Below are 144179 nucleotides of genomic sequence, written 5' to 3' on the forward strand. Positions count from 1 at the left end.
TATGTATGGGAATGCCTGCCATCTAGGGGAGGGGGTGGAGGGAAGGAGGGGAAAAACTTGAAACAGAAGGGAGTACAAGGGATAATGTAAAAAAAAAAAAAAAATTACCTATGCATATGTACTGTCAAATAAAATGTTATAATTATAAAAATTAATAAAAAAAGAAAAAAAATAAAGAATGGGAAGGAAAGTAATATACAAAGAGACTGAGAGGATAGGTTGAGTTCAGGTTGTAAAGGGACTTATAAGCTAAACAGAGGAATTTGTACTTTATCCCATAGGTAATAGGAAGCCACTGGATTTTATGGAGAATGAAATAGAGTTATAATTAAGGAAAATCATTTTGGCAAGATGCATGAGGCAGGAGGAACAATTAGGAGGACACCAAAATAATACAGACAAAAGATAATAAGAGTCTGAATTAAGGTAATGGCTATGCACAAAGAGAAAGGTATCAGATGTAAGAGATATTGTGAAGGCATATATGATAAGATTCAACAGTTGATTGGATATATAGCTAGAGAACAAGAAATCATAGGATATTGGAAGGAAGGTAATAGAAATAGGGAAACATGGAAAGAGGGATAAAGAAGATAATGAGCTCTATTTGGGACTTGTTGAGTTTGAGATATCTCTCTGAAGCATCCTGTTTGAAATGTCCAAAAAGTAATTGGTGATGTTGAACTGACTATTAGGAGACAGTATAGAAGATATATACATCTACCAATTTTCTCCACAGATCTGATAATTAACCTTTAGGAACTGATGGGGTCAACAAAAGAAAAAGTATAGAGAAGGGGGAAAAAAAAGAACAGAGGCTTGAGGAGTACTCATAGTTAAAGGGAATGATATAAATAATGAGTCAACAATAGAATGAGAAAAAACAGTCAGACTGGAAAAGAATCAGAAGTTAGCATCAGGAAAACCCAGAAGAGTAGAGGAGGAAAGTGTGGTCAACTGCATCATAGACTATGGAGAAGTCAAGAAGAATGAGGAGTAAGAACATAAAATTTGACATTTAAGACAACTTTGTAGATTATATATCAGTTGAATGAGGTAGGATGCCAGATTATAAAGACTTGTTTGAGAGGAGAGGTATTAGAAACAAGTGTAGATAATTTTATAGGAGTTTGGTTGTGAAAGATATAGAGATATAGATTATAATTGAAGAGGTTGGTAACATTTAGTGAACTTTAAATTTATTTAATTCTGAATTTAACAGACATAAAGAGAACATTTTTGATATATAAAGTAGAACAGAGATTACATATCAAACCACAAATTTGTATTTTGTACAGGTTGATTCTTTTTAATTAATAAATTTAGCATATTATATTTAAAGTAGTCCTGCTTTTCTTTGTTTCCTTTTGAAATTGATTATATTTCCTTCTGTGTATTTTTAAAAATGCTTCAATGATTCTCTTTTTTTCCTTTTTCTTTTTTAGCAGTCCTACTGCTAGTACCTTTCTCCTTATTCTCCGCCAATAAAAAAATTTTACATAGAAAGGCAAAACAAATAAACACATTTGCCATGTCCAAAAATCTATGTCTCATTCTGTACCTTGAATCCATTACCTCTTTGTTAGGAGGTAGTAGCATGTTTCTTCCATAATTGGCTCTGTAATCATGATTAATCTTTGCATTGATCAGAGCTCTTAAACCTTTCAAAGTTATTTTTCTTTGTGATGTTGATGCATAAATTGTTTTTCTGGTTCTGCTTACTTTACTCAGCACCTTCATACAGCTCTTTTAAAGTTTTTCTGAAATTATTCCTTTTAAAATGTTTAGACTACAATTATATTCCATTATATTTATGTCATAACTTTTCCTTTCCCCAAGTGATGGGCGCCCCCTTACTTTGCAGTTCTTTGCCACAAGAATTGTTGTCATTGCTGTTGTATATATGAGTTTTTTCCTCTTTTATCTTTTTAGGGGCACAAGTCCAAAGGTATTACTTGGTTGAAAGTATATGAATAAGTTATTTTTCTAGGGATAGGGATTGGTAGTAGCACAGTTACACATTATTTTCTAGCATAGCTAGACCAAGACACAATTCAACAAACAGATGACCAGCTATCTGTCTTCCTCCAACTGTAACTGCTTCAACAATTATAATTTTTCACTTTTTTCTTCTTTGCCAATCTGATAAATGTGAGTATAGCCGTGAGGTTTTTTTTTTTAATTTGAATTTTTCTAATGATTAGTGATTTGTAGAATTTTTAGTATGGTTGTTGATCACTTGGATTTCTTCTCAGAAAGCTACCAATTCTGACCATTTGTCTACAGGGAGTTATTATTCTTATATATTTTAATCATTTCCTTAGATATCAAACTGTTAGTAGAGAAATTTGCTGCAAAGATTTTTTCCCTAGTTAACTATTTCTGTTCCAGTTTTAATGATAATAATTTTGTTTGTGCAAAAGTTTTTTCAACTACTTTGTTCAAAATTCTCTCTATCCTTTATTTAATCATGAAACCTTTCCCTATCTATAGCTATAAAAGATATATATCTTAAAATCTTATAATTGTGAATGCACAGTTTTTGTCAGCTTTTGTGGCTGATTCATCTTCCCCATGTGGAGAACCAGGGAAGACTCCTTCTAGAAAAATCATGATGATATAAAATGGACCTTATATGATTGGTTCTGGTCAGCTAACCATCTGATAAAGAAGGGAATCCTTGATTGATTGGGGTAGCATTCAAAAAGGTCTGTCAGTCTCAGTCATTTCCTCTGTGCCTTAGCAATCTGTTACTTTGGAGTTATTTCTTTGCTCATGGTGATTAGTGAAGAGAGTGGAACCTCTGACTTTGTAAGTTCAAAAGGTCTAAAGGGTGCTTTGGCATCTTAACATTCCATAGTTTGGATTTGTAGCCATAATAGTATTGATATGTCTGAAACATAGAGTTGAATCACCTTTGGCATCTCAACATTCAAGAGTCCACTTTTGCAGCCAGTGCAGCATCAATACCCTGAGTAAAAAGGAATGATCTTATAGACCAATAATATTCCATAACACTCATACCCCATAATTTATTCAGCCATTTTCCAACTGATGGGCATCCACTCAGTTTCCAGTTCCTTGCCACTCCAAAAAGGGCTGCCACAAACATTTTTGCACATATGGGCCTTTTACCTCCTTTAAAATCTCTTTGGGATATAAGCCCAGTAGAGACACTGCTGGATCCAAGGGTATACACAGTTTCATGGCCTTTTGGACATATTTCCAAATTGCTCTCCAGAATGAATGAATCACTTTAACAACTCCACCAACAATGTATTAATGTTCCAATTTTTCCACATACACTCCAACATTCATCATAACTTTTCCTATCATTTTAGCCAATCTGAGAAGTATGTAGCGGTAATGTCTTATTACTAAAGCTAGAACTATATCAAATAATAGTGTTGTTAATGAAACAAGTTTTACCTTATCTTACTGGAAAGGCTTTTAATTTACCCCCATTACATGTAATACTAGCATCTTAGATATTAATATAATAATATTAAAGAAAGGTCCATTTATTCCTTTATTTTTATTATTTTTAATAAAAATTGACCTTGTATTTTGTCAAAAAAATTTTTTGGATCTCCTGGTACCATCATGTAGTTTTTATTATTTTATTATTGATAATCAATAAAGATTTTTAAGCACCTACTCTATGCTAGGCACTGTGCTAAGTTTATTATGTTTATAGTAATATTGAACCCATCTTGGATTTCTAGCATAAATCCTAGATAATGCAGTGAATAGAGCCTTGGGCCTGGAGTCTGAACGGATTGAATTCAAACCCTGCCTTAGACATTTAGTGGCTTGTGAACTTAGGCAAATCACTTAACTTCTGTTTGCTTTAGTTTCCTCAACTGTAAAATGGGTATAATAATCATATCTATCTCCCAAGGTGGTTGTGAGGATCAAATGAGGCAATATTTGTAAAGCCTTTAGCATAATGCCTGGCACATATTAGGTACTATATGAATGCTATTATTTGTTGTCTTGACTGATTACAGTGGACAACTTTTTTGATCTGTTGTTAAAGCCTCTTGGCAAATATTTTATTTACATTTTTTGCACCTAACATTCATTAAGAATATTAGCCTATAATTTTCTTTTTCTGACTTGAATTTCCTTGTTGTAGTTAACAAGACCATATTTACATCATAAAAGTTGATAGGATTCCTTCTATTCTTTGTTTTGCAGCTTATGAAATATTGAAATTAACTGTTCTTTAAATGTTTGATAGAATTCACTTGTAAAACCATCTGGGACCAGGGTTTGTTTTGTTTGTTTTTTTTTAGAGTTAAGTGACTTGCCTAAGACCACAGAGATAATAAGTATCTGGGGTCAGAGTTGAACTCAGGAAGATGAGTCTTCCAGAATAGTTTTAGTTCAATAGGATTAGGTGGGATTAATCATAAAGAGAAATGGCATTGGAAGGGAGAACCATAGTTGGTTATGGTAAGACAGGCCATGTCAGAGGTGTTTTATTCTTACTGTTTTTTTTAATCATGAAAGTGGAACCCTTGTGGTTAATGATGAGATTCAAGGTATGACCATCCCTCTCTGTGGCTGAGGTGGAGTGCTAGAACAAGTCATAGGATGCAAAGAGAGGGATAGGAAGTGGTAAGGAGGAATTAGAGAATTTAACATAATTATTAAAGGGCAGATCTTGGCAAAATAGAAAGGATAAGTACTGAATGACCTGGAGGCAGCTACAAAAATACAGGGATGTGTATCTTTTGAGGAAGTCTCAGTGTGAGCAAAGAGATGGAAGGAGCATGATAGGAAGAGACCAGAATGAAGAGAAGTTTGTTTAATGTGGAATGGGCATTCCAGAAGGTAATGGAAGTACAGAGGATTGGGGAAGATGTAGATGAAAGACTTATAGGTGAGTATTGGAGACTTTTTATTCCTATGTAGCTAGTGATTAACTAATACAGTGATATCGGGAGCAACAAGTTCTGGGGTATTACTAGGCTTAGGAGTAATAATGAGTGGCAAAAGAATGATTAAGTTCAGAGACACAAAGGGATATTGTTGCAGGATAAAGAACATAGCCTATCATTTCTGCATATATTTTGAAAATAAAAAGCTTTAAAAAAAAGAACATAGGTCACATGGACTTAAAGTAGGCTTTTGGTGTCCCTCCATCAATTTCAGATGCTGGGTGGCGGTCCAGTTGCCCAGTCTTCAATTCCTCCAAGTTTAGTGGGTTTTCTCTAATCTTTCATCACTCCCTGATACCTACAGACACACACATATATATATATATATATATATATATATATATATATATATATGTATATATATATATATATATATATATATATATATATATATCATTCTTTTTTATTAAAGCTTTTTCATTTTCAAAATATATGCATGGATGATTTTTCAACATCAACTCTTGCAAAACTCTGTGTTCCAATTTTCTCTGCCTTTCTTCCACCCCCTTCCCTAGATGACAAGTAATCCAATATATGTTAAATATGGTAAAAATATATGCTAAATCCATTATATGTATGCATATTTATACAATTATCTGGCTGCACAAGAAAAATCAAATCAAAAAGGAAAAAAATGAGAAAGAAAATAAAATGCAAACAAATAACAAAAAGAGTGAAAATACTATGTTGTGGTCCACATTCAGTTCTCACTGTTCACTCTCTGGGTGCATATGATTCTCTTCATCACAAGATCATTGGAACTGGTCTGAATCATCTCATTGTTGAAAAGAGCCACATTCACCAGAATTGAGCTTTGTATAATCTTGTTGATGTGTACAATGATCGCCTGGTTCTACTCATTTCACTAAGTATCAGTTCATGTAAGTTTCTCCAGGCCTGTCTGAAGTCATCCTCCTGATCGTTTCTTATAAAACAATAATATTCCTAATGAAAAAAAAATCAAATGAAGGTGGCCTAGCTGTACCAGATCTAAAATTATATTATAAAGCAGCAGTTACCAAAACCATTTGGTATTGGCTAAGAAATAGACTAGTTTGATCAGTGGAATAGGTTAGGTTCAAAGGACAAAACAGTCAATAACTCTAATAACCTAGTATTTGACAAACCCAAAGACCCCAGATTTTGGGATAAGAACTTAATGTTTGACAAAAATTGCTGGGAAAATTGGAAATTAGTATAATAGAAACTAGTCATTGACCCACACTTAACACCATACACCAAGATAAGGTCAAAACGGGTTCATGATCTAGGCATAAAGAATGAGATTATACATAAATTAGAAGAACAGAGGATAGTTTACCTCTCAGACCTGTGAAAGAGGAAGGAATGTATGACCAAAGAAGAACTAGAGATCATTATTGATCACAAAATAGAAAATTTTGATTATATCAAATTGAAAATTTTTTGTACAAACAAAACCAATGCAGATAAGATTAGAAGGGAAGCAATAAACTGGGAAAATATTTTTATAGTCAAAGGTTCTGATACAGGCCTCATTTCCAAAATATATAGAGAATTGACTCTAATTTATAAGAAATCAAACCATTCTCCAATTGATAAATGGTCAAAGGATATGAACAGACAATTCTCAGATGATGAAATTGAAATTATATCCACTCATATGAAAGAGTGTTCCAAATCATTACTGATCAGAGAAATGCAAATTAAGACAACTCTGAGATACCACTATATACCTGTCAGATTGGCTAAGATGACAGGAACAAATAATGATGAATGTTGGAGGGGATGTGGGAAGCCTGGGACACTGATGCATTGTTGGTGGAGTTGTGAAAGAATCCAGCCATTCTGGAGAGCAATGTGGAATCATGCCCCAAAAGTTATCAAACTGTGCATACCCTTTGACCCAGCATTGCTGCTATTGGGCTTATATCCCAAAGAAGAACTAAAGAGAGGAAAGGGACCTGTATGTGCCAAAATGTTTGTGGCAGCTCTTTTTGTTGTAGCTAGAAACTGGAAGATGAATGGATGTCCATCAATTGGAGAATGGTTGGGTAAATTGTGGTATATGAAGGTTATGGAATATTATTGCTCTGTAAGAAATGACCAGCAGGAGGAATACAGAGAGGCTTGGAGAGACTTACATCAACTGATGCTGAGTGAAATAAATAGAACCAGAAGATCACTGTACACTTCAATGTTGTATGAAGATATATTCTGATGGAAGTGGATATCTTCAACATAAAGAAGATCCAACTCACTTCCAGTTGATCAATGATGGACAGAAATAACTACACCCAGAGAAGGAACACTGGGAAGTGAATGTAAATTGTTAGCACTACTGTCTATCTACCCAGGTTACTTATACCTTCGGAATCTAATACTTAATGTGCAACAAGAAAATGGTATTTACACACATATATTGTATCTGGGTTATATTGTAACACATATAAAATGTATGGGATTGCCTGTCATCAGGGGGAGGGAGTGGAGGGAGGGATAATTTGGAAAAATGAATATAAGGGATAATATTATTTTAAAATTACTCATGCATATATACTGTGGAAAAAAAATTCTAAATAAAATAAAATAAAAATAAATAAATAAGGGAGCAGCTAGGTGGCGCAGTGGATAGAGCACCAGCCTTGAATTCAGGAGGACCCGAGTTCAAATCTGATCTCAGATACTGAACACTTCCTAGCTGTGTGACCCTAGGCAAGTCACTTAATCGTAGCAAAGAAAGGAAGGAAGGAAGGAAGGAAGGAAGGAAGGAAGGAAGGAAGGAAGGAAGGAAGGAAGGAAGGAAGGAAGGAAGGAAGGAAGGAAGGAAGGAAGGAAGGAAGGAAGGAAGGAAGGAAGGAAGGAAGGAAGGAAGGAAGGAAGGAAGGAAGGAGATGGAGAATGGCTGAATAAATCGTGGTATATGAATATTATGGAATATTATTGTTCTGTAAAAAATGACCAACAGGATGATTTCAGAAAGGCCTGGAGAGACTTATATGAACTGATGTTGAGTAAAATGAGCAGGATCAGGAGATCATTGTATATTGCAGCAACAATACTATATGATGATTAATTCTGATGGGTGTAGTCATTTTCAACAATGAGATGAACCAAATCAGTTTCAATAGAGCAGTAATGAATTGAACCAGTTATGCCCAGCGAAAGAACTCTGGGCATAACTACATAGAATTCCCAATACCCCTATTTTTGTCTGCCTGCATTTTTGATTTCCTTCACAGGCTAATGGTATACTATTTCAAAGTTCAATCCTTTTGTACAGCAAAATAACTATTTGGACATGTATATATATATATATATATTGTATTTAATTTATATTTTAACATATATAACATGTCTTGGTCAACCTACTGTCTGGGGGAGGGGGATGGGGGGAAGAAGGGGAAAAATTGGAACAAAAGGCTTAGCAATTGTCAGTATAAAATTACCCATGCATATATCTTGTAAATAAAAAGCTATAATAATAAAAAATAATATTCCATAACATAAATATACCCTAACTTATTCAGCCATTTTCCAACTGATGGGCATCCACTCAATTTCTAGTTTCTTGCTATATACATTTTTGTGGGTTCCTTTCCTTCCTTTAAGATCTTTTTTGAGATATAAACCTAATAGAAACATTGCAGGATCAAAGGGTATGCACAGTTTTATATCCCTTTGGGAATATTTCCAAATTGCTCTCCAGAACGGTTGGATCACTTCACAACCCCACCAACAATGTATTAGTGTCCCAGTTTTCCCACATCCCCTCCAACATCTTTTTTTTTTTAAATAATTGCCTCTAGACCTTGTTTGATTAAAATACTATCTCTAATTCATAGTAGTGAAAAGATATGATCTGCTTCTCTTCAAATTTTTTTAAAGGTTTAAATTTCAATATTAAGGTCAACTGTCCATTTAGAATGTATTGTGAAAATATAGCCTAAGAGGTTGGTCTAATTTTTACCAGATGGCTTCCCATTTTTCTTAGTGTTATTTTAAATCAAGTAGATAATTCTTTCCTCATTAATATATACTTTGCTGAATTATCAAACACTGGGTTATTGAGTTTAATTGTTTCTAAATCTGATTTATCTAATTTATTTCATTGAATATCATTCTGAAAAAGATCTTTGCTTGACTCATTTCTCACTCAACCTATCATGACATATTTCTTCTCCTTTTTCAAAGCCAAACTCTTAGAAAAAGCTCGGTATACTCATTCTTTCTTCTCATTAACTTTTTTTCTCTCTTCTGACCTCATCTCTCAAGTGAACTACTCTCTCTATAATTACTAATGATTTTTTGATAATGACGATCAATCAGAAGAGCCCATGATCAATTTAGAGTTTCCCCCAATCAACTTAGTGAGATTACAGAGTTATAGATCTTGCATCTGAAGAGTATTTTCCATGGAGGTGAACTTATGCCCTGAGATTGGGGCTAACTCCTAATTACTGGTTATCTCTTAGCTCAGGAGGATGTCTTGTCACAGAAATCCTTCCCTCTATCTGTATGCTACAAGAGTCAGCTGTGAAATTACTCACCCCCTTTCCCTTATCTTTTAATCCCTTTCTCTCTTTTGGTCTTCCAGGCAAAAATGCAAAAAAGCAGTGATGAGGGAAATTTTCCTTATCCCCTAGCTAAGGGCTGAAAAGTTACTTGAAGGAGGTACACATAGTGAACGACATGTACTTACCCCCAGATAAGCCCAAGAAAATTTCTGGATCTCTATTCCTGCCTGCCTTTTGTTTTTCTGTATTCTTTTCTGAGCAGTGATCTTAGATTAGCAATCCTGAGAATTGATATTGTTAATTTTAGGAGTTCCTTCATAAATAATCGAGTTCTAAAGCTTGGAGGGAGAAAAGGACTGACAAAGTACTATTCTCCAGCTGAAGGACTAAAGTTATTCATAAGGGGACAGGAGATTTGGACCTTGCCAAGCCTCCATAATTACTAGGAGTTGCTAGAAGCAAAGAAAAAGTATGGGTTCAGTAGTGTAGCAAAATTTCTTTACCTTGTTGAGGGAGGTGGGGGAAGATTAGATTAGATATATCTAATGGGCTATTGGAGTGTTTTATATTTCTGCATTTGGTGAAATACATAGGTGTGGCTGGCTACTCATGTTATTTGCACATTATCTTTCTTGGGATTGTTATTAGGTACAATCTAACTCACAGGTCCTAGGCCAGGAGGGTCATTCTTTCTGCAAAGCCCTGAATGCTCTGGGACTATTGAAGTTCCTATATCCCTGCATCTCCCATACATACTTTGTCTTTTCCCTCTGTTTCTTTTTCTTTCTCTATTGAAAATTCAGTTCTAGGATGCAAGATATGCTTTAAAAAAGTAAACAGCATTAAGTTGAAATTCATGGCTTCAAATACAGTTCTCTTAGTATTGTCTTTATATACACTAATGTTCTCTTATATATTTACACACAAATTTATATACACAAATACCTCTTTTGGAGGGAGGTATTTAAGTTGAGTATAAAAACATTTAAAAACAAAAGCAACCAATTTTTCAGTTCCGGATTGCTTGCAATTCTCTGTATTTCCAGGAGATGGCGATTGCTCCCTGCGTCCCAGTCATTACCCCATTAAAAAAAGGAGAGAAATGCTATAAATTCCTAATCTTATAACTTTAAATAAGGACTCAGGAGGAGGACTATGACCCAGTTTTTTGTCACCACAAAGTCAACCTACCTACAAAAAGCAAGTCACAAAATGAATTACCAAGATGTCAAGGCATCGAGCATCACTATTTTTTTTTTAGCATCACTATTGATGTCTAAAAACATTCATAGATATTGTGTGTGCAAAGTTCTATTTATGCTAGATCCTGAGCATGCAAAAATGTCTCAAATCCAATCTGTAGACTAGAGAAATGTCTCCAAAGTGAGAGCTACGAACTCCTGGAGTTTGTGGAATGATCTCAGGTGGAATGTGATCAACCAATTGGAAGGTGGGAAGAGGAATTGCATCCCTTTCTCCCCACATTTATGTATCCCATACAACCACATTAAGGTATGATATCAACCATTAAGTAAAACCATATAAAAAAAGAGTAATTGATTTGTATTAAAAATATATAACATCATCAACTGTTCACCTATTGCAATCCTTTTTCCTACTTTACCCACTCCAGCCATTAGTGCAATCTCTTAACCTCCCCTTTTCTTAACCAAGTATTATACCCTCTGGGCAGTTCTAATTTGATCTGGGTTCCCTTAGCAGCAGTTGAACCAGTACTATTGAGAAATACATGTATTCCTCTTCTATATTAATCTTCTGTCCTTCAAATTATCTCGTAGCAATAATAGGTACCCCTCCAAGGATAAGATCTGTACTCTGAGTGAGTCCGTAATGTATAATTAAGAGACTTATTTCCCTTCTTTTAATTTGGGGTGGAACAGAGTTAGTTATCTAGGATGAACAGTGATGGATGGTTGACATTTTGCACTACAGATCTCATTATATTATCATTCCTCTCAAACCCACCCACCTTCTTCCTGAATTTTTTGTTTCTGCCCATGGCACTATTATTCTTCCAGTCATTCAGGTTTGCATCCTCATAATTATTCCTGATTCTTTATCTTTCATAATCCAAGCAGTTGCCAAGACTTGTCTTTTCTATTTCTGCAATATCTCTTGCATCCATCCCTTTGTCCCCATTCAGAGGACCACCACTCTATTTCAGATTGTAATCACTTCTCTTTTTCCATGATCTCCCTGCCTCCAATCCCTCCCTACTCCAATCTATCTCCCACACACTTAACCAAAATGATTTTCCTAAAGTGAAGTATCACTCCCTACTCAAGATGGTTGACAGTTTGCACTACAGATCTTATTATATTATCATTCCCCTCAAACCCACCCACCTTCTTCCTAAATTCTCTGTTTCTGCCCATGGCATCATTATTCTTCCAGTCACTCAGGTTTGCATCCTCATTGTTATTCCTGATTCCTTACTCACTCACCTTTCATAATCCAAGCAGTTGCCAAGACTTGTCTTTTCTATTTCTGCAATATCTCTTGCATCCATCCCTTTGTCTCCACTCAAAGGATCACCACTGCTTCAGATTGTAATCACTTCTCTTTTTCCATGATCTCCCTGCCTCCATACCCTCCCCACTCCAATCTATCTCCCACAAACTTACCAAAATGATTTTCCTAAAGTGAAGTCTGACCATATATCACTCCCTACTGAAGAAATTCCAATGGTTTTCTTATTTCCTCTCAGATCAAACATAAACTTCTTTGGTTGTCATTTAAAATCCTTCACATTGTGGCCCTAATCTGCCTTTCCTATTTTGTTATTCATTACTTCCTTGGCTGAATCAAGCCAACACCTGGGTTTATGGATATTTCTTACAGCCATACAGAAATAAGCCTAAATGATACAAATGTAAATAGAGATTAAGATATAATATTATTCACTAAGCAGAATCAGGTAAAGAATGGATTTACATTGAAAATTTCTCATTAATTTGGAATACAAGGTTTTGCAAGTGTGGATGTTGAAAACTATGCATGTGTTTCAAAAATAAAAAGTTTTACACAAAAAATATTAGAAAAATTTTCATATTTGTTTTTTTAGTACCATTTGCATGCAGCAAAAATGGTTCTTGCTAAAAAGTTTTTACTTTTATGACTAATTATTGTAAATTAAAATAATATACAGTTAAAAAATAATATGCAATTAAACACTTTAAAAAGCTTTACCTAAATTCACTTGCTTGGCTAGCTACATTGATTAAATTAATAAAGTTCCTAAAAACAATTTTTATATACTAATCTTTCATATGCTTCAGGACATAAACAGATTTTTTTTTTAGAAAATACTAAAGTATATTCAATCATGTTGTCCTCTAGAAAAAAGGTTTTTTGTATATTTAATAAAATAAATTTAAAATATTTTTCATTTTTATCTCATACTTTTAAATTCCTCTTTTGTGTATATTTTATGTATATACTTACCATGTTAATTAAAATAGTATTGCTTATTATTTAAAAACAAACAAATATATACATTAGGAGTGTGTGATAAAACTTTTTTTTACTGAGAATATGATCAAAAAAACTTGGAAACCACTGTTCTACAAGATAAGCTGCTCATGAAAAGTAGTAAACATAACAAGTACTATAGAAGTTCAGAAGAAGAAGAAACTATCCAGACAGGGTAATCAGAGAAAGCTTTATATGATCCCTCCTCATTTGTAAAAGACAAAAATTTCATGCAAATTAAGACAACTCTGAGATATCACTACACACCTGTCAGATTGGCTAAGATGACAGGAACAAATAATGATGAATGTTGGAGGGGATGTGGGAAAACTGGGACACTGATGCATTGTTGGTGGAGTTGTGAAAGAATCCAGCCATTCTGGAGAGCAATTTGGAACTATGCCCAAAAAGTTATCAAACTGTGCATATACTTTGACCCAGCATTGCTGTTACTGGGATTATATCCCAAAGAAATACTAAAGAGTAGAAAGGGACCTGTATGTGCCAAAATGTTTGTGGCAGTTCTTTTTGTTGTAGCTAGAAACTGGAAGATGAATGGATGTCCATCAATTGGAGAATGGTTGGGTAAATTGTGGTATATGAAGGTTATGGAATATTATTGCTCTGTAAGAAATGACCAGCAGGAGGAATACAGAGAGGCTGGGAGAGACTTACATCAACTGATGCTGAGTGAAATGAATAGAATCAGAAGATCACTATACACTTCAACAACAATACTGTATGAGGATGTATTCTGATGGAAGTGGATATCTTCAACATAAAGAAGATCCAACTCACTTCCAGTTGATCAATGATGGACAGAAATAACTACACCCAGAGAAGGAACACTGGGAAGTGAATGTAAATTGTTAGCACTACTGTCTATCTACCCAGGTTACGTATACCTTCGGAAGCTAATACTTAATGTGCAACAAGAAAATGGTATTTACACACATATATTGTATCTGGGTTATATTGTAACACATATAAAATGTATGGGATTACCTGCCATCGGGGGGAGGGAGTGGAGGGAAGGAGGGGATAATTTGGAAAAATGAATAAAAAAAAAAAATTAAAAAAAAAACAAACAAATAAATAAATAAATAAAAAGACAAAAATTTCAAGTAACTGTACATGTTACTCAATCAAGTATTATTATTATTATTCATTAAGTATTATTTTAAATGAATTATTATTCTTCAGTTGTTTTTCAATTGTCTGACTCTTCATAATCTCACTTGGGGTTTTCTTGGCAAAGACACTGGAATGGTTTGCCATTTTCTTTTTTTTAAATATACATATTTAATACACATTAATTTTTAAATACATTTCAGAGAAAAATCAGAAAAAAAAGGGAAAAACCAAAAGAGGAAAAAAAAAAAAAAACAGAAGGGAAAAAGTGAACAGAAAAGAAAAAAAGTGATTAAAATTTTTTTCTTTTTTGGTGAGACAATTGGGGTTAAATGAGATTGTTAAGGTCACAAAGCTAGTAAGTATTAAGTGTCTGAAGTTAAATTTGAACTCAAGTTGTCCTGACTTAAGGGCTGGTGCTCTATCTGTTGTACTAGCTAGCAGCCCGTTTGCTGCTTTTCTCCTCCAGCTTATTTTAGAAATGAGAAAACTGAGGCACACAGTTAAGTGACTTGCCCAGAGTCACACAACTAGTCATTGTTTAAGGCCAAATTTGAAGATGACTCCAGGTCTGGTGCTCTATTCACTTTATGACCTAGCTACCCACCAGTATAAGAAGGTTGTTGCAATAATTCAGGAAAGAAATGGTAACGGCCTGCACTAAGGTGGTAGTTCTGAGAGTAGATGGTAGGGATTCAAAGATATTCTGAAGGTAGAAACAGGAAGGCCTGAATTTGTCTCATAAGGAAGAATCAAGGATAATGCTGAAATTATGGATGGGGCCTTTGGAAGGTTGTTGGTACCTTCAAAAGAAAGGGGAAAATGCTAAGTGAAATGAGCAGAACCAGATCATTATACACAGCAACAAGAAGACCATATGATGATCAATTCTGATGGATGTGGCCATGATGATTCAGGCCAGTTCCAATTTTGGAGAGAGCCATCTACACCCAGAGAGAGAACCATGGGAACAAAGTATGGAATACAACATAGTATTTTCATTTTTGTTGTTGTTGTTTGCTTGAATTTAATTTTATCTCTAATTTTTTTCCTTTTTGATCTGATTTTTCTTGTGCAGCAAGATAATTGTAAAAATATGTAAGCATATGTTTGATTTAACATATATTTTAACATGTATAACATATATTGAATTGTCATCTGAGGGAGGAGGTGGGGGGAAATTGGAAAACAAGGTTCTGCAAGGGTTAATGTTGAAGAATTATTCTTGCATATGTTTTGAAAAATAAAATTTAAGGGTAGCTAAGTGGCAGAGTGGATAGTGTCTTAGGCCTGGAGTCAAGAAGATTTACCTTTGTTAAATTCAAATCCAGTCTCAGACATTTTTATCTGTGTGACTCTGGACTCATTTCACCCCATTTGCCTCAGTTTCCTCAACTGTCAAATGAATTGGAGAAGGAAATGGCAAACCATTCTAGTATCTTTGCCAAGAAAACTCCAAATGGGGTCACAAAGAGTCAAATATGAGTGAACAAATGTTTAGTCTGGAACATGCAATTGAAATTACCAACAAGCAATTGGTGATGTGAAACAGGAGCTAATGAGAGAGAATATGTCTGGAAAGATAGCTCTAGGAGGCGTCTGCATAGAGATAATAATTGAACCCCTGGGAGTTGATGAAATCATCCAGGGAAATTGTGTGGAAGAAGACTGAGCTTCCAAATAGGTAGGATTTAACCAGGGGAAAATAACACAAATGTTCAATCTGAATCCCTTAGAAGTAAGTTAAAATTTCTTTTCTTTTCCTTATTATCACTGGTAGTGTGATTTAGGTATTTCTCTCCAGAGATAATGGATCACTAATATCTTCTAATTCTCTTTACCTTAGGAAGCGACAGCAGAAAGATAGCTATTCTACACTCTCCAGAGAAACTACTTCCAACTCATTATTACATGTACTATAGAGTCTATATCCCTCTTCATTCAAATTTTCCCTCTAAATAATATTTTTCTTTCTCTGCCTTTCTTTAATGTTCATAGACTCAGAACTTTAGACAGAGGGAAAGACATTAGAGATCATGTACTCTAATCTGGAGTCCATGAATTTTTTTTTTTTAATGATGAGTTAGATTTCAATATAGTTGGTTTTCTTAGTAATCTTATGCATTTTGTACATTTAAAGCATTATTCTGAGAAGGTGGCTTCATCAGACTGCCAAATAGATCTGACACAAGAAAAGGCTAAGAACCTCTTAATTAGAGATTTAATGAGAATTCTTAAGTCTTTCAAAGCTGTTTTTATTTTTGATACTGTCATTGTAGGAATTATTCTCATTCTGGTTATTTCACTCAAGAAGTCTTTGAAATTTTATCTTTCATCATTTCTTAAGGCAAAATAGTTTTTCATTACATTTAAATATCACCATTTGTTGAACCAATCAACAATTGATGTGAATCTTTAAATTTTCACATCTTCTTTTTTCCCCTTAAATTTTTCCCCCCTACTTTCCTATCTGTTCTCTTTTCTTTTAATCTTTCCTTAAGGACTAAGATGTTTGTTTTGCTTATAAACATTCCCTTCCAGATATTCTTCATTTTAACTTTCCTGGCGTCATTCCCAACTCTATCCTTGTGGTCTTTAATGAATTTATCTTTGGTTTGTGTATATTTGCATCTGTAAATATTTGGGTATTCAACCCTCCTTTGCCTAGTTCATATAAGAATGGTTTACCAGATGTTCACTCACAACACTATTATTCCAAGTCAGTCTATTGTTCTTCAAATATATCTTAATTATGGAGTCCAACTGCCTAATTTTACAGATTAGGAAACTAAATCTTAGTGACTTGTCAGAACTAGAACTCAGGACTTCTGACCAGTCTAGCAGTTTAACCAAAGCCATCCCACTAGGCTCTGAGAAAATAATCAGATAAAAAATGTTTTAGCCTTCAACAGGGCCTGACACAGGAAGTAAAACCTGATTGGCATAACTAGTGTGATGAAGAAAGGTAGAAAGGGCAGTGAAGATTAAAAATGTCTTAATAAGGGCAGCTAGGTGACATAGTGGATAGAGCACCAGCCCTGAAGTCAGGAGGACCTGAGTTCAAATCTGACCTCAGACACTTAACACTTCCTAGCTATGTGATCTTGGGCAAGTCACTTAACCCCAATTACCTCAGCCAAAAAAAAAAAAAAAAATATATATATATATATATATCTTGTCCCTGACTACCACTTGTTTCACTAATATAATGTATTTCCTCATTATTTTTTTGGGGGGAGGGGGAGAGAAGGGAAGAGAAGAGAAGACTGATTAGGTTTGTAATGGGATTCTCTCTTGGATTTCCCCTCTCTGAGGGAAAAAAAAAAAGTCTGACTTAGGTTGGTAGTGGGATTTTTCCCAATCATTCTAAGCTGCCTGACAAGTTTCATTCTCTCTGGCCCTTAGAATCCTGATAAGCTGTGCTCAGTAGCCACCATGGCTACCTGGTCTGAGCATTCTTTCCTGAGATTTGGGGAGAAAGTACCCAATGAGGAAGGCTAAAAGCATGAAGAAATCAAAAAAATTGCTTTTGTCTGGTGCAAGGGTTTGTAACTTTTATCCATCCATCCATCTATCCATCCATTTACCTATGTATTTGTTTAGTGCTTTAGGCCTTTTCTGAATATTTTAAAGGTATAACATAAAATAAATAGGATTACAAAGGAGAACAGTTACATTGAAATATTTTTCTCAAAAAATGTTTATAGACCCAAGGTTCAGAACCTCAAGTGGGATACTTCTCCATAGGTAAATTAGGCTAATCTCCCCCTTCCCACCCCTTCCCCAGTATCAGATTACTAGAGTTTCCAGGCCACAGCAAACCGTTGCCAGTCTCTCAGTTTGGAAAAGGAGAGGGAAATGCAGAGGGTATCATTAAGCCCACTGGTTATAAGATACACATCCAAGCAGCCCTGTGTCCAATTCTGATGTAATCTTGAAACACAGTTCTGTTCCATGCTTCTTGATCTTCAGGCCTCTCTCCAAACCCCAAACCCTCCCTCCCAGACTTGTACTTCTCAAGAAGCAGGGTCTGAACCTCTGCCAGAATTACCAGCAGAGAATACTCCCCTGGGACTTGGGAAAGCTGCTTTGAGGAGCTCAGCCAGACTAAGTGGCTTTTCTCTGAGAACCAAGGGATGAGGCTCCCTGAACAAAGTTGCCTCCACTCATTCACTGGTCCTGAAACCAAAGGTTTCTGCATTCTGAATATCAGGTAAGTGCCTCTGAGAATCCCCAAGACCTTTCTTCCCAGGTTTTTCCCTCCACCTGACCACTCCTAGTTTTCTGGAATCCATCCTCAGAATAGTATATATCTAATCTGGACATGAGTTAATTTGGATTTTGTCTCTTTTACATTGTGAATTCCCTGAAGTCAGGAACTGTTTGCCTTTCTTTGAATCAGTGGTACTTAATACAGTGTATTAAGTGTCCATAGTAAGCACTTAATAAATGATTCCTGTGAATACCATAATGGTTCAATGAGTGCCTGAAAGTAGCGTGCTCTGGGCATTCAAAGCATCCAGGGGCTCCACTCTAGAACCATAGTTTCATCCCTGGATCCCACTACTCCATCAGACTGAGAATCACTTTATGGGCTTTAGAACAGGCACCCAATGATCAGTCAAAAAGATGAGGAACCTCCTTTGTTATCTTATAAAGGGTGTTCTGGAAAGTGACCAGAGGACCAGCTACTTAAGGATGGAGGAGACAGGTGTGGTAGGGACCTCGGCGGTAGATAAGATGCCTTGGCTGAAAGCCCTGCACTGTCAGAAGCCCAGAATCTTGAGCCCAGCCTGGCGACTTACAGAGTCCCCAAACCACCAACGCCGACACACACTCCCAGCCAGTGAATTCCGATGTCTTTCACCGGAAGATGCCATCGGGGTGTTTGAGATTGAGCGAGAAGGTAAGTCACTGACCCGGCCGTGGGTCAATTCTTTTTCATTTACTTTGTGCATCAAATGAAGCCTGAATCAATACCTGGGGAAAGTGGTAGAGATGAGACATCTCAGATTGTTCTTGTCCTAGGGGCAGAAGCTAGGATGAGAAAAATGAGAAAAAATGGTAGCAATTGTCCAATCCCTTCCTTTATGAAAGGGAAACCAAGGCCCACCATCCCATGGCAAGTTTGGGGAAGAGCTGGGATAAGGACTGAGGCCTCCTAATGCCATGGGCCAGAGGTTAAACATACCCATTCATAAGCTCTGGCCTTTACTTTTCAATCACTCCATACTGAAACATTGCTGAAAAAAGGGAGAGAATGGAATGCATTGCCCTTCCTTCCTCCCTTGGCCTGACAAATTTACCCTTAGCTGTTTTCTAAGTTGTCCTGGGAGTCTGTCCATGTACAGCAGCGACTAATCCATGTATCTGTCTTGTCTCTTTCTATCCTTAGCCTTCATCTCTGTCTCTGGCAACTGTCCCCTGTACATAGATGAGATCCGGCACTTCCTGACCCTGTGCCCAGAGATGTCCCTGGGCTGGTTTGAGGAAGGTCGGCTTGTAGCCTTCATCATTGGCTCCCTCTGGGACCAGGACAGACTGACTCAGGTGAGGTGCTGGGGGAGGGGTGTGGGTAATAGGATGGGAGACGTAGAAAGGCCCAATCCCCTAGGAGGGGCTGCTTCTTAGCCAACTTGAGCCTAGAACTTTTTGAGCCATGGTGCCCTATATCAGACAGAGCATTTAACCAGAATGAGGAAAGAAATTCTGGTTTATATATATATATCCTCTCCCAGCAATGAACAGAGGAGCAAACCTTTTCTCTCCTTCCAATTTCCAAAGCTAAAATAAGGAAACTAGAATCACTTCCTCTTGCTCCAATATTTTGGGGTACACTAGGATTCTCTGGGAACTTTTTTGAGAGCATTCCAACTACCCCAAGTGGTCCTCTCGTTTTTTGGGATACCTTATCTTTCTCCCACCCCAAAAGTCCTGGCCAGAGTAGATAAATCTTGGGTTTGGGGAGGGGGAGAAGGGAGAGAGATTTAATTTCTTCCTTCTTGGCCTCCAGGAGTCCTTGACATTACACCGGCCTGGGGGCCACACCGCCCACATTCATGTGCTTGCAGTACACCGCACTTTCCGCCAGCAAGGGAAAGGCTCCATCTTGTTGTGGCGTTATCTGCAGTACCTGTGCTACCAGTCATCCGTTCGCCGCGTGGTGCTTATGTGTGAGGACTTCCTGGTGCCCTTCTATCAGAAGTGTGGCTTTCAGACAGTGGGTCCGTGTGCGGTCAGTGTAGGTGCCCTATCCTTCACTGAACTCCAGTGCCCAGTGCAAGGTCGCACCTTCTTTCGAAGGAACAGTGGTTGCTAAGTTTTTTCTCCCTTCCCTCCGATACCTTCCCCTTCCTTCTGAAGCCCCCAGTCTTTCTGAATGCTGGTAGGGTGACTGGGAGGAAGCAATCTGATGGGTCACCGCTGCCATGACCATGGCTAGGATTTTAATAACAGCAAAGCTCAGTCACACAGGTCCTAATTTCCTATTCTTCCCTTCCTCCCTCCATCCCTTCCCCTTCAAGTCCCATCCCAATTTAGCTGAAGTGTTAAGAGACACTAAAAGAATTCTCAGTTGTTTAGATAGGGCTTAGATTTAATAGAGATGGGACCCTCTCTTCCCCCAAGACAGCCCAGCCCAGGTTCAAATGAGAGGCCAATGGGAATAGTAGCATAGAAGAGAGAGATGGGAAGTCCTCTCCAATATTTGAAACTCTATATTTAAATAGAATTTTCACTTAGAAAATGAGAGTATTTTTTGTTCTGTGTGGGTGTTCCTTCTTCATCCCAGGCAAAATCCTCTACCCCTGAGGATTCCTTCCTTGCCCCTCTGACAGGGGAGACAATGGCTCTGTTGAGAATGTTTTTCTTGGAGCAGCCAGGTGGTGCAGTGGATAGAGCACCAGCCCTGAAGTCAGGAGGACCTGAGTTCAAATGTGGCTTCAGACACTTAACACTTCCTGGCTGTGTGACCCTGGGCAAGTCACTTAACCCCAACTGCCTCAGCAAAAAGAAAAAGCAATAGGATGGGGGATGGACAGTTGGTCCCTTTCTATCTCCCACTCCTGGAAATGGAAAATGTTAGCACAGCTCAAAGGCAGCTTGCTGGTCAGGAAGGGATAACTTTCTTATAGGCCATGGCCACTTCTAAATTCTCTTGCATCTGTGAGAATAAGGGCATGGGAAAAGAACACTTCTCTTACCTGGAACAGACCTGGAAGGACAGACTTAAAAAGACTTCTTTTCCCATAACTTTCTCTCTTACAAGTCAAAAGAAGACTCCCTATGAACTCTACAATTTTCTCCAAACACAAAACTTTCCAGGTTCTCTTTCTAACACCAAGAACTGCCTCAATTCCAAATTCTTCAACCTCTCAATTTCACTTCCTGACAAATGGTTAAACTAAGGGTTTTCCACCCCCATCCATATCCACTGTGCTGTAAAGTAAAGCAGTTAAGAAGGTCCATCACTCCCACCCACGGTTTCATTTTCATGCTGTTAAGCTTCAGCCTTTGCTTTGCTACAAGTTTCTGGGGTTAAAATAAGCACTCTTCCCAAAGATGAAACTTACACTTTGTTTTCTATAAAGAACATTTAATTTAGTGATACTATACATAACAGTTATCACTGAACTGGTATAAGTTTTAAAAATGATAATTCCAAAACAAACCAGTAAAAAAAAAAAAAAAAAAAAATGAACTCTCCAAATCTGAATCAGCTCCCCAAAGCTAGCCAGATTCCATCCTCATCACTGGGCATGTTGTGAGGTAGAAAGCTATTGGGGCTGGGAAGTGTTGCTGAAGAATCTCAGTCAGTTAAAGGGGAAAAAAGGGAAAGAAGAGGTGAAGGACAGAATCAGAGGCAGCCTCCAACTCCCAGATCCAGCCATTCCCACCTAAGCAGTATTTTTCCTTCTTAATCTTTTCCTCCTGTCTCTGTCCTTCCCTTTTTCTCTCTCTTAAGGGCATCCAACAAACTTCCTACTTTCCTTAAGAAAGGACAACTCTTCAGAACCGCAGAGGGTGTGGTGGTAAGACAGGGAAGATGGGGAAGGCATGACAATCCCAACTACTACTGAAAAATTTGAGGATGGGGAGGTTATGGAATCTGGCCCTTCAGACATTTTCATGGTTTAAGGCAGCTTTGGCAGGAGAGACCTTGCACTGAAAAGGCCTCCTTAGCCTGGGAATGGATTAAAGGGAGAGAAGGCACCAGGACAGTCTAAGGCTAAGGTGGAAAAGAAAGCCATCCACAATAATCTTGGATGGTTTTTTAAAAAACAGTTCCCTGGGTGTGAGATGGGGGGAAGATTTTCTGGCCTCCTAACAGTAGTGTAGGGAAGGCAAAGGGACTGTGAGCCAGTGTGACCTAACTCCTTAGGAGCAGGCTTCCTGGGCCTCCCCTAAGGCCTCAGTCAAGAACATGACGGTATAAGAGAAAGTGGGGTCTCCACCTCCCAAAATGTCTCTTGCCTGACTTCTCCATGCCAAGCAGCTGCAGCCCCCACCTTCTTGTGGAGCTGCCCATGAGTGCCCTCTGACTCCAGGAGGATTTAACCACCCACTTTCACAGAGTCTCCCAACAGAGGAAAAGGGGAACTCCAGAGCTCTCCATCTTCTCTTCTTGTATGGCCCAAACTTTGGTGGCACCAGGTACCCAAAAGGGGACACTTCCTACTCTTTAGCAGGCCTGGAGTCCAGGATCAGAGAAGCTCATCCATGTAGCACCTGGTCCAGCTCATATTTCTCACAGAATCGGCTGGTGAAGGGGAAGCAGGTGAGGTATTCGATCCAGGGCCAGTTGATGGGGTAGACATATAGCCAAATGACGAGGGAGGCAAAAAGACCTGCAAAGATCACCAGGGATACCAGGATCATGGCTCGTTTACGGTACTTGTCTCCTGTGCCAAAAGTGATGTAGGGCAGGAAAGCGAAGGAGAGGAGCAAGCCACTAAGAAACCCAAAAATGTGGGCGATGTTGTCGATCCAAGGCAGAAGCCCACAGATGAAGAGGAAGAACACAATGCCCGATAGGTTCAGGAACGCCTTCCAGGGCTTTTCCAGGAGCTGCCAACTCTGGATGAGCTCCACAAAGAGGCAGGCCAGGATGCCAAACTGGGAGCCTGCAGGGCCCACCTGAGGAGAGGAGAGGCAGGTAGCATCACTCAGTCCTGTCAAAGGTGCCCTCGGGGCTAAAGCCTGGGGTCATTTCTAGGCTAGCAAACCAAGGAGGAGAGCAAAGAACCTGCTCCTGCCGCCTCCCTCATCCACCCAGATTAGAAGGCCAGAGAGCTAAATCTCCAGATTAGTCTGCTAAACCCTGCCAAGGGAGAAAGAGGAGGGGAGGAACAATGGGGTCAATCTGGTACCTACAGGATCTATGGAAGCAGAGAGCAAAGCCTTCTGGGGAGAAGCAAGGTCCTCCTAAGTAACTATGGCTGGCGGGGATGAGAGGATGACCCCAAACCTGTTTCCTTGGAAACTGCCTCCCCCCCTGAAGTGGAAGAATTTAGAATTCCCCATCTTGAGACAGTGACAGCCCTTCGACCACAGACCTAGTCCGATGGTGGACTCCCTCGGTGCCCAATCTTCCCCCCAAAGAATCTCTGTTCATTTTCAAGGAGAAAATCATAGAATTCATAGTGGATGATAAGTCTCCTACCTCTGCTCTATATGGAAGGAAGATGGCGCTGGCTAAATTGCCTGTGATCCCACTGAGGATAAAGATGATGGCAATTCGGAGCCAGCCTGCCAATTTTTCCAGGTCCCGCAGAATGGTCATTTGGAAGAGCACAGACACGAGGCAGTGCCCCAATCTAAGACAGGAACAGAGGGTCTTTTTTCATCATAGAGGGACTCAAAAATACTTGAGATCGCTGCAGACCTCTGCTCCCAGAGGTCAGCATTCCACATTCTATTTAGAAAGTACAGTGGAGAGAATACTGCCCTGGAGTCAGGAGGCCCTGAATTCAAATCCAGTCCCAGACACTTACTAGCTCCGGGACCCCCAGATAAGTCTCATAACCCCAAATGCTTCAAAAAAACAAACTAGGCCCTCTTAAATTCTCTTGATGCCCTTCCCTCATGCAGAGCCTTTCCTGATATCCTCAGTTGTATTTTTGCTCTTGTCCCCAAATCACTTTGCATTTATTTATCTGTGGGCATGCTGTAGTCCCCCCAAAATTAGACTATAGATTTCTTACAGGCAAAGACCAGTTCATTTTTTGTCTGTCTCCAGACCCTATCTCAGTAACCTGCTTGCAGAAGTATAAGGGCCCTTTAAATGGGCGCCACAGTGCATCGGGAGATTGAGGCCCGGAAATAATTTCTGTGGATATTAGGACTGCCCTTGGGCGGGATCCTGGCCATATTGAGATAGCTTCGTAATGGGTGACTCTCTCGCTGATTGGCTGTGTGTGTGACCTCACAGGCCCTATGTAAGCCCACTGCAGGCAGCAACCGCCCTCTTTAACCTCCTGCTGTTCACCCTGGCTCCCCAGCCTGGGTGGCCAAGCCAAGATGGGTAGCCAAAAGAGGTAAGGGTTTTGGTAGTGAACACATGGGTCTTCTGACCAGGTGTTCACCAGGGAACCAACAAGTCAGGGCATCAGTCAGGGCATTATGTGAGTAGGTAATAATAAAGGCTTTTAAGATTACACGTGGCTGTTCTTGAGTGCGCTACCGGTTACTAAGCTATAGATTCAAGAGATTGTGGCCAGAGACCTTAGAAGGCCTCAGAGGAGGCGAGCCGGGTAGAGCTCACACTGCAAAGGACAGTGGTCAAAGGTGCTCTGGTGGGTCTAGGACAGACTAGTAATTGTAACTGCCAGGAGAGCACGTTACACAGAAGCACTTAATAAATGCTTGGTATGAATACCCCCTCCTCAAGCCTGGATAATTTCCATCATCTTCCATTTTACTACTGGGGGGATGAACATTGCCAGGGAGTCAAAAGACCAAGATGATTCTACCTACTACTTCTAGAGGGTGCCCTGCTATGCAGCAATTTCCTTTACCATCCTCCAAAGCTACTGTTCAAATCTTTTTGGTTCAAGTCCTTAACCATATTCCCCCCCACTTCCTCCTCACACTAAGGTTTAGGCCTTTGGAAGTTCCATTAAAGGACACTATTGTTACCTCAGATCTCCTCCTCCACCCTGCTTCTGTCTCCGAAGAAATGAAATTTCCTCTTACTTGCTAAGGCTAATTCCCTTCTCTTTGTCCTTGATTTCCTTTATTCCCACTTCCTCCAGAATCTGACCCTAGCATTACAACTGCTCTTTATCTTGATTTTTTAGTTATCTACTATTATATTTTTCTTCTGTTTCAATGTTAAACTTTTTGAAAAAATTGCTCATATTTAAAAACTCTAATTAATGTAATAAATGTCCATGACCCAAGAGGAATGATGATGAAAGTATGCTTCCCACCTCCTGACAATGGAATGACATTATATTTTTAGATATGACATATGTGGATTGGTTTTGCTTGACTAAGATTCCTTGTTAGAAGGACTATGTTTTGTTTTTTCTTAACATAGGAGATGTATTGAGAGGAAGACAGAAGTGAGTGAGATGCTCAAAAAGAAAATTATTGATGCATTTTTTAAATGCCCAGAGAAGAGAAGTACAGAAGACAAGAGAAGTACACAGACAAGCAGAATAGCTTTGAATGTAAAAGGTTAGATTTATTATTTAAAAAAAAAAACAAGTTGCATGTAATAGAAACTCAAGTTTCATATGTAATCTTTTTCCTGCTCTAACTTGTATATGGTCAAGTTCAGAATAAATATAAAATTAAAAATGTCGATACCTAATGCCTCTACTTATTCATGACTTCTCAACCCCTTACAATCCTGCTTTTATTCCCTACCATTGTATATGAAGTACTCTTTCACAAATCATCAATGACATACTCATTAAAAAAATAATAACATCCTCCTAGTCAGATTCAACAGCTTTTTTTCAGTCTTTATCCCTTTTTTTTTGCACCATTTGGCAATATCAATTATTCACTCCTCCTAAATCCTATTCCTCCCTTGATTTCAGAGATACTACATTTTTTTTGGTTCTTCTCTCTGTTTTTCCTCAATCTCCTCCAGAGGATTCTCATCACCTTCCTAATCCCTTAGGGTAAGAAGTCTGATTTCAGGTTCTCTCCTTGGCCCTCTTTGCTTTTCTTGCTATTCTCTATCGTTCCTTTTTTTGGACAATCTTTTTTTGATTCATTGATTGCAACTACTACTTCTAAGCAGATAATTACTAAATTTCTACTTCTAGCCCTGACCTCTCTTGCAGCTTCTAATCCTGAATCTCCAACTATCTATAGGACATCTCTTGTTGATGTTCCATTCCCATCTCAAGCTCATCTCTCCCCCCAAAATCTGCTACTCCTTTTCACTTCTTAATTTTGTCAATGGCAATTGGTCATCCCATGTTTGTTAGCTTAATATTAACTATGACTCTTGCATCTCCCTCAACTCTCATATTCAATCACAACAACCAACTCATGCCAATTCTATATTTGAAATACCTCTCCCACCTCTGCCTTCTGACCTCTAATCCCACTGCTACCAGCCTTGCAAGTCTCATTACTACATTTCTAAAAGATTCATATAGCATTCTAACTGGTTTTTCCCACCTCCACTCTTTTCCCCAACCTCCAATCTATCTTTCATATCACTCTCAGACTTTTCCCTTACGGAAAACATGTTTTTGTTCTCAAATCCTTTCAATGGATCCATTCTGTCTAATAAAATTACTTATCCCATAGAAGAAAGCCTCAAAGAGGAGCTCACTGTTTTGGGATCAGGGACAAACATAGAGTCGGGAAGAGACTCTTACCCAGCATGGAGGAAGAGGGACAACCACAGTCTGTAGAATTGGTCAGGGACTTCAGGGTTCAGGAATGGGAGAAGCCCACATACTTTGTCCAAGCAGTGTACCTGAGAAAGAAGAATTGGGCAGAAAGTGATAGAAAGAGGAATGAAGAGTAGTCGGTCTTAGAGGATATTGTGGTTCAATGGGGCCATTGGTTGTATCTGCCCCCTTGGGGAGACCTTAAATGAGTGGCAGGAAGGGAGAAGAAAGGGGATAGATGAGTTCTTTTTGGGCCATGCTAGGAAATGACTAGGGTTTTGGCTGCTGGAGGGCCATGGATGTCAGTCATTCATTCCCTAGTCAAAATACCCTTGTCCCCTTTCTGAGGGCTCAGGTCCACTTAGTTCTCACTAGGTCCTCAGCTTACCTGAGAACAGAGTGTTGCTTCTTCATGGAAATAGCCATGCATGAACTCACAGTATTCCCGGGTTGTGATCTCACAGCTGGATAAAATTAGAAGGAATTAAGACCTTAGTATATTGTCTTTGGCTCCCTTTTTCACCTTTCTTCCCCACCTCATACCCACCCCTCCTACTCCCCAAGCCTTCGATTAACAGTCAAGAGTCTGGCACCCATGACTAGGGAAAGTCCATCCTCTAGGACTTGGAAAAGTTCCAAGAAAAGAAGGGGCAAAAAGGAAAGAAAGCAATTTTAAGGGATGGGGGTAGGAGAGTTTCAAAAATCCTGGGAGGAAAATGATTATCTCAGAGGAATCAGAAGGAGATAGGCCGGGGGTGAGATCCCCTAACAGTATGGGCCAAGGTGTGGGGACAGAATGGTCATGGGGCTCACCTGCCCTTTGTACCAATGCAGCATGGGCGACCCTTGATCTGGCAGTCCATGTGCAGGAAGCCAGTGTGATTATTCTTGGCCTGGTCTGTGCAGATCTAAGAAGGACACAGGTGAGGTTGTTGGTATACATGAGCACTCTTTTTTTCCCTCTCTAAAAAAACTCCTCACTGAACCCCAAGAAGTTACTCACTGGCCACTTGGTGATATCATCTGGCCAAATATGAGCTCCGCTGGAGGCTGGCTCCTCACATGTCCTATAGAGAAGGGAGAAAAGACCCCAGAATAGAATGATCAGAGCACTGTCCTGCCAGGGCTGAGGGCTACAGGAGAGGAAGGACTGTGTCCCATTTATCTCTGTGGCTTTGGGGCTTGGAACAGTAGTCCTTCCTTCCCCCCCACAGTAAGCACTTAATAAAAGTTTGCTGAATCTAATGGCAAGTACAAAGAAAGAACACTCAGGATCCCATCTCAGTTCCTCTATTTAGAAAACCATTCTAGAGCCTTAATTCTGAGGGTTAGTCCAATTTGTACCTAGGGTCCTGGTGGCAAACAGCCCCTGATGTCCGATTCAAGCTTGTATTAGACTTGTCCATGGGGGGACCGGTGTCATCTTGCCATTTAGTGAAAGTAGCCAAAGTCTCCTAGAAAGTGAGAGAGGGGCAGTCATGCCTAAGAAAAAGGGTTACATCTTTCCCTCTTCCAAAGATTTAAGTCCATAAAATGTCTTGATATCCAAGTACAAAAGAGTCTCAACTTCAGGTTTTTTGGAATCTAAGAGAAGTTAATCAAAACTGATGGATGGGGGCAGCTAGGTGGCGCAGTGGATGGAGCACCAACCCTTAATTCAGGAGGACCCGAGTTCAAATCTGGTCTCAGACACTTAACACTTCCTAGCTGTGTGACCCTGGGCAAGTCACTTAACCCCAGCCTCAGGAAAAAACAAAAAACAAAAAACAAAAAAAACTGATGGATGAAAAGAACCCTGAATGCAGGTGAGTATGATGAGGTAAGAAAGAGGAAGGAGAAGTGGTCTCTTCTTGGGGGAATGTCTAATGAGAAAGGAGAAAAGTAAGAAAAACAGCCAGACAGACATAAAAACATTGACAAAGAAACTAAAGGCAGTGCAATTTGCTAATGGGAGGAATTCAAATCTTGCCTCTGATATTAATTACTTTAGGAACCCTAGAGAAGGGCCTTAATTTCTCTACGCCTTATTTCACCTAAAAAAATGAGGAGATAGGATGAGATGGCCTCTCGGGTTCCATCCAACTGGAAAACAACAATTCTACCTGACATCCACTAAGGGGAAGCAGACCACTGAGGATGCCCCAACAGCCTTTGCTTCCCAAATATACTATCAGCTCCTTCCCATCAGCCTTGGCCCAGAAGGGTGCTCCCTCCCCACCACGCTGCCCTTTCCACTCTCATACTGAGCAGTCTGCCCGCTGAGTCTGGATACAGCCTGAGTTGTCATTCTGGATGCAGCAGCCTGAGTTCCGTTCCTGATCTCTTTCCCGCTGGATCAACCGCTCGACTTGCTGATCCTTCCGGATGCATGGGGAGAACTTGGCCCCCAAGTGGATCAAATCAATCTGGGGATCAAAACATGGGAGAAAGGGAACTAAGTCCAGAGGAAGGAAGGTGATACTCCTGCCTACATCCTTAGCCTTCAGGAGTCTAGGAGAGAAGTTTCTTTCTGGAAGGGGAGGGAACTGGGTCTCCGACATCAATACTTGAAAGCCAGAGAGATCTGAGTTTGAATTCTGCCTCAGACACTTGATAGCTGTGTGATCATGGACAGATCACTACACTTCTTTCAGCCTCAGTTTTAAAATGGGGATAATAAGCACCTACTTCCCAGGGCAATTGTAAGGATTAGATGATATGACCTTTGTAAAGCAAATTGCAAACCTAAAAAATTCTATGTAAATGCTAGGTATTATTATTGCTATTATACTTATGTAAGAGACAGGGCAAGAGATACCTTTGTATCTCAAGTGACCAATATACAACCACTTGAAAAGTGATCCCTTGAATGTGAACCTGAATTCCAATAACCTTGACTGGTGGGTTCTGAATTTCATACCGAGCTTGGGCCAATCCAGAAGTTCTCTTGTTGGATGTACTTTACGCTCTCATACACACCTTTATTCCTTAGCACCTGCAAGGAGAGGGTAAGAGAAAAACTATCATCCTGCCGGAAACCTGGGGAGGGTCCTGGTAGGGATGACAAGTTGTATTAGTACCCTGTTGTCAAAGCTCTCTTGACTTGGGCATTGCAAATATTTTCACTAGTATGATTTAAAAAAAAAATTAGGGCATTGAAGGGCAAAAGTTAAAACTGTCAACCCAGATCACCTTTCTCTATTAGTGGTGCTGCCTAAGCCTGTACTCCAGCCCCAACTCACCAGCTGGGTGGTGACATGCTGAGCGAACCCAATAGGGGCAATGCCATAGGTGCCAATCACCAGGAGCGTGATCAGGATGTGCACAACAGTCAGCCAGTAAGTAAAATATGGCCTGGGGATAGAAAAGTGTTGGTCAGTAGGAGTCACTTCAATCAGATTCCAAAGAGCGCCAAGGAATCCTTAGATCATCACCTTTGACCTCTGCTCTAAACAAAGGTTATGGGAGACACAAAAAGCCAACGATAAGTACAAACAATGAACAGAACAAAAGGGAAGACTTTTTAAAAAAAATCTAAAATAGCCTGATTTTTATTATATTTTATTAAATAAAACCATTGATCTTATTTCAATGTAGAATATTATACGCCCAGCATTCCTAATAAGTACACTTTTTTTAAACCAATTTTTAATATTTCTTATGTATTTTTTTCTAAACTGGAAAAAAGTTTAAATACACTGCATTCTTAAATTAAGATAGTGGGTATTTCAGCAAAAAGCATAGGAGGCAGGTAGGTGGCACAATGGATAAAGCACCAGTCCTAGCTAGAGTCAGGAAGATCTAAGTTCAAATCTCTACTTAGAGGCTTACTAGTAGAGAAGTCATTTGATCTTGATTGCCTCCCTCTTCCCACAAAAAGGAAAAAAAAAAGCACATAATTTCCTATTAGAGGAGGACAAAAGGAAAAGTGTAGTCAAAGTAGTTAGAAAGTATTTAATTTGCTCCAGGAAATCTGATATTGATATTATTATATTAACTTCATGCTGTTGGGATCAAGAATGGAGGAAGAAAAGGAAGAATGTACAAAGCCTTCAGCCTTATATAGAATAGCTTTTAATAAATTTTATTGACCAAAAAAGCTAGTGTTCTTGTCTATCTTGATCCAAGTACCAACCAAGCTGGCAATCCAGTAGCCTCAGCTGACTGTGGTCAGCCCAACACAAGCCTTCCCTTACAGCAACTTGTCATGTAGCTCTGAATGGTTAAGATCAATTCTGTTCAAGTTTTTATTTCTGTCTTGGGGAGCCTCTGCCTTCCCACCTAACGTAGAAAACCTGAGACCAGGATCTGGTTTCCTCCACTTTTCTCCTGGAGTACCCAAGATAGGATCTTTGCTCAAAGGGACACTTGCCCAAATTATGTTGATTATAGAGTGCCAGTGTGTAATGATGTTAAGAGCTATGACGCTCTTGCAAGGCCCACACCCACCCATCACCCTTCTCACCGGTGGCTGCTAAAGTTCTCTAGCTGGTGCTGCACAGTACTGCTGATGCTGCGTCGATAGCTCCGGTTCAGCCAGCTCCCTACCACACCTAGCCCATAGTGTCGCTTTTTCCGGTCAAAGGCAAAGTGTTTAACCTTGGAGGCAATGCGCTGGCCCCGCTTGGTGGCTGGAGCTGAGGCCTGGACATAATCCTTCCTGGGGTAGAGAGGGAAGGATGACAATCAGCTCTAAGAAGGTCCCCCTATCAGTCCTCATCCCAATTGTTCAGTGACAGCCTCTAAGGGTTAGAAGGTGTTTGGGGGTCAGATTCAGATCCCCCTTTTTCTTCACTATGTTCCATCTGGGAAAGGGGAAAGGGGGGTAGAGTAATTGCCCTGAACATAGAATTTTCCTCTACATGATATACCCTGAGCATCTTCTCTGTGTCCCACCTTTATCTCTACCTCTCAGCTTCTTCCAAGTCATTGCTAAAATTCTACCTTCTACCGGGAGCTTTTCCCAACTTCTTAATTCTACTGCCTCCTTCTGTTAATTAATTCCAATTTATCCTGTTTATAGTTTGTTGGTACACAGTTGTTTACATGTTTTCCTTATTAAACTATGAGGCCCCTTAAGAGCAAGAACTTTTACCTTTCTAGGAATCCTCAGTGCCTTGTACACAGTCAGCACTTAATGTTTACTGACCAACTGACTACAGCATCCAAATTAACAGAAATATGTAGATGGCTTCTGAGCAAGATCTCTGGTGACCTTGACAAGATCTTTGCAGTCTCATCCCTTCCCTTCTCCATTCTATTAATTTTCCTCACTTTCTTAAGAACTCTAGATCTATACTCACAGGGGAATGTGTAGACCTTCAGGTGACTGGGGAGAAGCAGAGCGTGGGATCCCTCGGAAGTAGCTGGCAGAGAGTGGGGGTGACTCAAAGACATCATCAGGCATCGAACCCATCTCGTGCATATCGATCTGGAGAAGAGGGCACAGAGGAGTGAGCCAAGGGAAGAGTCACTTTCCAACTGTTTCAAGGATCTGCAGAAGAGGTCAAGGGGCAATGCCCCCATCCATTCTGAGGGCAGAGCATCACATTATCAATAAAGTTTAGTGCCTGATTAGGTGACATCCCAAATCAACCAATGGTCTGGTCCTTTGGCTCTGTCTTACAGGAAGGAAAACCTTAAGCTCCAAGACTGTCTCTGCAAATCTCTTCCTCAGCCTCCCCCAACCTTTATCCCAGGCCACAGGTAGGAGGGACCCAGACCCCAAGCTTGCCTTACTAAAAAATGAGGAGTCAAATGTGTCCACTCCATCCACCACATCCTCTTCATGGAAACTGGGGCAGGCAAAGCTTCGTTTGATCACCCGACGCTTCTGGCCCGCGGGTTCCAGTACAGATCGGCCCTGGTCAAGGGAGAAAACAAAGGTTAGCATACAAGTCGCTGACCAAAGCCAGCTCATAGAACATCTGGGCTTTTCCTCACTTCTATTCACTCCCTTCCCAATCTTGTACAGCTGTTAAAAGGAAGGAAATCAATATCTTCCACCTGTAGCTATCCTCTCCCATCCTGCCTAAAAGACTAATTGCCATTCTCCATCAACCAACCAGAAGGAACACTTCAGTGGGTGAAATAAGGCTGAAAGGGGAAAATAAAGAAAGAGGTCAAAAAGAGTTCTAGGAAAATCCTCAAATTACGTTGTATGATGTTAATTCCTGGGTGGGTGGGGATAAGAAACAGTCCTACTCTATATGTCCCTCTCTCCCCCACATCCTTCCATCTTTTTCCAGCTTTGTCCATTGACAGCTCGTATTATGGACTCCCCAACCACCTAGGGTCCTATATTTTTTTTATTCCCAGGGTTCTATCCTGCCTTTCCCCCAGGCAACAGCTGTCTTTCTCTAGCTTTTGATGAAGGCACAGAATGTAGTTTTGGGAGCCAGAGAGAGGGGCTACTGAGTGGTTGGGTAGAAAAGGAAAGAGAGAGCTGAAGGTAAAAGTTACAGGGGGAGGAGTCCAGTTGTAAAAGGCAAAAGATAATGGCCTGCAGAAATTCAGAGCTGGAAGGGATTCTAAAGGACCTCAGCCATCATCTAATTTAACCTCTAGGTGTGGAAAGTGATAAGAGGTCAAGTCCTTTGGATAGGAAGAGACAGAACTGGAATTTTAACCCAGATTTTCTAACTAAAATCCATGAATCTTTCTACCACACCACAGTGAATCAAGGACCTGAGACAGCTATGAATAACTCACCTTGAGGAGAGCAGCTGCAGCATGAAAGCTCATTTGTGCCACAGACATCCTCTTTCGACGGGGGAGGTGCGAGTAACCTGATCGAACACTGGTGAAGGAGCTGAGGGACAATACACCTGGGGTCAGGGGTGGCAGTGGGGCGTGGTGCCGGTCCACCTCATCTGGGTGTCGGAATGCTCGGCCCCGGGCAAGTGGATCCACTATCTAGAGGTGCAAAAAGAGCAAGTATGGGAAATTCAGGCAATCACAAAGGTTCTTAGTATAAAAGTATTACTGGGACCCCCCCCCAAAACAGACAAAGATGTATACCCACACCCATTCAAATGATACCTAACCTGGAAAGTTCTCTGCCCCTTGAACAAACACCATGCTTCCACACTGTAATGAATTCCTTTTTTTTTTTTAATAGTTTTTTTTCCTTCCAAATTCATGTAAAGATATTTTTTCTCCCACTCTTTTTTACTTCCCTCCTTCCCAAGACATTAAGCAATCCTTTAAACATTTCCATATCTGTCATTGTGTGCAAGAAAAATCAGATCAAAAGGGAAAAACCATGAGGAAAAAAACAGCAAACAAATAACAACAAAAAAGATGAAAATCCTATGCTTTGAGGTACATTCAGTCTCCATAGATCTCTCTCTCTGGATGCAGATGGCCATTTTCCATCCCAAGTTTATTGGAATTGCCTTGAATCACCACATTGCTGAAAAGAGCCAAGTCCATCACAGTTGATCATCTCTGTGATGAATTTGAATTCATTTCAAATGCAACTTTGACCATGAAACCTTCCTATATCCTTCCAATCCTCGCGTAGTATTGTTTTGAACTTTTCTATTGCATGATCACATAATATTGTGTATTATAGTTAGCTGCATCTTTCCCCCATGAGTAGCTTCCTACCGCCTCTCAGAAAAGAGACAACCTCATGCATGATATTTAAGGTCTTTTATGATCAGGTTCCAATCTCTCTTTCCAGGTTGCTTGATTCTACATTAATCCTCTTCACAAATTTTTGTTCCAGTTAAACTGGCCAATTTGATGGCCCTTGTATGTGCAATTTGATCTTCTCTCTATGTTTTTGCACATGTGATGTTCTTCCTCCCCCTCATCACCTTTACTTCTTAGGAAGCCCTGGCTTTCTTCCAGGTTCATCTCAAGTGCTCTCTCTTACAAGAGGATTTTCCTATTTTTCTCAATTGAGTGTCTCAAACTTTCTATTTACTTTATATAAACAGCATTTACTTCATTATTATCATCACAGATTTAGAACTGGATGGGATCTTAGAGAACTTCCAGTATGATCTCTTTTTTTTACAGATAAGGAAACTGAGGCTTAAGAAAGGTTAATTTATCCAAAGCCTAGAGTTAGCAACTGAAAGAGCTAAGATTTAAACTCAGGTTCCCAGACTCTTAATCCTCATCTTTCCACTGTAATATGCCTATAAATATTACCTTCTTCCAGAAGGTTTGGTAGGGGAAAGTAAGGTTGGGGACTTTACACAGTCCTCCCTCACTTAAAGCCAATTCACTTGCAAATCATGGCAACACCTCCCCGAAATCATGGAAGTCTTCCAGAGCACAGGACAAACAACCTCTGTGAGTAGCGGGAGACGCTCCTCACTGGGGACACAATCAAAACTGGCCAATTGGGCAACAATGCTCTTTTCTTTTCTTCCTTCCCTCCAAAAGTATATTTTACCCTTACCTGAAGGTGTTCTGGCCAAAGGAATGTAAATTTTGATCTCTGAAAACTCCTAAGATATCTTGGGGTTTATGCATTAGATTTTTCTTTTTTGTTAAAAAAAAAAAAAGCTCTTTCTTTTCAAAATATATGCATAGATAATTTTCAACATTTACCCTTACAAATCCTTGTTTCAATTTTTTTTACCCTCCCTCCCTTCCACTCCCTCTCCTAAACAGCAAGTAATTAAACATGTGTAATTCTTCTATACATATTTCCCCAATTATCATGCTGTACAGAAAAAAAATCTGATCAAAAAAGGAAAATAAAGAAAACAAAATGCAAGCAAAAAAAACAACAAAAAGTGAAAATACCATGTTGTGATCCACACTCAGTCCCCAAGGTCCTCTCTCTAGGTGCAGATGGCTCTCATGGACTAGATTTCTTAAGGATCATACCTTTACTCAAATTACTCTGGTTCTCACAGACAGACCAAGAATAAGTTCCGGGTCAAGCCCTACTTATTTGGTCTTTGTTTGGGCTCTGATTGGCTCAGAATGAATGAAAATAGCAACTGTTATCAGTTTTGGCCAGAAACCCTGAGGGTCTTCTCCACCCAGCTTGATATATATTTTTTGGATTGGGTAAGAGGCCTTTCTCTGCTTTATTTCTTACTTAGCCTTCATCACTGATTGGGCGTTACACCCTCAATCAAAGTGAGAGCTGTGGAAGATCTAACTTAAAAAGGCTCCCATTGCATCCAAGGCTGAAGTAGTTTAAATATATGCATTTCCATCTTTGTCTCTGGAGGAGAAAGTGAGGCTTATGACTTTGTTCAGCCCTCTTTCACTTAAATTCAATTCACTTGCATTCACAGTATTACCTCCCCTGAGGTCATGGTCCCCTTGGAGAAGGAAGGACAAATAACAACCAACCTTCTCCCAGTAGAACATAAACTCCTAGAAGGCAGGTCTTTTGCTTTTTTATATATCCCAACACTTAGCATATTGCTTGGCACATGATAAGTGCTTAATAAATGTTCACTGATTGATTCTTGAAGAACAGATATTTTTATTCTTGTCCTTTTCTGTGCTCAAATCCTAAAATCAGGTCTGGTAAACAGAAAGTGCTTAATACATTTAAAAAATGTATATTTTGTATATAACATCTAGCACAATGATTTACATACACCAGTGCTTGATAAATATTGTACTGGACCATACCTTGGGCATCTTGCAGGCTTTGGGGGACTCAATGCCCTGGAAAGAAGGCACCTCTTGGCTAGGGAGTTCCAGGTCTCTTTGGCAGGAAGCTTTCAGTTTGCCATAGCGTATACTGCAGTGGTGGAGACTCTTCCGATGCCAGTTCTGTCTCTTTCCATCCCAATCCTCACTGACACCGAACCACTGTGCAGTGCCCCTGTAGGAGCAAACACAGATCTGCTGTATGTGGTCCCTTCCAACCACATATTCAGGGTCTCACTGACCCAGTTAAAAAGGTCTCAGGTGAAAAGAGGAGAAAGGAAACACCCGTGGATGTGTGTTTCTGTGTGTCACTCCACTTTTCTGTCACTGTGTGTCACTCCACAGAAGCTCTTTAGTAAAAGGTTTACTCTTTTTCTTTTGCGTCTATGATCTTATCCTAGGCTCTATTCCTGGCATACTGGGACACTTTTCAGGGGATTACTTATCCTCATTGGACTGTGGTTTTCCCATCTGTTAAAAAGTCCTGCCCTCACCTCCTTGGGGAGAATGTCATATGGGTCAAATGAAATAATAATTACTTTGGATGCCAGAGGGATATATAAGCACAAATTTATATTTATGTTTTAAATTTATGCTTGTATTTATTTAATATTACACATATATTTATATGAGATATTTTATATATATATTACATATTTAACTTACATATATAACATATATTTATATGTATAATATATTACATATAATATGTATAAATGTAATAACATATATTTAAATTTATATTTATTTGCCCCCAAATAGATTGATGCTTCAGGCTCCTGGGGAGATGTGTGACAGATTAAAGGCTAGTGCTCACCTTCGGATGCTTTGGGACAAAGAAGCCTGGCGACGAAAGCCGGGACGGCGATCTGAACTGTTTTCATGCCATCGTCCTCGAGGCTCTTGCATACTTACGCTCTTCAAATAGGCTGGATTTCTAGGTCTCTGGAGGGGAAAAGGAGGAAGCGAGGGGACAGGGAAGACATTTTTAGTTCTCTAATTTGAATATTTCCTAGAATCCAGAGGCTTAGGGTCTGCTTCTTGTCCTGTACCCAAAAGGCAAGGCTAGTACAAAACTGGGGGGCAGGGTGAGAAAATGAAGAAATGAACTTCAATCTGAGGCCAGATTGTGGTGGTCTGTGGCACTGCATTAGGGGAAAGGCTACTAGCTCCATCCAGAGTCCTGGGCAGAGCTGGGAGAGGAAGGGAAGGACCCAGAGCTCGAGGTCCTACCTTCGTGTACCAAACTAACAAGGAGGCCACAAACTTCATCTAGCCATCCTCAGGTCTGCTCCCTATTCTGTGAACACACTTGTTACTCACTGGGAGGTAGCTGTCTCTCTATAACACGGTGTCAGACAAATTAGTGTGGGGTTACTAGCTAGTAACACCCCTTTCCCCGGCCCATTTACCTCAGGAGGCAGCATGCTGTCCTGTTCACCTGTGGCTGAGACCTCTGGAGGCGGGATAGTAATGGAGAGGTTGGGTGGCTTTCGGCTCTGTAGGCGGCTATTGGAAGAGGAGATACTTCCGCCGTTCTGGTCATTGGAGGCCATTGCAGGACAGAGGAGGGTCACAGACCCCAGCAGACTCTCTGAAGAAAAGATACAAGGGAGAGAACATGAGGTTTGGTCAGATTGGATAGATAACCTGGTTGGCAACTCTCTAGGGCAGGATGAGACTCACGATGCCCAGGAACAGGTAGGTGAATGGAACATTAAGCTGGTAGTCAGAAAGACCTAAATTCAAATTCAGCCTTGGAAATTTACTCCTGGTATGATCCTGGGTGAGTAAGTCAGTTAATCTCTGCCTGCCTCAACAAGGGAGTCTCCTCTCAAAGTTATTATGAGGTTAAATCAAGTGGTATAGATAATCTACATATCTACATATATGTATATCTATAAATCGATATACATATATATAGGCATAGATAGATAATGCATATATACATTTTAAAGTGCTTAACCCAGGGACTAAGGTAGAGATTAAAGTATATAGTAGGAACTGGGGGATATTTCTGTCTTTTTGTGACCTTCAACAATGACTGAGTAGGCAAATATTTTCAGCAAGAGGAAGAGGAATATCTGGTCCCCAGGAAGTTGGTCATAAATATTTGTTTTTACTTCTTAGTGCTTGCTACATAGTAAGTACTTAATAAATGCTTATCGATTGATGGATTTAGACTAGGAAAGCCTCCTTCCCCACTCCAGTCTCCTACTGACTTTTCTTTTGGTCTCTTCCCATTGCACACACCAATTATGGAGTAGAAAGGGGGACCCACTGTGCTAACCCCATCCTTTGGTCAGAGGCTTGGCAACAATTCAAGCAGTGGGGGCAGATTTCTGAGTCTATGGGGAAAAAGAAGTACTATTCCTATTTCTCTCTCTGTTTGTATGTTAGGAGGCGGGGGTGGGGGAGGCTGGCAGTGCAGAGTAGGAGGAGGGTCGTGGAATGGGAAGGAGGACAAAAGGGGAAAGGAATCCTGGGTGACCCCAATTACCGAGTCACAAACAAAAAACACTTCTGTAGCTGTACCCAGGATATGGTTATAAATTCCCTGGGCTGGGCTGATATGCAGGGAGAACACAACTATCCCAGGAGGGTTTCCTGCTCTGTGCTAGGAAGTGGTAGCTCATAAGGGACATGAAACTAAACTAAACTCATTTGCTTCTGACTCTGGTGGCCTCCTAGTTCCTATTTCAAGCTGGACCGAAACTATCTTATGTCCAAGGATTTTTAACCCTGTCATCCTAGAATATTCTCTTGCTACATCATGGCTGATTTCCCCTTCTTCACCCTTTCTGCCAACCCTGATGATTTTCCCCCTTCAGACTACCCGGTTAGTTCCTCTTTGTAATATCCTGAAAGAGAGGAAGCAGACTCACTAGGCCAGGGGTGGAGTGCTTGGCTCTGAAAACTGAGCAGATGCAGATTTAATCAGGTCAAAAACCTGTTCCCTTTCTACCCCAAACCCTTGAGCTGGGGCAGCTTTGGAATAGAAACAGTGAGCCAAGCTGGGCCAAACATGGTCTAGCCTGACAGGAGCCAGGGTTTGTCCTTTGCTCTCATATAAAAATGCAATCTGAATTTTTGGCAAGGCCCTTTCTCTACTAAAGAGTGTGCCGTGTCTGGTCCCCCTGGATTGGTGCAGACAGGAAGATGTGCCCCCATCAGATCCCGGGGTACAACAGGGGTACATAATAGAAGAAGAGAAGGGTATATTATGGAGGGAGGGGAAGGAGAGGAAAGGGGTCTCAAGGCTTTCTAGGTCTCACCATCAAAAGGGGGGCTCTATCCAACAAGCAGCTTCTTGAGAAGCAGGTGTTCTCAAACGGGATGGAAATGTCTTTGGAGCATTCTGCAGCCTTCCTCCTCACTCAGCAAGGGTCGCACCAAGAGACCCTGGAGAAGAGATAGACATACCGCCCGGCCCCAAGTCAGACTGAGATAGATTTCTTGTGATGCATTTACAGAGAACTCCTGAGAAAGAAAAAACTGGAGGGTGGTGGAGGACAGGAGAGAAAATAGAGAAGTGAAAAAGAGGAGAAAGAGAGACAAAGGGAGGGGGGAGAGAGAGAGGGAGGGAAACAGGGTGTGAGAGTAAAAGAGAGAGGGAAGAAAGGAGGAGGGAGGGAGAGACAGAGAGGCAGAGACAAAGAGAGACAAGAGAGGGAGAGAGACAGAGATAGAGGTGGGGGAGGGGGAGAGAGAAAGCCCAGATTGGGCCACAAAGCCACAGGGACAAATAGTCAGCAAAAGGGCTGGCCCAAGTCCTAGTTAATCTTCACACCTCCTCCAATTTCTACCTAGCACAGTGCTCTGCACATTGAATGTGTGTAATAAATGCTTGTTGAGTTGGAGCAGAATGGGGTCAACAGAAGTTTGCTTAGATCTTGAGACCGCCTCTTCACCCTAAGCCAAAGTACTGAGCTGCACAGTGAAGAGGCAGTCGGAGAGAACACATATAACCAGTATCTTTTTTTTTTTTTTTTTTTAAGGCAGTTGGAGAATTGGGTATATGGATACATGGTTCTCACGCTAGAAGTGTGAGCAATGCCAGGGACCCAGCTAGGAAGCATGAAACCAACCCACGAATCTGTCTTCTCCCACCACAGAATATTTCATTCTCATTAGAATGTAAGCTCCCCAAAGGCAGGGACTGATTTTGTTTTTTGCCTTTGCTCTCCAAGTGCTGAATACAAAATAAACACTTCATAAATGCTTATTGATGAACCTTCTTACTCATCTGACTGAGAGGAGACAGACTCAACATGCAGAATGAAACACAGCTATGTCCAAATGTGGGAATTTCTCTGCTGGGAACAGAAAGGAACCACCCTGTTTCTTTGTATCTTTTGAGACCAAAGCAGCTCAGAAGATTATGCAAATCTCAAGCCCTCTTCTTGGTCCAATGTCTTCCTCCTTTATTCCCTTTGTGAACTCATAGTTAAGGAGACCCAGACCTCTACCACTACCTACCTTCCTCTGCTCCCCCCCCCAAAAAAAACCTCCTCCTCCTAAACCACAAATGCTAAATTTATGCCCTTTCATCAAACCGATCTAAAGGGAAAGAAAGCACAGGAAAACATGAGCCAGCAGCTCCTGAAAACACTTCTGTATATAACTGGTATCATATTGCTTGTTATATCTCAAGGGATAGAGAAGGAAGGGAAAGAAGAGAATTTGGAACTCAAATTTAAAGATGTAATAGGGGAATATTTAATAAAATAAATAACAATATATTAAGCACCAAAAACAAAACAAAATATCCCCATGCTGGCAAGGAACTATTTCCAATGCCGACTCAAGGTCTGACTTCCTCTTAGTACTTGCTTTTGGGAGTGCAAGAAATAAAAGCAGCATGTACAGCAAAGAAAAGACAAGAGTCAGGGGGCCTAGACTGCCCTCTCTAGACCCATTTTCTCATCTATAAAATGCAAATCTTGGAGTCAATGATTTATGATGTTCCTTCCAAGTCTAAAGATGCAATAACTCTTTTACTCGGATTCTGTTCCTGTTAAGTCAAAATGCTGATTCTGTACTTGTAAAAACACTTCAGAGTCAAGTTCCGTCTTATTTGCCCTGGACCTAGAGTACACAAATCTTGATCCCAAAGATCCTTTGGTATTACTTTGTTGTTGAGTCATTCTTACAGTCATGTTTTACTCTCCATGACCCTGGGGTTTTTTCAGTAGAGATACTGGAGTGGTTGGCCATTTCCTTCTCCATTTCATTTTGCAGGTGAGGAAACGGAGATAAACCAAGTGACCTGCCCAAGATTACACAGCTAGGAAGTGTCTGAACCAGATGAAAATTCAGAAAGAAGAGTTTTTCTGACTCTATACCTACCACTGCCCATCGTGCCACCTTGCTTCCGAGGTTGATTATTATGCTTTTCCAATTTACTCTCCAAACAAACCAACCTATTTGTTATTCCTCCATGATAATCCAGATTTCATCTCTGTACCTGAAATATTCTCCCACCTCACATTTCTCTTAGAACCCCCAAAATCTTCAAGGATCTTGAAGGATCACTTCAAGAGCTATCTCCTTCCTAATTCTCCTAATTACTGTTTATTTATGTGTATATATATATATCCTATCTTGAAGGATCACTTCAAGAACTATCCCCATTCTAATTCCCAATTACTATCTATATTTATTATGTATATGTATTCTATGTATACCTATTGAATATCTTTTTATACATATTGAACACTTCAAGACCTATTTCCTTCCTAATTCCCCCAATTATTATATATTTATTGTGTGTATATATATATATATATACATGCAAATATATATATATAGTCTATGTATACAGATTGAGTATCTTATACATATTGAACACCTCAAGAACCATCTCCTTCCTAATTCCCCCAATACTAATATTTATTGTCTATTCTATGTATACATATTGAATTCCTCTAATAAAATACAAATTCCTTTAGGGCAGGGCCTTATTGAGTATTTTCTTTTAAGATTTAATTTCTTCCCTTCCACCATCCCCTGCCCAAAAAAAAAAAAAAAAAAAAGGCTTGGTCTCCCCATTCCTCTAGGCTGGAAGCACAAGGGCTACTTATGGCCAGATTCCACCACAGATAGGTCCCTTGATGTTCCATTTCTAGGGGTGGGCAAGTTTCCCTCCTAGGCAACTTGGCAGCTACTCCACCCTCCTTCCCTGGAGCCCAAGTCTCAGATGCCCAATGACTTAACACAGACACTCCTATCAGCACAGCCCGCTGCATCTCAGAACTGTCAAGCAATCCATCAATCTCAGCTTTCCTTAGAGCTGGAATTACAGGTAGGAACCGCCATACCTGGCCTGTTTAGTTTTTGCAATTGTATGCTCTGTACTTGGACACAGTAGGCTATAAATAACAAGTCAATCAAAGGCTGACAATCTGCCTGAGGTCCTACCTGTTTCATTAAGCACAGAACAACAGATTCGAGCATTTCCTTTCTCTGGCACCCCACAGGCTTCTGAGCGAGAGAAGACAGTACTTGGCTCTTGTGTGCTGCTCTGCTCCCCCCACCACTGAACTCTCCCCTTCCCTTTTTCTTCCTGTCCCCCAGCCTGCAAACTCTAGCTTACTCTGGGGGTAGCTCTAAGACACTGTCACTAACTAGGACCTCTTCTTGGAAAATTTCTTGGCAGTGCTTTCTCGGGGGCTGAGCTACTGAAGGAGGGCAGCAGGCGGGCAAGGGCACGGGAGGGCATCAGCAGGCGGGCAGGGCACAGAAGCCACCATTGTGTGGGCACACTGCCCCCAGTGCAGTGAGGTCAGGCAGAAAAGGGCATTCTGGGAAGCCCCCACCTATTTCCCTTGGGCTGTTACACTCAGTAGGCAGTCAGCAGTGAGGATGGGAACTTCTCTATGTAATTGTGTAATATCTATGTACTCTTGTAGTTTTTTTTATTTTTTGCTGGATGGTAATGAACCAGATTCCAGTGGGATCCAAAGACCTAGATTTGAAGCTGGAGCACTCATGTTCAAGTTCCAGCTCTACTACCTCCTGAACTTGGTCAAGACATTTAGAATCACAGTACTTTAGACATGGAAAGGAACTTTAAAAAAAACAAACAAACAAACAAACCCATCTTACTATGTCCTATCATTTTATAGGCAAAAATACCGAGGCCTAGGAAAGTTAACTATTTGCCCAAAATGACAAGGTCATTAAGTGCCAAGATTTAAACTGACTCTAAATCATACAACATCACTTCTCCCCTTCACCTCTGTGCTTCTGTTTGTTTATCTGTAAAATGAGGCTAATATTGGTACTATTTTCTTTATTGGTACCTAGACTTATAGACCTTGATCTCCTCAAAGAATTCTGGTTTCACTGCTATCAGGATGGAGAAAGATAACAGGGAAAACCCACTGTTTAAGGAGTCATTATCTGACTTTTTTTCATTATCTGAACTTGGAACCAAGGATTCTCACAAGGTACTAAGTCAGTGGAATTGATAGAGACAATAGTTATCTAATTTAGCATGGTTCAGGATGATTGATTTAATGGTTTCCTAGTGATATAATGATTGGTTTGTACTCATATAAGCAAGAAGCTCTCAGGACCAGAAAGGACAAGTGCACTAGAAGCTCTTGGAGGCTGAGACAGATTCATTCCATTGTCCACCTTTGTGGTGGCTGTAGGCTGAAGCACAAACCCTTGAAATTTGGAGAGATTCAGAGGGCAGAGAAGGAGGCAGGAGCTCAAGCTCTCAGAATCAAGACTAGAGAAGGCCTCCAAGAAAACTAGCTGAAGCCCCAGGAAGAGACAAGACTTTGAAAGAAACAATAAAGGATTTCGACTTTAATACCTGGCTACACTTGTGTGGTGATTACTCTGAACTGAAAATGAAGGCTGCTTCCAAAGACCCCAAGAAAACTTCAACAGGGAACATTACATTTTAGAGAAAATATTACTTTTTATTCCCATATTTCTGTTCAATAAAGCATTATTAAATAAAATTAAATAAATTAAATTTTTCTACCAACCTTGAAAAAAATCCTATTAACAGGTATTAAGTATCTCACTCTGCCATATTTTCAATGGCTTATCTGTTTTTTGCTTTTTATAAAATCAAACTGTGGAAAAAGTCAATTTTATGCATTCATAAATATCTTATTTCTAATGCTTACTGTGTATAAAATGCCAACCTAGAGTCAGAAAGATTCAAAAGTGGCCTCAGACACTAGGACTCTGGGAAAGTTACACAATCTTGTTTACCTCAGTTTCTTTATTTGTAAAATAAGCTGGAAAAGGAAATGGCAAACCATTCCAGTATTCCTGTCAAGAAAATCCCAAGAATCACAAAGAATAGGACACTATTGAAACGAATGAGCAGTACAATGTTTACTATCTTTGAAAACAAGGTCACTTACCTTCCCCCACCCCCACTCATTTTCCTAATCTATACAATGGAAGCAATTGATTTAGATGACTTGAATTCCCTTCCAGTTCTAAAATTCTCATCTTTTTACTATTAAAAATTATTGAGGACATGTCCAAAGAGTTTTTGTTTAAATGGGATATATTTACAGTTATTTGCTCTATTAGAAATAAAAACTCATTTTGAATTTGTAGACCTTCTGAAATGGTTTCAGAGACCCTCCAGGATTCTCTGGACCATGTTTTCAGAACCAATGATTTCTATTACCTGTGGACCATACCCAATGAAAATATTAAATTTTTAAAAAGGATAATACAGATGAAATCAGAGATTCTTTGGGCAAGTTGGATTGGTTCCCCTGGAAATTCCCAGTATGATAATCCTACTCTGCCTAGACAAGGCTCCACTTTTAGAAGAGGTTGTATTGGGAGAGGAGGTGGAATAGAATTTGTATCATTGAGACAGTATTGGTATAGTGGAAAGAATATATAATAAAAAAACCATTTAAAAAATTTATAGAGATGCATTTTTTTTCCTTTTTGATCAGATTTTTCTTGTGCAGTATGATGAATGTGGAAATATGTTTTGAAGAATTGCACATGTTTAACCTATATTGGATTATTTGCTGTCTAAGAGAGAGAGGGTAGGGAAAAATTTTTGGAACACAAGGTTTTGCAAGGGTGAATGTTGAAAATTATATTTGCATGTATTTTGAAAACAAAAAGCTATTATAAAAAATAAAAATACTTTATTGCTAAAAAACAAAAAAGAATTTATAAATATGAAAATAAAAACAGATTTGAAGTGAAGGGACTGGGTTTGAATTTTATTTCTGAAACTTATTTCTTGTATGACCTTAAGTCAGACTGTTTACTATTCTGGACCTCAGTTTGCTCACTTGTAAAATGAGATTTAGAATAGATTATCTCTGAGTTCTCTTCTAGTCAATAATCAAAAATCAAGTAATCTGATGATTTATTAAAAGCAAAAGACATTTAAATTCTTCTCTTACTCAATTCCCTTTCCCAAAAATAAAAAGATGAAAGGGGTTCTTATCCCAACAGTGCCATTCAATAATGCTGTCAAACCTATATATTTTTTCTTAATTAAAACTTTTAATTTTCAAAACACATTCATGTATAACTCTTTCAAAACCTTATGTTCCAAAATTTTCCCCCTTTCTCCCACTCTCTCCTCCCCTAGACGGCAAGTAATCCAATATATATTATAAACATGACTACATGTCTTTAAGCTTCATTTTCCTTATCTATAAAATTAGGAGAAGGCAGCTAAGGTGTGGACAAAATGTTGGGTCTGGAGTAAGGACAACCTCACTTCAAATCCAAGCTCAGACCCTTACTAGCCAGGTGACCCCAGGCACATTGTTTAACTGTTTGTCTCAGTTTCCTCATCTGTAAAATGAGCTGAAGAAGAAAATGGCAAACCACTCTACTATCTTTGCTAAGAAAATCCCAAATCGAGTCACAAAAAGTGAAACATAACTAAAAATGACCAAACAGTAACAACAAAAATGAGAAGGGTTGACTAGTTCTCTCTTAAGGTAGCTCCCAGATGTGTAATATGAAGAAAAGAAAAAAAAAAAAAAGCAAAGCAAAATATTCCCTTCTTTTTTCAGGTCATAAATTGTATGGCACTGAGGGACCACCCAGGAGGCCATATATAAATTCTGCAAAAAAGAGAGAGGGTAACTAGATTCAAGAAAGCAACCTCCTGATCCTTTCTAGAGGGCAGGACTCAGAAAGTGGTTGGGCTAACAGTTTCAGTGACACTCCCTGCAAAGTTGGTGAATGTTGCCTCACTCCCTCACCCTGTCACTACCCTATAAGCTCAAGGTCTGGAGGAGACCAGATGGCAGACAGAAAGCAGAAGAGAGTACCATGCTCCCTAGGGTAAAAGTCCCTGCCTTGAATTTCTCTCTTACCCTAGAAGGTATTGCTCATGGTAGAGGAAATTGCAACATCCTGGGACCAGGGCTCCACCACGTTGGTACAGCCACAACAAGCTCTCCACATGACTAACCAGGTGCCCAGTATAGCCATAACAGAGGACTAGAGAGGAAAGGATCTGTTTCTCTACCTTGCTATTCTTATCCCAGCCTAGAAAATGTCTGTCTCTCTTTTCTTCTTCCTCTTCCTCCTCTTCTTCTTCTTCCTCCTCCTCTTCTTCCCCTCCCTCTTCCTCTCTCCCGCCTTCCAATCCTCTGTGTGTGTGTGTGTGTGTGTGTCTCTCTCTCTCTCAGAAATAAGTACGGCTGAGCACAGAGGTTTTAGATTTGGAAGGAACATTAGGGGTCTATTTTCATTTTACAGAGGTGGACACAAAGCCAGAGAAGTGATTTTTTCACACACCCAAGGAAGCAGGGAGTGATAGTAGGGATTATAGGGGATAATCCTCCCTAGAATTACCATGGGGCTCACTTTGGGAAAACCTGTAAGTCCTGATGGAGGAGGAAGAGCAGTAGAGAGGCTGTGTACTAGAAGTCAAATCACCTGGAGGGAGCTCCTACATGTCCTTTTATATCTATCTTTTCCCTTCCCATTTAAAAAAAATCTCCCCCACCTCATCAAGCCCTCAAACTACAACAATTAACAGTGGCCTTGCTTCAAAGATCAGACATGGCAGCCACATTTTCCTTAGGTTGGGATCCAAGCAGGAAAAGGGCAGGGAAGTAGACAGGTACAAGAACCATCCACTTGGGGAAGCAGGTTTTCCAGGAAAGGGTGGGGCTAGTCAGCCACTCCCAGCCTAGCCAATCTCAACATCTCCAGGCTACCAAGAAAAGACAGGTAGGCCCAGCTACTGCTAAATCAGGCACCCACTTTCTCTGAGTATTCAGCTCTCCAGTTCAACTCTCACCATGGACATCCTAAGTGGGCATCAGGAGCACAGGTCAGTCGGGTTATGACCTGCTCTTAGATCAGACAGAGATATTTTCCCATCCATCACCAAGAAGAGAATCTTGTTTTGATTAATTGGCTAAAAGATAAATTTTTTTTTATTGCCGATTACACATATACTATAAGAGTGACCCTAAATCTATGGAATATAGCCAAAGCAGTTCTTAAGAGGCAAATGCATAATACTGGCTGCCTATATTTAATAGGAAAGAGGAAATTAATTGTTCTTAATAACAGAACAACAACAGCATTACGTGAACAGAATATATATTTTTTAAAAATGAAATAAACAAGATATGAGAGGAGAGAAAAGTCTTTTTTTTTTTTAATCATAGTTTTTACTGTCCCTGACAAATGTCTAGCTTTATTGAACAGGTTTCATGGCCCATCCTGCCCAGGATATGTTCCACTGATAGTAGAACAAGCAAAGAGGAGGATAACAGCTGAAGATAAATGAATGGAGAATTGTCCAGGAAAGGGATTTGAACAAGGGGCCTTCCCTCCATCACTCAAGTGACATGATCAGGAACCCAAAGGGGGAGGGAAGGGTGGGGATGGAGAAGGGTCTTGGGGTGGGGTTAGTGAAATCCAGTCACCTGAAATCAGAAAATGAAACTACGTTGACTTGCAGGCCAAGTCTGGAGCTGGGGGGAAGAGGATGAGTCAGCTGAACTCATCGGTCTTCCCAGAGTGGATGAGGAGTTCTAACAACAGCTCTGGGGATGGCCAGGGAACCTAACCTGGCTGAATCACAGGATGAGGCAGGAGCCCCAAAACAGGTTCTGTCCCAAAGGTAAACATGACTCCCAGGCTGCTTCCCCACCACGGAAACCGAAACCTGACTCCCTCTAACTCCCAGTGGCCTTTCTGGGAACCCAGGCCGTTTTTAGAAAGCTGCAAAGAGGAAGCAGGAGCTGCACCAGCACACACCCACTGAGTACTCAGCAGCAGAACTCAGTTGTTCTGACCTCATGGAGAGAATCCCAGGACCTCCCCTCAGGTTTCCCCCGCCCCCGCAGAAAAAGCAGCTTTGGTCAGATGACCATCCACCCAACACAGCACCCAAGTCATCCAGTCATTCAGCAAAAGATCATCCTTTCCGCAGAAGTCGGGAGGGGAGGGCTGCAGGGACGGAGGAAAAGGGCAGGAGGGAACCTGTCGGTCTTATCTCTCCTTCTGGAACCCAGTATTTGCCTTTAGCACATTGCCAGGTACATAACAATTACTCAATAAGTGCTTTTAAACTAGTTGGGAAGGGAGACGCCTAAGCCTTGGGACTGGAGGTGGCCAGGATCTCCACTTATGGTTATGGAGATCATAAAAAGGGGGAGGGAAAAAAGCATCAAGGATGGTAAAGAAAAAAGCAAAACGAAAAACTTCGTAGTGGCTTCCTGCGGGTCAAAGAGTAATTCTCCCTCCCCCAGACTCACAACTACCTTCCCGAGAAAACCCCAGAGAGTTGGCAGGTCTGCATGGTTGTGAAATAAACACATCACATACCAGTCTAGCTCCCCTGGGACAGACTCAAAGAAGACAGGAAGCTCTTTTTGGCCCAAATCCTCTCCTCTCCAAACCATTCGGGAGATGTTCCTCCAGAATGGGGGTTCCTGATTGGCTCAAGAGTTCTCGGCTCTCCAACATTCCCATTCCTCTGTCTGTCCCAGAGACAAGGTCAGAAAGGCAGTGCCAGTGTGCCTGGTCTGGAGGGATGCCCCAGACTCTGTCTGAGCCACCTGGTTCTTCTAGCCTGATTCGGGTCCCTTTGGTCCATGGCCACAGAGACCTAGGCCCACTCAAGGTACAGAACTCTCCCGAACCCAACTCACGAAGCTCTCCTACAATGCTTTGCAAACCACATGTTGCAACTGCAGACTAGAAGGTGGAGGAAACGGGTTAGATGGCAATCTCCTAGAGTCCCAGTAAACAGTGTGAAGGGGGAGGGGAAAAGTAGTCATCTACTTTTCACATTGCTCCTTCACTCTGGGCTGTGGCCCAAAACAGCTCAGTCTTACCTCTCCCTCTATCCTACTTAGGCTGGATATTAGTCAGTTTGGCTTCCCTCAGATGGTGAGCTCTTTAAGAAAGAAGTTTTGTTGTTTGTTTTTTTTTTTAATTAAAATTTTTTTAAGTAATATAAAAAAAGAAGGGGGTGGGGGTGAGAAACAAAGAAGGTCTTAACCTTTCTTTGTATTTCCAGTGCTTGGTGTACTGCCTGACACACAGAAGGCATTTAATTAATGCTTGTGGACTTCACCTGAATTAGCAATCACTTGGTTACTGGAAGGTGAGACAATTAGGACACAACCACTCCTCGACAGTACCTCAGACCCAAAGAGAGCCAAGTGCTTGGAGCATCTTGAGAAGTCAGAGTTTAGATATCAAGATGCTCTCTGTGGACAATATCCCTACAGCTTTCCCCAGAGATGCAGCAATTATGTTTCTGTGGTAAAAAGTGGACTCCAGTTCAGATTAAAAAGTAATTGACGAAATTCTCCTCTACTCCCCACTTTGGGTAGCTCAGTGCCCTATTCAGAATCCCTGCTGCTATAGGATCTTTGAGAACTTGGCATCCTTAAAAATTATTCCAGGGGGCAGGTAAGTTGAATGGAACATTCACTGGTTCTGAAGTCAGGAGGACCTAAATTCAAATATGGCCTCAGACACTTACTAGCTGTGTACTCATTTAATCCTGAATGAGTCTACAAAAAGAAAAGAAAGAAGGAAAAAAACCCCAAATATTCCACAAAAGAGATTTTCTCCCTCTGTGCTCCAAGCCCATTTCCCCCATGCCCACTACACACAATTATCTTGGAGCTGGGGAAGGGCTTCAATTTACATTATTCCTCTTCTTACTGCCAACAGATCTCCATCTCCAAGAACTTTCCGTGTGGGGTGTGACCCAGGGGAGCCTTCAGGATCTTTGGGCAGGAAGGTGCTTTAAATTCAATCCAAGCAGCCAGGCCACTCTTATCAGTGCCCATCTCCTAGGAAGGAACCTCTACAGCCTTCTTGGTGCACTTCCAATGAGTGACCCTCCCATGCAAGGTGTGGGAGAAATGTCTCTGTCTCTTGTCATCTACCAGCCACGTGACCCTAATCTTACTTAATTTTCTCTCTTCAGGCCTCATTTTCCATTTCTATAAAATGGATATAATACTGCACTAACTACCTCAAAGGGTTAATTAATGACTATTAAATGGGTTAACATGGGAAAAGGCTTTAAAATGCCAAAGGTGCCATAAAAATGTAAGATGAGATTACTAACCTAATTAAAGCAGCTGTTAACCACAGCAAAGGCAGGCAGTCACTGTCAGTCAACAAGCATTTATTAAGTACTTATTATGTGCCAGGCTCTGGGCTTAAGTGATGAGGATGTAAAGAAAGGCAAAAACACATGGAGCGCCCATTCAATTGAGGGCAGAGCCAGGGAAAGGGCACAAAGAAAGGACAAATGGAAGGGCCTGCTTTTAAATTCTGGCTCTGCTCCCAGTGCAAGTGAAATCACCTCTCTGAGCCTCAAATCTCATTTACAAGGGAGGGGAAGTTGGACAAGGATATCACTGAGGCCCTTTTCCAGTCCTAAATCCTGACACTCCATACTGTGCTTTTAAAACACTCTCAGAGACAATTAGATGTGCAGAGGATAGAGCCTTTGCTCTGGAGTCAGGTGGACCTGAGTTTAAATGTAGCCTTAGCAGCTGTGTGATCCTAGGCAACTCACCTGCCCCTGTTTCTCCTCCATTTTCTCATTTGAAAAATGAGCTGGAGAAAGAAATGGCAAATGGCAAACCGTTCCAGTATCTTAGCAAAGATGGGGTCAAGAAGAGCCAGACATTGACTGACAAATGACTGAACAGTAATAGTTACAAAGCAAGGACATAACTGCTTTGTCATTCACTTATTTCTTCCCTTAAAAAGAATCCTGCCAAACACATGCACTAAAAAGCTAGTTAACTAGACTTCCCAGAATACTGACTGGGGCTGGTTTCCCAGAATAAGTCTTAACAGAGACAAAAGAGCCTAATTGCGTGCTAGAGCACCCAAGCAGCCTTCCTGGAGATCCTAGCTTGGTCTAGATACTGCATTAATTCCTTGAATGTCTCTTCAACATGGAGTTAAGGTGGAAGGGAAGTGAACTTAAGTTAGAAAATTTGGGTTTGACTTCTCCTGTAAAATGGGGAGAGGAGGTAGCTAGTGGAGAGAGCAGTGGACCTGGAGTCAGAAAGACCTGAGTTAAAATTCAGACGCTTATTAGCTGTATGATTCCCTCAATTTCCTGATGTGTAAAATGAAATGGCAAACCTCTCCTTTGCCAAGAAAACTCCAAATGGGGGGTCACAAAGAGTCAGACATGACAGAAAGAACTGCAGCTACTTGCTTAGTTACTGAAAATAACTGGCAGATGTGATTTCCCCTTCCCCTCTCCCCAGCTTTTCAGTTTCCTTTTAAATACAGTGTTCCCTGTTAGAATGTAAGTTTCTGGCAGGGACCACCTTTTTGCTGGCATTTATATTCCCAGGGTTTAGTACAATGGCTAGCACATAAAGAGCACTAAATAAATGAGCTAAGCCACTGTCAGTGACAGCTATAAGACTGTGGAAAATGTGAAAGGACCAGAGAAAACCACCTTTTCAAAAAAAGGGAAGAGAATAGAATTTGCAAACTCTAAGCTTCTTTTTTTGGTTCCTGGGAAAATTCTGTAACAGATCACTAAAGAGATGGTTGGTGAACTTCTAGAAAAGGAAAGAACCAGCAAGGCTTTTTTCTTGCCAAACTAGCCTTCTTTCTTTCTTCTTTTTTTTGGGGGGGATGAGGTTATTGAACTGGTAGATCAGGGGAATTATTCTTCTGGGAAAGATGGAAATTGGTGGAAAATATGATAATACTGTTAGATTTATTTGAAACTGATTGATCACCCTCAAAGCAACTTTTAATAGTTTACTATCAACTCAGTAGGAGGTCACCAGTGGAGTGCCACAGTGATCTATGCTGGATACCATTCTGTCAAACTTTTTTGTCAGTGACTTGGACAAAGCTATTAATAGTATTCTCATAAAATTTATTGATAAAAACAATATAATAGCTAATAATAAGTAATATTTATATAGTGCTTACTATGTCCCAGGCACTATGCTAAGCACTTTATTTTATTTGATCATCACATGCCTGGGAAGTAGGTGCTATTATTATCCCTATTTTACAAATGGGGAAACTGAGGCAAGGGGGAGAAGTTGGTCTGTTTCTTTTTAAAAAGGACTTGTCCAGGATTATACAGCTACTAAGTGTCTAAAACTGGATTTGAACTTAAATTTCTTGACTCTAGATCCAACACTTTATCCACTGAACCATATTGCTGCCTTAAATGACAAAATGACAAAAAATAAAACAAAAAAAAAAAGGGATAGTTACTACACAGGATGACAGTCAAGATCCAAAAAAGCTAGAGCAGGCAAAGTCTAAAAAGATGAAATTCAATATAGACATAAATAAAGTTAAAAATCAATTTCACAAGTATGTGATTAGAGAAGCATGATTCAGCAGACTGGGGGTGGGGGTGGGGAGGATGTTATACTATAGCAATGCAAGATGGCATCCAAAAAAAGCTAATGATCTAGGGATATATAGCTTCTAAGGAAAAAATTGATAAGGTAGACAATCTTGAGTCCATTTCAAAAGAAAATTAATTGAAGAAACTAAGGATGTTTGGTTTATAACACAAGAGGAGGGCAGGGGGAAATAATAACCAAGTATTTTGGAGGATCATTTCATGAAAGAGGATTCAAACTTGTTCTGTTTCTTCCCAAAGAGAGAAGCCCAGCTGCAAAGAGGCAAACGCAAATTTCTTTTTTGTTTTTTTTATTGAAGCTTTTTATTTTCAAAACAGATGTAAGGATAATTTTTCAACATTGGCCCTTGGCAAACACAAATTTCTTACCAATTTATTATTTCATTTCAGTTGTGTCTAACTCTTCATAACCCCATTTGGGCTTTTCTTGGCAAAGATATCAAAGTGGCTTGCCAGTTTTCCTGCAGCTTATTTTACAGATAAGGAAAGTGAGGCAAACACAGTAAAGTGACTTGCTCAGGGTCACACAATTAGTAAGTGTCTGAGGCTGCATTTGAACTCAGATCTTCCTGACTTCAGATCTCAGGGATCTACTTATTATACCACCTCACTTCTTCCTAACAATTAGAAATATCCAAAAGTAGAATAGGCTGCCCTCAAGAGACTTCTCCCTGAAGCTGAGGAGAGATGATCCCTAGTTAAGTATGTTATAGTGGGAAATCATTTCATTTTTAATTGGGCTTAATTGCTAAGGTCTCTTCCACTTCTCAAAACCCATGATTCCGAAATTGGTAAGGGCTGGGAATATAAATTTTGGATTAGTGAAAAAAATGGGATTTCAGTCCATGAGCTCAAGAAAAGTATACTGACTATATCAAGAAAAAATAGAGAGAAAAGAGGCAGGGGAGGAAGAGCCAAGATGGAATGGTAAGTACCAGTATAGTGAGCTTCCCTCCAAAAAGATGTAAAATAATTAAGGCAAAAATCTAACCCTAAACAGAAAGCTACACTTCTGTCACTTTGAATCAATAAAGTTTTACAGGGCCTGAGTCTATCAAACCCAGGTCAGGAACTTGCAGCACTCAAATGGAAGGGGAAAGGTTGGTGGAGAGAGAGAGGAAACTATCAGATTTTCCCTGGATCAGGGGCTTTGAAGCACTAAAAACCTGCAGGTCCCTGACATATTTCTAAAATCTTGAAATACAGAATAACTCAACACACAATGCCCCAAGAAAGCAGCAACAAGAAGCAGCTATTTCCTCCAGAAATGTGGTGGAGTCTAACCCTCACAAGTCTGAGTCAGGAAGCTAGCTGGATAAATGGGCAAATTAAAAAATAAAATCTCACCATAATGAGCATATAATGGTATTGATGCTCAAGACACATATGCAAAAGAGAATGAATGACTCTAAAACATCTATTAGCAATGCCTCAGAAAAAGAAAAACATAAAACATACCCCCACCCCCACTTGGACTCAAATTCAACAAAAATTCCTGGAAGAAATGAAGTAAGAGTTAAAAAAAAAAAAAAAAAAAAAAAAAAAAAAAAAAGCTTTTTTTTTTTGTAATAGAGTGAGAATGCTTGAGGAAATTTTTGGAAAAGAAATGAGACATGGAAGAAATGGAAGGGAATTAACAGCTTGGCAAAATGATATAAATCAATAAGAAATATGAAAACAAAGTCAAATATCTGGAAAAAATAGAAGAAAATATAATATATTTCATAAAAAAAAACAAGCAAACAAACCAACCTTAAATAATCTGGAAAACAGATTAAGGAGAAAAAATTTAGCAATCACTGGACTATCTGAGGGCAGCTAGGTGGCACAGAAGGCAGAGCTTCTGAACAACAATGAAATGTTTTTTTTAATTTTATAATTATAAATTTTTTTGACAGTATTTATGCATGAGTAATTTTTATCCCTTGTATTCATTTTTCCAAATTTTCCCCTCCCTCCCTCAACTCCCTCCCCTAGATGACAGACGATCCCATACATTTTACATGTGTTACAGTATAACCTAGATACAATATATGTGTGTAAATCCCATTTTCTTGTTGCATGTTAAGTATTAGATTCCGAAGGTATAAGTAACCTGGGTAGATAGACAGTAGTGTTAATATTTTACATTCACTTCCCAGTGTTCCTTCTCTGGGTATAGTTGTTTCTGTCCATCATTGATCAACTGAAAGTGAGTTGGATCTTCTTTATGTTGAAGATATCCACTTCCATCAGAATACATCTTCATACAGCATTGTTACAACAATGAAAAGAGAAATTGTTTTTGCCTTTTGCAACTTCTACTTATTTCTCCTGACTCCTGCTTCTTCAGAGAAACAGAACAGCCTTTATCTCTCTACTTCTCTCTCCCAAAGACTAGTCTTCCTGAGTTCAAATCTGGCCTCTTACTAGCTGTGTGATTCTGAATAAATTACTTGACACTGTTTGCCTCAGTTTCCTCATCTTATAAAATAAGCCAGAAGGGAAGATGAATGGATGTCCATCAATTGGAGAATGGTTGGGTAAATTATGGTATATGAAGGTTATGGAATATTATTGCTCTGTAAGAAATGACCAGCAGGAGGAATACAGAGAGGTTTGGAGAGACTTACATCAACTGATGCTGAGTGAAATGAGCAGAACCATAAGATCGCTGTACACTTCAATGTTGTATGAGGATGTATTCTGATGGAAGTGGAAATCTTCAACATAAAGAAGATCCAACTCACTTCCAGTTGATCAATGATGAACAGAAATAACTACACCCAGAGAAGGAACACTGGGAAGTGAATGTAAATTGTTAGCACTACTGTCTATCTACCCAGGTTACTTATACCTTCGGAATCTAATACTTAATGTGCAACAAGAAAATGGTATTTACACACATATATTGTATCTAGGTTATATTGTAACACATGTAAAATGTATGGGATTGCCTGCCATCGGGGGGAGGGAGTAGAGGGAGGGGGGGATAATTTGAAAAAATGAATACAAGGGATAATATTATTTAAAAATTACTCATGCATATATACTGTAGAAAAAAATTCTAAATTAAAAAAAATAAAAATAAAATGAGCCAGAAGGAAATAACAAACTACTTTTTTTTCCAAGAAAACCCCAAATGGGGTCACAAAGAGTTAGATACAGCTGAGAAATGGCTCAACAACAACAATGGACTATCTGAACACTTCATACATGAAAAGAACCTAGATATTGTATTTCAAGAAATTTTGAAAGAAGACTGCTCAGATCTCTTAGAATAAGAAAGAACAGAGGGGAAACAGAAAAAATCTATTAGTTTACGCCTGAAAGAAACTCCCAAATGGAAATTCCCAGAACTTCATAGCTAAAATCCAGAGTAAACAGGTTACAGGGAAAAATACTGCAGGCAGCCAGAAAGTAAGAAATTCAAGTGCTGAGGAACTTCAGTCAGGATTCCATTTAGCAGCCACATAAAGAATCAGAGAACTTGGCAGTGGCTCTTTTCAACAATGAGATAATTCAGACCAATTCCAAAAGACTTGTGATAAAGAGAGCCATCTGCATCCAGAAAGACTGTGGGAATTGAACGTGAATTCACAACATAGTATTTTCACCTTTTTTGTTATTGTTTGCTTGCTTTTTGTTTTCTTTATCATTTCTTTTTTTCTTTCTTTTTCCCCTGAGGCTGGGGTTAAGTGACTTGCCCAGGGTCACACAGCTAGGAAGTGTTAAGTGTCTGAGACCAGATTTGGATCCTCCTGAATTCAAGGCTGGTGCTCTATCCACTGCGCCACTTAGCTGCCCCCTCTTTATCATTTCTTTCTCCTTTTTGATCTGATTTTTCTTGTGCATCATAATAAATATAGAAATTGGATTACTTGCTGTCTAAGGGAGGGGGTGGGAGGAAGGGAGGAGAAAAATTTGAAACACAAGGTTTTTCAAGGGTGAATACTGAAAACTATCTTTGCATATATTTTGAAAATAAAAATATTATTTAAAAAAAAGAATCAGAGAACTTGGAATACAATATTTCTGAAGGCATCTATATAAGCTTACATGTAAGAATGATGCACCCAATAAACTGGGTATATTGCTACAGGGGAAAGAAATGGGCCTTTAATGAAAGTAGAAGACTTCCAATTATTCTTGATGAGAAGCCCAGAATAGTGGAGAAACTCTAAAATTCAAACATAGGAACAAAGAGAAACATAAGATGATATATACAAAAGGACAATAATAAAGGACCAAAGGATAAACTGTTGATGTTCAACTATGGGGAGATGACATGTATCCCCTCTGAGGTTTCTCATCATCAACATTCATACAGAGAGTACAATTAAAGATATGGGAGGAATTCTATTATGTCCTAATGATCTTTCCATCATGGGAAGAGGAATACACTAGTGAGAAAGAGAGGAAAGTTAGAGAAAATTATATTCAGGGTGAACAAAAAGACATTTATACAAACAAAGAAAAAGAGGTGAGAGGGCAGCTGACATTTAAACTTCACTTTTGTCTAGACTGGATTAAAGGAAGGAAGAGCACACAGAGGAAAAAAATACATTTCACTCAATAAGGAAATAGGAAGGAAAGGAGTAAAGGGAATGTGAATTTGGAGGGTAGATAGATTAAGAGGGATTATTAGTACTAAGCAAAATAAACTGAAAATAAAAAATATTTATAGCTATTTTTGAGACGGCAAAAAATGGGAAACTAAAGGGTTGTCCATAAATTGGAAATGGATAAACAAATCATAGAAAATAAATGTGAAGGGATACCACTATGCTGAACTCTTACCCACATAATGATCCCAAGATAGGATTCCAGAGGACTAGTGAGAAAATAAGCTACCCACCTGGGAGGTGGATTCAGAATGCAGAATGAGTCAAATATTTTTTGGATATGGACAATGTGGGAATTTGTTTTGATCTACTCTACATGTTTTCAAAGGGTTTTGTTTTCATTTGGGGTGGGAGGATAAAAAGGGAGATCTTGGATGATTAAAATAAATAAAAGATTAAAACTGAAAATTGGTTGTACAGTCAGTAAAACATGTTTCAATTCTGCCTCTCACATACTGACTATGTGATTGTGGGCAAGTCACTTAACCTCTCAATGGTACAGGCAACTTTCCAAGACTGTAAAATGCAAAACAGGTGCTAATCTATCTTGGTAGAGAGAGTTCTTCACCAGGTGTTTCCTCATTTGATGAACTCATAGGACCATGGAGGGGAAGGGAAAAGGGGAGGTAGGGGAAGCACTTTAGAAATGTAGAGCATCATTATGAAGAATTTTAATGGATTCCTTTAAAGTTTATAATTAATAATGATTATAAGAAATACCCTACATTTCTATATTACCTCTTAAAAATAACATTTTGATATAATTAATACTAATTAGTTGTAATGGTTTCTATTTCTATAGCACTAGTTATTCAATATTATGTTTAATTTTGTTGTATTTCTATCTTCAACACTTTTCCTGGCACATTGAAGGTGCTGAATGTCTGTTGATTAATTGGAAGGAAAAAAAAGGGCCCAGGATATCACTTCTGGGAATACCTATAACTAAGAAGTGAAATATGGAAAACGACCAATGATTAAAGAAAATTGATCGAATAGGCAGAAAGAAAATTGTAACTGTCATCAAAGACCCAGGGAGAAAAAAAGTGTCTCAAAGAAAGGGTCAACAAAGTGAAATGCTGCAGAGTACTTAAGAAGGATGAGGACTGAGAAGATTAATGGATTTAGCAATATAGAGATCTCTGGTGAGCTTGGGGAGAGGTTTTAGTTGAGTGAGGGGGATGGAAGCCAGACTGAAAGAGATTGAAAAGCAAGTGTGTGAAAAAAAGAGAAGTGACAAGTTTAGCTTTTTCCTGGAGTTTGATTATGAAAGGGAAGAAGGATATAAAGTGATAACTTGATAGTATGGTAGGGTCTGGGGCTACTGTTATAACTTCCCCTCTATGGAAAAACAAGTATAAACAATTCAATAAAGCACCAGAAAAATATGCTGCTGGAAAAAGTTGCAGCATTTTCCTCCAAGAGACCAGGTGGCAGACCTTTTCCCAGGGGCCCCACACAATGGTATTTATCTGCTGAGATAGCTGGGCTTCCCTGAGTTTCCTAGTTTCGATGTTCTCATCTTTTTAGGAGGAAGCCTGTAAAACAGAAGCTACGTATGAGGTCAGCATGAATTCTAGTAGCTAGAAGCCCTTCCTCTTCATCTCCAACTAGGTACAGATGAGCAGGAGACTGGGGAATGCTTTTCTTCAATCTGGGCATGAACTCATTCTGGAAATCCCCAGCCTGTTATCAAGGGAACATTGACGACTTTGTAAAAGTATGTGGGTGCTGCCTAAGCTATGTGGGTAGCAAAGGGGATGGAATCCCACCCAATCCTGTGCCACAGATAATAGGATGACAACTCATTTCCTTCTTTTCTTCTAGCTGGGCAGGATTAATCAAAGGAAATAGTCATTATATTTTTCTAAATCACTGGTATGGCTGTCCTCTGCTATCATCACCACCCAAACTGATTTCTGTTAACTTAGCAGTGGATTTAGGATGGGAAATCCTCCACAAGGCAAACAAGACTTATAGCTACATTGCTTGGCCAATGATCAGGGTAACCAGGGGTTCCTTTCCCTTCAACTTCTACCCCCTAACTCTTTCCAGGAAAATGCAAACCCCTCAAATGACCTCACATATTCTTCTGCAAATGCTCCCATGCCCTCTTCAGGAGTTCCCCTTTGGCAGAATTTACTCATTTTTCTTTTCAAAGGAAAAGGACATCTTTTTCATGGCACAGGTTGCAGGTGCAGACTATCCCAATGTAGAGAGATCAGATTACCTCTCCCCCTCCGAGGCTGGGGTTAAATGATTCACACAGCTAGGAAGTGTTAAGCGTCTGAGACCAGATCTGAACTCGGGTCCTCCTGAATTCAGGACTGGTGCTCTATCCACTGCGCCACCTAGCTGCCCCCAGATTAATTTCTTTTAACTGGAAAGATGTGAGGACTTTTATAGTAAATATTACCAACCCAAATTCAGACTCTTCACACATTTAAGGATTCCTAATTCTTCTTCCCTCAGAGGAAAATGGACCAAGGTAAGTATTATGCCAGGAAGCTAAGTGATTTAGTGGCTACAGTGCTGGACTTGGAAGTCAAGAAGATCTAAGAGTAAGTGTTACTTCAGACACTTGTGTCCATACTATGTGTCCTCGGAGAAGTCATTATTATCTAAGCCTGGGATAACAGCACCAACATTACAGGGTTGTTATAAGGATTACATGAGATAACATATGTAACAACATAGGTAACATGTAACATTAGCTGGCTACACCTAAGCAAATCAATTTCAACTTCAGCTTCCTCATCTGTAAAATAGGGGTAACAATAGCATCTATCTCACAGGACTTTGCTGTGAGATTCACTGAGATAACATGTGTAAAATGCTTTGCAAACCATAAAATAGGTGGATGGGCAACTCAGTTTGGAATCAGGAGGACCTGAGTTCAGATTTGACCTCAGACACTTACTAGCAGTGTGACCTTGGGCAAGTCCCTTAACCCAGTTTACCTCAGTTTTCCAGCTGTAAAATAAGTTGGAGAAAGAAATGGCAAATCACTCTAGGATCTTTGCCAAGAAAACCCCAAATAGGGTCACAGGGAGTTGGACACAACTGAACAACAGCAAAAATAACAAAACCTTAAAGTATTATATAAATGCTAACTATTATTGTGGGAGGAGAGAGGGAGGAGCAGAGTTACTTAAGTCACTCATTGGTATTAAATTCAAATAGAAGTAGAACCATTAAACCTTAAATAAGTTTCCCTAATATTTCATACTGACTTAGTAAATCACATATTATATCTATGTTCTACTGCATTTTAATTTGTTTTATTAAATACTTTCTTATTATATTTTAATCTGGTTCCAGTCACTCTGGAATGGTATGATCAGTACAAATGCACTTTTTACACTGATCAAGCAGTAGGCAACCATGACCTGAACATCTAGCAAAGTCACTTAGGAATGAGCTGTTCAGATTTTGTGAGTCAATAAATGTTTAAGCACCTACTATGTGTCAGGCACTAACTCAAGCCCTGGGTATGCATAAAGAGACAAAAGACTAGTCGTTGCTCTCCAGGAGTTTACAATCTAATAGGAAAGAAGAGAATAAATAGGTATCAACAACCCATATACAGGATACATAGGAAACAATTAAAAAACAGAAAAGCACTAGAGTAAGAAGCATTAGGAAAAGCTTCCAGTAAGAGAGGCTATTTTAGTTGGGATCTGAAGGAAGTGAGGGAAGCCAGGAGGAAAAGATAAGAAGCATCCCAGACAAGGGGGACAACTAGAGAAAACAGGCAGACTTGAGAGATAGTGTTTTGTGTGTAGTACTGCAAGCCAGCCAGTGTCACTAGACTGAAGTAAGGGTTGGAGGTGCAAGAAGACCCCAAAAGTGTATGGGGGTGTTTAGATTTTAAAAAGCATTGAGTCCCAAACAGCCCCGATGACAGATTGGTTATGAGGAGGGAGGAATAAGATAGGGGGAGTTGGGGATGAAACCTAGATTTTGATCCTAAGGGACTGCAAGGATGGTGACAGTAACAGGGAAAGATGAGTTCTGTTTTAACATAGTAAATATTAGATATCTATTGGGCATCCAGTTCCAGATGTCTGAAAAGCAGAGTTGTTAGATTGGGGTAGGAGATAACTGTAACCCCCTTTTCCACCCCCAGATATGGGAAGATTCCATGACCCCAATCTAAATAATCTTGAGTCATACTTCTCAGGAGAAGTTTCATTCTTTTTCCACCCACTAACAAACATCACACTAAACTAGAACCCCTACAAGCAGGAGGTATGACTAAATGTATGACTGTCTCAACCCTATACCAATTAACTCATTTCTGGGCCAAGCTCTGTGAGCCTACAAGTTTACATAGAGTGAGGTTTTTACTAACAGGCTGGGAGTATTAAAAAGAGAGACTAAGACCTATGTTAATAAAAATCTATTTCATTCCTAGTAAAGATGAATAAGTCAATCAATAAGCATTTTTAAGTGCCTACCCATGTGATAGTCACAGTGCTTTGTAATAGGAGTACCAAAAAAGGGCAAAAAAACCCAAACCCAAAACCAAGAAACCCCTGCCCTCAAGAAGCTCACATTCTAATGGGGGAGGGATGAAACAATAGGAGAAATTATTCACAAACAAGATGTATGCAAAACAAAACAAAACAAAAAAACTGGAGATAATCAGGAGAGAAAATACACCTGCATTATTGGGGATCTCAAAATGCTTCTTGTAGAACAAGTAATTTTAGTGGGACTTGATTTTATAAAGGATTTAAGAGCTAGGACAACTAGGTCTCTGAAATGGAATTTCCAGTGGGTTACAGGAGCAGCTAGGTGGTGCAGTAAAGAGAACATTGGCTCAGGAGTCAGGAGGATCTGAGTTCAAATTTGACCTCAGACATTTACTAGCTGAGTGACCCTGAACAAGTCACTTAATCCTATTTGCCTCAGTTTCCTCATCTGTAAAATGAACTGGGGAAGGAAATGGCAAGCTACTCTAGTATTTCTCTTAAAATGGAGTCACTTAGAGTCCAACTTGAACTCAACAACAATGGATTACAAAATAATTTTCCACTATCAGGCTTCTCCATTGAAGAAAAGTAACCCTAGATTTACTGCTTCTCATTTAGAGATGCAAAGGGCCTGCAGACACCACCTAGTCTGATCCTCCTCTTTTTTACAGATGGGAAAACCAAAGTCGCCCGTTAGGCACAAATAAAATTCAAACCCAGGCTCCTCAGATTCCAAACACAGGACTTCTCTGCCAGAAGAGCAGGTCCTTTCATGTTGAAAACATTTGAAAATGGGCTGTCTTTCTGTCATCCAAGGACTTCCAAGTTTAGAGAGGCTCATCATCAGAATACTGGTCATCAGGTATAAAATTTTTTTGTGGGCTCTAATAGTAGTATTAAACTCAAATAGAAACCGGGCCTCTAATTTGTGCATAAGGATGCCTTTGGGCTACATAATAACTCCATTTTAAAATGTACTATTATCTATGTTTTATTGTATAATTATTCATTTTGCATTTCCCAATTACATTTTAATCTGATTCAGGTCTTAATCAAAAGTGTGTTAGGTGGGCAGCTTGCAAAGTTAGACACCTCTGAGCTACAGCTGTTATTCAAAACTGGGGTCTGTTGTTTACTATATATGTGGCCTTAGGCAATCATAAAAGCTCACAGTAAAAAGGGAGGATGTGGAGCTAGATGAAATGTGAGGTCCCTGGTATTGCTCAATCTATAATCATATTAAGAAGTGGAGGGGTTTCAATTTGTGTAGGTAGAGCGAATATGAAAACTGACAGAACTTAAAATCTTTAAAGGTACTGAAAAAAAGCACATAGCAAAAGGCATCCTTACCAGCCTTGGTAGACTGGTTCTGAGAATGCTTTTGGAAATACAAGCCTACCTACTTAGTTCTGTATAAACTATATATATAAATCCTCAAAATTAACTCAGTGAAGTTCCCTATTAGAAGTCTGACTACAGCACTGTCAATAAACATTTATTAAGCACTTACTATGTTCCAGGCACTATACTGTAAGTTAAGTATTCATTCCCAATTTTTCTAACTGAAAGAATATAACCCACATTCTTCCAGGGCTCAAAGTGAGAAACAAGGAAGACAATCTATCACATGGGCGAGCAAACATCTCTAGAAGAATAATTGTGTCATTTCAATCAGAAATTTGTTATATCTTGTGATTACCACAATCTTTATCCATTTACCAATGAGGAAAATGAGGCACTCTGAGAAAGAAGGGTTTGTAGTGACTTACAGGAAGGATTCCTAAAACATTAACCTTAGTGACTATAAGAATGATGGAACCCTCAATAGAAATAAGGAAATTAATGTCAAGTTTGAGATGACTATGAGACAACCAGTTGGAGAATTCTAATAAGTAATAACTAAGTCCATAATGGAAATTAAGTCCAAAATGCTTCTTGTAGAACATGTAATTTTAGCTGGGACTTGATTTTATAGAGGATTTAAGAGCTAGGCCGACTGGGCTTAGGAAAAGTTTTCATTTTGATGAAAGTTGAACTCATGACAAGTGATGAAGTCACTAAGACAGTGAAAAGAAAGAAGAGGAGAATGCTTTTGGTCCTAGTCTGGCAGGTTGGCTGGGAAAGGTAGGTGTGATATAGAAAGATGGCTTGAGGGAATGAATGGTAGGAACAAATGAAGAATATAAAAGGAATATTACAAGATATTAGTACTTTATAATACTAGCATATAAAGGGTGTGTATATTTTTATGTATATATTACCATACAAATATGTAAATAGCATATATATAAATATTATTATAATATTCAACAAAATAGCACATTATATATATAATATACTATTACACATAGTATATTATACATATGCATGTACATACACATTTTGTATTACACATATATAACATATATACTATATATATATGTATATATCTTTCAAAATTTGTATATAATCCATAGTTATATTTCTTCCAACTACAAGATAGCTTCCAGTATAGGTGCTTGGGAGGCAACAGTCATGCCAAGTTTTTGACTTGCTCCAAGTAGCTAACACTACAGCCCGAGGGCCAGATGCAGCCCCCTGACTCAGTTTATGTGGCTTGCCTGGTTACGGCAAATGGGCTGAGGGGTGGAGACAGGGTATGAGCTTTTGTTTTTTTACTACAGTCCGGCCCTCCCACAGTCTGAGGGACAGTGAACTGGGCCCCTATTTTAAAATTTGTGGACCACTGACGGAAGCTGTAGATTACAGCTGATGAAAATATACATAGCTTCCTCTTAGTATTTTTTGAATGGCACTAGAGCAAAGACATCCCAGGTAACCCCTCCCCACCAGTAGCAGAATCTCTTACTGACCCAGTATTCTTATTCCCCGTTCTGCCAAACAGCATCATCCTAGAATTATTTCAAATGAGCAGATTAAAAGCAAGAGTGAGGGAAGAGGAATCTCACTATCACCAGCCCTGATACCACTAGATGGGAGAGCAGATAGTAACGTTAACTTAAAGAATATTACCTCTTCCACCTCTCCCTCTCTCAATGTCTCAAAACAGGAGGAACCTTATAGGTGGCCAGAGAAAAGAACTGCTCATATGTGAGACCATTTTCAAATGGAGCCTTAGAAAGTTTAAAGCACAGGAAAGCATCAGAATTGCAAAAGTGCTTATGTAGGGTTCAGGGCTGTTGAATTATATTTCCAAATTCTGCACCAAAAATTTGGTGCACGACCGGGGCAATTTCTTTGTAAGGTTCGGTCACAGCCGAAGACTGCTTTGAAAACCAGAGACAATGAGTAAGATAGTGTGAGGATTTGGAGCACAAACATTCGAGTTCAAATCCTAGGCTTCTATTAATTTACTTAAAACTCTTTGGTTCCAAGAATTCTCATCAGTAAACTGAGGGTGGCTGGACTGGATGCCCTCTGAAGGGGAGAGGAGGAGAGAGGGAGAGAGAGGGAGAGAGGGAGAGAGAGAGAGAGACAGAGAGACACAGAGAGACAGAGAGACACAGAGAGGGAGAGAGACAGACAGACACAGAGACAGAGAGAGACAGACAGACAGACACAGAGACAGAGACAGAGAGAGAGAGAGACAGACAGACAGACAGACAGACAGAGACAGAGAGGGGGAGAGAGAGAGAGAGAGAGAGAGAGAGAGAGAGAGAGAGAGAGAGAGAGAGAGAGAGAGAGAGAGAGAGAGAGAGAGACAGAGAGAGAGAGAATCTCTGAGTTCAGGAAGAGGTTGTTTGTTTGTTTGTTTTTCTTTCTTTTCAAAATCAATCTGTTGACCTCTACCCTCCTTCTCTGAGTTTTAACTTCTGCCAAACTGCTTTTTTATCCCTCACCAGCCTGACAAGTTTTCTACCAGTTCTAGAAGTCGGTACGGGCCGCACAGGGCACAACTCCTCGGTTAGTCGGCTTTTAGGCCCCAGAGACACTCTGCACCAGCTCGGCACAGGGAAAAGCCCATCTTTGGAAATCCAGCCTCCTTCCGTGCTCGGCACGGTCCTCACCCCATGCACCCAGGCTCCGGCCCCGGCCTGCTCCCACGTGGGAAGCGAGGGCTCCGGAGGACGACACCACTCGCACAGTAACTCTGCAGGGTTCGCGGCCCGGGGCGCCCTCCCTCCACCTAGGCTCGGACACTTTTCTTCCGGACCAAGGGCGCTCCTCCTCCCCTCGTCCCCCAGCCCATGCCCGGGCTTGCCACCAATGCCTACCCCCAGCCTGCCGCGGATGCTTCACCATCCAACGCCGGAGCCCGAGCAACTTGGGGCGACGGCTAGCCGAGGCTGGCGGGCGGGGTCGCTAGCTCTTCCCCGCCCCGTACCTGCGAGGGAGGTGTGGCCGAGGACCGGGGCGGAGCTTGGGGCCCCCGGGGGGAGGAGGGGTTGGAATGGGCAGGAGGGGACCGCCTCCGTCTGGGAAAAATTCCTGTTATAATCATTCCTTTCGCAATCGCCCCGCACACTTTTCAGACCATCCGGCCACTCCGCAGCATTTATTAAGCACCTGCTATGTGCCTATTTACATTTTAAAAATGTGTTTAGGATTCCACTAGCGCCGCCCATTCCTATAGAAAAGAAAAAAAACCGCTTACTCTTCTCCACCTTCCTTATCAAAAAGCACTTCGCGCAGGCGGGCGCGCGTGGGGTGGGGCGCGTCTGTTTGGGTACAGGCGGAAAAGACTGAAGGGACCACGTTTCCCCCCTTTAGAAACTGAAGTGCTTTAAAAACAAAACAATGGACCCTACAGCTAGCGGGGATCGGTCTGGGGAGTTCTTTCTTCTCCCCCCCCCCCACCCCGGCCAGGGGCCTGGAGAGTAAGCCGACTTTGTTAGGGAGCCCTCAAAGGCGGTCTCAGAACATCACCTTCCGCCGCCCGCAGTCCCCAGCCCCGCCGCTCAGACCTCCTCCTCCCACACTTCTAAAGCTACCGTGGCCTCCTCGCCCCACTCCCTCCGGGGCTTTGGAGCGCGCTGCCAGCCCCTCGTGGGACGCGCTCACCTGCCCGACTGCCAGGCGCACTTCATTAAAGCTCCACAGGGCCCTGCGGGGGACCAGGAGCACAGCGCTGAGCCCTCCGGGTCCGCTGGGGACTGAAGTTATGGGGCGCTCTGCCCCCACCCAGAACCCACAGGCGGCGGAGGGACACAGCTTCCGGCCGGAGGGGTCTCACCAGGCTGGGACGGTCTCGCCAGGCCGGGACACGGGGCAGCCGCGGCGCTCTCCCCAGTACAGCTCTGGGGCAGTTGCTTGACCTGACGCGTTTTGGGAGGCGGTACTTCTGAGAGAATTTCCAACACGCGTCTCCTCTCTCCACCCGGCCCCAGCCATTTCTGAAGCCGAGGGGGCCCGCTGTGCCCTGTGGCTCCCGTGCCTTACTAAGTGCCTCCCGTTCGGAGCGGGCTCTTCCTCCATCAATTTCTCAGACAGACCCGAGGCAAACAGAACTAGCAAGCAGACTCGCGCTGTCGGACAGCCACAGCTCCCCCTCCCCGAGAAGCCCCCCAGCTACCTGGCTGTAAACCTGACAAACAATGGGTCTAGAAAGTTTCCGGCTTGGATCCCACACTCTTAACCTTTACCAATCACCGGAAGTAGCCAGTACCCGGGGTCAGGTCCTCGAGCTCGAGAAACCCGAATCCAAAACCCAGAGCAGAGCCCTGAGCACCACAGCGGAGTGAGGCCGAAAGGTCTGAAAGGGGTTTCACGCGGCACGGTGAACTCACTGACCTCTCGCCCACTTCCAGGGCCCTGAAAGGATCGAATTATCGACCTCATCTCTGACGCTTGGATTACAGGATTTTGTGCTAGGAAGGGGGTGGGGCGGAGTGGTCAGTGCTGAGAAACTCAGAGGGCATAAGATGCTTTGGAGACGCGGAGAAGAAATGTGTGTCTGTAGTGAGAAGTTCCTGACGGGGACTAACGTCCAATGAGCCTGCGAAGAAGCCTGTACAAGAAGAATTTATATTTTGTCCCAGGAAGATTAGGCTGGCCGGTGAGGGTCTGGTCCCAGGAGCAGGGGCGGAAAGTCCCCACCTGGTTTCTGCCTTTTTGAAACGTGGATAGATATTCCTCTAGTCAGTTTCAATCCAAGAGAGAATATGCAAATTTGGGGAATTGTTTTCCACCCTAGATGATTCAGGACTGTTTGATGACAAAAAGGTCTTCCAGTTAGCCACGGAGCCAGGTGTACGTTGTTCAGGAATTGCTAAACCAGAACCGAGGGCACAAACAAAGCTGCGACCTACTGCAGCCATCCTTCTTTCTTAGGGTTTAGTGGGAGCTTCCCCTTTTATTTGACAGCTCAAAGAATCTCTGTTACTAGAGCACATGGCTTCTCATATTCTTTTGTGTTTATTCTTGTTCTATTAGAAGTTCAAAGACCAGAGTGCAGCAGTGACCACCAGATTAGGAGTGACCAATAACAGAGGACATAACTATGGGTGGATGTGGAGAGAAAGCTACCTAACAAAGGCAGAAGCTTAAGGGATTTTGAGTTTTCACTAGGAAAAGAAGTTCCAGCTATGCGCTAGAAATATAACTACTCTTGAAGCCCAGCAGAACTCTTATGAGGATACCACCAAGATAGAAAACGGCTTCCAGAAGTAGGAGTTGGGAGGCACTTCTTAGCCACATATATTTTTCTATACATGAATCTACTACCTTTGTATTTAAGTTTGAGCCTATTATCCCCATAGACCTTGTGTGTGCAAAGACGGCACACTAATTTGGGTAAAAGTTGTGACAATTATTCTTGAAGTGTTTTTTTTTTTCCCCAGTAAATCCCTTTTCTAAAAATTTAAAGAAATTCAACTTATTAACAGTAGATTGCATATCAGTAAAGGCTTATGAACGATGGTGTTAGAACATCCTCAATGTTACCAATAGAACCCTGAAAGGAGAAATGGTGAGCATCCTTTGGGGACTTCAATTTATGGGTGCAGCCTAGACTCTCACTATCTCTAATCCCACTCCAGATTTAATCTGTGACCAAGGTCTGTGATTACAACAGCTCTCAAATCTGTCCCCCTTTTCCCTCAGATACTATCATCTATCCTGTTGCAGGATCTCATCACCTTAATGATTGCAGTAGCCTGCTAGGTGGTCTGCCTACCATGTCTCTCCCCACTCCATTCCATCCTTCTTTCAGCTGTCATATCAAAATGATTTCCTAAAGTGCAGTTCTGACCATGTCCCTTCAAACTCCCTTTCACCCCTATCCTCAGCAAATAGAATAAAATGGCTATGACCTCCAGGATCACATGGCATTGGTGGTCAAAGTCCTTCAAAACCTAGTTGCCTTTCTAGTCTTCTAGTTCCTTACTTCCCTCTCTCCATCAAGTGACACTGGCTTCCTTGTTGTTCCATGAATAAAACACTACCTTTCAGCTTGGGACAATTTTTCTGGCTATCTCTTTTGCCTGAGATACTCTCCTACTTTATCTCTGCCTCCTGACTTCTCTGGATTCCTTCAAATTCCAATTAAAATCCTACCTTCTCTAAGAAGCTTTTTCTAGTCTCTTCATCTCTAAGGCAGATAGAGAGATGGGGGAAAGAAAAGAAAAAAAATTATATGATAAATTTATTATATATTATATATTTGTTATATATAGCAAGTTGTAAATAAGTGATTTGCAGTTTCATGTGCAATAATCTTGTTTTTAAAAATATACTATAGTATGACAAAAAGTTGTAGTTCCTTTTCTTTGTTAATTGTTCTCTATTCATTTTGTATTTGATTTGTTTGCTTGTGGTCTCTCCCATTAGAATGTAGGCTATTTAAGGACAGAGCTATCTTTTGCTCAGTTCTTAGTACAGTGCCTGGTACATAGTAGGTGTTTAATAAAGGGTTAGTGATTGACAGTTGGGGAAATGGCCCTAGAAGGGTACTACATATGTTTAACTAAAACTATGTTGATACTATTTATAGAATGGATTGTAGTGAGAGTAAAATGAGGCAGGGAGACAAATTAGGAGGCTACTGCAGCAAGACAAAACTTGGTAACTGATTAGTTATGTGGGGAGAAGGAGATTAAGAAGTTGCAAATAATATTGAGATTGAAGTCTAGAAGGATGGTGGTGCCTTTGACAAATAGAAAAGTATTTGGAGGAGGAGTGGGTTTTGGAGAAAGATAAGTTCTGTTTTGAGTATGTTGAATTTGAGATATCTTCAGAGCATCTAGTTTGGCATTGATGATTTCAAGGGAAATGCTGGGTTATATTTATAAATCTGTGATGCATCATTATTCTAATAATTGTATTAATTCTCCCTATTGTTCTTCAGACAGTTCAAACAGGGTAGGTGACATGCCCAGGGTCATACAGCTAGTATGTGTCTGAGGCTGAATTTGAATTGATGAGATGAATCTTCGTGACCTCAAGCCCAGCACTCTATTCACTGTGCCACTTACTTGTCCTAAGTCAAATCCTACCTGTGTGATCTTGAATAAATCACTCTCGCTACTTGAGCCTTAATTTCTTCATCTGTAAAATGCGGGAATTGGACTAGGTGGCCTTTGAGGTTCCTTCCAACACTAGGCTTATAATCCTGTGTTAATCTATGACTTTATGGTATTCCACAATTTGTTCATCCATTCTCCAATTGATGGGCATCTATTTTGTTCTTAGTTCTTTGCTACAAGAGGAAGTATTGCTATAAATATTCTTGTAAACAGAGATCCTTCCCATCCTTGGCATCATTGGAGTTTGTTCCAGAAATATTTGTTAACTCATGTAGAGGGAACAGAGAGAGACCTAGAAGGGAGGCATCTTCCCAGAAATGGGCAGGGATGCAGTTGATATGTATTGGATAACAATGGTGCTGAGTCTCCACCTAGTGGTTCACTGTGGTTTCACAGTGGAACTAAGGTGTTCTATTCCTTTTAACAAATATTAAGCCCCTACTAAGGAGGATCTGTATCCCAGAAATTGGAAGAAATTCAAAATTTAGATAAGACACAATAGTTGTTTTCAGGAAACCAAGGCAGATTTTTTTTTGGACCAGGCCTTTGATTTTATTGGTCTATGAGATTTCAATTCAATTTAATTCAGATCAAACCAACATTTTTATTAAACACTATGCTAAGCATTAGATGAGCTATAAAGAGAGGTATGACACAGAACCTGCTATTGATAATCTTAAAATATAATATGATCAAATTTTGCTTTTGCTTGATCTGAGATGAGGATGACTACCCCTACTTTTTTTTACTTCACCTGAAGTATAATAGATTCTGCTCCAACCTTTTACCTTTATTCTGTATGTATAACCCTATTTCAGGTGTGTTTCCTGTAAACAACATATTGTAGGATTCTGGCTTTTAATCCAGTTTGCTAACCGCTTTCTCTTCATGGGGGAGTTAACCCCATTCACATTTATGGTTAAAATTACTAATTCCATATTTCTTGCCATCTTGTTAATCCCTGCTTATGCTTTTCTCCTTTCCTTTTCCCTTACCCCCATTCCCAGTATTAAACTTGTGAGCACCACTTGCTTCTAACAGCCTTCCCTTTTTTGTATCCCTCCCCTACCTTAGAGTTCCTCCCTCTATTTTACCCCTTTTAGTCACAATTTCTGTATTCCCTTCCGCTTAGCTTACTCCTTCCCTTTTCACTTTTCCCCTCTCACTTTTCAATGAAGTCGAAAGAGTTTCACCATAAATCTAATGTCTATATTTTTTCTTTAAGCCAATTCTAATGAAAATATGATACACATTATGTTCATTCCCCCTCCATTCTTTCTCACAGATATAATAGCTTACTTTTGGCTCTTCTTGAGATGTAGTATCCCCACTTTACCCTTTTTCTGGTACAATTTCCTTTCCATCTCTAGTTTCTAGAACAATGTATACATGTTTTCTTTATATATCTTTATAGCAGAAATATAGTTCCCAAGATTTCTTTTTACCTTTTAATGATTCTCTTGATATTGGAGATCAAACTTTTTGTTTAGATCCGTTTTTTTCATCAAAAATAGATGAAATTCATTTATTTCATTGAATGTCCATCTTTTTCCAAAGAAGATGCTCATTTTGGCTGGGTAAGTTATTTTTGGCTGTATACCAAGTTCTTTAGCTTTTTGGAATATCAGATTCCAGGCCCTTTGATCCTTTAACGTGGACGCTGCTAGATCCTTGGTAATCCTTATTGTGGCTCCTCTATATTTGAATTGATTTTTTCTAGCAGCTTGTAATATTTTTTCTTTGGTTTGTTGGTTCTGGAATTTAGCCACTATAGTTCTTGGAGTTTTGATTTTAGGATCCCTTTCAGTAGGTGATCAATGAATTCTTTCAATGTCTATTTTACCCTCAGTTTCTATAACTTCTGGGCTGTTCTCTTTGATAATTTCCTGGAAAATAGTGTCCAGGCTCTTTTTTTCATCATATTTTACAAGGAGTCCAATAATTCACAGATTGTCTCTCCTAGATCTATTTTCGAGGTCTGTTGTTTTCCCAAGAAGGTATTTAACATTTTTTTCCATTGTTTCATTTTTTTGGTTTTGCTTGACTGATTCTTGGTGTCTCCTCGAGTCATTCAATTCCATTTGTTCACTTCTGATTTTCAATGAAATATTTTCTTCACTCACTTTTTTAGTATCTTTTTCTAATTGTCCAATTGAGTTTTTAAGTGAGTTGTTTTGTTCTATGGAATTTTTTTCCAATTCACCAATTTTATTTTTTAAAGAGCTATTTTCTTTTTCTAACTCACTAATTCTATTTTTAAGTATTTGATTTCTTTATCCACTCTATCTTTAAATGAGTGGGATGACTTATCCAGACTCTCCTGCCAAGCTTCCCTTTCCTTTTCCCATTTTTCTTCTAGCTCTCTTGTGAGAACCTTTTTAATTTCTTCTATGAAAGTTTTGTTCTTACAATATAATATGGAAAAAAGACAAATACATAAATATTTAACATCACTGAAGATTTGAGAGGGATAAAGATGAGATGAGAGATGAGAGGGACAGAGATGAGAGGGATAGAGATATCTCTAGAGATAGAGAAAGAGACACACAGAGAGACAGAAAGACAGAGACAGAGAGAGAGAGAGACAGACAGACAGAAAGAGAGAGAGAGACAGAGAGAGAGAGAGAGAGAGAGAGAGAGAGAGAGAAAGAAAGAGAGAAAGAGAGAGAGAAAGAAAGAAAGAAAGAGAGAGAGAGAGAGAGAGTATATATATTTTTTTCAAATAATATTATCCCTTGTATTCATTTTTCCTAAATTATCCCCCCCTCCCTCCCTATTCCCTCCCCCCGATGACAGGCAATCCCATGCATTTTACATGTGTTACAATATAGTCTAGATACAATACATGTGTGTGAATATCATTTTCTTGTTGCACAATAAACATTAGATTCCGAAGGTACATGCAACCTGGGTAGATAGACAGTAGTGCTAACAATTTACATTCACTTCCCAGTGTTTCTTCTCTGGGTGTAGCTACCTCTGTCCATCATTGATCAACTGGAAGTGAGTTGGTTTTTCTTTATGTTGAAGATTTCCACTTCCATCAGCATACATCCTCATACAGTATTGTTGTTGAAGTGTACAGTGATCTTCTGGTTCTGCTCATTTCACTTAGCATCAGTTGATTTAAGTCTCTCCAGGCCTCTCTGTATTCCTCCTGCTGGTCATTTCTTACAGAGCAATAATATTCCATAACCTTCATATACCATAATTTACCCAACCATTCTCCAACTGATGGACATCCATTCATCTTCCAGTTTCTAGCTACTACAAAAAGAGCTGCCACAAACATTTTGGCACATATATGTCTCTTTCCGCTCTTTAGTATTTCTTTGGGATATAAGCCCAGTAGTAGCACTGCTGAGTCAAAGGGTATGCACAGTTTGATAACTTTTTGGGCATAATTCCAGATTGCTCTCCAGAATGGCTGGATTCTTTCGCAACTCCACCAGCAATGTATTAGTGTCCCAGTTTCCCCACATCCCCTCCAACATTCATCATTATTTGTTCCTGTCATCTTAGCCAATCTGACAGGTGTGTAGTGGTATAAATGAGATATTTTTAAAAAGCTTAATTCAGTGCTTGCCTGACACATAATAGGTGCTTAATGCTTATTTCTTTCCTTCTTACTTTCTTCGTAGCTTTACAGCCAGGTATTTGTTCCTCTTCTCTTCAAAAAGCTGTGTCCAAGAGCTCTTGACTCTACACCATCCTTAATGTTACCATGTGGGTAGAGATGGGGAAGGGGACAATCAAGGGGTTTTCTCCTCCAGAAACTCATTGACACCTCAGCCACTGACATTTTCTTAGATGGTTTCTGGAGCTGGGGTCCAAGAATTCTTGTCAATATACTCTTTTCTCCTCTCCACATGACATAACCTAATATACTTGGACCCTCTTAGACTATACTATGGCACATTCACCTCTCAGAGTAATGCCAGACCAATGATTTTGGATTGCATAGAGACAGTATAGAACCAGGCAGTACTTTTTCCCCCAAGTCCTGAAACTGCAACTCTCCTTTCTGCCAGATCTGATCTTTGGTCCATATCATAAAAATCTGTACCTGAAACAGTACATGATCCCTGGTAATGACAGTTTTGGATAATATTTTATTTTTTCCCAATATATATAAAGATAATTTTTAACATTCATTTATTTACATTTTTAAAATTCCAAGTTTTCTTCCTTCTTCCCTCACTTTTCCCTTCTGAGATGGTAAGGAATTTGATATATGCTATACATTTGCAATTATGTAAAATATGTTTCCATATTAGTCATGTTGTGAAAGAAGAAACAGACCAAAAATAAATAAATAAAGAACCCATGAAAAAATAAAATGCTTTGATCTGTATTCAAACCTCATCAGTTCTTTCTTGGGATATAAATAGCATTTTTTCATCTCAAGTCCTTTGGAATTGTCTTGGCACTTAACATTTAAGGGTGTATGTTCAGGCCTTCTATCCCCACATCCTGAAACCAGACTGAACTAGATGAGAATAAGGTCCCTGTGTGTTATACTCCGGTGTGTTAACTTCTTTTTTTTAAAATTTATTTAAAAATTTTTCCCCACAGTATATATGCATGAGTAATTTTTTTGATAATATTATCCCTTGTATTCATTTTTCCAAATTATCCCCCTCTCCCTCCACTCCCTCCCCCCGATGACAGGCAATCCCATACATTTTACATGTGTTACAATATAACCTATATACAATAAATGTGTGTAAATACCATTTTCTGGTTGCACATTAAGTATTAGATTCTGAAGGTAACTTGGGTAGATAGACAATAGTGCTAACAATTTACATTCACTTCCTAGTGTTCCTTCTCTGGGTGTAGTTATTTCTGTCCATCATTGATCAACTGGAAGTGAGTTGGATCTTCTTTATGTTGAAGATATCCACTTCTATCAAAATACATCTTCATACAGCATTGAAGTGTACAGAGATCTTCTGGTTCTATTCATTTCACTCAGCATCAGTTGATGTAAGTCTCTCCAAGCCTCTCTGTATTCCTCCTGCTGGTCATTTCTTACAGAGCAATAATATTCCATAACCTTCATATACCATAATTTACCCAACCATTCTCCAATTGATGGACATCCATTCATCTTCCAGTTTCTAGCTACAACAAAAAGAGCTGCCACAAACATTTTGGCACATACAGGTCCCTTTCCACTCTTTAGTATTTCTTTGGGATATAAGCCCAATAGCAGCAATGCTGGGTCAAAGGGTATGCACAGTTTGATAACTTTTTGAGCATAGTTCCAAATTGCTCTCCAGAATGGCTGGATTCTTTCACAACTCCACCAGCAATGTATCAGTGTCCCAGTTTTCCCACATCAACATTCATCATTATTTGTTCCTGTCACCTCAGCCAATCTGACAGGTGTGTAGTGGTATCTCAGAGTTGTCTTAATTTGCATTTCTCTGATCATTAGTGATTTGGAACACTTTTTCATATGAGTGGATATAGTGTCAATTTCATCATCTGAGAATTGTCTGTTCATATCCTTTGACCATTTATCAATTGGAGAATGGTTTGATTTCTTATAAATTAGGGTCAGTTCTCTATATATTTTGGAAATGAGACCTTTGTCAGAACCTTTAACTTTAAAAATATTTTCCCAATTTGTTACTTCCCTTCTAATCTTGTTTGCATTAGTATTGTTTGTACAGAAACTTTTTAGTTTGATGTAATCAAAATCTTCTATTTTGTGATCAATAATGATCTCTAGTTCTCCTCTGGTCATAAATTCCTTCCTCCTCCACAGGTCTGAGAGGTAGAGTATCCTCTGTTCCTCTAATCTATTTATGATCTCATTCTTTATGCCTAAATCATGGACCCATTTTGATCTTATCTTGGTATATGGTGTTAAGTGTGGATCCATATCTAATTTCTGCCATACTAATTTCCAGTTTTCCCAACAGTTTTTTCCAAGTAATAAATTTTTGTGTTAACTTCTTTTTGACTAAGAAATTCTGTTTCTGAGTTTCTTTGGCTCATGGAGTGGGAGGTGGCTTCTAAAAGTTGTGTTAACCAACAACATTACTTCTATTCAATGTTGAGCCATAAATTATGCACCTGCTATGCATAGGGTATTTTGCTAGCAATTGAATACACAAAGCAGACTCAAGGAGCTTATACTCTATACATGTAAACAGATAAGAAAATATAAATCTTATACAGAATAAGTACAAAGTAATTTTGGGTTTAGAGTAAAAGGATTGAAAACACAACTGAGTAGACTAGGAAATGATTCTTTGGGAAATGGTACTTGAGTTGAAACTTGAAGTCAGGTAGGGACTCCAAGAAGAGGTGAAGGGGTGTATTCCAAATGTAAAATCCAATCTCTACAAAGACATTTAAGAAGGACCAAAGTCTAGTCTCAGATCGCTGATCTTTGCTTAAATTTCTATGAATCTCTTTTTTACTTCTAGGATAGCTGACTTTCCCCTTCCCTCATAGCATAAGACTCCTTCAAGCTTTCTTTCTTTACTTGTTCAATTTTCACTGGTCTGACAGCTTATATTCTCAGAAAAGAAAACACCAGTTCTCCTCTGGGAGGAACTCTAGGGGTAGTACTAAGAGTTATGGCATAACTAGTACTGTTATGCATGAGTTCCCATTCAATGTATTCCTCAATATCAGCAAATCAGTAAAGCTCTATTAGCTTTAAAAATATATATTTATGAAGAAGTAAAATCAATAACAGTAATTTTAAAATGTTCTACCCACAAATTTAAAATCTTCAATTAAATATCAAATAGAAATTCTAAAAATCAAAGGAGAGATTAGTAAAATTGAAAATTTATACAAACCATTTAATGAATAAAAACAGGAACTGATTTTATTTTGTTTTAAAAAATCACAATAGATAAATCATTGGTTAATTTGATTTTTAAGAAAGAAATAAGGAAAACAAATTATGGTATCAAAATTTTTTTAAAAAGGTGAATGCATCTTAAAGAGGATGAAATTAAATCATTTATTAGGAACTATTTTGCCCAAATATATGCCAATAAACTGACAATTTAAATTAAATGGATGGATAATTACAAAAATATTAGTTGCCTAGATGAAAAGAAGAGGAAATAGAATACTTAAATAATCCTGTCTTAGAAAAGAGGAAAAAGGCATACATTAGATCCTTAAACCAAAAACCAAAAACCAGGACCAGTTGGAATTATAGATCTATCAAACATTTGAAGAACAATTAATTCCCAAATAATATGAACTATTTGAAAAATACATGGAGTCTTACCAAATTCTTTCTATGACACTAATATAGTTTTGGTAACTAAATTGGGGGAGCAAGAATAGAGAAAAAAAAAAACAATACACCAATTTTCCTAATGAATATTTCTCACTGCCTTTTTTTTCCTTTGGGTGAGACCATTGGGGTTAAGTTATTTGTACAGGGTCACACAGTAAGTGTTAAAAGTCTTTGGTTAGATTTGAACTCAGCTTCTGACTTCAGGACTTTATCCATTGCACTATCTAGCTGCATCCTAATGAATATTGATGCAAAAAAATTTAAATAAAATGCAGCAAAAGTATTACAATAATATATCACAAAGATTATATACACTATGACCAGGTGGGATTTATATGAGGAATTTAAAGCTGATTCAATATTAGGAAAACTATTGGAATAATTGAAAGTAGCAATAACAAAAACAAAAATCATATGATTACTTCAATAGATGCAGAAAATTTTTTGACAAATTATAATACTCATTCCTATTAAGAAACACTAGAAAGTATAAGAATAAGTGATGTTTTTCTTAAAATGATGAGAAATACTCATCTAAAACCAAGAGCAGGAATGTAGGACTAACTAGAAGTCTTCCCAATAAGATAAGAATTAAAGTAAGAATATCCATTATCACCATTACTTAATATTGTATTTGAAATGCTAGCTATAGCAATAATAAAAGAAAAAAAATTAGGGGCAGCTAGATAGCACAATGAATAGAGTACTAGTTCTGAAGTCAGGAAGCCCTGACTAACCTCAGACACTTCACACTTTCTAGCTATGTGATTTAGATAAGTCCCTTAGCCCCAATTGCCTCACCAAAATAAAATAAAATAAAATAAAATAAAGGAATAAGAATAGGCAGTGAGGAAACTAAACTATTACTTTGCAGATGATATGACAGTAAGCTTAAAGAACCTGGGAGAATTAAATTTAAAAAACTAATTGAACCAATTAACTTTAGCAAAATTATAAGATATAAAATAAATCCTTATAAATCACCAGTATTTCTATATGCCAATAAACCCTGCAGGAGTAAATAGAAAGAGAAATTTCATGTAAAATAACTTGAATGTCATAAAATACTTGGGACTCTCTCTGCTCAGAAACATAGAAATTATGTGAACACAATTATAAAATATTTTGCACATGCAAATAGATCTAAACAGTTGAAGAAATATTAGTTGCTTATGGGTATATAGAAACAATGTAATAAAAATGACAATAATACCTAAATTGATTTGTTTATTCAGTTCTGTACCAAGCAAATTACCAACAAAATTATATTATGGATCTAGAAGTTATAATAAAATTCATCTGGAAGAACGAAAGGTATACAATATCAAGGGATAAATTAAAAAAAAAAACATGAAGGAAGGTGGCCTAGCAGTATTAGATCTCAATCTATTCTACAGGGCAATAATTGTCAAAACAATCTGGCACTGACTAAGAAATAAAGTGGCTGATCAATGAAACAGAATAGGTACATAATAAACAAAAAATAAATGGTCACAATAACCTAGTGTTTGACAAACCCTAACATCCAAGCTTTTGAGGCAAGAACTCACTGTCTGATAAAAAACTGTGGGGAAAACTAAAAAGGAGTCTGACAAAGCTGGGTGTAAACCAACATCTCACATCACATATCAAGATATGATCAAAATGGGTACATGATTTAGACATAAAAAGGGTTAGCTTAAGCAAATTGAGAGAGCATGGAGGAAAAATTATCTGTTAGAGTTATGGATGAGAAAAGAGTTTATGACCAAACAAGAGATAGAAAGGAGGCAAAATGAATAGTTTTTATTATATTAAATTTTAAAAGCTTATACAAATAAAACAATGTAGCCAAAATTAGATTCTGGAAAGCAGAAAAGAAATTATAGAAATTTCTCTAATAAAGGTCTATTTTCTCAAATATATAGGAACTGAGCCAAATTTATAAAAATAAGAGCCATTACCTAATTAATAAATAGTCAAATGATATGAAGCGGTAGTTTTCAGAAGAAAAAAAATCAAAGCTAGCAATAGTTACATAGAAATGTTCTGTCACTATTGATTAGAAGAATTCCAATTAAAACAATTCTGAGGTATCACCTCACACATAAGATTGGCTAACACAACAAAAAAGGAAAATGACAAATACTGGAGGGGATGTGGAAAAAATTGGTACATTGATGCATTGTTAGTGGAGCTATGAACCAGTCCAATCATACTGGACAACAATTTGGAGCTATGCCTATATCTCCAAAAGGTCAAAGGAAAAGGAATAGGACCCATATGCATGAAGAGATTTATAACAGCTCTTTTTGTGGTGGAAATTGAAGGGATGGCCATCAATTGGAGAATGGCTAAATAAGTTATAGTTTATGATTGTGGTGGAATACTATTATACTATAAGAAATGATGGTGATAATTTCAGAGAAAGCTGAGAAGACAAATGAACTGATACAAAGTGAAGTGAACAAAACTAGGAGAACATTGTATACAATAACAGCAATATTATAATGATAATCAACTGTGAAAGATTTGCCTTCTTTGATCAATATGACTCATGACAATTCCAAAAACTCATGAAAGATGGCACATTAGAAAATATAGCATAGGGTATAGCCAAGGAGAACCTCCCAAATGCTTGTGCTAGAAGTCCTTTTAACCCCTTGTGGAGTTCTCATGAAGATCCTCGTAACTCTATGCTGGACTCCTTTATAGAATTCATAACTGACACTTTGGAGAGCCATGTCCAATCATCCTGATCTATATCTTGCCACTTGACCCAAATGTCTCTGGAGGAGAAAGTGAGGCTGGTGACTTTGCACAGCCCTCTCTCATTTACATGTCATGGCATTTCCTCCCTGCAATCATGGTTCTCTTTGAGAAGGAAAGACAAGCAACCACAGCTGACACTTCACACCATCAGATCCCTGAAGGTGTCACTCTTCTGGCTGTTATTTTAGTGAGTAACTTTCTTTCTACTGTCTTTCTCTATCTACAAACATTTTCTCTATTGTTAACAATTTCTACTACGAGTGTAACCTGTTATTGATGATTATTATCATCAGTGACTTCTGATATTTCTTTAAATGTTCCAAAATTAACAATTTTGTCTCCAAATATTCTTTCACTTAACATCAATTTTGAAGAAAGATAGATGGAAGAGAACCAAGTGAACCTCATGGCTATAGCATGAGTTATGTGCTTCAAATCCTCCCTCTCCTTCTGCTTTTATTTCTACCCGCAAGTAGCCCCCATTTAATCTAACATTTTACTGTTCTTTTAATTTGTTCATAACCTATAATTTAATTGTTCTTGAAAATATTTTTCTTGACATAAAATTTATTAGTTGAACCTAAAACTCCTTTGTGATGCATGTCCTTATGTCAGTTCTATGCTATATTTTCTAATGTGCCTCATTCCCATTATATTTAAGTTTAGATCCATTCTCTCCAGGGATCTTGCACATGCAAAATGCCCCTGTTTTGATAGAGAGTGGAATAATTTTTATCTCTTTACTGTTTTTTAACATTCATTTTTAAATTTTCAGTTCAAATTCTCTTCCTCCTTCAAGTCCTTTCCCACCTGCTGAGAAAACAATGTGATATCCATCATATATGTGAAGTCATGCAAAACATATTACCATGTTGCAAAAAAAAGAAAGTTTTGAAAATGTGCTTCAGTCTTACTCAGAATTTATATGTTCTCTCTCTGGATAAACAGTATCTTTCATGAGTTTTTTTTTTGTTTGTTTTTTGAATTGTCATGAATCATATTGATCAGAGAAGGCAAATGTGAATTAGGGAGGGAGCAAAATAGGGAATGTCAGTGACTTGCTGAAAACCCAAAATCTGGATGAGTTAGAGATCTAAATCTCTATTTTAGTTGAGGGATACTTGAGTAGAAGATGAGAAAAAAATCTTATGATTATGATTTTATTAATAATCGTTATTTACAAATTCCTAAAGAAGCTGAGAGCCTTGCATGAACAAAGACCAAATGTCTTATGCCATAAACAAGCTATTTTTGTAGTTAGAACCTTGTGTCTTGGACTTTGAGCACCTTAGGCAAATCCCCCTTCTCTAAATAAAGGAGGGAAACAAAGAAAAGATCATACTCTTAAACCACTCAGTGGAAGAAGAAAGGCATAAATAATCTGGAAAGAATCTATTCCCTTACTTTTTGGGAAGAGAATATTAAAAGGAGCCAAATATTGCTCCACATCACCACCTGCTGGTTCTAAAAGGATGAGTTTAGAAATTCACTGAAAGGTAGAGTGATATACATTGGGCTACAAAGGGCTATTAAACTGTATACCCTTTGATCCAGCAGTGTCTCTACTGGGTCTGTATCCCAAAGAGATTATAAAAGAAGGAAAAGGATTCACATGAGCGAAAATGTTTGTAGCAGCTCTTTTTGTAGTGGCAAGAAACTGGAAACTGGATATTCGTCAGCTGGGCAATGGCTAAATAAGTTAAGGTATAGGAATGTTATGGAATAATATTGTTCTGTAAGAAATAATGATCCCAATGATTTCAGAAAATCTGGAAAGACTTAAATGAACTGATACTGAGTGAAGTGAGTGGAACCAAGAGAACATTATACATAGAAACAGCAAAATTTTGTGATGATCAGCTGTTGCTCATTTCAACAATGGGGCCATTCAAGTTAATTCCAACAGACTTAGGATGGAAAATGCCAATTGCATCCAAAGAGAGAACTATGAAGAATATAGATTGAAGCACAGTATTTTCACTTTTTTGTTTTTTTTTTCTTTCTTGTGTTTTTTTTCCCCTTTCAGTCTGATTTTTATTGTGCACCATGATGAATATGAATATGTTTAGAAAATACATGTTTAACCTGTATCAGATGGCTTGCTGTCTTGGGGAGGAGTGAGGAAAGGGAAAAATTTGGAACACAAGGTTTTGGAGAGGTGAATTCTGAAAACTCTCTTTGCATATATTTGAAAAAATAAAATACTTTTTAAAAGAAAAAGAAAAAATAAAGGAAAAAAATAATGGAATTAAAAAAAAAATAATGTTAGGCTAGCCTTGTAAAAAGGAGGTTCTGGATTCAAGTCCTTCCTCTGATACATACTAGTTATGAAATCATGAGTAAAACATTTAACTTCCTAGCACTTTCAGGCAGCTCGCCAAGATTTTAAATTATAAACAAAGTATATCAATGAAGGTAGTTGCCACACTGTTAGCAAAATAGTGATTATGGGTCAAAGGACCACAAATAAAACTGCAACTATTTCATGTCTGATATTTTGAAATGAAACTTCAGTACTCTGTATTTTAGATTTCAAATCTTCCAGACACATTGTATTAATATATGTATGTTTATATGCTATATTTTTATATAAACACATATAAAAGGATTGATCCTTGAAGAAAAATTGAAATGGTATTATTACTCCCTTCTTAGACAAAGTCTTCGTAAGTTTTCTACTATTCAGAAATAAGCATAAAATTCCAGCAATGAAGATCAGAGTTTAAATAACAGGTTCCATTCCTTCTCCCCCCAAACAGGGCAAATGTATACTTCCTGGAGAAACATTTCCTTAATGAATCAAGGTTTGAGGGCAAAGGAGGACAGTTCTTAATTGGTTTCCATTCTTATCCAGTCACTACTATCCTAACTCTATCATAAAGGAAATTCAAGTCTTCCGTGAATTTTGATTTCTCTTTTAGAATCTGGTTTGGCCTTTGAAAAAGATGTTTCAAATTTTTTTCAGGCTAGGATACCATCTCCTTAATTTTTGATTAAGCACTGACAAGGCTTATTTCTTTGAGATGAATCTAAAGACTTCAGACTTAGGATGTTGAACAAGAACTTCTTAATATTTCTTAAAGGGGACAGGTGGGGGGAGGAGAAAGGGACTGTTGTATGCTTCTATAGAGTAAATGAGAGAAGAAGAAATATGGAAGGAAAAGATGCTGTAATACTTGAAATATTTTCAAACTATATTCTTAAAGGTTGCACAGTTCTATGAAGTAATAAAAGCTAAGGGGGAGAGAGTATGTGATCAACACACTTGCATTTAATTGATATTGTTAACATATTCTCCATTCCACTTAAGTCTAGACAATCAACAAAACAGTAAATCAAACAAGCTTTCATTGGTAGTGTTTGCTGATTTCTTTCTTTAGATAGTATTTTATTTTAACATGTACATGCAAAAATAGTTTTCCACAACTGAGTGGATGCCCCTCAATTGGAGAATGGCTGAATAAATTGTGGTATAATAAATATTATGGAATATTATTGTTCTGTAAGAAATGATCAACAGGATGATTTCAGAAAGGCCTGGAGAGACTTACATGAACTGATGTTGAGAGAAATGAGCAGGACCAGGAGATCATTATATACTTCAACAACAATACTATATGATGATCAATTCTGATGGACGTGGCCATCTTCAACAATGACATGAAATAAATCAGCTCTAATAGAACAGTAATGAATTGAACTAGCTATGCCCAGCAAAAGAACTCAGGTAAATGAGTGTGAACCACTTCATAGAATTCCCAATCCCTCTATTTTTATCCGCCTGCATTTTTTATTTCCTTCACAGGTTAATTGTACACTATTTCAAAGTCTGATTCTTTTTATACAGCAAAATAACTATATGAACATATATACATATATTATATTTAACATATACTTTAACATATTTAACATGTATTGGTCTAGCTGCCATCTGAGGAAGGGAGTGGGAGGAAGGAGGGGAAAAACTGGAACACAAGGTTTTGCAACTGTCAATGCTGAAAAATTATCCATGCATATATCTTGTAAATAAAAAGCTATAATTTTAAAAAAGCTGAAGACAAAGAAAATTAGTTTTCCACATTCAAAAAGCCTTGTGTTCCAAATTTTTCTTCCTTTCTTCCCCTTCTGCCCCCTATAGGTTAAACATGTGCAATTCTTCTAAACATATTTTCATATTTATCAGGCTGTGCAAGAAAATAAGATCAAAAAGAAAAAAAACAAACAAACTATGTAAAAGAAACTTTTTCCTAATTCTTCTTTGACTCCTATCTTGTCTGGAGTCCCCTTCTGCTACTTTGGGAAAGTACCCCAGAAGGTAATAAGGGACCTTTTCTACTCCACTCCATGAAGTGGTCCTGAGTGTATCTCAGTTGTGGCGATTACTAACAAGATCAGTACAGCCCAAGTCCCTCTGTTTGCTAACTTCTCTCATCTCAGATCAGATTAAGAAAAGAAAAGTACTATAAACTAAAATTCTACCTCACCTGTAGAAATAGGGGAAGCAGCCGTGGGGATTCCACATAACCTTGCCCAAATACCTCCCCAACACAGCTTGGGGGAAGACGGATGGAGTAGGGATCAGGCTCCATGGTCAGCATTCCCTGAGCTCTGGCACCTGAAACTATCATCAAAGGGAGATCCTGGCACCAATCACCCCAACTTTCAGCAGGTTCTGTCCAGGGACTTCCTGGGAAGAATCTGGGTACCTCGGACATCATCTAGCATGGCAGTGTGAGAAAGCCAGCCAGTCTCTGCATTTGGTAAGCCCACCATTCATGCAGAAATGTATTAGCTATGTAATTTATGGCAAATTATTAAATCTCTGCCCAGTTTTCTGATTTTTAAAGAGAAATAATAATGATTGTTGTTGGGAAGATGACATGATTGCAAAAGTACTTAGCATAAAACATGCTATATGAATGTTAACTGCTTTATTGGATATTATTGCTTCATATTTGATAACTTTATGGGTTTTTAGAGTTTGAGAACTTTAGGAAAACAGAAAATCAGTTTGCTAGTACTTTAAAAAACTCTGGCGACAGCCAGCCTGCTTTTGAGTTATTTACAGTCAGACTTCTGAGGACCCTTTCAGTAAAAACTGTTACCTTAACTCTTTACCTGGCTCACAAAAGAGAACTGGTTTGTGTGAACTGAAAAATAATCAAATGGCAATTCAGTTTGTCTAGAACATTTATTCAGAATTTAGGGAATCTCATTAACTAAAGTTAAGTTAATTTTAAAATCTATTCTTTCTCAATTTTAAGAATTGTCTTGTTTTCTTCCTAAAACAAAAGGGAAACTTATTTAAAGGAATAGAAATTACAGCTAAGACTATATGACTATTAGGAAAATTCTAAAATTGTAAACTAAGTTATTTGGAGTTATTGTCATTATGTTAAGCCTAAAATTGGTAATTATAGTAAGTGGAACAAGAGGGATGACGTGAAAATCTTATCAGTTCACCTCCAAGTATAAGGTTATATAACATTGCTTTTCCCTTCACAGAGTAAGGGGAAACAGCCCATGAAAATACTAAGAATAGTTGGGGTGGGCAACAGCAAGCTCAGCGTCTTCTCTGGGGTCTCTGTAAACTCATTGATCATTAAGTCAGTAACCTGCCATTTGAAATGCCATAAGCTACTGAGAGGAATGCCTTCCTGAACTGTCACAGGTGGATGTCTTATCTGGGCAAGAGTTGGGAGGACAGCCTTAGACTGCTTAAGATGGGGTATCTTCCGATTCAGTTTCCCAGTTCTGTTTCTTTGTTTCCCACCTGATTATTCCTGAGTCTGGCTATGAGGTGGAATTATTATTGCATGATCGGTTATTAAACAAAACTAAGAATGTTTCTCCTGTCATGTATGTGCTCTCAGGCCAAAGCCTGTAAGATCTGTTTTGACTTTTACAATCCTGTCCCAGCTTGTAGAGAGTCAAGAGGTAAGAATTCATTCCAGGTCTTGAATCTTTCAGTAACTTGGTTCACAGAAACTCCCTTTTCTTATTGAAATAGCAGAGATAGCTTGTCAATATAATAAATTGTCAAGTTTATTGTCAAATACATAAATAAATTTCTAGTGACTGAACAAAATGCAAATACTACTTTTTTGGATTAAAGGCAAACTTTTGAACTTAGGACAGGAAAAACAGCTCACAGTGGAGACTAAAGGCATTTGGAAGAAAGACACTTGAGACAATAGTATGATAAACTTTACCCTGATGTGTACCTTAACTATTTGCATCTATGTCTATCTAACCAAGATCCAGGGCTTAATCATTTATATCTCAGTAGATTTTGTTTGTCAGATAAAACTATAGGAACTTCAAGGAGTATACTTTGTATCAACTCTATGAGCATTTGAGGTATATATATTTGTCTCTCTGATCAATAAATTTTGAGGAGTTCTAACTGAATTCTTTTGCCTGACTTCCTGACTGTCACACCCTTCATTCATTACAGGAGCTGGATTCCAACAGTGGAGGCTGAACAGAGATGGAACAGCACAAGTGGAACTTCACAAGTGGACAGAACTTCCTTGGAAGGGTGCCCTCTTTAGACACATGAATATTCAGGTAAAGGGGGAATTAAATAATAAAAAGTGAGGATAAAGTGGGAGGAAAAAGGTGATCACCAAAGACATTTTATCACTAGAAATAATTTACCATAGAAATAGTTTATCACCAGGCTGACACAGGAAGAAGATATTAAATATCAGATACATATAGAATATAAGATATCGATATCATATAGGAATATATGTACTTATATATAAAATAAGATAAAATTTATAAGATTGGTTATTGTCCAGTTGATATCAATATAGTATACATATTGAATTTGCAGTAAGGCAAAATCAATCAGATAGCAAGGACTGAAAATAGTATCTGAAAGTAATTAGTTAAAAGGAAAAGGATTGGGAGATCTTCCAATTTCTGTATTTTCTATTTTGGCATATTTCTCCAATCTTCAGAGACAGTTCCCTTAAATCCTTAAAGTAAATTATTTTATCAGTACCCTGGAGGAAGATCAGAAGGGCTGAGACTTCCAAGTCTGAAAGCAGGAAGAGGGGATGAAATAGCACCTCCTCCCCTTCTCCAGGCTTCCTGTTTGAATCTCTCTCATAGACACAAACCTGAAGAAAATTCTTATACCTAGGGAACTAGTTCACGAAACACTTTAAGAGAGTTAAAGAAAGAGAAAGATATTCCTTTCAAAATACAATTAGTCTTCCCAGCTCCTGATATAAATAATATAATTTAAATTAAAAAGCTACCTAGCTTCCTGAAAAAGGACTTAATCTTTTATTTCTGTGAATTTAAAACCTCTAGCTAAAGGTTGAAAAAATACACAGAAAAAGTGGTTAGAAAATAAAGTTAAAATAATATCTTACAGATTCTCAGAAGTTTTGTGAGCAAAAGTCCTTAGTAAAGTCTCAAATTTTTGAGAAAATTGATTATGGAATTTGGAAATTAGTCAAAATCAAAAACCAATTAGGAAAATAGCAATTTTTACTAACTTTTCTTTGAATCTTATCTTGTATGGAATAATCTCCCACTCCAAGTGGGAGTGAGATTCTGGAGGGACTGCTGAAGGGATTGTTGTTATCCTTATCATTATTTCCTAATTTCTCTCATATGTTAAAGTGTTATAGAAAAAGCCTTAATAGTGGTAGACTCAAAATCTTGCAAAAATTTCCTGCCCAAAGAATGTTTGTGGCAGCCCTCTTTGTGATGGCCAGAAACTGGAAACTACATGGATGCCCATCAATTGGAGACTGGCTGAATAAATTGTGGTATATGAATATTATGGAATATTATTGTTCTGTAAGAAATGACCAACAGGATGATTTCCGAAAGGCCTGGAGAGACTTACATGAACTGATGCTGAGTGAAATGAGCAGGACCAGGAGATCATTATATACATCAACAACAATAATGTATGATGATCAATTCTGATAGACGAGGCCTTCTCCAACAATGAGATGAACCAAATCAGTTCCAATAGAGCAGTAATGAACTGAACCAGCTACACCCAGCGAAAGAACTCTGGGAGATGACTATGAACCACTACATAGAATTTCCAATCCCTCTAATTTTGTCTGCCTGCATTTTGGATTTCCTTCACATGCTAAATGTACACTATTTCAAAGTCTGATTCTTTTTGTTCAGCAAAACAACTATTTGGTCATGTATACATATATTGTATTTAATTTATACTCTAACATATTTAACATGTATTGGTCTACCTGCCATCTGGGGGGGGAAGGAGGGGAAAAATTGGAACAAAAGGTTTGCCAATTGTCAATGTTGTAAAATTACTCATGCAAATATCTGGTAAATAAAAACTATTATTAAAAAAAAAAGAAATTCCTGCCCAACCCAGCTTGGAGGAATGCAGATGGGGTGGGGATCAAAATCCACCATTCTTAGAATTCTGTCTCCAGCCACCCCAACTTCATCAGGTTCTGTCCATCAATTGCTTGAGAAGAATCTGTCGGCCCCCAGCATGACAGCATGGAGTGTGTAGGATACTCAATCTCTTTTTTTGGGGGGTAAATTCACCATTCTTTATCTCAGTTACAGAAACAGATTAGCTATGTAATCTGTGGCAAATTAATTTATATCTGCCCAATTTTCTGATTCGTAAAGACAACTAATATTGATTGTTGCATAACAAAAAACAAATGAGATATGAATGGGATTGAATAAAAATTGCTTCATATTTTGATAACTCTATGGATTTTTAGATGTGACCAATATGCAATGCTAATGTTGAGATAAATAATTTTTTGGGTTGTAAATTACATTAAGCAAAGTCAACTATGCCTCACTAGACCTATGAATATAGTGTACAGAATCTTTTTCTTTCTTTTTCCTTCCCTGCACTGAAGAAGGGATAAGAGGAAGAGAAAGAAAATATGCATAATGCAGTATAATTTATTATTTGAGATATTGATGGCAAAAGTGGTTTTAAAGGAACTTTAATCAAAGCCCATTATAAGAATATAAAAATTATAATCTATTTGCACTAAATTTAAGAAAACAGAAAAGTAGTTCACAGCTAATTTTAAAACCATCAAAAAATCAGCCTGCTTTTAAGTTATTTAGAATCAGACTTCTCAGGACCCAGACACAATTACATCTTAATTCTTTCCTGGCTCACCAAGGAAAAATGATTTGTGTGAAATTGGAAAATATTTGAAATGGAAATTCAGTTTGTGTGAAACATTTGCTTGATATTTAGGAAATTTCATGAATTAAAGTCATATAAATCTCAAAAATCTGTTTTGGCTCAATAAAAAAATATATGTATACATATATGTGTGTGTGCATAGGTGTGTAAATACATGGATATATATATATATATATATATATATATATATATATATATATATATATATATATATATATATATATATATATATACATATATCTCTAAACAACAAAGATAAAATTATTTAAGGCAATGAAAATCATCTCTGAGAACTTCTCAGCTCAATAGTTTGGAAACAGAATAGATGTGGCAACTATTAAGAAATTGCCTTGTTTATTTAGCCTTGTTCATTCTATCTTAAATTATTTTGTAAATGTAAATTAAGATATGTTTCACTGCCACTTGAAAATTAATAGAAAAATAACAACAAAAACTATCTAATTATTCTCAGGAAAAAAATTAAAAAATTGTTAACTAAGTTATTTGGAGCTCTTGTCATCATCTTAAACCCAAATCTGATAATTACTGTATACAGCATAGCCCATTAAAACTGGGGCTCCTTCCCTGGTGCCACTGCCCAATCTTTTAATTCTGTTTGTCAATTTTCTTAAACTTTCAGGATAGATAAGGGCATCAGCCCTGAGAGATGAGCCTGTTTTAAGATATATAGTAACATATATGATAAGGAAATTATATACAAAAATTCTATAAGTTTGTTTAATGATCAATCCTTTGCACTAGGATATGTTTTAACATATAAAACAAGTTAAACAATCTTTTATGTGTATAAGTTTGGTAAACTTTTGGTGAACTTTGGTAAAAGAAATTATCTAGTCTTAAATTGAAGTTAGTAGAATTTGATATAGGAGATGAAACCTTTTGGGACAGCAACTGACATATTATTTTTGAGTTTTGAATTTGATTGCCTGATCATTAAGTCAGTAATCCACCACTTGAGAAAAATTTCATAAGCTACTCAGAGAAATGTGACCCTAAATCAATAAGAGTCTAATAGGATAAGAGTTTGGGAGCTTTTACTCAAAATGAGATCCCTCTGACACAGTTTCCCAGTTCTGTTTCTTTGTTCCCAACATGATCATTCCTGAGTTTGATAAAGTAAAACTATTAGAATTGGATATCAATCCAAACTAAGGAAGTTTTATTTTGTCATGTGCTCTCAGGCTGAGGTTGGAAGAATCAGTTTTGATGGTATTATCATACCTCCATATTTTCCTTTTATGACAAATTTCTATGATAAGAGCAAATGGTCGGCACAAATTCAAGTATATAATATCTTGATGTTTTCAATATGAATATATGTAGTCGATATATCCTAAATAATTCGATGAATGAGTATTTGGCCTAGTCATCTATTTGTTATAACTGTATGTAAATGTTTGGTGAAATAAATTTTTATAGGTTTCCAAAATAATGTAAGAACAATTAACATGATCGTCCATGAGAATGAACTATTATTTTATTATTCATTTGAAACTAAAACTGAAACATTTTCAAGATTGGTATATACTATATGTCCTGTGATACAAATATATTTCATAACCTGAAAATTGCTGCTCAATATACATTGGTTTCTTTACATCTTATAGAAGTCCTTGTGGACTTGTCTTTTTATTTCAGATCATCCTAATCTCTATTTGTTAGAATTGTTTTATATTTTATATTTTGGTCAGTTACAGCTGTATTGGTCAGCTTCAAGGAATTAAATCAACCTTTGGACACTTCAGTCAGCTCCAATTTGCCACCCCCTCCATAAAAAGATGGGATTCTGCAAGTGATTCAAATCTATGCTCATTCTCAGCAGAAAGCAGTTTCAGAAGATGAGATCATCTTTCTTCAACCCCCAGCCCCAGAGGACTTTGAGCCACATTTGTTTAAAAGGGGGAATTGGAACTGATTGGTGAATTGACCCCAAATTATCCAGCCTCTGGATAAATCTCCTGATACAATGGGACTTAGAATGGCACACATTTTCACATCTTAGATATTTGATGTTTTTAAGCCCCTCAGAGATATAATTGTACAGCATATTTAAAACTAACCTCAGATATTTCTAACTGCAGATACTGTTTTAAGGAATGGCACTAGAATCCAAATCATGAATGTGTTTGAAGGATATATTGTAAAATGTTACAATTGTGTTTTATCCCAATGTCTTCTATTCAAATGTTTTTCAAATTCCATACCTATGTTTGTTATTATGGAACATACATCCTATGTGATAATGTCTAATAAGAATAATCACAATTGGTACAGGTCAGCAGGTGATCAGGTTTGAGATCACATAAAAGAAAATTAGAAAATAGTAGCAGTAGAAGAGATTTGTGGGATTACTCACTGTTGGAATTCTAGCAGATATATCAACTATTACAATACTTGTTTCGGTTGCAGCTTTTACAAAAACTGTTCAAACAGCTCAATTCGCAGATAAATTAGCAAAAATATATATCATAAGCTTTCTAGAACAAATTAATATAGATCATGAGTTAAAAGAAGAATTAAACTTAGTGGAACAATCATTAATATGGTTAGGGAATCATGTGAACAATTTGGAATCACAATTACAGCTAACTTTTTAGCAAAAAACATGGCAAGAAGCAGTGTCCATGAAATTTATTCTGATGGTGTAGATAACCAAATATTTGAGTGGTTAAAAAAGATAAATCCTGTGAACAATCTGACCTCAATGCTTTTGCTTTTTGTTACCCTGGCATGTTTTATTTTGCTACTGATTGGCTTAGCCTCTTGTGCTCTCAAGTATGTTTTGCAATCATTCTCAACTATGAGAACTGAAGTCCAGACTTCATTTTTAATTTAAAAAGGGAAGAATTGTAGAGGGCCAAGAGATAAGAATCCATTCCAGGTCTTGAATCTTATAGTAACTTGGCTCACCAAACTCCTTTTTCTTATTGAAATATCAGAGACTGCTTGTCAATATATAAATTAATAACTTAACAACTAAAGCAAAATGCAAACACTGCTTTTTGGATTAAAGGCAAACCCTTGAATTTAGGACAGGAAAAACAGCTCACAATGGAAAGATACTTGAGACAATGGTATGATAAACTTTACCCTGATGTGTAACCAAGATCCAGAGCTTAATCATTTACATCTCAATAGATTTTGTTAAATAAAATTATAGGAACTTCAAAGAGTGTACTTTGTATCAAATCTATGAGCATTTGAGGTATGTATATATATATATATATATATATATATATATATATATATATATACACACACTTGCTTTTTCCTCTTATAGCAAATTTCTATAATCAGAGCAAATGGTCAATAGAAGCCATGATCCCAATACAAGTATCCCAGGGGACAAAATGGTTTTCTACTTTTGATCTTAAAGATGCTTTCTTTTGTATACCATTGAATAAAGACTCACAATTTCTTTTTGCCTTAAAGGAGCAAATCCAGTAATTAATATAGAGGTAGCTCAGGGCTTCAGTGACAGCTCCACATATTTGGATAGGCCCTGGCTATCCAGTATGTAGAAGAAATCTTGATCTGCATCCCCACCTGAGAGGCTCCTCTAGTTATAGCCATACAAACCCTGATCTTCCAGACCCCCTCCCCACTTTGCCTATCAGTTTGTTAATCAATCCCTGAACTATTGTATACTTTCTTGGGCATAGTTGGATTTTATACTTTAGTTAATTGCCAAGCCCTTCTAGTATTCTATTCTAGGCCCTGATACAATTTCCCTCCAATGGGGGTCCTGATCAGTTCAAAGTTTTAGACCTGAAAGCTAAACCAATCTCTTATCCTGGCCTTAGCCCTTATACTGTACATTGAGGAAGGCAAAGCCAGATCCTAGGGGTCTCAACTCAGTCTCTGGAACCCTTAGACCCCTATCTTACTTCTTAAAGAAACTTAGTGTCTTTGGAGTGATCCTCCTGCCTTAGAGCTAGTTACCATAGCCCTTCTGAGCAAGGAAGCCTCCAAGCTCACTCTAGGCCAAACATTGGAGGTTCTAACCCCCGACGCGGCTCAGAGCATTTTTCCCCTCCCAGAGTTTTAGAATTGAGGAAAGGAATGAGTGTGAACATCTCTACTGACATGTTTTGTATGCTCATGGGGCTATATGGAAAGAAAAGGGACTTTTGCCAGCAAAAATAAATAAATAATTTCTCCATTAAATATGAATGGGAAATTTTACAATTATTGCAAACTGTCCATGGACTTAAGGAACTTTCTATTATGTTTTGTGAAGGACACCAGAAAGAGGATTCACTTCAGACCAAGGGAAACAGGCTTGCAGATTCAGCTGCCCATGCTGCTGCCCATTTGTCCCTGATTATGGCATCTTTAATTCCCTAGCTCCCTGACAGTTATACTCCCTTATATAGCTCCCAGGAACCAACCCTTATTAAAGAAAGGGGGTGCACCCTTTTCCCTTCTGGGTGGTTTCAAACACTTTCAGACCAACTTCTAATCCAGAGGCCAGCCAGTGAAAACTTTTCTTTATCCTAAACCAAGCTACTCACTTGAAAAAACAACAACAACAACAACAAAACCAGCTCTCCAAATCCTTGTGAAACCTATTTTCGCTAATTACAAGCTAAGAGAAACAATTAAACAGATCTGTCAGGTCTACCTAATTTGTGCCCAAATAAGTTCTGAAAGAGCTGTTAAAGCCCCCCTCCTCACTCCTGAAGTGTATCTGGAGGAAGGGTATATATTTGGTGAGGACTGGCAGATAGATTTTACACAGGGGGCTTCAAACTGCTTTTGTTCTTTGTTGACACCTTTATTAAGGTGCCTTCCTTTGTGAGATTGAAAAGGCTCATTCTGGAGAGCAATTTGGAACTATGCCCAAAAAGTTATCAAACTATGCATACTCTTTGATCCAGCATTGCTGCTATTGGGCTTATATTCCAAAGAAATACTAAAGAGGGGAAAGGGACCTGTGTGTGCCAAAATGTTTGTAGCAGCTCTTTACATAGTGGCTAGAAACTGGAAGATGAATGGATGTCCATCAGTTGGAGAATGGTTGGGTATATGAAGGTTATGGAATATTATTGCTCTGTAAGAAATGACCAGCAGGATGAATTCAGAGAGGTTTGGAGAGACTTACATCAACTGATGCTGTGTGAAATGAGCAGAACCAGAAGATCACTATACACTTCCACAACAATACTGTACGAGGACATATTCTGATGGAAGTGGATATCTTCAGCATAAAGAAGAACCAACTCACTTCCAGCTGATCAATGATGGACAGAAACAACTACACCCAGAGAAGGAACACTGGGAAGTGAATGTAAAATATTAGCACTACTGTCTATCTACCCAGGTTACTTATACCTTTGGAATCTAATACTCAATGTGCAACAAGAAAATGGGATTTACACACATATATTATATCTAGGTTATACTGTAACGCATGTAAAATGGATGGGATTGCCTGTCATCTAGGGGAGGGAGTAGAGGGAGGGAGGGGAAAATCTGGAAAAATGAATACAAGGGATAATGTTATAAAAAAAAATTACTCATGCATATATACTGTCAAAAATTATTATAAAATTAATTTTAAAAAAGAAAGAAAAAAAAGAGAGATGGAGAGGGAGGGAGGAGAAAGACAAAGAGACAAACAGAGAAACAGAGAGAGACATAGACAGAGAGAGAGACAGAGAGAGACAGAGACAATGAAACAGAGAGAGAGAAAGGAGAGAGACACACACACACACACACACACAGAAGGACAGAAAGACACAGTGAGACAGAGAGGGAGAGAAAGACAGAGAGAAAGAGACAGAGAGAGGGAAGAAGAGGAGATAAAGAGAGAGAGAATGGGGGAAAGAGAGAGAGAGGGAGGGAGGGAGAGACAGAGAGAGAGGGAAGGAGGGAAAGGGAGGGAAGGAGGAGGGGGGGGGAGAGAGGCTGTTCTGTGCATTATTCATGCTTGCCAAAAGTCCTCCTGGCCAACCAATATTCAGGCTGTAGACTTCCAAGCTGGGACAGGATGGGGTTGGCCTTGATCATGGAAAAAAAGTGAAGGCCTTAGTATTTGTGGTTAACCTGAGGTCCTGGGTAGCCAGGTGGGTGTTGACTGAAGCTGAGGGAGGACTGATAAGATTACCTCCTTAAGTGACCTTTACATTTTGATTAGGCATTTTGTTATCTTGAGTAGGCCTTTATTGTAGAAGATCCAGGTTGAATACCTTGTTCAATTTCTTTCATTGACAAGCCCTATGATTACTATATCCAAGCAGAAAATCAAGATATGATGTCAATCCCCCAAGTTATTTCTCTCCCAAAAAACAACCTACTTGTAACCTTTTGTCCTTGGCTAATGTCTGTTAAAATCCTAACTCCTTTTTAGGGTTAGTAGCCAGTCAATGAAGTAATAATATCCGCCTCAATCCACTTAGTGACACTTTAGTGTCAATCCACTAAAAGGCCTCCCAATTCTGTGCCAGTTCATTAGGAACCGTTGCAAGCTAACTTTATCTGAGTTATGGCATCTTCCCTTGATGAACTGTGAATTCTAGGGAACTTAGCTCTCCTCTGGCTAAAACTCCCCTTTGGAACTTAACACACTAGTCAATGGCAGCACAATAAAATCTTTGCCTCTTGGGAAAAAAAAAAAAAAAAAGAGATTGAAAAGGCTCAGAGTTTTTGCTAAAGGAGAACAAACCCATTTAAGATTAATTATTATCTCCACTCTGCATGTCATCCTGTCTACCTAATGCTTAATGCCTTTCACACATTATGGTGCTTGCATCCTATGCCACCTGAGCCCTCCTTTCACTGTGTATAATGCCACACTATTGTGCCATTGTCCCTTCTCCTTTGAGGAGATGAAAGCAGGGATTTGGGCTGTCTGAATAACCAACATTCCTGATATTTCCCAAATCGTCCTCTGGATGGGGTTCCTATTTACTGTCTCTATTAATCTCCATACTAACTCCCCTTTTAATTTTTCTTTTATTTTACTCATATTTGGCCCCTGTATTTTTAACCTACTTGTGAGATTTGTTTCCTCCAGATTCCAAGCTATGAACCTCCAAGGATTTGTTCACCCTGAATACCATCAGCTAACGGATTCTGACACTCAGCATCTCCATGAATGCTGAGTTGTATGTCTTCCCTACTCAGTCTGGACCCCACTAGGCAGGGCCAACTCTACACCCTTTATCAGCATGAAGCAGCTCCAGAAGATGAGATCTCCAGCCCTTTGTCCCAAATAAATTTGGGCTGCAAACTGCTTGAGAGGGGAAAAATGTTAAGGGATAGCTTCTAGGGGAAATAAAGCAATAATTTTAAGGTCCCCTGACTTTAGAGTACTTCTATTTTAACAATCTGTCAGTGATTTTAAAGTCTTCTGGCTTTGGAATCTATGATCCTGAGGGATCCCCCCCCCATCTTGGAATGCTATTGTTCTGGCAATCTGTCTGTAAATGACTATAAAAGTCCTATGGCCTATGAATATAATAATATTTCTTCCCTTAGATTTTAGAGAAGATATATTAGTGATCCTGCTGCCTTCTGACCTAAGAATACTATTGTTTTAATAATTTGTCAATCAATTATTTTAAAGACTTTTGCCCTTAGTCCTAGATCTGTTAGTCAGTGAAAACCAAATTCCTGAGACCACTCCTCAGCTTTACCTCTGGGCCATAAAATTAGCTAATCCAATGACAAGAAGAACTGGATAAAAGTATCTCCTTTCTTCAGGTTCTTTGCTAAATTCTTTTGGAATTTAGTTTGCTTTAATTGGCATTACAATTACAATAAACTTTGTCCCTTGACTTGGATATGGGTTCAAGCCTGCAAATTCTTTTGAGACACCTCTTGATACTGGTCTGTGAGCTCCAACCCTTCCCAACCTCAACAGGCGAATAGCCTTTTATCCCTTATCCTAGCAGGGTAAAGTCCCTCTCCCATCTTCCCAGTGGCTGGGGTGAGGAGGTTAACATTCTTTCCTGATCCTCCTACAACATATACCCCTTAATATGATCCCCCCTCCTGCTACATAAATTAAAATTAAATTAATAAGGCCATTAAAATGAGCCTTAGCTCCTCCTGGGAAGTAGAAGCTAATATTTATTAAGCACTTAAGCATGTATATTCAAGCTAAGCTATGACCTCTGTCCTATTTTTGGCTTTTTTTTTTTTTTTTTAACTACACAACTAGTTTTGTCCAATTTTACCTAGTTTCTACTAGTTTCAGGAGCTTCCCTGCTCCCTTCCTCTGGACTACTTTGTAGTCTAGACTTCTGGTTTTCTTCTGCCATGGGAACATAACTGTTTTTTGTTTCTCACACTTCTGCAAGAAAATTGAGACCATCTGACTTGAGCTCCCTACACTTCCCTTCTCTACTCCACAAAACACTTGTTTTCTTCTCCTTCTCTTAGCCTATTCTATTAGACTAATCCTTCTATCTAAATCTTAATCCATCTCTTCCAGGATCTTGTAAAAATCGGTTTTTTGTTTGTTTGTTTTTAACTCTTACACAGCTCAAAACCCTATTGCTATTACCAAAACAACTCAGGACCCTGACTCTAAGAACTCTGGAAATAGTAGTGCCTCCCAGGTCACCAGTCTTATCTCCAAACTAGCCACTGTGACAGCTTCCAGAGGAGCAAAACTTTTGGATCTGCAACCCAATAAGAACCATTCCCTTCTCCTCAGAAGCTACATCTACTGAAAAACAATAAAAGAAAGTTCTCGACAACAAGGTCTTTGGCAAAGTCAAATGGTTCAGCATTCAAAATGGATGTGGTTTTATTGAGGGAAGAGATACTTAAAAAGATGCATTAACCATCTGCTTTACTGCTGTGCCCTAAGGATCATTGAGCCTTTCAATCTGACTTGCAGCTGAAACCTCCTATATGTGTCATCTCTCCCGTTAAGATGTGAACTCCTTGACAGCAGGAACTGTCTTGCTTTTTTCTTTATATCTTCAGCATTTAGCATAGTGCTTTGCACATAATAAACATTCAATAAATGTTTGTTTGTTTGTTTCATTTATTATTTCAGTGAGTCTTCCTTCTTCCTATGATGTCTTTTCTGACTATAGATGAATTCAGGTTTGTAGAAGTCTTCCATTGATTCTTCTATGTTATTTTGTTAATTTATCTCCCTCTTGCCTCTCAATACTAAATGTCACAGAAACATGTATCTACTCAAGGCTTCATCTTTTTTATTATTCTTTTTTGAATGCCTTCTGAAACAATTCTACCAAAATTACTGCTCTCTAAAGGATTTATTGGTGGTGGTGGTCAGTTGATCAGTTGTGTCCAACTTTTCCCTTGGACCATATCATTCTAATACTGTCCATGGGTTTTTCTTTTTTTTCTTTCTTTTTTTCGCTGAGGCAATTGAGGTTAAGTGACTTGCCCAGAGTCACACAGCTAGCAAGTGTTAAGTGTCTGAGACCAGATTTGAACTTAGGTCCTCCTGAATTCAAGGCTGGTGCTTTTTCTATTGCACCATCTAGCTGGCCCCTGGGATTTTCTTGGCAGAGATACTGGAATGGTTTCTGAAGGTGATCTTTTTGCCTTTCTTCTGGATACATTCTTCTTTCTAGAGTATGTGATGCTCTCCTTATTTCCCTTCTTTGTCTCTAATATTCTTTCTCTTCCTTCCATCACTTGTTTCTCATCCTCTTTCTAAAAATTTAATGTGGTTGTTTCCTAAGTTGCTGTTTTTGGGCTTATCCTCTTCCTATCCTTTCTTCCTTAGCAGTCTCTAGCTCAGGCTTCTTTCTCATTTTACAGATGAAGAAACTGAAGCCCAGGGAAACTATTACTTGTCTGAAGTCACAAGATTATCAATGAGTAGAAGCAGGATCTGCATTGAACTCCTACGACTCCAGATTATTGCTCCTTCCATTTTATCACCCTACTTTACTATTTAAGACACATACAAAAACTTTTTAAAATTTCAATAGTATTTTATTTTCTAAATACATGTAAAGCTAGTTTCTGACATTCATTTTTGTAAGACTTTGTGTTCCAAATTTTTTCTCCCTCCTCCTTTGCTTCTTTCCTCCCCAAGGTAGGAAGTAATCTGATATAAGTTAAATATATGCAATTTGTAAAAACATATGTCCATATTTGTCATGTGCAAGAAAAATCAGATCAAAAAGGAAAAAAACATAAGAAAGAAACAAACAAAAGATGAAAATAATATATGCTTGGATCCATATTCAGTCTCCATAGTTCTTTCGCTCTGGATGTGAATAGCATTTTCCATCCCAAGTCTATTGGAATTGCCTTGAATCAATGAATTGTTGAGAAGAGCCAAGTCTATCACAGTTGATCATTACATAATGTTGTTGCTGTGTACAGTGTTCTCTTGATTTTGCTCACTTCACCCAGTATCAATTTGTGTAAGTCTTTCCAAACTTTTCTGAAATCAGCGGGGTCATTATTTCTTACACAAAAATAATATTCCATAACATTCATATACCATAACTTATTCAGCCATTCTCCAATTGATGGGCATCCAGTCAATTTCCAGGTCCTTGCCACTACAAAAAGGGCTGCCACAAACATTTTTGCATATGTGGGTCCTTTTCCCTTTTTATGATCTCTTTGGGATGCAGACCCAATAGTGACACTGCTGGATTAAAGTGTATGCACAATTTTATAGCCTTTTGTGCATAGTTCCAAATTGGATCTCCAGAATGATTGGATCATTTCACAACTCTACCAATAATGCATTGTGTCCCCGTTTTTCTGCATCCCTTCCAATACTTATCATTATCATATCTTAGCCAATCTAAGAGATGTAAGACTCATACAAATGTAAGGAAGTACAAGATATAGGCCCCTTTCTCATGAAGGAAAAACTGAAGCCTAGAGAAATTATTACTTGTCTGAGGTCACAAGGTTAGAAATGAGTAAAAGCAGGATCCGAATACAGGTCCTATGATTCCAAATCATTGTTCCTTCTATTATATCATACTGCCTTACTATGTAAGACATACACAAATGTAAGGAAGCATATGTAAGGAAACATATTATATATGCTATTTGAATAGTGCAATAATATATAAGTTCAATAAAAAAAATCTGGGAAAATCACTTGGGACTGGAGTTGTCATTGAAGAATTCATGGAATCTGACCTGAGTTTTGAAAAATGGATAGTATATAGAAATAATTCCACTACTGCTAAACATGAATACATATTTATATATAGCTATACTAAGAAGTAAGATTTTTACATTATTCTTGGGATATTTCTGTTTGGGATGTGTATTTTCTCCCTTCTCCCATGGAATGAGAATTAGCATTTCACATATAGATTCAAAAGGGAAAAATGAAGTATCTTTATAAAACTTTTGATTCTGACTTTGAGAAAACAACCCAAAACCTGTCTTCTAGCACTTGCCAGATAATGAGCACATATTCTGTAAGTATGAACTGCACTATCTGATAGTGAATTTCTCTTAGTAGACCTTAGGCTCCTTGAGAGCAGGAACTGTCTTTAAAATACATATATATATATGTGTGTGTGTGTGTGTGTGTGTGTGTGTGTGTGTATGTATATATATTATCTTTTCCCCAATAACATATAAAGATTTTTAACATTTTTTTTTTAGTTTTGAATTTTAAATTCCCTCTCTCCCTTCCCTTCCCTCTTTGTGAGAAGATAAGGTTAAATATGTACAATCATGCAAGTCATTTTGTGGAGGAAAAGAGACCAGAAAAGAAGTTGAAAGAGAGAGAAAGAAAGAAAGAATATGCTTTTGTCTATATTCAGTTGCTATCAATTCATTCTCTGGAGGTAGACAGCATTTTCCCATCATTAGTCCTTTGAAATTATCTTGGATCATGCTGTTACTGTGATTGTCTCCTGGTTCTGTTCTATTCTCTTTACTTCACTCTGTACCAGTTCATGTTTAAGTCTTTCCAGGTTTTTCTGAAATCATCTGGGCATCTTTTACCTTTCTTTATGTCTCCCGTGTTTAATACAACTTCTGGCACATAGTAGATGTTTAATAACAGATGACGAATAACAGATTCATTCCAAAGAATAAATAAGGAAGTGGAGGTAGTAGATAAAATTTCGCTCCCCACCAGTCATTCTCCTGAAACCCTTCGAGTGCAGGGAAGGGGAAAACATCTCTAATACATGTCAGGTGTGGGACTTTTCCTCTGCAAAAAAAGAGTAAGATAAGCTGCCCCCTTTGGAACTGCCACATCACCAGAGTCTGGGATTTACCATACCATTGCCCCACTCTGAATTTAGAGGGAAACATAAATACACAGAGACAGATAGACAGACAGACAAGTAGAAAGAGGGAGGGAGAGGGAGGAAAGGAGAGAAGGAAGGAGGAAAGGAGGCAGAGAGAGACAAACACACAGAACCAAAGAGACAGAGTTTCTCCTTCTTTGCAATCTTATAGACACATAAGCACTTTTTTGGAGAGGCATTTGCTGGCAATGAAGGCATTAGAATGAAAATGAATAGAAGAAACCGATCCATTATTCTCCTCATTTCTAAATGCTTTGATTGCAGAAAACTACATTCCAATCGCTGGAATCATTGGGCTGAATTTATTAAAATTGCGAGGTGCTTCCTGCAACAAATGAGGAAATGAAACCCAGTGGAGAAGCTGTTTACTCAAGATTATACAATGTGTCAATATCAAAACCAGTAACTGTACATATTTCTCCTTTATCTCAGCCTCGTGTCCTTTCCATTACAGCACTCCCTCTAAGAGAACAGCGTACAGGGAAATGAATTTTATGGAGAGAAAGTAGTCAAAAATTTAGCCTAAGCCTAAGTCTCACAAGTGTAGCCCAAACCCCATCCCGGTGGACTTGGAGTATTTCTCTGAAGGAGCCCAGTGATAGTGCCTGGGGCTTGTGCAGAGAGATGTGACTCTGGATTTACGGGAAGACTATGGAATGATGTCTATAAAAGAAGCAAACTGAAAATATTTCAACATGGGGATTTTAGCTGATGAACCAGAGACTTCTCTGGAACTGCAGATCTAAAGAGAACGCTAACTTTTTAACATATCCCTTGATACCTGCTACTTCTACCTATTCAACAAACTCAAGCTAATTCCTATTACTTTTAGGATAAAATAAAAATTCTTCTATTTAGTTTTTAAAGCCCTATACACAATATGACTCTGATTTAAATTTTCAGCCTCATTGAACATTACTTCCCACCTGTACTCTGGGACCTGTACAAACTGATTTTCTCTCTATTTCTCATATATGGCTTGCTATCTTGCCTCTTTTCATTGGGTGTCCCTATGCATGGAGAACACTTCCTTCTTATCTCCAACTTGCAAAATCCCTCTTTTCTTTTAAGATCCTTGGGCTCCATATTCTACATGAAACACCTAATTATTAGTGCCCTTTCTCCCAGTTTGTTGTTCAATTGTGTCCAAGTCTTGTGACCCCATTTGGGTGTTTTTTTTTTTTTTTGCAAAGATACTAGAGTGGTTTGTCATTTTCTTCTCCAGATGATTTTATAGATGAGAAAATTAAAGCAAACAGGGTTAAGTGACTTGCTTAGGATCACACAGCTAGTGTCTAAAGTGGAACTTGAAACTTAGGAAGATTCATCTTTCTGATTGCAGATCTGACCGTCTATTCACTACTCTACTTGGCTTTTCCCTCCCTCCCAAACTAGCTTGTATTTAACTTTATATATATATATATATACATATATATATATATATGTATATATATATATGTTCATTTTATATTTATGTTTTATATAATTAATATATGATTTATTATCTCCCCATTAGAAGGTAAACTACTTTTGAGTAGGGATATCTTTGTAGTTTCATTCTCTCTACTTGTATTCACAGCACTGACCACAGTGCCTGATTCATAATAAGTACTTAATACTTGTCTGATTGATCGATTTAACTTTTTTCTTACCCTTTGAAGATGTACAAGTGCTGTCAGTGCCCTTTATATTTTGATGCCCTGGACAACTCTGGTTATCCACCCTGATTCTGAATCTGTAGGGAAGATATTTATTTTTAAGAAAGTGGCAGATAAGCTTAGTCTTGAAGAATGGACAGGAATTGGGGAAGCAAAGATAAGAAGAGATGATACTCTAGAGAAAGAGAACAGCACAAGCAAAGCCAGAAAAAAAATCTAATGTGTTCTGGCAACAACAATATTATATGATGATCAATTTTGATGGACATGACTCTTTCCAGTGATGAGATAATTGAGGCCAGTTTCAATGATCTTATGATGAAAAGAGCCACCTACACCCAGAAAGAGAACTGCAGGAACTGAGTGTGGATAATAACATAATATAACATTCTCACTCTTTTTGTTGTTGTTCATTTGCATTTTGTTTTCTTATTCGTTTTCTTCTCTTTTTGATCTGATCTTTTTTTTTGTGCAGCAAGATAATTGTACAAATATATTTATATATGTTGGATTTAACTTGTATTTTAACATGTATAACATATGTTGGATTACTTGCCATCTAGGGGAGGAGGTGGGGAGGAGGTAGGGAGGAGAGAAAATTTTGGAGCACAGGGATATGCAAGGATCAGTGTTGAAAAATTATCCATGCATATGTTTTGAAAATAAAAAGCTTTAATAAATTTTTAAATAAAAAAATCTAATGTGTTCAGTGAACAGTAAGTTCTCTCTAGTTTGGCTAGAGCATCAAAGGGTAATAAGTCTGGAAAGTTAAATGAAGGTCAGAACATGAAAGACCTCAATTGTAGATCTAGACAATAAGGAGTTATTAGGAAGAATTTTTAACAAGGAAATGACAAGATGAAAGCAGTGTCTGAGGAAGATGACATTGGCAATGGTTAAAAAAATGAATTGGGGAAAGAGTGAAGGTAGAGAGACTTGTTATAATGCTCTGAAGTAACCTAGAAATTAGGGAAAAGATTGAACCAGAGGGAAGTAATGTGGGTATTAAGAGAGAAACAGTAGAATTTAATTGTAGAGGATTTGTCATATTGGATTCATGGACAGGAAAAATTAAAAATGATTCTGAAATTTAGATCTTAGGTGATTGGGAAAATGTTGGTGCAGAGAAATGAGGAAGTTATAGGACAATGATCCTTCTGTTTTTTGCTGGAGAAGGCAAGAAGTTATTGGGATTAGTACTTTAATGATGATAATTGTATCAAGCTGCTAATTTAAAAATTAACATTTTATTTTCCCCCAATTACATGTAAAAACAATTAATATTGACTAAAAAATTTTTTTTGAGTTCCAAATTCTTTTCCTCTCTTCCCTCCCCCCTTATTGAGAAGTTAAGCAATTTGATATAGGTTACACATGTGCAATCATGGAAAATATAGTTAGTCATAAAGTGGAAGAAAACAAGATTAAAAAAACAAAAAGAAAAATAAAGAAAGTAAAAAGTATGCTTTTATCTGCATTTAGAATCCATCAATTTTTTCTCTGGAGATAGCATTTTTCATCATAAGTCTTTCAGAATTGTCTTGGGACATTATATTACTGAAAATAGCTAAGTAATTTACAGCTGATTATTATTCAATATTGCTGTTACCATACACAATGTCCTCCTAGTTCTGCTTACTTCACTTCCATTAACAATGTCCTCCTATTTCTGCTTACTTCACTTTATTTATATGTTAATTTATTATAATTTATGTTATTTATAAAATTAATTTATATAACTTTTCCATGTTTTTCTGAGAATATTCTGCTCATCATTTTTTATAGTATAATAGTATTCCATCACAATAATATACAATAATTTGTTCAGCATTCCCAAATTGTTGGGGACCCTCCCCAATTTCCAATTCTTTTTCACCACATTAAAAAGCTGCTATAAATATTTTTGTACATTTAGTTTCTTTTCCTTTTTGTTTTTGATTTCTTTAGGATGCAGACCTGATAGTGATTTTGCTTGGTCAAAGGGAGTACATGGTTTTATAGCCTTTTGGGCATAGTCCCTAATTCTTCTACAGAATGGTTGTCAGTATACAACTTCATCAATTGTGCATTAGTGTCTCAATTTTTCCATATATCTTCCAACATCTGTGATTTTCTTTTTCTGTCATATTTAGCCAATCTGAGAGTAGTGGGATGGTAGTTAAGAATTGTCTTAATTTTCATTTCTCTAATCAGTAGTGATGCAGAACATTTTTTCATATAACTATAGATTTGAATACATTGTTTGAAAACTACCTGTTCATGTCCTTTGACCATTTATTAATTGAGGAGCAGCTCTAATTTCTATAAATTTGTCTCAGTTCTCTATATATTCAAGAAATGATATTTTTATTAGAGAAACTTGTAATTTTTTTCACATTTCTGTTTACTTTTTCCCTCCATCTTATTTTCTCCCAGTTTATCCTATTCTATTTCACCCTGTCCATTCTCAAAAGAGTTTTGCTTCATACTTTTATCTTTCCCAATCCTCCCTAAATTCTATCACCCCCCACACATCTTTTCTTATCCCCTTCCACTCCTATTTTCTTGAGTGTGCATGTTATTCCCTCTTTGAACCAATTCTAATGAAAGCTCACACACTCTCCCTCACTCCCCCATCTTTCTCTCCATTGTAAAAGCTCTTTTATAACTCTTTTATGTCAAATAATTTATCTCATTCTAACTCTCCCTTTTCCCTTCTCCCAGTGCATTCCTCTTTCTCACCCCTTAATTTTATTTTTTTTTAGATAATCATCCCATAATATTCTATCTCACCCATTCCCTCTGTCAGTGTATGTGCCTTTTTATTGCCTTAATAATAAGAAAGATATTAAGAGTTACAGATATCATTTTCCCATGTAGGAAAGTGAACAGTTTAACCTTATTGAATTTCTTATGTTTATTTTCTATTTACTTTTTTATGCTTCTATTGAGTCTTATATTTGAAAGTAAAGTGTGCTATTTAGCTGATATTTTCAACAGGAATGCTTGAAAATCTTTGAATATCCATTTTTTTTTCTGAAGGATTATATTCAGTTTTTCTGGGTAAGTGATTCTTGGTTGTAATCCTAATTCTTTTGTGCTCTAGAATATCCTATTCCAAATCTTTTGATCCTTTATTGCTAAATTTTACATAATCCTGACTATGGGTCTATGATTTTTGAATTGTTTCTTTTTGGCTGCTTATAATATTTTCTCCTTAACCTAGGAGCTCTGGAATTTGGCTATAATATTTCGGGGAGTTTTCCTACAAGAGATAATCAGATTTTTTCAATTTGTATTTTTATCCTTGGTTCTAGAATATCAGGGCAGTTTAATTTCTTGATTGACAATTTTTTGAAAGGTGATGTCTAGCCTCTTTTTTTTTTTTTTTTTTTTGATGATGACTTGTCAGGTAGTCCAATAATTCTCAGATTATTTCTCCTGGATCTATTTTCAGGTTTTTTTTTTCCCCAACAAGATATCTTAGTTCTATTTTCTATCATTCTTTTGATTTTGTTTGATCATTTCTTAATGTCTCCTAAAGCCATTAGCTTCTCCTTGCCCAGTTCTATTTTTTTGAGGCAATTGGGGTTAAATTATTTGTCCAGAATCACACAGTTAATAAGTGTTAAGGATCTGAGGGCAGATTTGAACTTGGGTCCTCCTGATTCCAGGGCCAGTGCTCTGCCCTCTGTGCCATCTAGCTGCCCTTCCACCCCAATTCTAATTTTTAAGGAATTATTTTCTTCTGTAAGCTTTTGTACCTCTTTTCCCACTTGGTCAATTCTTCTTTTTAAGGAGTTCTTCTCTTTATTGGATTTTTTTTTTTTTTTTTTGCCACTTTACCATTATAGACCATTTGGTCTATTTTGGTTTTTAAGGTATTATTTTTGGGCCTCCTTTACCAAGGAATTTTTTTCGTATGAGTTCCTTGTATCACTCTCATTTTTCTTCCCAATTTTTCCTCTACCCTTCTTTCTTGATTTTAAATTGATTTCACAAACTGAGACTAATTTCTATTTTTCTTTGAGGTTTTGGATATAGGAATTTTGACTTTGTTGTCTTTCTCTAAGTTGGTTTTGATCTTTCCTGTCAGCAACTTCCGGTAGTCAGGATCTTTTTCTGCTTTTTGCTCATTTCCCCAGCCTATTTCTTCTTGATTTTTAGCTCTTTGTTAAAGAGGGGCTCTGCTTCCCAATTGAAGAGGTTACTGTCCCAAGTTTTATGTTTTTGTGCAGATGTTTTTGGAGGAAATTCTGGGGATCTATAAGTTTTTGATTCTTCCAAGGTGGCATGATCTAGGGAGAAGTGTATTTACTACTCTTCTATACTTTATACTGGTTTGCAAATGAGCAGAAGCATTATTTTCCACCCTAGAACTGTGACCAGCTTCTCTGTAGCCACAAGTTTCTGGTATGCTAGTGCTTTTCCTTATCCTGGAACTGCCACCCAGGACTGTGACCCAGATCCAGGTAAAAGTAATGCAATAAAGCCTTCCCTTTGATGTCAGCAAAAAGATCCCTTTAATCTCCTTTGACTGGTTGCCTAACCCAGCCACTCCTTATTGTTTGTGGATTGAGAAATCCACTGCTGCTACTGATTCAGTTGCTTCCATGGTCTACTGCTGATTTGTTGGAGCATGCTCCAACTCTCACTCCACTGCAAAATATTTTTCTTGCCAGACTTCCAGGTTGTCTTGGAAATTATTTTACCTCCATTCTTTTGTGGATTCTGCCACTGTAGAATTTGTTTTGATACATTATTTTAAGTTGTTTGAAGGGGTTTGGAAAGAACATAATTGAGTCCTTGCCTTTTCTCTTTCATTTTAACTTCATCCCTTGTGGTGCTAAAATAGGTGTTATAATGCTGATGGTTCTCAAGATCTTCAGTCTCTTATCCAGCTGCCTATTGGTCTTCTGGAACAGGATGTCTTGTAGACATCTTAAACTCAGCATGTCCAAAAGTGAACTCTTTAGTTTTCCCTCCAAACCCTCCCCTCTTCTAAATATTCTTACTACTGTCAAGGACACTACCATTGCCCCGGTCACTCAGGTAACAACCTCAATGTCATCCTCTACTCTTCACTTTCTCTTTCCTCTTCATAGCCAACCAGTTTCCAAGGCCTGTCAAGTTTACCTTTATACCATCTTTCACATACACCCACTTCTCTTCTTTGACATTACCCTGATATAGGCTCTCTTTATCTTATGACTTTAAGCCTCGACTATTGCAGTAGTTGCCATATCTAGTGGGTCTACCAGTGTCAAATTTCTCCCGATCCCACTTCATCCTCAATCAGCTTTGAAAATGATCTTCTTAAAGCACAGATCTGACTATGTCACCCCCACCATCCATTCCCAACTCTAAACTCCAGTAGCTTTCTATCACCTCTAGGATCAAATACAAAATCTGCTTTTCAAAATCCTTCATACTCTGGCTTTTCCTTTCCTGGTTTCTTATACCTTCACACACTGCCACTCATGCCATGTATTCTTCAATCCAATGACCCCAGCCTTTTTGCTGTTATTAGCCAGACACAGTCTCCCTATTCTGGGCATTTTTATTGGCTGTCCTCTGTGCCTGGAACATCTCCTCATCTCTACCTCTTAGCTTCCTTCAGCTAAAGTCCATGCTAAAATCCTTTCTCATCCCCTTCTCCCCTTCACTGGAAGCCTTTCCCAATCCCTCTTAATCCTAAAAGCCTTCCATCTGTTGATTATTTACACAGTCTATATCTTGTTTGTATATAGTTATTTGTATATTGTCTCCCCTATAATAATGTGAGCTCTAAAAGAGAAGAGACTGCCTTTTAGTCCCCATAGTTTTGCCTACTGTTTATGACTGACTTACTGTCCAAAAGGGAATAGTAGATAAAGTTCTGAACTAGGAACCAGGAAGATTTGAATTCAATTACGGCCTCTTAAATTTCCTAGCTGTATGGCCAACAGCAAGAACGTTAGGTTATGTTGAGTCTGTATACATCATGAGGGAGAGAGACAGAACTTCAGAGTGAAGTCTCTGGGTTATGAAATAGTGAAATTTCAAGCCACATGGGAATTGGGGAATGCTGTTGACCTTTAGGTTCTGTCACATGAAAGCTAGCATGAAGGTTTCTTATATGGAGTTTACTTAAATATTTTGTCTTTGACGACATACTGCTTGAAAAATCTCATTTATGTATAAAAATATTCAGCTTAGGGCTACCCTCTTGACTCCTCAGACCTGTTGAGCCTTCTATCTTATATGGGCCACACCAGATATCATTTTGAGCATGTATCCATGATAGAAATTTTATTCTATATTGTATTGAAATCTGTTTTCAATCATGTTAATTTCCTCATGACCCTATTTGGAGGCAGAAATACTGAAGTGGCTTGCCATTTCCTTCTCCAGATCATTTTACAGATGAGGAAACTGAGGCAGAGTTAAATTGATTCGATCAGGTTCACACAGCTAGTAAGTGTGTGAGGCTATTCTTTTTGATTCCAGGCTGGACACTATCCACCATACCATTTAACAGCCCTACACACAAGAAAATCAACATGTATCCTTGCCTTATTTTTTTTGACAGCTGTATTCTTACAAACTAAGTAAGCCTTTTTTTATTCTCAGTTCTTCTGCCAGGCCTGTCATTTATTCTGTTGCAATACTTGAGTATCATAATTGCCAACAGCCCACCTAAGACTATGTCATTTAAATTCTTTGAGCTTAAAGTAAAGATTGTAGTTATAAAGGACATTCTCATTTTAAGGAAATCATATATATATATATGTGTGTGCACATAAAGGGATCTTTATACCCACACATGTACATACATGTATGTGTGTGTGTGTGTGTGTATATATATATATATATATATATATATATATATATATATATATATATATATATATATGTTTTTGTTTGTATCCAAAGATATGGCCAATATGGAAATTTATGTATGTTTGTACCAAAGATTTTGTTTGTTTTTAATTGAGGTGAGGAGAGAGGAAGAGGAACACAGCTTTTTGTTGAGAAAAAATAAGAAATGAAAATCTTCCCAGAATCTAAAATTATTATTATGCCAGACAAAATATTGTGTTAGAGAGTGTTTGTATCTAAAATCAAAGGATCTGGTTCAAATTTTAAACCTGGTTTTTGTAATGTATGTGATTCTGGGCAAATTATTTAACCTTTCCAGGCTTTAGTTTCCTTATCTGTAATATGGGGACAATAATAGTACCTTTCTCACAGAAATGATATATATGTGTGTATGTGTATATGTATGTATGTATATATATATATACATATATGTGTATATATACACACACATATATTGTCCTTTGACACTTTAAAGCACCTATATAAATACTAGTGATGATAATGACAATGATGTCAATGATGATGATGAAGATGAAAGGGTTGAACATGATGACTTCAAAATCCCTTCTACTGCTAAATCTATTTTCCTATGAAAATTTCATCCATATTGGCATTAGTATCTTTTAGGACCTAGCCTACTCAAATTTTTTTTATTCTGTAGGATTTTTCTTTCTGAACATTGTTGTTGTTTTTTCTCCTTAGTTTCCATAATAAGCTCTTAAGAAAAAACTTAAACCCTAAGAATTTCCCCCCATTGGTCAGTGAGGGAGAAATGATTCACTGCCCCTTGCTGGCCAAATCTGGTAATGACAATCCATCTGTCAGTAAAAAAAAGTGAATAGTTAGGAAACTAGAAAAATTTAGTAAAAAGCTGAGGGATTTTCCCTAACAGAATGAAGAAGAGGAGCCAGTTCGGGGAGAAGGAAAAAAAAGTTCAATGTTTAGCCATATTCAATTTGAAGTGAATAGCTAGAGAAGATGCTGGGCTTCAGTTTCCTTAGCTGTATATTAGTGAGTTTGGACTTGATTATTTCTAAATTCCAAATGGGCATCTAGATGGTACAATAGATCAGGAATCAGGAAGATTCATTTTCATTAATTCAAATCTAGCCTCAGATACTTACTAGCTGTGTGAGTCTGGGCAAGTCATTTAACTCTGTTTGCCTTAATTTCCTCATCTATGAATTGGGCTGGAAAGGGAAATAGCAAATCATTTTAGCAAGAAAATCCCAGAAGAATTGATTTTTAAAATGACTTTTTTTCCCACTTGTTGTGTATGTTAAAATTGGAAACTTGACTATAAATTACATGAGATTCCTATCTATTTTTGTGATGGGTTATGTTATGTTTATTTGGCTATCACTTATGAAAATTGTGAGATTGCTAATTAAGTTATTTGGGTTATTGTCATAATATTGAAGGCTAAAATTGATAAATACTCTTGAAGTAAATTATGATATCGGGCAAAGAGATAGGAGTAGGATGTTGGGCACAGAGAAAGTAATGGAATATTGGGCACAAAGAGATGTTGGGCTGGCACCAAATGATGCATTTTGAGGACCCAAAATGATGTGTTTATGAAGTGGGAGGGAACTGTTTTCTTTACTAAAGTTGTGTTCTCTTTAAGAAACTGTATTTCCCTTTGATATGTGATCCCTTTTGGAGTCTCAGCCCCTCCTGGGGAAGGCATATCCCCTCCCCTCCAGATAAATTGTCTTTCTGAGATGCCAGAGCCTTTGATTCAATTAGAAATCCTGGTCAAAAAGCACACCTTTGAAGTGTTGTTAATTCCAATAGGAGATCTGGGCTGAAAACTGATAAGAATCTAAGCTTGGGAACCTGGCTACCGAAGCCCCAAGACTCCTTTAAAAAGGTAGTATCTGGACTCATTCTTTGCAGATGGCTAGGACCCTGCCCGCTGGTTCTCTCAACTTAAAATTCCACTCCCAATAGATCTTTGCCACTATAGAAGTCAGTCCTTTAGCAAACTGATTTCTATCCAACAATAAACTTTCATTTTGCAACTAATAATTTGGGAACGAGTGAATTCTTTCACTCTAAATATGTGGCAGATCTAAAGGGGATATTAATACAGTTCTCTTATTGCCACTAACCTCATGACCACCAGGAATTAAGAGTATTGAAACTGCATCAGTTATGTAGACAACAGATGATAGGTACGAAAAGTTAGGGTTCGGTCATGTTAGAAATACACTCTTGACACTGAAAATCAGATATAGAGGAAAATTTACTAAAGAAGAATCTTAAGGAATCATCTTAAACTTTCTGGCCAGAAACAGGCCCCACTCCTCTTCAGAAAGAGGGAGCACTGAGCACAAAAGTGGGAGAATGTTTATACTTGTTAGTGTGGCTCAGCTCCTCTTGTTCAGAGAATGGATTGATCTGTTTCTTCCAGGTTATAATCTTTCTAATACCCCACTACATGTTTCTCCTTAATATGTGTAAAACATGTCTCCCCCCATCATATATCCCACGTTCAAAAATGGCGAAAAACTTTTACAGGGTGTGCTATTTAATATTCAACTAGCCTATTAAGCAAGTGCAGTAGTGATTTGGTCAAGTCAGGTTACTGACTCCAACTTGTTTGGGTTGGATTAGCTGTTATTTTAAGTTTGTGGTTATTTCAAAACCACAAGACTTTCTGATTGGCTGAATCCACCTGTGTCTTCCTAGCCCTCCAATCCTTGTTTGCTCAAGGCTTCTATTGATCACTTAATTGTTTTGTGGAATCTTCCTTAATTTCTTACATTCTGAAAAACCTCTTGGTCAGTGGTCAGTGGTACCCACTATCCCACACTATATTGCAACACTGTGAAAACCCAACTTTTCAGCATTTCTTCATTTCCTTTTTAATAAGGATTTGGTTTGCATATTTTTTCTGTTGTTCCTTCTTCAAACCTTTTAAATATCATCGCACATTCCTTATCTATATTTTGATCTTCCTTAAAAGTAATCATTATAATTTAACATTTCTCTTCAAACTAAAAACTTAAAAGGAATAAGACTAACAAAGGAATACAATGAACTTGGCCCAAACAGGAAAATAATAAAACAATATGTTCCACATTCCTTACCTAGGTACACAGCTTTGACTAGATCCTTAACTTGAACCCATCATTCCCCCTCTTCTGACTTTGGGGAGATGGAATTTTGGGGACAAAGGATAGAGATCTCAGTCTTCCACAGGAATCATGACTACTTCAAACTGAAAAGGGGCATAAAGTTGAATCAGCCTACAGGATAAACCTTTAAGGACCTTATTTTATGCATCTAGCAATAGATAGATTGACTAGGCCACATATTAATTTACCTACTTATTTAGGATATAATGACCACGTTTTTCAGATTTAAAACTTCAAGATCTTACGTACTTGAGTTGTACTCATGATTCCTATTGGTCACTTACTCTAGTTATAGAAGCTTGCTAGAAAGGAAAAAGATGGGATGTAATTATAATCAAAAACTGGCTCTTCAGGCCTCAGTCTGAGAGCACATACATGATAGGATAAAGCATATTTAGTTTTGTTTTTCAGTTGACAACCTCCCAACTCTTGCCTAGATATTTACCTTCATCTGTAACAGTTCAGGATCATATTCCTCTGAATAGCTTGAGGCATAATTCTTTCAGATGATGAATTACTGACTTGATCATTTTGTTACATAATCATACCTGAGTTCAAAACTCTAAACATTATCAACTACAGTCCCAAGAGATTTTATCTCAAATAACAAGTCCCATCAAACAAAGCTTCAGGTGAATTTAGTTCTCAAGGATCACATATCCTAAATAAATATTGGCTACAATCTTACATTAATAACATTCAGAGATTCATTCTAGAAAGTTCTTGTGTCAGAAGGGTTTTCTGTTTTAAATTACCTCTTTAGTTTTTACCTATAGGGGGCTTCCCATGGGAATTACCTCCCAGTTATAATTTGTTTGTATAATTTGATTGTTCTGGTTCAGAAACAGGTCCCCTAACTTTAGTGTAATGAGTCCAATCTTGTTTAGCAGTTCTTATAGCAGTTTCAGTGGTTTGCAGAATCTGGAAAGTCCCATCCCAGTTAGGAAGTAATCTTTTTCCTTTCCAAGATTTTATCAGTACCCAGTTACCTGGTTTGAATGGATGTACTGTGAATTCAAGAGATGGAGTCTGAGCAAAGAGTCCTTTTGATAGAAGTTCTGGAAGAATGTATACTGCCAGTATATAGTCTCTTGGAAATCTATCTGTGAAGTCCAAGTTAGCTCCCTGGAGGCCCCAGAATCAATCAGAGTCAGGATAAGCAAAAATCCTTGGTCTTTAGTGGGGGAAGTGAAGGGAATGGACAAGACAGCCACAAGCTCTCCATAACCTCCCTTCCCTTCTTCCACCTCCAAAGTGACTCTGGCTCATCTCACTTCACCCTCTAATCCCTCCTTACAATTCTCTTAACCCCAAGCATTGAGCTAGCATTAACTGTGAGAAGAGAAATTCCAAACATGCTAATAGAATTCTTGTCCAATAGGTAATTAGCCTATTAATATATAATAAGTATATTATAAATAAACAAATATAATAAATAAGTGTCTGATTCAAGTGCACCTATTCAGAGTTTCAGCCCTTTACATCTCCCGCTTTCTTTTGTTTTAGAACACAGGTGGTCACCCCATCCCTGACTTCTCAGGGAGCTGAGAACCCCAAAAAGGAGGTGAGCATGCCCTCCCTGACTTCTCAGAAAAAGAGATGAAAAACACCAAAGGGAAGTGGGAAGTCAAGCCAGATATTGCTAGCTGGTTTCTGGGCTGAAGAGTCTTACTAGAAACAGTTATGCATAAATCCATCAGCATGGGAGGTATTACACAAGCACATAGCAATAAAGCACAGGTTATTGGTGATGACTCTCCCCACAGCCATTGCAGGCTCAACATACACCTTCTTCAGCAGCCAAGACATAGTCCAAAACCAATCTATTGTCCATTGCTTCACACGTTAGGGAATACAATGATCCCTGAAAGTTTTTGGAGTCCTGCAACAATCTTTTTATGTGTTAGGGAATGCAATGATTCCTGAGGGTTTTCAAGTCCTGCAACAGTCTTATCATGTCTCAGAGAATCCAATGATTCCTTTGGGTTTTGAAGTCCAACAATTTTTGATGTCCATGAGTCAAATGCCATAACTGCCAGGCTCCTTCAGTGGTAGGCACAATCAGCAATGGAACCACCTGGTGTTTCTTGGGTCTTCTCCTTCATTTCCAGGGTCTGCTCTATCTCTCTCTGATGGACAAGGCAAATACAGCTTGTTGGCACCCATCTGATTCCTTTTCCATCTGTAGAGATACCACAAACCCTCTCCCCCAAGAAGTTAACCTATCTGGTCCCTTCCATTCACTACTTTCTGGGTCTCTCCACATCACCTGGTGATTATGTAAAGATAATGGAGCTGCTCAAACTGGACACTGCCCTTCCTGTGGATTATAAAATCTGTCTGCCGAAGCCAGTGTACCTTTGTCAAAAATCAAGAAGTTAATAGTATTAAGCGCTAGATTTAGAAGTTCTCTATGGTTACCTGTGGCTCCCCCTTTCTTTTGTTTTTGGAGGAGTGTCTTAATGTTTCTGTTTCTCCTCTGTATTATTGCCTGAACTTGAGGATTAAAAGGTATACCAGTGGTGTGTAAAATCTGTGCACAAAAGTGTGCAAAATGTTTAGAAGTATGTGAGGTCCATTATTTGTTTTTATTTCTTGTGGCACACCCATAATTGCAGATGCTTTGTATAAGGAATTCAGTGACATTCGGGCTGTCTCTTTTGCTGGTGGTATTGCAAAAGTGAATCCTGAAAAGGTGTCTACCACAACATGGATAAAAGACAGACGACCAAAAGATTTATAATGGGTCACATCCATTTGCCAAATTTCATTCTCAAACCACGAGAGTCCTTCCCTGGAGGGAGTGTAGGAGCATAGAAAGGAAGGCAAGCTGGACAGGCTTTTACTATGTTCCTAGCTTGTTATTCCAAATTGTAAACGTAAAACTCAAGTAGTCTGATGATATTTAGAATGAGATTCTTGGGCTTCCTGAAGTAAAGGAGTATTGGCCAAATGGTTAGAAGGCTATCTGCCTTTTAATTACTATCAAAATAGGACCTGGAAGTCCACTATGAAAGTGGACATGTAAAATATAAACCTTACCTGGATGCTGTCTCACTTGCTCTTGAAGTTCCTTAAAAAGCTGATATATATTAGAGGCTACAAATTTTATTTGGACTGTGGCATTCTTTGTACCACACCTACTGAATAGGCTGAATCAGATATTATATTTATAGCTCCTGGATAATAAGTAAGAGGCAGAATGATTGCATACAATTCATTCCGCAGAGTAGACTGAAAAGGAGTTCTGACTACTCTCTTTATAGTTAAATCATGAGAGTATACAGCACAAATATTATGTTTGGATGCATCTGTAAAGATAGTTGGAACTTTAGAAACCTTTTCTTCAAAAATCCATGGCCAATTATGTAATAGCTGGGTAATCTTTAATGGAGATCCGTGTGTAAAATTTGGAGCTGTGGCCAATAAAAATTTGCCACTCTGGGATGGTTTCACAGCATACATTAATTTGTGCATTAATATAAAAGGTGTGTATCTTGTCAGGTCTTATCCCAGATAATTGTACTGCTTGCTTAATGGCCTTTAATAAAATTCTAGCCACAAGCACTGGGTAAGGGGTAAGTCTTTGTTCTGTTTGTGCTTGGAAGTTCACCCACTCTATCACACTGTCTTCTTGATGAAGGACTGCTGTAGGTGCCTCTTATGTAGCAAAAACTGATATTTCCAAGAGTTTTTGAGTGACTCTTTCAGCCACATTGGATAAAGCCAGTTCAACTTCTCTCAAAGCCTCTTGAGCTTCTTTTGTAAGCTGGCATGGTGAGTTTAAAGCACTGTCTCCCCTTAAAATGTCATATAATGGTTGCAATTGATAGGTAGTCAGCCCCAACACCGGACGCATCCATTGGATATCTCCTATCAATTTCTGAAAGTCATTTAAGGTGTTTAGCTTCTCTGTTCTTAAGGAAAGTTTTTGTACTGTAAGCACCTTAGGGTATACTTCATATCCTAAATATTGAAAAGGAGCATGTCTTTGAATTTTTCTGGAGCTATGTGCAATTTGTAGTTCCTTAGTGTTTTCATGGTCTTTTGTAGACATTCGTTTAACATTTGTTCTTCAGCTGCATATCCCAATATATCATCCATGTAATGGAATAACATTACTTTTGGAAATGCTTTTCTTACTGGAGTAAGAGCAGCAGCAACATACATTTGACACATAGTAGGGCTGTTTTTCATTCCCTGTGGCAAAACTGTCCATTCATATCTTTTATAAGGCTCAGCTAAGTTAACACTGGGCACTGAAAAGGCAAATCTTTTCATATCCTCCTTATCTAGAGGGATAGAATAAAAACAATTCTTAATGTCTATAATGCAAAGAAGCTATTCTCTAGGCAACTGAGTAGGAGATGGAAATCCAGGCTGAAGAGTTCCCATACTTTCCATCTGTTCATTTACCTTTCTTAAATCAGTCAATATCCTCCATTTTCCAAATTTCTTTCTTACAACAAATACTGGGGAATTCCAAGGACTTAGAGAAGGTTGTAAGTGTCCTTGATCAAGTTGCTCCTATACTATATCTAATAAGGCCTGAAGTTTATCACTACCTAAGGGGCACTGTTCTATCCACACTATTCTACACTCTATCCCCAACAAACTAGGCGGTGTTCTTGCTCTACTAGCTTCTATCCCAATCCTTCTAATCATCCCATTTCTCCATACAGCCAACCAACAAAGCATAATATTCCGACCCATCTCCCAAACATTATTCTGAATCCTTACTGCCAACCTTATCACACTAACCTGAATCGGCAGCCAACCAGTAGAACAACCATTCATCATTATTGGCCAACTAGCCTCCATACTCTATTTCCTACTTATCCTTACCCTCATGCTTCTATCAGGCCTATTTGAGAACTATATACTAAAACCTAAATGAAGAGTCCAAGTAATTTAACTAAAATACTGGCCTTGTAAGTCAGCAATGAAGGTACACCCCTTCCCAGGACATATCAGGAAGAAGGCATTACACCCCACCATCAACACCCATAGCTGATATTCTGTTTAAACTACTTCCTGTGCACACAAAAAAAACCTTTTGATAAAGTTACAATTTTTAATTTATATACTATTCCAGCATTAATTTTTTTTTGTAAAAAAAAAAAACTTATTACATAATATCCATGTTACAAGACATACTTATACCTAGGACATTCATATACACTTCCCTATCATATAAGCATGTAAATTACATATTACGTAACAATAAATGTTTATGTATATAGAGCATACATTTATTTACTACTAGCATATAATAATATACATAATAATCATATATTACTAAATACATTAATATAAGTATTACTAATAATTATCTAATACATGCATATCTTTACCTAATATATCTCATATAGTACATAATACATAATATGTATATATTACATAAGACATAATATGTTGGTGTACATAGACATAACATCCATGAAGGGGGTTCCTCTAGCAGATCATCACCATCAGTGATACACCATCAGTTTTCCATTGGATAGGAATAGGTGAAAGTGTTGGCAGGCCTTCAACAGCAGCCTTGCCTAAAAAAAACCTGAAGTACTCATTTGTAATCCTAATTGTTGTAAAATGTCTCTTCCCCACAGATTGATGGAGATTTTTTCAACTATAAAAGGAGTAAAAACTCCTGTTTCACCTTAAAATATCCATCTCAAATGGGGTAGCACTAACTTCAGCTGCTATTGATCCTCCTAGGCCAGACATGTAGGTGTCTGCCTTAATCTTTGGCCAGTGACTGGGCCAGTTGGCACCTCTAATGACTGAGTCTACCAATCCTTCTAATGATATGCTGTTTATATGGTTAGTGAGCATAGGTCGGTCAGCTGTCACAGCTGCTGTCCAATATATTCCTGGATTTTGTTGCTTGGAGTCAGAATCTGGGCGACTACTACCAGATTGCTTATTAGGAATCTGTATCAGTAAACCTGATGCTACTATTTCTCCTGGTTGATAAGTCACACATTGTCTACCTGTATTAGTGACTGTAATATTATTTACACATTCACCAGTTTCCCACATCAGTGTATGGATGAACACTGTTTTGTAAGTACTCTCAGGAGGTGAAATGGTCAAGCCTACTGTGCCTGGAAGCAAAGGATCTATAGGCTGGAGAGAAACAGATTTAACCTCTCCAGGAGGTATCTCAGTTGTCCCAGCTGCATGCAACTCTATTCTCCCCAGTTGTAATCCCTTTCTCCCATCAGATTGCTTCCTGGCTGATTGGTCATTTCCTGAGTACTGAACTTTTAAAGGCTCTCTAGGTGTAGCATTGGCTGCCATTGTGCCCCAAGTATTTTTTGCCTTGGGCTCTGGAGCTGTGCCCCTCATCCCGTTTCCCTGAATCAGTCTATATTCTGATGCCCAATGGAAGTCTCTATTGCATTTTGGACATGGGGTTTTGGGTCTTGTTCTCCCACCCTGTTTCCCCACTCTGTATCTATGCCAACATTGAGCTTTCAGATGCCCTACTTTACCACATTGAAAGCATTGACGAGTCTCTCTGGATGTCCCTTGCCAAAAGGGACCCTGTCTTCCTATGTCCAAATCTTGGGAAGTCTGCATCATAGCTTGGGCTATTTGTGCCCGCTGTGGCACAGCATCTTATGATCTCCTCTAAAGGAGCATCCTTGTGTAGTCCTAGTATAATTCTTCTACAAACCTCATTAGCATTTTCTTTAGCAAGTTGCCTTATCATAATTTCTGTTGCTGCATTTTCACCAATAATTTGTATGACAGCTATCTGCAAATGTCCCACAAAATCAGCAAAGGGTTCATTTGGCCCTTGTGCTGTTTTTGTGAAGGCTTCTCCCTTGTCCTGTTTACCTGGAATAAAACCTCATGCTTTGATAGCAGCAGAAGCAATTTGCTCATATGCTGCTATGGGGTAATTAATCTGTACTGAAATGTCTGCATAAGAACCTACACCTGTTAGTTGGTCATAGGTGATTGGAGTATTAGCTCCATTTTGACTATTTTGTTGGGCTTGTATACTATAGAGCTCACTATATTCAGAAAGCCACAATAAGTTTTGCCCAGGTTCTAAGCATGTCCTTGCTATAGATTTCCAGTCACTAGGGCTTAAGACTTCATAAGTCAAATTATGTAATAATATCTTAACATAAGATGATGTAACCTCATAAAGAGTGTAAGCCTTTTTCAGGTCTTTGAGAATTTCTAGATCAAATGGAGTGTGTCTTCTACTTTCTTGACCTGAAGAGTTAAACTGTTGAATCACAGGATATATTTCTATTCTCAAATCAGCTGTATTCTGCCTTCTTCTGTGACTTTAAGTAGTACCTTTTGCAATCTGGTCATAGAAGGAGGTGATTGCTGGGGGGGAGGTGCTGGTGATATCACTGCCCCTCCCACTCCTTCTCCCACCATCCTAGAAGGTGAAGTTGATGGGGGAATGTCAATTACCTGCTCTTGTGTAGGGGAAGTTGAAGCTAGGCTGTGAGAGTGAGAATCACCATGCCTTTCAACTTCACTTAAGTCCTCATGCTCTCTGGTGATATTTCCATTAATCTCTCCTTTCTCTTCCTCTTTTTCCTTACACTTCCTCATCTGGCTGTTCTTAAAACTTTTCTTTTTTCTTTAAATTGTGGGATTCTTTAAGGCCAATTGTATTATATTGCATATATAGAATGTTTCTTTGGAAATTGAATCAGGACCATTATCATTATAATATTCACATAGGTGATCTTTTACTAGTTTCCAATAGTTTCCAATTATCTGCCTCTATGTCTTCTTCCTTGAAGAACCAAGGGGACGTACATTCTAATGTATCCAAGAGTTCATCAATCTATTCCCAAGTAACAATTAAGCCCTGTCTCTTTATCAGTCTGAGTATGCTTCCTGTAGATCTCCTTTGGGGTGGGGTTGGGGTGGGGGAGAATCTTTTCCTATTATCTGTCCCATTTCAGCTAGAAAATGAGAGTTACTAGTTTAGCTCTTAACAAAGTAAATTCCCTGTTTGTCTATTAAAATACTCACCCTATTTCTGGTCACCAGGGACTTCTTCAATGAAATTAGGGTCCTTGGTTCACATGTTGAGCACCAAAATGTGAAGTCCGGATTAACCCCCTGCAGGCCCCAGAATCAGCTGGAGTCAGGATAAGCAAAAGTCCTTGGTCTTTAGGAGAAGTGAAGAGGATGGACAAAACTGCCACAAGCTCTCCATAACCTCCCTTCTTTTCCTCCATCTCCAAAGTGACTCTGGCTCATGTCACTCCACCCCCTAATCCCTCTTTACAATTCTCTTAACCCCAAGCATTGAGCTAGCATTAACTGTGAGAAGAGAAATTCCAAACATGCTAATAGAGTTATTGTCCAATAGGTAATTAGCCTTAAGTATCTGATTCAAGTGCACCTATTCAGAGTTTCAGCCCTTTACCTCTATCCTTCATCTGAAAGAATGGGACCTCTCCTTCCCACCCTGGATAAAGCATTCCATACAGCAAAGGGTTGATAAACCTATATCCCACCTAGGGGTTGTTCTGAGTCTGAGAAATGCTAGTGGCAAATATTTCATCCAAGGTGTAACCTTGTTTCAATGCCCAGTTTAATGATATGTTGTTTCAAAGTTTGATTCATTCGTTCTACTCTTCCTGAGAAAGGTGGATGCCAAGGAGTATGGAATTCCTATTTAATTCCTAAATACATTATGACATTCGTAATATCCTAGCAGTAAAATAGGTTCCATTGTTTGAGTCAGTCTGATCTGTTCAAGAAGGATTTTGCTGACCTCATCGACTGTGGCTGAGCTGTGAGAGAGGCTTCCATCCATCCAGTTAAGTGATCTACAATTACCAGTCAATGTTTAAGTCTTCCAAATAGTGGCATTTTAGTGAAATCCACCTGAATACTTTGGAAAGGTCTTAGCAAGAGTTCCCTTCTCACATTTGTTTCTTCAGAATCTATTTGTTAACCTTCTGCCATATGACACATCTTTCTGTGATTTGTTTTGCCATGGTATAAATCCCAATACACCCAAACTGTTTAAGAATCATATCTGATAGTGTTTGGGTTTCCCAATGACTCTGCCTATGGAGAATTCCCATCAATTCTATTCTCTTGTTTATCCCTTTGCTTAACATTTTTCTTCCATCTGGGAGTACCCACTACCCTTTCTCAACTTTAATAGCCCCTAATTTGGACAACGCTTTTGTTTCTCTTTGATTAAAGGCAGGGATCACTTTGGGATGATTTATTTGAGGTATTAGGACTAACATGGGTTTTTCCCTGTCACTTAGCCCAATTCTTTTTGCTTCCTCATCTGCAAGCCTATTTCCCCTCACTTCTAGCAAGCTTCCCTTTTGGTGCCCTTTGACATGTATCATCACTATTTTTGATGGTAATATTAAAATTTCTAATACTTGTTTGATTAGTTCACCATGAGCCAAATCCTTTCCCCCTTTACTATTTATGAAGTCCTGTTCCTCCCAAATTTTTCTAAAAGTATGTACATATTTGGAATCTATATATAACGTTCCTTCTTTCCCACTCAGTTTCTTAAGGGTCTGATTTAAGGCATAGAGTTTGCATGTCTGTGCTGACTGATTCTTTGGCAGGGATCCAGACTCTTATACTGACCAATCTTTTCCATTTATGATTTCATAACCATTCCTTCTCTTTCCTTCAACCATTCATGAAGACCCATCTATAAATAATTATTCTGTTTCAAAAGGAATGTCACTCAAATAGATCTAACTTTTGTTTGGAAGTTTATTATATTCAGACAATTATGTTCAGGTTCTGCCTGACTTGATTCTCTTTTCTATAGGAAACAAGTTCTGGAGCCACTCCTCAGTTCATTCATGATTGGCAAATAGATAATCTGTTGGTCAGTTTTGGAAACCTTTGGGCCATAGAATTAGCATGTCAGTGATAGAAAGCTGGATAAAGGGATCTCCTCTCTCTTAGAACTTTGCTAATTTCTTTCAGAATTCAGCCTGCTTGTAATTGGCATTACAATTACAATAAACTTTGCCTCCTGACAAGGAAATGGGTTCAAGCCTGCAAATTCTTTTGAGATACCTTGTGACACCATCTGTGACCCCAAACTTTTGGCTCCCCTCCTCAAGCTCAACATCCCTAGGTGGCAAATTTTCTTGCTTTTGTTTCTTTGCTAAGGGGTGAAAGCAAGACAAAACTGAAAGATTAATAATCTAAATAAACAAATTCTAAATAATATTCTATCAAAAAAAATGTGCAAAACCAAATTTCACAAAATTTGTGCCACGTATCCAGCAGGGCTGACAAAATGTTAACATATAGCTAATACAATTTTTACAAATTACCCAATATAAAATTTAGAAAGTAACATGGTCTAATTAGGAGATACAAATATGTGACCTTTTTAGGTTAATTGCCAGAGAATTTTGTTTTAACACCCAATTTTTTAAAACTTCAAATTGAACATGGATTTAAATTTCTAGTAGCAATACTTCAGTATCAATACATATTTCTAAAATCTTAAACCAGAATAAACAATTTCACAAACATACACAACCCCAAAATTTAAGGTGGCAGAAAACTGCCCTTGCAAGTCTCTCTAGAGGGGTTTAAAAATTGGCAGACCTTGGAAGAGGGGGTTGGAGAAATTTGGACCCATGTGTCCAGTTGCAGGTCTGAGGGCTCATCCTCCATGCCAGAAATGTGGGGGGAGTGGGACTATCGAAGATGTTGGGGGACCAAAAGAATCCAGGCCAGCAAGGGATACTAGCCTAGCTAGGATAGATTTCACAACCCTCTCCCAGAGAGGGTGTTTTTTTCCCCCTTTTGCAGTTTCTCTGTAAGACTCAGGTTCAGATCCTCAGAAGGCTTTCAGTCATATAAATTAGGCCTACTTAAAAATACAATAGACTAACTACAATTAGCTGACTGAGAGACAGTGCCAAGCAATTTAATAATTAGTCTGAAAAAACCTTAGAATCTGATAAAGGTTTTTTTTTATTTTTCATTTTTCTCTATCTATCTATCTCTGAAATGTTTTGATAGTTCTCTAACATTAACTTTTTCTGCAGACCCAAATCGGCCAGTCCTATATCCACAGAAATATATCAAGTTTTTTTTCTTTCCTTTTTGATGCAACAATTAAAACTTTCCCTGTCTCAGAACTAATCCTTCTTCTCTGTAACTAAAAGTTATTTGCATAGGTTCAATTATATACAAAACAAATGCTGTTAAATCTCAAACATCCAGATCTCTTTTCTTTTATAATTTGGCTGACTGAGAGAAACATAGAAGACAAAATACAGGGTCACTCACACACAAAACAACACAAAAACATAAACTGAAACACACAAACACAAACTGTTTTTAAATTCCTCTTCCTTCTGTCTTGTATAGAGTTGTCATTTCTCTTTCAGGGCCTCACTTCTTTATTTCTTCTTGCCCTACTACTGAGAGTGTCTATCCAACCCTTCCTGAGAATTTCTCCCCTTTCCCTAGGCCCAAAACCTGTTCCTCCCATCTGCACATCCAGCAAGTTTTGGCATAGCCCAAAGCTGCCTGCTCAAAACTTCCACATGGATTTCTGCTAGATGGTTTCTGCAAGATTTCCAACCACTCTAGCCTTCTGTTGGAAAGGAATCCCTGACCAACAAAGGGTGTTTCTTGCCCTTGTTTGATATATCAACTTTCCTGGTCTGCAGGCTGGCTACCTAATTGTTAAGAATCTTTAGGCTACCTCAAGTCTCATGATTTTAAGTCACTAGTTCGAAAGGAATGGGATTCAACATCCAGGACCATTGAAATCAATGGATGTGATTTTCCCAAACAGTCTTACCCTGCTCTGTCCAAGGTCTGCAAATCAATCCTCATTTTGGGCGCCAAAATTGTTAGAAATACACTCAACAGTGAAAATCAGATATTGAGGAAAATTTATTAAAGAAGAATCTTAAGAAATCATCTTAACATTTCTGGCCAGAAATGGGTCCCACTCCTTTTTGGGAAGAGGGAGTACTGAGCACAGAAGAGGGAGAATATTTATACTTGTTAGTGTGGCGCAGCCCCTCCTGTTCAGAGAATGGATTGATCCATTTCTTCCAGGTTACAATCTTTCTGATATCCCACTACATGTTTCCCCTTAATATGTATAAAAAATGGTCTCCCTGGCCCCATCATATATCCCATATTCAAAAATGATGAAAAACTCTTCCTACAGGATGTGTTGTTTAATATTCAATTAGTTTATTAAGCAGGCACAGTAGTGATTTGCTCAAGTCAGGTCATTGACCCCAACTAGTTTGGGCTGGCTCAGCTATTATCTTTTGCTAAGTTATGGGATTCTTCCCAGAGGGAGGACTGACCACCTTGACCTTTGATGAACAATAAATTTTCTGCCATGTTGTAGAAACACTCTTGTTAATCAAGAAGCATTGATTTTTGATAATGGAATGAATAAACTGAGGGTCACAGCTAATTGCTCATGAGCAGGGACACCTTGACAGGGCCTCTCACCTGAGACTGAGTTGCTAAATTGCTGGATTGGCTCTCCTCTCATTGATAGATGCCATGTGCTCAAATCTCAGGAGCTGCTTCTCTGAATGGTGATTGGGGATTGCCTACTGTTCATGCACTGATAATGCTTGCAAAAATGTGTATCAATAAGGCTGTATGGCATAATAAACTGGAGTTCTTTTCATACCCTATAAGTCTCCCATGTTATTCATCTTGCCTCTGAGATCAAAGGGCTCATATGGATTTAGCCAATCAGAAAGAATCTTGTGGTTTTGAGAAAACTACAAACAAAGATTATAATAGTTTTCTCAAAACCACAAGATTCTTTCTGATTGGCTAAATCCACCTGTGCCTTCCTAGTCCTCCAATTCCTTATTTGTTCAAGGCTTCTATTGATCACAAAACCTCTTGGTCAGTGGTACTCACTATCCCATACTACCTAGAAGCTTGCAATACTCTCTGAAAACCCAATATTTACTACTCTTTGCCACCTGCTATCACTGCTTCAATCATAACACAGGTTGTCACCACTCCCTGACTTCTCAAAAAGGCATAGAGCCCTTAGGGAAGATGGGGAGCTGAACCAGACATTGTTAGCAGGTTTCCTCTCTGCTGAAGGGAATTATATGTCACCCAGAGTTTCCCTATTGTCTGTGACCCTCTATAATTAAAAAAGTCAATTTTATTTAAGTTTGTAACTAATGTGGGAATAACATCTGGTTGTATAATGTGTCCTATGGCACAAACATGTTTTCTTTTGAATAATTTATATGAAAAGACCCGTAAAGGAAGGATTTTGTGAATACTTTGGTTATTCTAATGGGATTCCCCCTTTCTCAAAATTGCTTTTGGGTTAGAAAATGTAGTCCCTACTAAAAGAGATGATGCCTAACTAGCTATTTATGAAATCTTCAGGAAAGCTATAAACACACTTTCCAAGGATGAGGCTTCTGCTCTTTGTACTTGCTCCCCCAGTTCTCTCATGTTTGTCTTCCTCTACGCTTTGAGCAATTCACCTTCAGAGCATTAGACAACTGTATTGACCAACATCAGGGGTCTGACTCAATCCACTGGATCTTCAATCAGCTCAAACCCCTCCAAGTGGGGCTCTGTAGGATTACCCAGCTCAATACCTATTCTCAGCAAGAAGTAGCTTCATAAGATGTGATCATTGCCCCTTATCCCAAAGGACTTTGGGCCCCATTTATTTGAGAAGGAACTGGAAATGATTCATGAATGAGCCCCGAATTACTCAGTGTCTGAATGGGTTCCCTGTAAGGAATTCATCAATCCTGTGAAGGGGGGAGGTTAAAGAATATTAATGGTACTGTACTGTAATGTAATGTAATAGTAGTTGGGACTCAAGAAGGGGGAAATTGGGTTAAGATTTGGGTTAATATTACTGAGAAAGCCCACAAACAATTCAGTTTGATACTTGTCAAAATACAGAATTGTAGAAGCTTGAGACAATAAGTATTGTGTCCTAATAAAGAAAAAGAGGATCTTATGGACTGTCCAATTTGGAATAATGTTTGGTTTGCTATAAGGGCTGGATATTTAGAAAATGCAAATCAAAGAATTAGTTAGTAATAAGTATCGATTTCCTTGGAAGATTTGAAATCAAATTAAGGATTTAAAACAAGTGATAGATATCAATGTCTGGGTAGAATTGGTGAAGTAAAGAGTCTGGACAAAAAGCAGTTTCTATGTTTGTACTATGGGTTGTGCCATGCTCAGATTGTATGGAAAAACATTAGTGAATTACTCGTTTCTAAAATAATATTTTTGGGGAGAATTGCAATGCTTTATATTAGCTCCTTAACTGTGGAGATCAATCAGCTTGCCTCTCATGGCAAGATGAAAGATTCCCAAATATAAGGATTGTACTGGTATGTGCTGAGTCTGGAATATAATTGGGGGTAGCTCTGGCAATTATTCACAGTTGAGCATATTCTAAGCAAACCTTGGATAGTGTTGTGGTATAATGCCGGAGAAACTGAGGCAAGATAGAGATTAGAGAGTTTTTTAAAATATTTTATTAATTGGAGAATTTAATTGACTGGACAGGACTCTCGTCTCAAAGTATCCAGTAATGAATGGGGAAACGATGAACACTTTTATAGCTCTTCAGACAAAGGGAAGGAAAAAGCGGCAAAATCAGGATGGGGGGAAGTTATAAACTTTTACTAAAAGCCAGAGTCAGGATGTTTGAATAACAGAAGTCAAGATGTCAGTGAAGTATCTGTGATAGTCTTATCTTTTGGAATATCTTAGAGGGGCAGTGTCATAAATTCTTGGGGGCAGAAGGAGCTAGGAGTCAGGAAGTCTGATCTGCTCCTCATCTCCCACTGACAATTTATAACCTTAGAGCAAATGGTCCTTAGTCTTAATGAACCAGGGGGGTTTTATGACTTAGGGGACTGAGGCAGAACAGTTAAGGAAACTGAGATAGAGCAATTCATGGAAACTCAGTCAGGACAATGAGGGAAACTAGTGCAGGGAAACTGAGGTAGAACAGCTCAAGGAGACTGTGGCACAACAGTGGAGGCAACAATCTCAAGTCTGCTTTGCCTAGGAACTGAATGAGCACCTGTGCACTAACTCAATTGTCTATTTCTTTTATCCTGGTATTCGATGAAGAAAGTAAGGTTGAATCAGGAAGAATTAAGTCAAGAATAGTAACTGATGAATTCAAGGCTAGGAATCCAGCTCTGGATTTGGGTCATTCCTATTCTGGGTGAGTAAATATTATTGGATAAATTATACCAAAGAAGCAGTGAAGGCAATAATCAAGTAATTAGATACTACTAGTAGAATAGCATGGAAAATAGAATGACTCTAGAAAGGTTATTGATTAAAAAGGAAGAAACATGTTATAATTGGAGATAGTTTCACTCCTAGTACAATCCTATAAGAAAAATTAGCAGAGAATTCAGGGATTAATTATCCATCCTGTGTAAGGAGATATGCATAGAGGTTAACAGACTTTTATGAAGTAGCATGAAAAAAATCAGTCAAATTTGAGGGGTTAAAGGATGTGGAAACCAAATTATTAAAAAAGAAAAAGGGTGGAAATTGTGAGAAATGGATGGGCATTTATTTTTCATAATTATGAAAATTAAATTGCAGAAATGAAACTTAAATTAGAAAACTGAAACCCACAAGGACATCAAGGAATAATCAAGAGTGAAGTTTGTCTTCCCCCAAAAGAATTTAAGCTCCTTGGGGATTGGGACTGACTTTTGTAATCAGGGATGTTGACCTGAGTTTTGAAAAGAGTCTTTTATTATTCTTTGCCTCAAGCCCTTTTCTGTTACCTTCCCCCTTCAAGAATGGAAGTTCTTTTGGGTCGGGACTAGCTATGTAATGAGGGTGGTCTGTAATATCCAATTAATGGGGAATCAGTGGAAGGACTTGTGTTTCAAGATAGGAAATAAAATCCTGCCTTTGGAGTTTCAAAGGTATATCTACTAACCTAAGCACCCATTTTTGCAAGAATGTAAAATAAATCTTTTCTGCATTAATACATTCAGGAGAGATCTTGGTAAGATATTTTGTTTCTTACCCTATGTAAAGGTGATAAGTGAGATTTGTACATCTAAAGACAAATATATTGGTAGCCCCAATGCCAGAGAACACCCCATTTGGAATTAGGAAATAGAACAACCATCAAGGAGAACATAGGTATCCACTGTTTTCTAAATTATGCTTTTAAGCCTGGGCATAATAGTGTTCCATTATAATTCCTGCCACTGGAGGAAACTGAAGCTGGTAGAATGCTTGAGCTGGGGAGTTCTGAGTGGCTGGAAGGTCATTAAGCTAAATCTGCCACAAATATGATGAGCCCCTAGGAGCAGAGATCTTAAAGGCTTATTAGAGTGGGAAGAATTAGCCCAGTAAGAAAAATAGAGCAGGTTAAAGTTGTTTATCTGGCTCCTTTTAGAAATAGCATTCCCAAGTATCCTTAATTTCAATTGGAGAGCCCAGCTTGAAAACAATTCTTCCCTGACAAATTATGTCAATGTCAATGTCAGCCTACTCTTTCCCTTCAGCATCCTCATTTTTTTTTTTTAAAAGGACTGCACTTCTAGCCAGGCTGAGATAGGGATGTCCAGGAAAAAAAAGGAAAGAAGGAAGGAAGGAAGGAAGGAAGGAAGGAAGGAAGGAAGGAAGGAAGGAAGGAAGGAAGGAAGGAAGGAAGGAAGGAAGGAAGGAAGGAAGGAAGGAAAGAAGGAAGGAAGGAAGGAAGGAAGGAAGGAAGGAAGGAAGGAAGGAAGGAAGGAAGGAAGGAAGGAAGGAAGGAAGGAAGGAGAAGGAAGGAAGGAGAAGGAAGGAAGGAGAAGGAAGGAAGGAAGGAAGGAAGGAAGGAAGGAAGGAAGGAAGGAAGGAAGGAAGGAAGGGAGGGAAGAAGGAAGGAAGGAGAAGGAAGGAAGGAGAAGGAAGGAAGGAAGGAAGGAAGGAAGGAAGGAAGGAAGGAAGGGAGGGAGGAAGGAAGGAAAAGGAAGAAAGAAAGAAAGAAAAAAAGAAAGAAAGAAAAAAGAAAGGAAGAAAGAAAGAAAAAGAAAGTGATAAGGTTAGTGGTAGTTGTGAGGAAGTGCAAGAATTGGGGTGGGAAATCCTCTCTGGTCAGCACAGATCCTATTTGAAAAAATTCACAAACCCAAAATCTGTGTGGCATAAAGGGATTTATTGGCACAGAGAAGCCAGCTCCTTAGTGGGAAAAAGGTTCCATTAGGAATATAGCAAAGATTAACACAGAGAAGAGAATATTTTTATCAGTGGGCAAAAGTCCTGGCAGGGCAGCTTGCCAGGACAGCTTTCTTGGTAAACATAATCCTGTTTAGGACTTCTGTAAAGATTTGGGGTTCAGAGTTGTTTTTTATTAACTACCAGAGGTTTGGGCTTCCATTCAAAATTGAAAGAGATTCACTCAATTGTTGATAATGCCCCGGGTTTAGATCTCTAATTGAAAAGAGATTTATCTTGGGATTTATTTATCTTGGGAGTTTGAGCTACTGGGAGTAGTTTCTGACTAATCTTCAACTCAATAGAGGGTACAATCACAAATGAATGAGACCACTTAACTGACCTGAAGGGTGGGCCTCTTTCAGAGGAGAGTTTGGACAGTTTTGGGGTTCACCCCCATCAAAAGAAAGAAAGAGAGGGAAGGAGGGAAGGAAAGAGGAAGGGAAGAAGGGAGGGAGGAAGAAGAAAAAAGAAAGAAAGAAAAAGAAAAAAGAAAAAAAAAAAAAACAACTCTATGCTTTTGTTTACTTTATTCTCTCAGAGACCAGGTGAGCCAGCTCTCTTGATGTGATCTATGCTTTGGGGCTTGTCACCAAATAATGGCAGGCACCATCATTGGTAGAGCATATTGGTAGAGAGACAAGTTTCTCAGTGGAACTGACAGGGTTTGTGAAAGTGTGTCCCCTTTAATCTGTAAAATAATCACTCTGAAATTGTGTCCCCTTAGATTCTTGGCTTTCTAGACTCTAGAGAGTCTATGAAAAGACATATTTTCTAAACTGATTCTTTCTAAGGCAAATCACCCCCCATCCTCAACTGATCTTTTGGGAAGCTAGATCCCCATTCAGGAAGCCTTTAAAATGATTTTCAGGGGCAGCTAAGTGGCGCAATGGATAGAGCACCAGCCTTGAATTCAGGAGGAGCCGAGTTCAAATCTGGTCTCAGACATGTAATACTTCCTATCTGTGTGACCCTGGGCAAGTCACTTAACCCAGCCTCAGGGGGGGAAAAAGGGTTTTCATTCATTTGGGAGATCTGAGTCTGATATTGAGTGGCTTGAAACTCCACATATCTAGTCCTGGGGACATTGGCTTTCTTTTTAACTGGGAATTTAGCCTCAGACTTCTATAAAGGACAATTCTAAACTCCCTATTTTTGCAGAATCTGGAGTAGTATGCTTTGCCAAGGGACCTCTCTCTCCTCTTGGCACAGCTGCCTACCAGGACTCTTGCCTGCTGTGAAGACATTCTCTTCTCAGTGATAACCCTGTGTTGTCCCGTCCAGCGGGACAAAAACATGAACCTAGAAGAGAAGAATAGGAAATGGGGGGGACAGGAGACGTGAAGAATGGAGACAAGACAGGCTTTCTGATCAAGTCTCGTTTATTGTAGGGATAAGCATAAACTTATATAGGGTAAAATGGAGCAAGAAACAAAGGCTATACATCCACAGAAAGTTCTTGTGACAGGAGTTATTCCAGAATGTAACTTGTGTGGAGACAGAATTCTTTACCCAGGGATGGTAAAAATATAACCTTTGTCCCAGGTATAAATTGTGTGGAGACAGGCTTCTTTACCCTAGGTGGGTATTTGCCTAGGAATATGACCTTTGCCCTCAGTCAGTGCTGGCTCCCCACACTGTGTGGTACAGAAATGGTGAGGGGTCACCATTTAATAAAAAAGCTGGAGAGATCTCTAGAGTAAAGAAAAGTTTATTGTACATTCTCCAGAGAAGGGCGAGCCACCCTTCGAACAGATAATCGAAGAGAGGAAGCGCCTCCTGTGGGCAGGACAGCACCTTTAATCCCTAACGCAAAATACCCCCTCCCACCACTGACCCTCATCCTCATTGGCTGAGAGTCTTACATTCTAAACACGAGATCTACCCACGAAATTGAACTTGACCAATAAGTACACAGTTGCCCATATTTGACTGAAATAGGGAGGAAATTGTGTCATGGGAGGAGAGCAGGAAGGGGACTCAATTATGCCCTTGACTCAATCCTCAAAGTCCTTCAGGCCTACTCAAACTCTGAAGTAGATGAAGCCTTACTCAATTTTCACAACTGTCTTGAAAAATCTCACCTCATTTCATTCAACCCCTTTTTGTTTTTCTGCCAGGATTTCTCTGTTAGGATCTCTATTTCCCTACCAGGACTTTGTCACTGACATTGTCTGCCTCCCTAGCAATGCTGACTTCTCAATGCCAATAAAACTTCCTTTTTTGCCACTAATATTTCGGGTTCATGAATTCTTTCACTTTGGACCTGCGCCTCTGACCAAAAGGGGACTCTCACAACTCTCTGCACTGCCACTAAGAGCATCAGAACTCATAATTACCCATTGGAAAGGGAATAAAGGAGGTGAAGCTTCTAGGGGAAACAACATTGATGAAGTCCCCTGACCTTAGAGTGCTTTTGTTCTAACAATCTGAATGTCAATGATTCTAAAGTCTTCTGGCCTTAGGGTAGTCCTACAAATATTGCTGACTGTCTCATAAAAAAATCTATTAGAAAATCAGTGAAAACCACATTCCTAAGACAGTAGTAAATAGACAGACCAGTCCTTAGTTCTACCTGTAGATCAGTAAAATTAGCATATCAGTGATTTGAAGAACTCAATAAATTTGTCTCCTTGCTCCTGGTTCTTTGTTAAATCTTTTTGGAACTGAGTGGGACAGTATTGACCACAAAAACAATCAAACTCTTAGAGTAAGAAAAAGCAAAAAGAAGTTTATTACAATTTGTGAGACAGGACATCTCCCATATGACAAGATGTTTGTCACTAAAGAAGTGCAAAGCATAAACTGAAAAGCACAAGATTAAATATCCTGAATGCAGAAGCCACCCCCCCCCACCTGGCCTCTTCTTCCATTTTGGGGGGAGTCTGGGTTTACATTCTAATCTAGGAAATCTAACCCAGAAAAAAAGAATAAATTGTCTTTAGAAGAGGTACTTAAATGCTAATTAATAAGAGGTGGTGAGAAACAGGAGGGTACAAACACCTGCAACTTTTAGCTACAGCTCTATTTGTTATTATAAAGTCACAATTAAGATATAGGCTATATAATATATATATATATATATATGGCTATATTACCATGAGAGGGTCTTCACTCAGTTAATTCCATACAGAATTTAGCTCACTTCAATTGGTGTTAACAATTATAATAAACTTTGACTTGGGAATGGGTTCAAGCCTACAAATTCTGAGACACTTCAGGACCCCAACCTATTGAGGTCTCCTTTGAAGACCAACAAGAGCACCCCATTAGTTTGGAGCATGCCCTTAGCTGGCAAGCTAAATCCTGAAAGAGATTTAGCACCGTAAAAGAATTAGCTGTCAGGAGATGTAGAACTGGGAATTAGTGGATTTAGGGGAGATATCATGTAGCATGGAGGTGAAATGTAAAGAGAAAGACATCATGAGCAGAATGCTGTGGCAGATTGACCAAAAAGGAAAGTAGCAGCAGTGGGATGGCCCACAAGTAGTTTTTATAAGGAAAATTTAACCTTAGGGACATCACTGGGATTTCTATAAAGGATGTCAAGAGTTTGGCATGACTTGGATTTGGACCATCTCCCCAAAGAATGGGATCATGGAGCTAAACTGATCTCTATCAGAGCCTTCAGCCTGCTTGCCTCAGGGATCAATATTTAGACCAAGTTTCTCTAGGTCCAAAACACCATTCAGAATTTCATCATTTTACAGATAAGAAAACTAATTCCCAGGGAAGTCACATCACTTGCTCAAGGTCACTCAAGTAGGAATCCTCAGTAAATGTTTAATAAATAATTATGAAGAAAGGAAAAGAAGAGGGAAGAAGAAGAAGCAAGATCTCTCTCCTTTAGAGAGGTTTGAAGATCCCAAAAATTTGGCGTTTCAGACCAGTGTTTCGAGGTATCTCAAAAGAATTTGCTGGCTCAAACTCATCTCCAAGTCAATGGGGCAAAGTTTATTATAATTGTAACACCAACTGAAGTAGGTTAAGTCCAAAAAGAATTTAGTGAAGAACCAAGAATTTTTAGGAAAAAAAAAGATAGAGATGTCATTGATATGCTAATTTTATGGCTTAGAGGTAGAACTAAAGAGTGATTTGGTGTGCACTTCATTCTTGAATTTTATGACTTGGAGGTGGAATTGAGGAGTGGTCTACTATGTACTTCATTATTGTCTCAGAAACTTTGTTATTACTAACCAACCGATAGTTATCTGACAGCCAACATTGTGGAACTACAACACTCCCAAAGCCAGGTGACTTTAGGATTACTGCCACTTCACTCCTAGATGCTGCACCCTATTATATTTCTTCCTTTTTCTTCATCTTCTATGATCTGAATCTTTTTAGAAGCTTTCCTAACCTCTGGAATTATAACCATCTTCTCCCCACCTGGCAACAGTAGCAAAAAATGTGGAGCAAGAAGGGAATGAACTTTGCTCTGTTAAGGTTTTCTGTGGCGGTCAGCAGGGGTCACTGTGAGGCTGCTCTGTAAAGATGATGCTCAGCTAGAGCTGCTAAAAAGAGAAACAAGCTTTCCCTTCCTCTCTCATTTTTATCGCTAATCCCAAGGACACTTGGAGGAGCCTGGTCAGATTCAAAGGCAATGTTGGTCCAGATCCACTTGGATCCTTTTCCATCTGATCCTGGACATGGTTAGTTTAGGCAAATACCCAGTTCTTTTCTATGCATTGTGAATATAAACCATTACTATTCAAGATTGTATTAGAAACGCTATCTTCGGCAATAAGAGATGAAAAGGAAATTAAAGGAATTAGAGTATATGATGGTATACTTCGAGAACCCCAGAGATTCTACTAAAAAGCTTTTAGAAATAATCCACAACTTTAGCAAAGTTGCAGGATACAAAATAAATCCACATAAAAACATATGCTTCAATCTATATTCAGACATTAATATAAACTCTTTCTGTGGAGATGAATGATATTTTTCATTGTAAGTCCTCAGAGTTTTCTTGGATCATTGTATTGCTAAAAATAGTTATGTCATTCACAGCTGATCATATTACAATATTGCTGTTGTACATGTTACATTTCATTTTCCATCAGCTCATCATTTTCAAGTATCTTGACTTTCCTTTGGAGAACCCAGCCCAAAAACAATTCTTGCTTGATTTTTCTGAAAAATTGTGTCAGTGACTCTTTCCTATCACCCCTATTTTTAAAGATTTCTAAATCATAGGTTCTACTACAGGTCACTCTGAATGCCCATGAATCAGAGAATGGCGGAACAAATTAAGGCATATGAAAATAAGGCAAAAATATTGCATTATGAAATTATGAAAGTGATGGCTTCAGAGAAACCTGGAAGAACAAATATAAACTGATAACAGAGTAAAATGAGCAGAAACTGTAACGAGCTGTCGTCTCCAGAAGCTGCCGGATCGCTCTCTGGGAAGAGATCTGTTGTGTCTACTCAAATCTTTCAGACAGATTCTTCTTCCTGTAGTGAACTGTTGTCTCCAGGCAGTTGCTGTTAACTCTTGTCCTTAGAAGTGACTTCCCTTCCTGCAGAGAGCCCCGTCAAGCCTGATGCAATGCAGAGTCTTTCTTCTTGAATCCTGGCTCTGAATCTCCTCCAGCTCTTATCCTTCTCCAGGCCGATCTGCTCTCCAGGCCCAATATTGTGTCTTTTATCCTCCCAGAGAATGGGCATGGGATAATGCAAGGGCTTCTGGGAAGAACCACCCCAGCCAATGAGCTTGCCCCCTCTATCAAGTCAACCTGAGTTCTCACCTTGTAATTGTCCAGAAAACCTGAATTCTCACCTTGTCACTATCCAGACAACCTCAGTTCTCACTTAGTAATCCTAACATCTCCCCCTTTCTTTTGATTTAGAACATAGGACAGTCATGACCTTGAAACATAAATCCATCAATATGGGAAGTATTACAGATAATTACATAAATTACATAAGCACATAGTAACATAGTAACATAACACATGCTAGAAGTATATAACATAATCATAAATTGAAAATTTATAAATGTCCATAAGTCCATTGTCCATTAGTCTCATCTTGTGTGAGGAAGTCTGCTGGTTTTAAAGTTCTTTAACAGTCTTCTTATTATCCATGCTCTTTCAGTGTCAGATGTTTCTTAGATCTTCTCCTTTATTTTGAGGTCTTTCTCTTTTTCTGTCTCTCTCTGATGGACAAGGCGAATATGACTCGTTGGCACCCATCTGATTCCTTCTCCTGCTGAAGAAATACAAGCAAACCCTCTCCCCCAGGCAGTTAACCTATCTGGTCCCTTCCATTCACCACTTTCTGGATCTCTCCACATCACCTGACAATTACATTGGAGTTGTTTGCACTGGATACAGCCCTGTTGGTTTAAAAGGCCTGTATTCTCCCCAAGTGTAATCCATTTTTGCAATCTGATTGCCTTTTGACTGACTTATCAGGTAATCCCTTTCTGCCATGTGATTGCTTTTCTGCTGATTGATTAAATCAGAGTCCTGGCCTTCTAAAGGCTCTTTAGGTGTAACATCAGCTGCCATCATGCCCCAAGTCTTTTTTGCCTGGGGCCCTGGACCTGGGCCCCTCATCCCATTTCCCTGAATTATTCTACACTCTGATGCCCAATGGAGTCCTCTGTTGCATTTTGGACATGGGGTTTTAGGTCTTCTCTCACCCTGTCTTCTCACTGTATCTCCATACCTACACTGAGCTCTTAGATGTCCAATTTTTCCACATTGAAAACATCGCCGAGTTTCTCTAGAAGTCCCTTGCCAGGAGGGACCCTGTTTTTCCACGTTCATCATTGTCCGAGTATAAAAAGCATTTGTTTCCACTGTAGCACAACGTCTTATGATCTCCTCTAAAGGAGCATCTTTGTCTAATCCCCATATAATTCTTTTGCAAATCTCATTGGCACTTTCCTTAGCCAGATGTCTAGTCATTATTTCTGTAGCTGAATTTTCTCCAATAGTTCTTTTGACAGCAGTTTGCAAACGTCCCACAAAATCTGCAAAAGGTTCATTGGGACCTTGCTGTATTTTAGTGAAAGCCTCTCCACGATCTTTCTGTCCAGGAAGGACACCCCAAGCTTTTATTGCAGCCTTAGCAATTTGTTCATATATTGTCATGGTATAATTAATCTGTTCCGAATTCTCTCCATATTGACCTTCACCAGCTAAGTGCTCAAAAGTGAATTGTGTGTTAACTCCTATTTCCAAATTGCATCTGACTTGAATTTTACATAATTCATGAAATTCCGCAAGCCATAATAAATTTTCTCCAGGTTCCAGACATGTCCTTGCTATGGATTTCCAATCATTTGGGGTTAGGACTTCATAAGACAAACCATCTAGTAACATTTTGACATAAGCTGATGTAGCCCCATAAAGGGTACAACCTTTTTTCAAATCCTTAATTTTATTCAAATCTAAAGGTGCATATCTTCTCCTTTTTTTACCTACAGAGTCAGTATTTTCAATCACAGGATATGCATGTATAAAATCACTTATATCCTGTCCTTCTCTCTTAGCTTTAACCAATGCTTTTTCTAATCTTGTCATAGGCTTAGGCTTCTTCACAGGCAATTCTGTTTGTGTTTCTGCCTCTTCCCCTCTTTCTTCCTCCATCTCTGAAGGTGGGGTTGATGTGGGCCTGTCAATAATCTGTTCTCTAGGCAGGGTTGAAGCTTCTTCAAGAGAATCATACCATAATTCCTCATTTAAATCCTCTTGCTCTAGGGAAAGATCTTGATCTTTCCTTTTTTCCTCACACTTCCTCCTCTGTTCATTTTTAAAACTTTTCCTTCTCCTACAACTTGCTTGATAGTTTAAGGCTAATTGAACTATGTTGTAGATATAAAATACTTCTGCAGAAATTGAACGAGGCCCATTTTTTGCTTGAAATTCTTTCATTTCATATCCCACTAGCTTCCATTTATCTACATCTATCTTTTCTTCCTCTAAGAACCAAGGGGATGTGCGTCTTAATGCAGCCAAGAGTTTAGCAATCTGTACCCAGGTTACATTCCTCCAAAAAGCTACCTTTCTTTCAACAATCACAACCGGTTGTTTGGAGGAGTCTTGCCAATTTATGTGGAAAAATCATCCCAGTTGAGGTGGAGAACAATCAACTGTATTTAAAACAAGTCTCTGAGAAAAAGGAATCCTGGGATCAGTAGTCTAGAACTGCAAGGGTCCCCGATCATTGAGTCCAATGCCCCTTACTTGGCCCATACTGGGTCTCCATCAGTCTCTCTCTGGGAAGAGATCTGCTGTGTCTACTCAAATCTCTCAGACAGATTCTTCTTCCTGTAACGAACCGTTGTCTCCAGGCAGTTGCTGTTAACTCTTGTCCAAAGAAGTGACTTCCCTTCCTGCAGAGAGCCCCGTCAAGCCTGATGCAATTCAGAGTCTTCTTCTTGAATCCTGGCTCTGAATCTCCTCCAGCTCTTATCCTTCTCCAGGCCGATCTCTCTCTGCGCCCAGTGCTGTTCTCTCTTTTATTCTCCCAGAGAATGGGCATGGGATAATGCAAGGGCTTCTGGGAAGAACCACCCCAGCCAATGAGCTTGCCCCCTCTATCAAGTCAACCTGAGTTCTCACCTTGTAATTGTCCAGAAAACCTGAATTCTCACCTTGTCACTATCCAGACAACCTCAGTTCTCACTTAGTAATCCTAACATTCTATCATAATAAATTTATTGTATATGTTTTTAATAATTATATTCATCATTTATTATACTGTATTACATATATTTATTATAATATAAATGTATGATATACATTAAATTTAAAAGGGTCAATTATACATGATGGAGATTCATTGTATTATTAATATTAATTTTTTTATTTTTTATATTATGAGTACACTCAAGTTTACTGGTGTTTGTCAAATTCAGAAAAGTTTTAAAAATGAACTTAAAAAATTTTTTTGAGTTAATTTGCATTTTCTTTGGCAAATATCTGTTATCTATTCCTTTTTTGCAGCATGTTAAGTGTTAGGTTTATGTGTGTGTCTGTTTGATGGCAGCCAATCCCCTTCAGGATTTTGAGCGCAGGAAGCTTATGCCTTCAGTCTTTCTTTAAATGGGGGGAATGGGAAGAGAAGAATGGAAGAAATGAAGACAGACTTGGTGAATTGAAAGGGTTAAAGAATACCAACCTCTTCAGAGACTGTGGGGCTTGCCCAGATAACAGTTCCCCCACTCCCAGCATAAGAAGGAAAATTTAGGAAGTCTAACTTACAGGGATCACTGTACTTGGTGTGAGAAATACTGAAAAGATGGCTTTCCACAGTGTTGCAAGCTTCAAGGTAGTGTAGGATGGTGAGTACCACCGACTAAAAAGTTTTCAGAATATGAAAGATTAAGGAAGGTTAACAATTAAATAAACAGTAGAAGCCTTGAGCAAATAAGGAATTGGGGAGCTAGGAAGCCACAGATGGATTCAGCCAATCAGAAAGAGTCTTGTGATTTTGAGAAAACCATCCAGTCCAAACTAGCTGGGGTCAATGACCTGATGACTAAATCACAGCCACTTAATAGGCTAATTGAATATTAAACAACACATCTCATAGGAGGAGTTTTCTGCCATTTTTGAACATGGGATGTATGTGAAGGAGGGGAAACATGCTTATACATATTTAGGGGAAAAGATGTAGTGAGTGTATCAGAAAGATTGTAACATGGAAGGGAACAGACCAATCCAATCTCTGAAGGAGGAACTGCACCAAACTAACAAGTATAAACCTTCTCCCTCTTCTGTGCTCAGGGCTCTCTCTTCCTGAAAAGGAGCAGAGCCCACTTCTGGCCAGAAATGCTAAAACAATTCCTTAAGATTCTTCTTCAATACATTTTCCTTGATATCTGATTTTTAGAGTCAAAAGTGTGTTTATAATATTGGCACACAGAAAGAGCTTAATAAATGGTTGTTGATTGATTGTTACCTTTGCTCCCTCAGCCCCACATAGCCTGCTCTTACCTCTCCAATTTCTAATCCAGGGCTAGAGTGGATTGCTTATTTCTTTATATTTTATATTTTGAAAAATAAACTTTTATTGTTGCATATATTGTTTTACAACTCTACTACTAAGGAGAAGGGGAAAGAGGAATTCGTTCACAAGAGGAATTACGTACTTTAACCCAAACATAGCAATGACATTTGGGCCCACTTTAAGAAAGGACATTCAATAATTCCCTAGAATTATTCTAGTTTGGGCTAGATTCAGAGATTCTTATATTCTTTGAAATAAAAATAAGCATAGATCCTTTCCCACCATTCAGGAACTTCCCTCCTCAATTCCCTTCATGTAGAGGCCTTCCTTACAAATCTTTGAAATCCTTCTACTGTCCAATCAAGTCTACATCAAGTCTACCTCTTGCTGTTCTGCTCCCTAATCATTCTTAGGAGAGGAACACTCAGCTCTGGTTTTGTCCAAAATAATCCCTCTACATCCAAGGCTCCTCTAGTTTATTAAAGTTTATTGTCTTTCATCTTTCAATTATTTCTGGCTCTACATTTCCCCATGAATGATGTCCTTGGGATTTTCTTGGTAAAGATACTGGAGTGATTTTACAGATGAGGAACTGGAGTAAAAAGGGGTCAATCAGGACCTAAATAATAACCAAATAAGGTTTGGCTTAAGACCTATTGATAGCCAATTAAAATCAGATTGGTTTTGGTTTAAGGCTTCCAATCCCCATAATAAGCCTCTTTTATTAATCTAGGTTTTGAATGAAAGAAGAAGTTGTTATCAAAGAACTCCATGAAGCTCAGCAGAATTGGGGAATAAGCCTGGGATGAGCTGCTGCTGCCTACAGCTTTCCCAATTGCAAGCTGGTCTAGGAGTCATGTTATAACCAGAGCTCTTTAGAGTAAGAGAAGAATCCTTTATTCAGCGATTCATGAGAAGCTGGTGTACTCACAGATGAGCCACACTGAATACTTTGAGGGAGCAAACTTTATACTGGTAGCTCTGTTCTTTACTCCTCCCTTCAGGTTTAGATTGGTCAGATTTCCAGTCAGGATTGGTTATAATTGATCAGATTTACTAACTGAATAACAATTAGGTTGGATTACAATTCCCTCAAAAAGTCTTATGCCCTGTCATTGACCATAGCTGGTTTGAGTTGATTTAACCCTAAATTCCTTTTGTTAGGAACTCAGTTGACTAACCAGTTCCTCAACTTACAGATGAATGAAGACATATCAACAAGATATTTCACCTTTCCCTCCCCTTATCCTGTTCCAACAATATCTGTGGAAACCCAACTTCTCATACTTTTCACAGAGAGAAGGAGGGAAGAAAGGAGTAAAGGAAGGAGTCTTCCAAATGACCAATCCTAGGCCAGTTTTACTCACAGAAGCTGTTGTTTGTTGTTTGTTCTTCATTCTCAAAGAGAACCATCATGCTGCCATGACATGCAAGAGAATTGAATTTAAGGGAGGGAGGGCTGTGCAAAGTCACCTGCCTCACTTTCCCCTCCAGAGCCATATGGATCCAGTGGCCAGATATAGATAAGTACTACTAGAGATGGCTTTAGATGATTGATTGCTCATAGGATTGCATGGTTTTATAGCCCTTTGTTTATAGCTTTTAAATGCTCTACAGAATAGTTAAATCAGCATGCAAATTCACTGTGTATCAGTGTCTCAATTTTCCCACATCCTCTCCAACATTTGTCAGTTTTCTTTTCTGTCATATTAGCCAGTCTGATAAGTGTGATCAATGTAGATTTTTTTTTCATATTAATAGGGTGCAGCTTGTAGAGGAAATATAGAAGTAATCCTAAGGCTCCCAGATCTTAGGAGTGCTATTATTCTAACAATTTGTTTTTCAATAATCCTAAAAGTCTCCTGACTTTAGGGATACTATAATATAGTCCTAGAAACATTGCTGACTGCCAGATAACAATATATTGGTTAGTGATTACAGAGTTTCTGAGACAAATGGTAAGGTGTATATGGGACTACTCCTCAATCCCACCTCTAAACCATAAAATTCAATATTGAGTTACATACCAGATTACTCCTTAGTTCTACCTCTAAATCATAAAATTAGCATATTAGTGACATGAAGAACCAGATTGCTTGTCTTGTCCTATAAATTTATCTTCTTGTTTTTGGTTCTTTGCTAAATTCCTTTTGGAATTTAGTCTGCTTCAATTGACATTACAATTATAATAAACTTTGCCCCTTGACTTGGAGATGGTTCAAGCCTGCAAATTCTTTTGAAACTTCTCATGACACTGGTCTATAAACCTAATCTTTTGGGGTCTCCTTTTGAACCTCAACAATATGATTATAGATAGCTTTGATTACTTTGTCTAAGAACTGCCTGTTTATATTACTTATCAGTTGAGGAATAACTTTTATTTCTATAAATTTGATTGTTTTCTATGGTTGGAAATAAAGTCTTTACTAGAAAAACTATAAATTTTTTTCATAGTAATGATTATCAACAATATTTTCCCCTCTACCCTATTTCTTTCCTGTTTATCTTACTCTCATCTTTTACCTAGTCCATTCTCAAAAGTGTTTTTCTTCTGACTTTTATCTCCTCCAAGCTGCATTCCCTTCTATCAGCTCCCCCCCACCTTTTCTCTTATTTCCTTCTCTTCCTACTTTCCTGTATAATAACAGATTTCTACACTCAATTGAGTGGGTATAATATTCTCTTTTCGACAATTCTATTTTCCCCTTTCCTTTCCCCCCATTTTCCTTTCCACTGTAAAATCTCTTTCAAGCCTCTATTATATCAGATAATTTATCCCATTCTATTTCTCTTTTCCATTCTCCCCATGCATTCTTTTTTCTTATCCCTTACTTTTATTTTTTTAGATAATCATATCATCACATTGAACTCACACCACTGCATGCTATGTATAC

At 38.5% G+C, this 144179-nt stretch overlaps 2 protein-coding genes across 2 annotated transcripts; one reads left to right on the forward strand and one right to left on the reverse strand.

Annotated features, from left to right (window-relative positions):
- Positions 1-18763: 18763 nt before the first annotated feature.
- On the forward strand, positions 18764-20384 carry AANAT (aralkylamine N-acetyltransferase). Its single transcript, XM_074264748.1, has 3 exons — positions 18764-18971; positions 19461-19615; positions 20079-20384. The coding sequence occupies exons 1-3, from the start codon at positions 18764-18766 to the stop codon at positions 20382-20384; spliced, it is 669 nt and encodes a 222-aa protein (XP_074120849.1).
- Positions 20385-21638: 1254 nt separating this feature from the next.
- RHBDF2 (rhomboid 5 homolog 2) lies at positions 21639-68102 on the reverse strand. Its single transcript, XM_074260814.1, has 19 exons — positions 68014-68102; positions 39813-39939; positions 37950-38131; positions 37355-37482; positions 36517-36712; positions 33613-33816; positions 32636-32764; positions 32205-32332; positions 31367-31561; positions 30144-30255; positions 29822-29896; positions 29166-29327; positions 28267-28376; positions 27926-27989; positions 27736-27830; positions 27311-27386; positions 26908-27008; positions 23727-23880; positions 21639-23200 (listed from the first exon to the last, which is right to left on the reverse strand). The coding sequence occupies exons 3-19, from the start codon at positions 38091-38093 to the stop codon at positions 22778-22780; spliced, it is 2496 nt and encodes an 831-aa protein (XP_074116915.1). The 5' UTR covers positions 38094-38131; positions 39813-39939; positions 68014-68102; the 3' UTR covers positions 21639-22777.
- Positions 68103-144179: the final 76077 nt, after the last annotated feature.

Source organism: Sminthopsis crassicaudata, chromosome 4, assembly GCF_048593235.1.
Source record: "Sminthopsis crassicaudata isolate SCR6 chromosome 4, ASM4859323v1, whole genome shotgun sequence".
Taxonomy (NCBI): Eukaryota; Metazoa; Chordata; class Mammalia; order Dasyuromorphia; family Dasyuridae; genus Sminthopsis; species Sminthopsis crassicaudata.

Excerpts from the sequence above, each read along its gene's own strand:
- AANAT (XM_074264748.1), top strand. The coding sequence starts at position 18,764 with ATGGAGGAGACAGGTGTGGTAGGGACCTCGGCGGTAGATAAGATGCCT. Across the intron at positions 18,972-19,460 it reads GTTTGAGATTGAGCGAGAAG|CCTTCATCTCTGTCTCTGGC; the intron begins GTAAGTCACTGA and ends TTCTATCCTTAG. Across the intron at positions 19,616-20,078 it reads ACCAGGACAGACTGACTCAG|GAGTCCTTGACATTACACCG; the intron begins GTGAGGTGCTGG and ends CTTGGCCTCCAG.
- RHBDF2 (XM_074260814.1), bottom strand. The coding sequence starts at position 38,093 with ATGGCCTCCAATGACCAGAACGGCGGAAGTATCTCCTCTTCCAATAGC. Across the intron at positions 31,562-32,204 it reads GAAGGTCTACACATTCCCCT|GAAGGATTATGTCCAGGCCT; the intron begins GTGAGTATAGAT and ends TCTCTACCCCAG. Across the intron at positions 29,897-30,143 it reads AGCATGTCACCACCCAGCTG|GTGCTAAGGAATAAAGGTGT; the intron begins GTGAGTTGGGGC and ends CTCTCCTTGCAG.